The sequence below is a fragment of the Miniopterus schreibersii genome, assembly GCF_964146895.1.
Source record: "Miniopterus schreibersii genome assembly, chromosome: 1".
NCBI classification, from domain to species: Eukaryota; Metazoa; Chordata; class Mammalia; order Chiroptera; family Miniopteridae; genus Miniopterus; species Miniopterus schreibersii.
Genome location: NC_138101.1, coordinates 113,999,279 through 114,143,457, shown reverse-complemented (window position 1 = coordinate 114,143,457; position 144,179 = coordinate 113,999,279). Strand labels below are relative to the sequence as shown.

Below are 144,179 nucleotides of genomic sequence, written 5' to 3'. Positions count from 1 at the left end.
CTGTTATTATTTTTTTAAATAATTTTTTCTTTATTGTTGAAACTATTACAAATGTCCCCCTTTTTCCCCCCATTGACCTCTCTCCTTCCTGATCCCCTCACCACACTATTGTCTGTGCATGTGCGTTATGCATATATGCATATAAGTTCTTTGGTTGATCTCTTCCCACTCCCCACCTTCCCTCTGAGACTCCTGAGTCTGTTGCATGCTTCCATGTCTCTGGATCTATTTTGTTTGTCAGTTTATTTTCCCCATTAGATTCCACATATAAGTGTGATCATGTGATATTTGTCTTTTTCTGACTGGCTTATTTCACTTGCATAATAGTTTCCAGGTTCATCTATGTTGTCTCAAAGGGTAAGAGGTCCTTTTTTGAAGCTGCACAGTATTAGTATTCCCTTGTGTAAATGTACAACAGCTTTTTTATCCATTCATCTACTGACAGGCACTTGGGCTGTTTCCAGATCTTAGCTATTGTAAATATTGCTGTTGTGAACACAGGGGTGCATATGTTCTTTCTGATTGGTGTTTCAGGCTCCTTAGGATATATTCCTAGAAGCTGATCAATGGGTCAAATGAAAATTCCATTTTTAATGAAACTCCACACTGTTTTTCATAGTGGCTGTACCAGTCTGCATTCCCACCAGCAATGTATTAGCATTCCCCTTTTTCCACATCCTCTTTGTTGATGATAACCATTCTGATAGGTGTGGTTTTAATTTGCATCTTTCTGATGATTAGCGATGTTGAGCACTTTTTCATATGTCTTTTGGCAATTTGCATGTCCTCTTTGTGGAAGTATCTATTCAGGCCCTTTGCCCATTTTTTGATTATATTGTTTGTCTTTCATTTGTGGATTTGCATGAGTACTTTAGATATTTTAGAAATTAACCCCTGATCAGATGTGTCATTGGGAAATATGTTCTCCCGTACAGTGGGCTCCCTTTTTGTTTTGTTGATGTTTTCTTTTGCTATGCAACTTTTAATTTTGATGTAGTCCCATTTGTTTATTTTTCTCTTGCCCTAGTCATTGTATCAGTGAAAATTTTGCTACATGAGTTGTCTGATATTTTGCTGCCTACGTTTTCTTCAAAGATTTTTGTGGTTTCATGACTTACATTTAATTCTTTTATCCACTTTGAGTTTATTCCTGTGTATGGTGTAAGTTGGTCATCTAGTTTCATTTTTTTACGTGTAACTGCCCAATTATCCCAACACCATTTATTGAAGAGACTGTGTTTACTCCATTGTATGTTCTTGCCTCCTTTGTCAAATATTAATTGAACATATTCGCGTGGGATTATTTCTGGGTTCTCTGTTCTGTTCCATTGATCCATGTACTTGCTTGTGTGCCTGTACCAGGCTGTTTTGATTACAGTGGCTTTGTAGTACACCTTGATATCTGGTATTGTGATCCCTCTAACTTTGTTCTTCTTTTTCAAGATTGCTGTAGCTATTTGGGCTTTTTTGTTTCCATATATATTTTTGGAGTGTCTGTTTTAGATCTGTAAAATATGCCATGGATATTTAAATAGGGATTGCATTGAATCCATCGATTATCTTTGGGTAGTGTGGACATTTTAATGATGTTGATTATACCAATACATAAACATGGTATGTTCTTTAATTTTTTTATATTTCCTTCTATCTCTTTTTTCAATGTTCCATAGTTTTCTGAGTACACATTTTTACCTCCTTGGTTAAGTTTATTACTAAGTATTTTTTGTTGTTGCAGTGGTTAATGGAATTGTTTTATTAGTTTCTCTTTCTGAGAGCTCATTATTGGTTTATGAAAATAGCAATGATTTTTGGATCTTGGTTTTGTACCGTGCCAAATATTCATAGAAGAGCTAACACCTACCCTCCTCAAACTATTTCAAAAAATCCAAGAGGAAGGAACACTTCCAAGCTGTTTTTACAAGATCAGCATTAGCTTAATTATAAAACCAGATAAAGACACTACAAAGAAAGATAATTACAGGCCAATATCCCTGATGAACATAGATGCTAAAATCCTCAACAAAATATTACCAAATTAGATCCAGAAATATACTAAAAGGATCATCCAACATGACCAAATAGGATTTATTCCAGGGATGTAAGACTAGTACAATATTCACAAATCATAAATGTAATACATCACATAAACAAATTGAGACACAAAAATCTCTGCATCAATAGATGCAGAAAAAACTTAAAAAAAAAAATCCAACACCCATTTTTGATAAAAATGTCAGCAAAGTGGGAATAGAGGAATCAGACCTCAACATAATAAAGGCCATATAGGACAAACCTACAGCCAACATCATACTCAATGGGGAATAAAACCTCACATTTCCCCTAAGACCAGGAACAAGGCAGAGTTGTCCAATTTTAACACTTTTATTCAGCATAGTACTGGAAGTCTTAGCAATAATGATCAGACAAGTAGAAAACAAAAGGCATCTAAAATGGAAACGAGGAAGTAAAACTGTCACTATTTGCAGATGACATGATATTGTCCATAGAAAACCCTAAAGATGCCATAAAAAAATTACTAGATTTAATAAATGATTTCAGCAATGTAGATGGTTATTTCTTATTCTTTCCCAACATTTATAAAAAAAAAACAAACAAAAAAAAACCAGGATGAGGACATGGATATAATCTTGGATAAGATTAAGAATTTTTGTCTCACAATAAGGTGCTGTGACTATGATGACTATGGTTTGCAACCTGACTTGAGGAACAGTGTTTGGACCCACCCCACTAGATTTACCCTTCCTGTATAAATGTGATTCTTGTACACATGAAAGTTATGTTATTAATATCAGCTCTCTGGGATGATTTAAATTTGTAAAAGAATTTGTCCTGAGAAAAGGCCCTTTTAAGCAATTAGGTGACCTCAGTTTGTGATTGAATTTTGTCATTAGCTGGATATGTCACCTTGGTCAAATCACTAAACATGGATAAGCTTCAGTACAATGAGATTTATGTGACGGTTAAAGGCTCTAATGATTCTAAAGTGTTTCTTTCTGAACAAAGATATTTCAGTATAAAATTTTTCCTGTGGAAAAATGCTAATCGAGGAGTACTAGACACAAGCACACTTACACACACAAGGACATCAACACACATATGTCAATATTTACCTTACAAACTGATTTAAAACTGCTTATTTCTCTAGAGCCTGATACAGAACACTTACCCAGTGGTTTTGAAAGAGTTATAATAAAGAAGGAAGTAAAGACACAATCAAAGAGTCATGCTTGTAAAAACAAGAATATTGCAAGTCTATTTAGGGTTGATTTATTATCTCAGAAGTTTATATAAGTTTGGACCTTCAGTGACCACAGTATATATATGCTTTTATTACATAATAAAATATCTCCATAATTTCTTCCTATAATTAGTAGAACTCGAGCAGTTTCCATCAATGGATAATTAGATACATAATATCTGTTTTTTAACTCATCCCTTTGAGCAGATACACAGAAATCCAATGCTATTGTGAGATTGGAAAAATCTTCATGGAAGCCATTAAAGTACCATTCTACTCGCTTTCTTTATCAGACCCTATTAGATAGTTGTTCTACATTTGTAAAGAGAAAAGATGCCTTTTGCATGGGATTAATGGTAGACTATAAAAAATAGATATTGCATTGATTATGAATTTCCTCCATGTGATTAGATTATCAGGAAAATTTGTAATAGCTCAGCTGAAGTAGCATAACTTAGATTTTGTTTGTTTGTTTGTTTTAATACCCTTTAGACAATAAAGTACTACTTGTCCAGAGAAATCAGTGCTTAACACAATTTGTTACAATCTTTGATATGGTACCAAAGGAAGTAGGTAAGTTAAGAGAACAATCAGGGAAGGAGAAGGTAGTCAAAGGCTTTCAAAACAAGTCATCCAAAAGTGGTGGAGTTCATTCCCCAAGTACATGAGCTCACAGGGACAAAACTAGACGCTTGACACCACAAGAATGGAGACTTTGGTACATTAAGAAGTCACCCAACCTCATAACTCAATGCACAATGGCACACAGCGACAACAAGCCTCCAAACAGAAGGAAGCATAGTACCCATATTTGCTATTATACATTGACTAAAAGGCAAAGGTTTTACCACAAAATATACGAGACTGGGAAAGAAACAAGTGTGAACTATACAAAGGAGAAGAGCAGACCACAGAAATTCTTTCTGTATATTCCAGTGGTAGGATGAAGTTTAATTTACAATTGTACTAAATAAAGAATCTGATGCTGAGATGAGAAAGAAATACAGGTGACAACGCATCATCAAATAACCATATTACCAAAGAGATAAAATAATACATGAAAACTTAAAAACCTGAAAATTTTACACTTGAATTTACAATATCTGTAAGAAAAAAATTTACTAGAGGAGATCAAGAGTAGATTGGAATAGCCAGAAGAAAGAATCTCTACTAAATGTAATGGAAGTTGTAAAAGTAGAGCAGAAACTGGGGCAGGGCAAGCATTGGAAGAAACAATGGTTAAAAATTTTCAAACATATTCAGTATCAATTTCCACATCCATGCTGAATGAAATCTAAGTACAAAGTAATGTATAACAATGCCCCACATAATACAAGTCAGGGAGAACAGACGATTATAAAGCCACAAAGGGGAAACAACTCATCATGGAAAAGGGAAACCTGATAGGATGAAGATGTGACTTCCCATCACCAACTAGGAAGACCTGAAGGCAGGGGCAGGGCATATTCAAAGGGCTCATGGAAAGAACGTTTTATCTAGCCAATTTCTCTTTCAAAGTCAAGGTGAGAAAAAGAAATTGCCAAATTTTTTTAACATGTGGAATCTTTGGCTAGCTGACCTCCCTTAACAATAACAGTAAAAAAAAATATTTTTATGTTGAAATCAATTGATTGCTCCCAGTAATCTGAAACTCTCCCTAAATGGAGTATGGGTTCAAGGAATTCTAAAATTCCAAATCACGGCAGGGATGCATGTTCTGTCTCCATAGTTGATTCAAAAGGCAACTGAACAATCAGTATGCATACCATTGCATTGTTGTGTCTATGAAATGTGGAAAAGTAATACAGTAGGCTGCAGGAGCACAAAATAATTGTGTGGGGGACCAATGCATTTCAGTAATACGATACAGCAGATGTTTACTCAAATGCCGAGAAGCAAACGAAGAGAACCAGGAATTATAAATACGCAGGCTAATAGAACAGAATTTGGTAAATACATACCTCCTCTTCTTTCTTCTCTTAGTGTCCTCAGAGGGCACACAGTCATTTGAAAATAAGTGTCACCAATATCTTAGGCGTATTCAACAACGCAGTCGCCCGTGTGTGCAGTTTTAATTTGTGCACTTTCTGCTATCCATAGTCAATCACAAATCGAATTTATCAAAGGGAAAATCCTAGAAATAAATGATTAATGAGTTTTCAATGAGTTTAATGAGTTTATGCACAGTTCTGTGAATCTTGATGAAGCTCATGGGGACTGCCCCTGTCCCACCAAGGACATGAATAATAATCCCTTTGGCCAGAGTTTACACACTTGAGTACCCTACCTGCCCTTTACGCCCTCGGTAGCCTTCTCGGTTATCACACTGGTGAACGCTGTCATGGTATGGCAGTGCTGGTGTTCAGGTAAACCTGATTTTCCTTCATTCTGACCCAAATGGGTCAGAGTAGCGATGCTGGCAGTTTGGATATGCCAAAGAGAAGGCAGCAATCTTAGCCTCGCGAAGCATGCTTACGAAAGCTCATATACATTTCGGGTTTAGAAAACTCAGTTTCAAACATCATGCACGGGAGGTGTATCCCTGGCAGGTAAGCTGGGCCTGCTCTATAATAATAGCACAAAAAGAGCAGAGAGCTAACAGCTTTATAGGAGTAGCATTTCTAGGTGTTTCTGGCGTTTACTTAGTTTCAATCTGAAATAGATTCGAAACTTGTCAATCTTGGCCGTTACACACATCTGAATATAAATTTTGAAAATGTTTGGAATTTCACCCTTGATGTGGAAAAATGAATGGAATGCTGTATTTTTGATAAAATTAGCTATTTGCACTACAAATAGGGAGAGATCAATGAAGATTTAAAACAGTGGAAAGACCTCTTTGGGAAGAAAATTGTGATTCTTACTGTATTACAAGTTTTTCCAGCATTTTCCCGTCAAATACTATTCTGATTGCCTCCTACTTATCTTAGAATACTTTCATAGCTGATTCTTTTGACTTGGTATTTCTTCCTTTACCTATTGGAGCAAGACCAGAGCAGCTGAAATGTATCAGCTAATTTTCCCCAGGTTTGTGTGGCAATGGCTCATGTATCCTCCACTAAATATTTCTAATCAATTAATGAACATTACTTCTGCCCAATATGAGACATTTTTGTTTATTTAGGTAAGGATACATACGCCAGCCGGTACCCTCACTGTGAAGAAAGGGGTCTGGAACTTTTGGGCCGGCAGAATCACAGTGGGAACTTTTAAATTCATTCGCGGGCTCAGCCATTTCTTGAAAGCAAGAGTTCTGCTGTGCAGTGTCAGGACCATAAGAGGTTTCCTACGCTTGCATGGTCTGCTAGATCTGACTTCCACCCAAGGCACTGTTGGCCCCAAAGTCAACCTGGGCCACCAATCTTAGTTAGCCCTTTCATAACACTTATTTCTCTTTGATACCTATCATGCATTTTTTATGTCACTGGACTCAGTTAATAGTTGCTAATTATAGGAAAACATTTGAATCATATGAAAACTCAAGTGGAAATGAATCCGACAGGACCTTGGTATTGCTAGAAACTTAACCGTTTCCTTTATGCTTGTCACAAGGTCTCCATGACAAATGAACCTCAGAGGGCTTTTTTTTCTCCGTCCAATCAATGTCCTTTTTTTCTCTTAATCACTGATATCTCCATGGTTTATAGTTAGATAACAAAAAAGGGGAATACAAATTTTCCTGGATGGGTCAAAGGATTTCTGGCTCCCTGTAAGTTTCTGGGATGTAACAGTGTATGATTTGCAACTGCTTTGTGGTGAAAAGCAAACAAGCAAGCAATCAAGTAAAGATTTTAGTTCTACTGCATAAGTTACATCACTATAGAAAGGGCATGCATTTAATGTAAGTCTGGAAGTAATTTAATTATCATTTTTATGGGATGATTTCATTTTCATAAGAGAGAATTTGTATGGAATAAGCACTATTTAAGGAATTATGAGGCATAGGTCCTAAAACGTATATCAATTTTGACATTTCCTGGATACTGGGATTTCGACAGGCCACTAAACTCCTCTGAACTAAAACATAATATGCCTGATATCCTTGCTCAGCCTGATCCGATTTCAAGTTTTGTGGACCAGCAACCAGATATTTCTATTTAATGCTGTTCGGTAAACTAAAACATTGAGTTACAGGTAACATACTCACAGGATCATGGAAATATATAGACACATATGTATCTGTTCATATGCAAATGATTTGTATGTAAAAGATCATATGACGTGCTTAAAATCTTGTTGTTTCTGTAGAGAGTAATGCAGAACATGCATCGGAAGCATTTGTGCCTGGCTTAATGAAGGGACAACTTAAGACCCAAGAGTTTGAAATCCCTGGTAAGATTACTATAGAAATTTTGACCTGTACTGTGAAGCACAGGTTTTGTTAATGACATATATCATTGTTTGTCATTCATTGAGTGTTTACAACTTACTATTCGCACATCCGTCGGATCTATTGCTGTCTCACATTTCAAAATGCGTTTCTAATATAATAAGACTTGAAATGATTCAGAATTACTCCTTTTCACCCATGTGATTCAGAATGGATGTAGTTTTAGGTGTTGTGCAACGCCATTCATCTCATTGCCCATCAACATCAAACACTTGGGTGAGCAGGGGCCATGTCAAATTTCAGCAATTTTTTGAAAGGATTCTTTTTTTCTCAGTGGTAGTTCTCAACTATGGGCCAAAATATTCAGAAACTGATCTTGTAAGAAGATATGATGTCATCAGGGCTCTGTTTTTCCCTCTAGAGTAGAACCCATGGGCACAGGAGATTGGACATACATCTGAAGGGCCCTTGAGTGTTAAGAATGGCAAACGAGCACTGTTGTCAAAGGAGAGTATCAGGTACATTAGAACCGAACAATATGGGTAAGCCGGTTGCTTGAAATTCCAGAGGCAGTCACTGACATTTCCTCTCTAGCTATGCAGGTACCTGTTGGCATCTTCTTCAAATATGAGGTTACTTTGTCGCCATTGAAAATCTGCTCTGTGATTCACTCACCTTCACTAACTACCTTAGCTAGGGCTTCTGGAATAGTTGCTACGGCTTCTCCATGAGCACTTGCTGCTTTACGTGGCACTTTTAAGCTTATGGGGATGACTACACAACTTAACCTCTTGATCCGATCTCTATGAGCTTCAAACTTTTCTCTGCCATTTTCATAGTATCGAAGAGAGTTAGGGTCTTGCTCTGGATTAGGGTTAGGCCTAAGAGAAAGTTGTGGGTGGCTTGTCCTTGTATCCAAACAACTAAAATTTTCCCCACTTCAAAACTTAGGTAATTTTGATAACTTATCATTGTTGGGTTGTGTGGAGTATCACCTTTAATGGCCTTCTAAACTCTTTCTCTGTATTCCCTACCAGGCTTACTGCCACAGGAGCTCTAGCTTTAGGCCTGTCTTGGCTTTTGTCATGCCTTCCTTCCTGAAATTAATCATATCTAGTGTTTGAAATAAGGGACAGATGTGAGATTCTTCCGTTCACTTGAACACTTAGGGGCCAATGTGGGGTTATCAATGGGCTTAATTTAATTATTGTTGTGTCTCAAGGAATAGGGAGATCGAAGGTAAGGAAAAGGGACAGGAATGGTCTTTAAGTGGAGAATCTGATAATGGACTACCTTTATGAGATAAAGTGGTCATCACACTTACACATGCACACCAAGGCGCACACACACACAAACAAACATCAACACACATATGTCAATATTGACCTTACAAACTCATTTAAAACTGCTTATTTCTCTAGAGCCTGATGCAGAACACTTACCCGGTGCTTTTGGAAGAGGCATAATAAAGGGGGAAGTCAAGACACCATCTAAGGCCCACGCTGGTAAGAACAAGAATATCTCAAGTTGATTTATGGTTTTTTTAAAATCTCAAAAGTTTATTTAAGCTTCGACCTTGAGTAAGTATAGGCTATTATTTCATGATAAAGTATCTCCATAGTTTCTACCTATAATTAGTAGATCTCTAGCAGCTACATCAATGGACTATTAGATACATAATACATATTCTAGAACTTGTCGCTTCAGAGCAATCCACAGAAATCCAATGCTATCACGAGCTAGGAGTATTCTTCAGGGAAGCCTTTAAATTGCCATTCTAGTCACTCTCATTGTCAGGCCCAATTGGATACTTCCTTTGTTTCTGCAAAAGCAGAAAAGCTACCTTATCGATGGGAGTAGAGGTGGAATATAGAAAATCGATATTGCATTGATTATGGAATCCGGCCATGTGATTAAACTATCAGGCAAATTTCTAATATCTCAGGTACTGTGGAGACTATTATTTTCTGTGCGTTTTCTAAATACTTTTAACGTATAGATTAGTGTTCCTTGTTCTTGCCGATCAGTACCTGGCACACTTTGTCACGCTCTTGGATATGGTACCAAAGGAAGTAAGCAGGGTAAGAGAGCCGTCAGGGAAGGCGACAGTAAAAGAGACCCCTTCAAAACAACTGTCATCCAAAAGTGATGGTGTTCATGCCCCAAGTCCATGCCCTCACAGGGACAGGACTAGAAGCTTGACACTGCAGGGATTGAGACTTCAGTAAAATATGCAATAGGCCAGCCTCATCACTCAGTAAATTCCCAGGAACACAATGACAGCACGCCTCCAACTGGATGGGAGCCCAGTACCCAAGTTTGCTACCATACATTGTCTAAAATGTGCAGGTTTAGAACAGAATGCAGAAGACATGCAAAGGAACAGCAAGTATGAGCTATACACAGGAGAAGAACAGGCCGCAAAAACTCCTTTTGTATATTCCAGTGGTAGGATGCGGTATAATTTACTATGATATGAAATAAAGAATCCCATGATGAGAGGAGAAAGGAATAGAGGTGACAAGAGCTCATAAAAAAAACATATCACCAAGGCGATAAAAAGATGTATGAAAATAAAAAAACGTGAAAATTTTGCCCTTGCCTTTCCAATATCGATAAGTTAAAATTCACTAGAGGGGCTCGGGAGTAGATTGGGAAAGTCAGAAGAAAGAATCTCTACACTAAATGTATAGATGGGAGCTGTAAAAGTAGAGCAGTGAGAAACTGGGGCAGGGAAAGCATTGGAGGAAAGAATGGTTGAAACTTTTCAAACATATGCAATGATCAATATCAATTTCCACATCCATGCTCAATGAAATCTAAGTAGAATACGTAGAGAATAATGTATAACCCGGCCCCACATGGTAAAATTTAGGAAAGACAGAGATGATTTTAAAAGCCGCAAAGGGGATACAACTTATCATGGAAAAGAGAAACCTGGTAGGATGAAGTGTGCCTGCCCATCACCAACTAGGGAGACCTGAAGGCAGGGGCGTGGCATATTTAAAGGGCTAACAGAAAAAACTGTTGCAAAAAGTGTGATATCTAGCCAACGTATCTTTCAAAGTCAAGGTGAGAAAAAGAAATTGCCAAATTTTTTTAACATGTGGGAACTTTGGCTAGCTGACCTCCCTTAACAATAACAGTAAAAAAAAGTCTTTTTATGTTGAAATCAACTGACTGCTCCCAGTAATCTGAAACCCTCCCTAAATGGAGTATGGGTTCAAGGAATTCTAAAATTCCAAATCACGGCAGGGATGCATGTTCTGTCTCCATAGTTGATTCAAAAGGCAACTGAACAATCAATATGTATACCATTGCATTGTTGTGTCTATGAAATGTGGAAAAGTAATACAGTAGGCTGCAGGAGCACAAAATAATTGTGTGGGGGACCAATGCATTTCAGTAATACGATACAGCAGATGTTTTACTCAAATGCCGAGAAGCAAACGAAGAGAACCAGGAATTATAAATACGCAGGCTAATAGAACAGAATTTGGTAAATACATACCTCCTCTTCTTTCTTCTCTTAGTGTCCTCAGAGGGCACACAGTCATTTGAAAATAAGTGTCACCAATATCTTAGGCGTATTCAACAACGCAGTCGCCCGTGTGTGCAGTTTTAATTTGTGCACTTTCTGCTATCCATAGTCAATCACAAATCGAATTTATCAAAGGGAAAATCCTAGAAATAAATGATTAATGAGTTTTCAATGAGTTTAATGAGTTTATGCACAGTTCTGTGAATCTTGATGAAGCTCATGGGGACTGCCCCTGTCCCACCAAGGACATGAATAATAATCCCTTTGGCCAGAGTTTACACACTTGAGTACCCTACCTGCCCTTTACGCCCTCGGTAGCCTTCTCGGTTATCACACTGGTGAACACTGTCATGGTATGGCAGTGCTGGTGTTCAGGTAAACCTGATTTTCCTTCATTCTGACCCAAATGGGTCAGAGTAGCGATGCTGGCAGTTTGGATATGCCAAAGAGAAGGCAGCAATCTTAGCCTCGCGAAGCATGCTTACGAAAGCTCATATACATTTCGGGTTTAGAAAACTCAGTTTCAAACATCATGCACGGGAGGTGTATCCCTGGCAGGTAAGCTGGGCCTGCTCTATAATAATAGCACAAAAAGAGCAGAGAGCTAACAGCTTTATAGGAGTAGCATTTCTAGGTGTTTCTGGCGTTTACTTAGTTTCAATCTGAAATAGATTCGAAACTTGTCAATCTTGGCCGTTACACACATCTGAATATAAATTTTGAAAATGTTTGGAATTTCACCCTTGATGTGGAAAAATGAATGGAATGCTGTATTTTTGATAAAATTAGCTATTTGCACTACAAATAGGGAGAGATCAATGAAGATTTAAAACAGTGGAAAGACCTCTTTGGGAAGAAAATTGTGATTCTTACTGTATTACAAGTTTTTCCAGCATTTTCCCGTCAAATACTATTCTGATTGCCTCCTACTTATCTTAGAATACTTTCATAGCTGATTCTTTTGACTTGGTATTTCTTCCTTTACCTATTGGAGCAAGACCAGAGCAGCTGAAATGTATCAGCTAATTTTCCCCAGGTTTGTGTGGCAATGGCTCATGTATCCTCCACTAAATATTTCTAATCAATTAATGAACATTACTTCTGCCCAATATGAGACATTTTTGTTTATTTAGGTAAGGATACATACGCCAGCCGGTACCCTCACTGTGAAGAAAGGGGTCTGGAACTTTTGGGCCGGCAGAATCACAGTGGGAACTTTTAAATTCATTCGCGGGCTCAGCCATTTCTTGAAAGCAAGAGTTCTGCTGTGCAGTGTCAGGACCATGAGAGGTTTCCTACGCTTGCATGATCTGCTAGATCTGACTTCCACCCAAGGCACTGTTGGCCCCAAAGTCAACCTAGGCCACCAATCTTAGTTAGCCCTCTCATAATACTCATTTCTCTTTCATACCTATCCTGCATTCTTTATGTCACTGGACTCAGTTAATAGTTGCTAATTATAGGAAAACGTTTGAATCATGTGAAAACTCAAGTGGAAATGGATCCAACAGGACCTTGGTACTGCTACAAACTTAACCGTTTCCTTTATGCATGTCACAAGGTCTGCATGACAAATGAACCTCAGAGGCCATTTTTTTCTCCGTCCAATCAATGTCTTTTTTTTCTCTTAATTACTGATATCTACGTGGTTAACAGAGAACAAAAAAGGGGAATACAAATTTTCGTGCATGGGTCAAAATATTTCGGGCTCCCTGTAAGTTTCTGGGACAAAACAGTGTATGGTTTGCAACTGCTTTGTGGTAAAAAGCAAGCAAACATACAAACAGTTCAGTTCTACTTCATGAGTTACATCCCTACAGAAAGGCTGTGCATTTAATGAAAGCCTGGAAGTAATTTAATTATCGTAATTTCTCTAGAATGATTTCATTTTCATAAGAGAGAATTTGTATGGAATAAGCACTGTTTAAGATATAATGAGGCATAGCTCCTACAAAGGATACCAATTTTGTCATTTCCTGGATCCCGGGATTTCCACAGGCCACTAAACTCCTCTGGACTTCAACATAATGCGCCTGATGTCCTTGTTCAGTCTGATCCGATTTAAAGTTTTGTGGACCTGCAACCAGATATTTCGATTTAATGCTTTTCCGATATTAAAACACCGAGTTACAGGTAACATACACACAGGATCATATAAATATGTAGGCATATATAAATACATATATGTGTGTTCATATGTAAATGTTTTGTATGTAAGAGATCATATGATGTGCTTAGAAATCTCTTTCTTTCTGCAGAGAGTAATGCAGAACGTGCATCGCAAGCATTTGCGCCTGGCTTAATGAAGAGGCAACTCAAGACCCAAGCGTTTGAAATCCCTGGTAAGATTACTATAGATATTTTGACCTCTCCTGTGAAGCACAGGGTTTTGTTAATGGCATATATCATTGTGGGTCATTCGCTGGATGTTTAGAACTTACTGTGCGCACATCCTTCAGAACTATAGCTATCTGGCATTTCAAAATGCGTTTCTAGTAAATAAGACTTGAAATGACTGAAAATTACTCCTTTTCACCCATGTGCTTCAGAATGGATGTAGTTTGAGCTATTGTGAAACACCATTCATGTCATTGCCCATCACCATCAAAGGTCTTGGGAGAGCAGGGTCCATGTCCAATTGCAGCAATTTTTGGAAAGGATTCTTTTTTTCTGAATGGTAGTTCTCGACAATGGGCCGATATATTCAGGAACCTATGTTGTAAGCAGGTATGCTGTCATCAGGGCTCTGATTTTCCCATTAGAGTAGAGCCCACGGGCACAGGAGATTGAACACAGATCTGAAGGGTCCCTGGATGTTTAGAATGGCAAACGTGCATTGGCGTCAAAGTAAAGTCTCCAAGTGCATTAAATCCCAACAATATGGGTAAGCCTGTTGTTTGAAATTCTGGCGGCAGTCACTGCATTTCCTCTCTACCTATGCAGGTACCTGTTGGTATCTTCCTCAAATATGAGGCTTCTTTGTCACCATTGAAAATCTGCGCTGTGGTTAGCCCACCTTCTCTACCTACCTTAGACAGAGCTTCTGGCATAGTTGCTACAGCTTCTCCATGAGCACTTGCTGCTTCGCCTGGCACTTTTATGCTTATGGGGATGACTACTTTTTCTTAACCTCTTGAACCGATCTCTATGAGCTTCAAACTTCTCTCTGCCATTTTCATAGTATCGAAGAGAGGTAGGGTCTTGCTCTGGTTGAGGGTTAGGCCTAAGGGAATGTTGTAGCTGGCTTGTCCTTGTATCCAAACAAAAAAAATTTTTCCCACTTCAAAACTTAGGCCATTTTGCTATCTTATCCTTGTTGGGTTTTGTGGAGAATCACCTTTAATGTCCTTCTAAACTCTTTCTCTGTATTCCCTACCAGGCTTACTGCCACAGGAGGCCTAGCTTTAGGCTGTTTTGTCTTTTGTCATGCCTCCCTTCCTGAGCTTAATCGTGTCTAGTGTTTGAAATAGGGGACAGATGTGAGATTCTTCCTTTCCCTTGAACACTTAGGGGCCAATGTGGGGTTATCAATGGGCTTAATTTCAATATTGTTGTGTCTCAGGGAATAGGGAGACCAAAGGTAAGGAAAAGGGACAGGAATGGTGCGTGAGTGGAGAATCAGATAATGCACAACATTGATGATCTAAGGTTGTCATCTTACAAGGGCATGCTATGAGGCACTCCAAAACATTTATATGAGTAGCATCAAAGATCCCTGCTTACATATCACCAGGAAAATTATAATACTAATGACAATGTTTGAAACATTGGGAGAATTACCAAAGGGGCTCAGAGACACAAGGTGAGCCATCGCGGTTTTAAAGAGTGACCCAATTAATTGCTAGGTGCAGGGATGTCAAATACCTGCCTTTTGTAAGAAAACAAGTATGTGCCCAGTGAAATGATGGTATCATGAACTCAATTCATCAAATAGGTAGTATAAAACACAAGATTAAAATTTATATGAAAGAATCAAATGCAAATTCTGGAGTTGAAATATACAATAAGTAAAATGGGAAAAAAAAAAGTCACAGGAGGGGTATCAAAGGAAAGTTTGATTTGCCTGAAGAAAGAGTCAGCAAACTTATGGTCATGGGAATACCAGGAAGGAGAGTAGAGAAAAAAATGAGCAGCAAAAATATGTGAAGAAAGAAAGCCGAAAATCTTCAACAGTAGTCAGTGCAAGTTATTAAACCACATTCGCATCCAAGCTGAATGTAGTAATCTAAGCTGAATGAGCAGAGAGATCTACAGCCAGACCCATTATGCTAAAAATGTTGAAGGACAAAGGGAAAAACGGCTGATTGTGAAAAAGAAAACCGAGGCAGGTGCACAGGTGACAGAGCAGCATAGACCCTGGCTGTCCGAAGGCATGGGATGGGACGCTCACAGTGGGTGAGGAAATTCTGACAAATTGGAATCTTGTATCGGCAAACAATTTTCCAAAGTGAAGGTGAGATAAAGAGATTCCAAAATAAATGAAAGGAGGGAGAATTCATTCCGGGCAGACTTCCTCTACAATAAATACTAAGGAAAGTAGGTAATCTCACACAGTAATTTAAACCCACACATAAGAAATTAAAAAAAAGAACCCAGAACCACAAAGAAAACACTCAAAAGAACTCTAAAATGACGGAAGGCCGTGTAAACAGATAACTGACTCTTTTCTTAATTGTTTTAAAAGGCAACTCTATTAAACTAAAAGCATAACACATGTTGTTGGGACATTCACCTATAGACATACAGTATATATCACAAAGCTGCATAAAAAAGATGGGGAGGACACGGAAGGATCAGAAAGTGACACTGGATCCGTAGGGAGCAAACAAAGAAGCAGAGATTGTAAATTAGGCAGTTATATAACAAACACACTAAATATGTAATTCCTGAAACCTGTCTCTCAGCTTCCCTAACCCTTTTAGTTTCATAAATAAATAATTAAAGCAGCCTTTGGGTAACGCTTCTCATATTCACACACGCAATATGCACTACAGCAGCAGAAAACTGGGTAAGAGGGAATAAAACTGTGTCGCAACCACAATTCTATATCGCCCTGGAATTTATTTAGTAGAGATCTGCAGCATACACTGAAGGGTGGCTGTGGTGATTGTGGCCCAACTATCTGAACAACTAACAACCATTGAAAAGTGATTTATTATGGGAATATTGTACATATTTATGTTCTATGTTATGGGGAGACATCGGTAAAACTCTCAACGATAAAATATATTTTAAACAAATAGATGAGGTAACTTCAAGAAACATAGAATTTTTAAAAAACACTTAAAAGCAATGGTAGGACTTTGTGAAATGAGAAAATTGTGCCTATTAATGGATTATGGGTTTCTCTACCATATACCATTTTGGCTCACAGCGTTAGACACAACCTGCGCTCAAGGGCTCTTCTCACTGCCTTTCTGATCCTCTGAATTGTTTGCTCCCTCAATTCAAATGCAACAATTCTTCTGATTGTATATGTTCCAGAAAGACCAAGGATTAAAATATATCTGCTAAGTTTCTCATGTCACGTGTTGCTACAAATGAAGTTTCTTTCACAAAGGTCATGACTTACTGCTGCAAAGTTGTTCTGCCCAATCCAGTGTGTCTTTGGCGTTGCTAAGGATGCCACATCAAGACTTCACCTCTGCCTAGGTTGCTGTGTTGATATGTTTGTACTACCATGGTGATACACGTGGGCTCAGTCATTTGACCAAAGCAAGGCTTCCAGTCCGTGATGTCTGCATCATGGCAAGTTTCCGTCTCAGTTACACTTTGTGTTGAAACCTATTTTGTTTTGTGTTTTTGTTCAGAAAACCTTACACAGTAGGTGACTCACACTCATCATACTAATTGTTCTTTTTGCAGGATTCCGTTTTTTATTCAATACATGGTTATTGATTTTGGAAAGAGGAAGAGGGAGGGCGAGAGACATAAAAACATCGACGAGAGAGAAACAGCGATGGGCTGCCCCCTGCACGCCCCCAGTGGGGACCAGGCCAGCGACCCGAGCATGTGCCCTGACTGGGAATCAAACCTGTGACCTCTTGGTGCATGGGCTGACGCACTACCACTGAGACACACTGGCCAAATTAGATGCAGTCTTTACAAGTACATTTCATTATAATTTCTCTGCCTTTGGGCCTAGAGAGTAGCTTCCAAACCCAGCAATAAGGAAAGTCACCTAAAGTTTCCAGGGGAAAGGGACACAATAGCAATGCTCACATTCCTGTAAATCGGCCACTTCCCCGCCCCAGCTACAAAATCTAATGGTTATCAGAACTGAGAGGATGGAAGCTTTACAGTGTACACAAATGACCTGGTATTCCTTTCCAGTGCTACCTAATGCCTAATTGCGTTACACTTCATTAAGAAAAAGGAGGGCAAGGGCGTGGTCTAAGACTTTCTGGCTTACAGTAGGGGTCTGGGACTATGATGACTATCGTTTGCACTCTGACCTGGGTAATGGTGTTTGAACCCACCCCTCCATGTTTACACTTCAAATATACATGTTTTTTTGGTACACATGAAAGTTGTGTGATTAAGATCAGCTGTAGGAAGTTTTAAGTTTTCAAAAGAATTATTATGTTACGAGCACAGACCCATCAAAGCCACTAGGAGACCTGAGTTTGTGATTGCATTTTGTCTTTAGCTGGATATGTCACCTTGGTCAAATCACTGAACAAGGATAAGCTTCAGTACAATGAGATTTATGAGACGGTTAAAGGCTCTAATGATTCTAAAGTGTTTCTTTCTGAACAATGATATTTCCGTATAATTCTTTCCTGTGGAAAACTGCTAATCAGACGAGTACTGGACACAAGCACACTTACACATGCAAACCAAGACGCACACACACACAAACAAACATCAACACACATATGTCAATATTTACCTTACAAACTGATTTAAAACTGCTTATTTCTCTAGAGCCTGATGCAGAACACTTACCCGGTGCTTTTGGAAGAGGCATAATAAAGGGGGAAGTCAAGACACCATCTAAGGCCCACGCTGGTAAGAACAAGAATATCTCAAGTTGATTTATGGTTTTTTTAAAATCTCAAAAGTTTATTTAAGCTTCGACCTTGAGTAAGTATAGGCTATTATTTCATGATAAAGTATCTCCATAGTTTCTACCTATAATTAGTAGATCTCTAGCAGCTACATCAATGGACTATTAGATACATAATACATATTCTAGAACTTGTCGCTTCAGAGCAATCCACAGAAATCCAATGCTATCACGAGCTAGGAGTATTCTTCAGGGAAGCCTTTAAATTGCCATTCTAGTCACTCTCATTGTCAGGCCCAATTGGATACTTCCTTTGTTTCTGCAAAAGCAGAAAAGCTACCTTATCGATGGGAGTAGAGGTGGAATATAGAAAATCGATATTGCATTGATTATGGAATCCGGCCATGTGATTAAACTATCAGGCAAATTTCTAATATCTCAGGTACTGTGGAGACTATTATTTTCTGTGCGTTTTCTAAATACTTTTAACGTATAGATTAGTGTTCCTTGTTCTTGCCGATCAGTACCTGGCACACTTTGTCACGCTCTTGGATATGGTACCAAAGGAAGTAAGCAGGGTAAGAGAGCCGTCAGGGAAGGCGACAGTAAAAGAGACCCCTTCAAAACAACTGTCATCCAAAAGTGATGGTGTTCATGCCCCAAGTCCATGCCCTCACAGGGACAGGACTAGAAGCTTGACACTGCAGGGATTGAGACTTCAGTAAAATATGCAATAGGCCAGCCTCATCACTCAGTAAATTCCCAGGAACACAATGACAGCACGCCTCCAACTGGATGGGAGCCCAGTACCCAAGTTTGCTACCATACATTGTCTAAAATGTGCAGGTTTAGAACAGAATGCAGAAGACATGCAAAGGAACAGCAAGTATGAGCTATACACAGGAGAAGAACAGGCCGCAAAAACTCCTTTTGTATATTCCAGTGGTAGGATGCGGTATAATTTACTATGATATGAAATAAAGAATCCCATGATGAGAGGAGAAAGGAATAGAGGTGACAAGAGCTCATAAAAAAAACATATCACCAAGGCGATAAAAAGATGTATGAAAATAAAAAAACGTGAAAATTTTGCCCTTGCCTTTCCAATATCGATAAGTTAAAATTCACTAGAGGGGCTCGGGAGTAGATTGGGAAAGTCAGAAGAAAGAATCTCTACACTAAATGTATAGATGGGAGCTGTAAAAGTAGAGCAGTGAGAAACTGGGGCAGGGAAAGCATTGGAGGAAAGAATGGTTGAAACTTTTCAAACATATGCAATGATCAATATCAATTTCCACATCCATGCTCAATGAAATCTAAGTAGAATACGTAGAGAATAATGTATAACCCGGCCCCACATGGTAAAATTTAGGAAAGACAGAGATGATTTTAAAAGCCGCAAAGGGGATACAACTTATCATGGAAAAGAGAAACCTGGTAGGATGAAGTGTGCCTGCCCATCACCAACTAGGGAGACCTGAAGGCAGGGGCGTGGCATATTTAAAGGGCTAACAGAAAAAACTGTTGCAAAAAGTGTGATATCTAGCCAACGTATCTTTCAAAGTCAAGGTGAGAAAAAGAAATTGCCAAATTTTTTTAACATGTGGGAACTTTGGCTAGCTGACCTCCCTTAACAATAACAGTAAAAAAAAGTCTTTTTATGTTGAAATCAACTGACTGCTCCCAGTAATCTGAAACCCTCCCTAAATGGAGTATGGGTTCAAGGAATTCTAAAATTCCAAATCACGGCAGGGATGCATGTTCTGTCTCCATAGTTGATTCAAAAGGCAACTGAACAATCAATATGTATACCATTGCATTGTTGTGTCTATGAAATGTGGAAAAGTAATACAGTAGGCTGCAGGAGCACAAAATAATTGTGTGGGGGACCAATGCATTTCAGTAATACGATACAGCAGATGTTTTACTCAAATGCCGAGAAGCAAACGAAGAGAACCAGGAATTATAAATACGCAGGCTAATAGAACAGAATTTGGTAAATACATACCTCCTCTTCTTTCTTCTCTTAGTGTCCTCAGAGGGCACACAGTCATTTGAAAATAAGTGTCACCAATATCTTAGGCGTATTCAACAACGCAGTCGCCCGTGTGTGCAGTTTTAATTTGTGCACTTTCTGCTATCCATAGTCAATCACAAATCGAATTTATCAAAGGGAAAATCCTAGAAATAAATGATTAATGAGTTTTCAATGAGTTTAATGAGTTTATGCACAGTTCTGTGAATCTTGATGAAGCTCATGGGGACTGCCCCTGTCCCACCAAGGACATGAATAATAATCCCTTTGGCCAGAGTTTACACACTTGAGTACCCTACCTGCCCTTTACGCCCTCGGTAGCCTTCTCGGTTATCACACTGGTGAACACTGTCATGGTATGGCAGTGCTGGTGTTCAGGTAAACCTGATTTTCCTTCATTCTGACCCAAATGGGTCAGAGTAGCGATGCTGGCAGTTTGGATATGCCAAAGAGAAGGCAGCAATCTTAGCCTCGCGAAGCATGCTTACGAAAGCTCATATACATTTCGGGTTTAGAAAACTCAGTTTCAAACATCATGCACGGGAGGTGTATCCCTGGCAGGTAAGCTGGGCCTGCTCTATAATAATAGCACAAAAAGAGCAGAGAGCTAACAGCTTTATAGGAGTAGCATTTCTAGGTGTTTCTGGCGTTTACTTAGTTTCAATCTGAAATAGATTCGAAACTTGTCAATCTTGGCCGTTACACACATCTGAATATAAATTTTGAAAATGTTTGGAATTTCACCCTTGATGTGGAAAAATGAATGGAATGCTGTATTTTTGATAAAATTAGCTATTTGCACTACAAATAGGGAGAGATCAATGAAGATTTAAAACAGTGGAAAGACCTCTTTGGGAAGAAAATTGTGATTCTTACTGTATTACAAGTTTTTCCAGCATTTTCCCGTCAAATACTATTCTGATTGCCTCCTACTTATCTTAGAATACTTTCATAGCTGATTCTTTTGACTTGGTATTTCTTCCTTTACCTATTGGAGCAAGACCAGAGCAGCTGAAATGTATCAGCTAATTTTCCCCAGGTTTGTGTGGCAATGGCTCATGTATCCTCCACTAAATATTTCTAATCAATTAATGAACATTACTTCTGCCCAATATGAGACATTTTTGTTTATTTAGGTAAGGATACATACGCCAGCCGGTACCCTCACTGTGAAGAAAGGGGTCTGGAACTTTTGGGCCGGCAGAATCACAGTGGGAACTTTTAAATTCATTCGCGGGCTCAGCCATTTCTTGAAAGCAAGAGTTCTGCTGTGCAGTGTCAGGACCATGAGAGGTTTCCTACGCTTGCATGATCTGCTAGATCTGACTTCCACCCAAGGCACTGTTGGCCCCAAAGTCAACCTAGGCCACCAATCTTAGTTAGCCCTCTCATAATACTCATTTCTCTTTCATACCTATCCTGCATTCTTTATGTCACTGGACTCAGTTAATAGTTGCTAATTATAGGAAAACGTTTGAATCATGTGAAAACTCAAGTGGAAATGGATCCAACAGGACCTTGGTACTGCTACAAACTTAACCGTTTCCTTTATGCATGTCACAAGGTCTGCATGACAAATGAACCTCAGAGGCCATTTTTTTCTCCGTCCAATCAATGTCTTTTTTTTCTCTTAATTACTGATATCTACGTGGTTAACAGAGAACAAAAAAGGGGAATACAAATTTTCGTGCATGGGTCAAAATATTTCGGGCTCCCTGTAAGTTTCTGGGACAAAACAGTGTATGGTTTGCAACTGCTTTGTGGTAAAAAGCAAGCAAACATACAAACAGTTCAGTTCTACTTCATGAGTTACATCCCTACAGAAAGGCTGTGCATTTAATGAAAGCCTGGAAGTAATTTAATTATCGTAATTTCTCTAGAATGATTTCATTTTCATAAGAGAGAATTTGTATGGAATAAGCACTGTTTAAGATATAATGAGGCATAGCTCCTACAAAGGATACCAATTTTGTCATTTCCTGGATCCCGGGATTTCCACAGGCCACTAAACTCCTCTGGACTTCAACATAATGCGCCTGATGTCCTTGTTCAGTCTGATCCGATTTAAAGTTTTGTGGACCTGCAACCAGATATTTCGATTTAATGCTTTTCCGATATTAAAACACCGAGTTACAGGTAACATACACACAGGATCATATAAATATGTAGGCATATATAAATACATATATGTGTGTTCATATGTAAATGTTTTGTATGTAAGAGATCATATGATGTGCTTAGAAATCTCTTTCTTTCTGCAGAGAGTAATGCAGAACGTGCATCGCAAGCATTTGCGCCTGGCTTAATGAAGAGGCAACTCAAGACCCAAGCGTTTGAAATCCCTGGTAAGATTACTATAGATATTTTGACCTCTCCTGTGAAGCACAGGGTTTTGTTAATGGCATATATCATTGTGGGTCATTCGCTGGATGTTTAGAACTTACTGTGCGCACATCCTTCAGAACTATAGCTATCTGGCATTTCAAAATGCGTTTCTAGTAAATAAGACTTGAAATGACTGAAAATTACTCCTTTTCACCCATGTGCTTCAGAATGGATGTAGTTTGAGCTATTGTGAAACACCATTCATGTCATTGCCCATCACCATCAAAGGTCTTGGGAGAGCAGGGTCCATGTCCAATTGCAGCAATTTTTGGAAAGGATTCTTTTTTTCTGAATGGTAGTTCTCGACAATGGGCCGATATATTCAGGAACCTATGTTGTAAGCAGGTATGCTGTCATCAGGGCTCTGATTTTCCCATTAGAGTAGAGCCCACGGGCACAGGAGATTGAACACAGATCTGAAGGGTCCCTGGATGTTTAGAATGGCAAACGTGCATTGGCGTCAAAGTAAAGTCTCCAAGTGCATTAAATCCCAACAATATGGGTAAGCCTGTTGTTTGAAATTCTGGCGGCAGTCACTGCATTTCCTCTCTACCTATGCAGGTACCTGTTGGTATCTTCCTCAAATATGAGGCTTCTTTGTCACCATTGAAAATCTGCGCTGTGGTTAGCCCACCTTCTCTACCTACCTTAGACAGAGCTTCTGGCATAGTTGCTACAGCTTCTCCATGAGCACTTGCTGCTTCGCCTGGCACTTTTATGCTTATGGGGATGACTACTTTTTCTTAACCTCTTGAACCGATCTCTATGAGCTTCAAACTTCTCTCTGCCATTTTCATAGTATCGAAGAGAGGTAGGGTCTTGCTCTGGTTGAGGGTTAGGCCTAAGGGAATGTTGTAGCTGGCTTGTCCTTGTATCCAAACAAAAAAAATTTTTCCCACTTCAAAACTTAGGCCATTTTGCTATCTTATCCTTGTTGGGTTTTGTGGAGAATCACCTTTAATGTCCTTCTAAACTCTTTCTCTGTATTCCCTACCAGGCTTACTGCCACAGGAGGCCTAGCTTTAGGCTGTTTTGTCTTTTGTCATGCCTCCCTTCCTGAGCTTAATCGTGTCTAGTGTTTGAAATAGGGGACAGATGTGAGATTCTTCCTTTCCCTTGAACACTTAGGGGCCAATGTGGGGTTATCAATGGGCTTAATTTCAATATTGTTGTGTCTCAGGGAATAGGGAGACCAAAGGTAAGGAAAAGGGACAGGAATGGTGCGTGAGTGGAGAATCAGATAATGCACAACATTGATGATCTAAGGTTGTCATCTTACAAGGGCATGCTATGAGGCACTCCAAAACATTTATATGAGTAGCATCAAAGATCCCTGCTTACATATCACCAGGAAAATTATAATACTAATGACAATGTTTGAAACATTGGGAGAATTACCAAAGGGGCTCAGAGACACAAGGTGAGCCATCGCGGTTTTAAAGAGTGACCCAATTAATTGCTAGGTGCAGGGATGTCAAATACCTGCCTTTTGTAAGAAAACAAGTATGTGCCCAGTGAAATGATGGTATCATGAACTCAATTCATCAAATAGGTAGTATAAAACACAAGATTAAAATTTATATGAAAGAATCAAATGCAAATTCTGGAGTTGAAATATACAATAAGTAAAATGGGAAAAAAAAAAGTCACAGGAGGGGTATCAAAGGAAAGTTTGATTTGCCTGAAGAAAGAGTCAGCAAACTTATGGTCATGGGAATACCAGGAAGGAGAGTAGAGAAAAAAATGAGCAGCAAAAATATGTGAAGAAAGAAAGCCGAAAATCTTCAACAGTAGTCAGTGCAAGTTATTAAACCACATTCGCATCCAAGCTGAATGTAGTAATCTAAGCTGAATGAGCAGAGAGATCTACAGCCAGACCCATTATGCTAAAAATGTTGAAGGACAAAGGGAAAAACGGCTGATTGTGAAAAAGAAAACCGAGGCAGGTGCACAGGTGACAGAGCAGCATAGACCCTGGCTGTCCGAAGGCATGGGATGGGACGCTCACAGTGGGTGAGGAAATTCTGACAAATTGGAATCTTGTATCGGCAAACAATTTTCCAAAGTGAAGGTGAGATAAAGAGATTCCAAAATAAATGAAAGGAGGGAGAATTCATTCCGGGCAGACTTCCTCTACAATAAATACTAAGGAAAGTAGGTAATCTCACACAGTAATTTAAACCCACACATAAGAAATTAAAAAAAAGAACCCAGAACCACAAAGAAAACACTCAAAAGAACTCTAAAATGACGGAAGGCCGTGTAAACAGATAACTGACTCTTTTCTTAATTGTTTTAAAAGGCAACTCTATTAAACTAAAAGCATAACACATGTTGTTGGGACATTCACCTATAGACATACAGTATATATCACAAAGCTGCATAAAAAAGATGGGGAGGACACGGAAGGATCAGAAAGTGACACTGGATCCGTAGGGAGCAAACAAAGAAGCAGAGATTGTAAATTAGGCAGTTATATAACAAACACACTAAATATGTAATTCCTGAAACCTGTCTCTCAGCTTCCCTAACCCTTTTAGTTTCATAAATAAATAATTAAAGCAGCCTTTGGGTAACGCTTCTCATATTCACACACGCAATATGCACTACAGCAGCAGAAAACTGGGTAAGAGGGAATAAAACTGTGTCGCAACCACAATTCTATATCGCCCTGGAATTTATTTAGTAGAGATCTGCAGCATACACTGAAGGGTGGCTGTGGTGATTGTGGCCCAACTATCTGAACAACTAACAACCATTGAAAAGTGATTTATTATGGGAATATTGTACATATTTATGTTCTATGTTATGGGGAGACATCGGTAAAACTCTCAACGATAAAATATATTTTAAACAAATAGATGAGGTAACTTCAAGAAACATAGAATTTTTAAAAAACACTTAAAAGCAATGGTAGGACTTTGTGAAATGAGAAAATTGTGCCTATTAATGGATTATGGGTTTCTCTACCATATACCATTTTGGCTCACAGCGTTAGACACAACCTGCGCTCAAGGGCTCTTCTCACTGCCTTTCTGATCCTCTGAATTGTTTGCTCCCTCAATTCAAATGCAACAATTCTTCTGATTGTATATGTTCCAGAAAGACCAAGGATTAAAATATATCTGCTAAGTTTCTCATGTCACGTGTTGCTACAAATGAAGTTTCTTTCACAAAGGTCATGACTTACTGCTGCAAAGTTGTTCTGCCCAATCCAGTGTGTCTTTGGCGTTGCTAAGGATGCCACATCAAGACTTCACCTCTGCCTAGGTTGCTGTGTTGATATGTTTGTACTACCATGGTGATACACGTGGGCTCAGTCATTTGACCAAAGCAAGGCTTCCAGTCCGTGATGTCTGCATCATGGCAAGTTTCCGTCTCAGTTACACTTTGTGTTGAAACCTATTTTGTTTTGTGTTTTTGTTCAGAAAACCTTACACAGTAGGTGACTCACACTCATCATACTAATTGTTCTTTTTGCAGGATTCCGTTTTTTATTCAATACATGGTTATTGATTTTGGAAAGAGGAAGAGGGAGGGCGAGAGACATAAAAACATCGACGAGAGAGAAACAGCGATGGGCTGCCCCCTGCACGCCCCCAGTGGGGACCAGGCCAGCGACCCGAGCATGTGCCCTGACTGGGAATCAAACCTGTGACCTCTTGGTGCATGGGCTGACGCACTACCACTGAGACACACTGGCCAAATTAGATGCAGTCTTTACAAGTACATTTCATTATAATTTCTCTGCCTTTGGGCCTAGAGAGTAGCTTCCAAACCCAGCAATAAGGAAAGTCACCTAAAGTTTCCAGGGGAAAGGGACACAATAGCAATGCTCACATTCCTGTAAATCGGCCACTTCCCCGCCCCAGCTACAAAATCTAATGGTTATCAGAACTGAGAGGATGGAAGCTTTACAGTGTACACAAATGACCTGGTATTCCTTTCCAGTGCTACCTAATGCCTAATTGCGTTACACTTCATTAAGAAAAAGGAGGGCAAGGGCGTGGTCTAAGACTTTCTGGCTTACAGTAGGGGTCTGGGACTATGATGACTATCGTTTGCACTCTGACCTGGGTAATGGTGTTTGAACCCACCCCTCCATGTTTACACTTCAAATATACATGTTTTTTTGGTACACATGAAAGTTGTGTGATTAAGATCAGCTGTAGGAAGTTTTAAGTTTTCAAAAGAATTATTATGTTACGAGCACAGACCCATCAAAGCCACTAGGAGACCTGAGTTTGTGATTGCATTTTGTCTTTAGCTGGATATGTCACCTTGGTCAAATCACTAAACAAGGATAAGCTTCAGTACAATGAGATTTATGAGACGGTTAAAGGCTCTAATGATTCTAAAGTGTTTCTTTCTGAACAATGATATTTCCGTATAATTCTTTCCTGTGGAAAACTGCTAATCAGACGAGTACTGGACACAAGCACACTTACACATGCAAACCAAGACGCACACACACACAAACAAACATCAACACACATATGTCAATATTTACCTTACAAACTGATTTAAAACTGCTTATTTCTCTAGAGCCTGATGCAGAACACTTACCCGGTGCTTTTGGAAGAGGCATAATAAAGGGGGAAGTCAAGACACCATCTAAGGCCCACGCTGGTAAGAACAAGAATATCTCAAGTTGATTTATGGTTTTTTTAAAATCTCAAAAGTTTATTTAAGCTTCGACCTTGAGTAAGTATAGGCTATTATTTCATGATAAAGTATCTCCATAGTTTCTACCTATAATTAGTAGATCTCTAGCAGCTACATCAATGGACTATTAGATACATAATACATATTCTAGAACTTGTCGCTTCAGAGCGATCCACAGAAATCCAATGCTATCACGAGCTAGGAGTATTCTTCAGGGAAGCCTTTAAATTGCCATTCTAGTCACTCTCATTGTCAGGCCCAATTGGATACTTGCTTTGTTTTTGCAAAAGCAGAAAAGCTACCTTATCGATGGGAGTAGAGGTGGAATATAGAAAATCGATATTGCATTGATTATGGAATGCGGCCTTGTGATTAAACTATCAGGCAAATTTCTAATATCTCAGGTACTGTGGAGACTATTATTTTCTGTGCGTTTTCTAAATACTTTTAACGTATAGATTAGTGTTCCTTGTTCTTGCCGATCAGTACCTGGCACACTTTGTCACGCTCTTGGATATGGTACCAAAGGAAGTAAGCAGGGTAAGAGAGCCGTCAGGGAAGGCGACAGTAAAAGAGACCCCTTCAAAACAACTGTCATCCAAAAGTGATGGTGTTCATGCCCCAAGTCCATGCCCTCACAGGGACAGGACTAGAAGCTTGACACTGCAGGGATTGAGACTTCAGTAAAATATGCAATAGGCCAGCCTCATCACTCAGTAAATTCCCAGGAACACAATGACAGCACGCCTCCAACTGGATGGGAGCCCAGTACCCAAGTTTGCTACCATACATTGTCTAAAATGTGCAGGTTTAGAACAGAATGCAGAAGACATGCAAAGGAACAGCAAGTATGAGCTATACACAGGAGAAGAACAGGCCGCAAAAACTCCTTTTGTATATTCCAGTGGTAGGATGCGGTATAATTTACTATGATATGAAATAAAGAATCCCATGATGAGAGGAGAAAGGAATAGAGGTGACAAGAGCTCATAAAAAAAACATATCACCAAGGCGATAAAAAGATGTATGAAAATAAAAAAACGTGAAAATTTTGCCCTTGCCTTTCCAATATCGATAAGTTAAAATTCACTAGAGGGGCTCGGGAGTAGATTGGGAAAGTCAGAAGAAAGAATCTCTACACTAAATGTATAGATGGGAGCTGTAAAAGTAGAGCAGTGAGAAACTGGGGCAGGGAAAGCATTGGAGGAAAGAATGGTTGAAACTTTTCAAACATATGCAATGATCAATATCAATTTCCACATCCATGCTCAATGAAATCTAAGTAGAATACGTAGAGAATAATGTATAACCCGGCCCCACATGGTAAAATTTAGGAAAGACAGAGATGATTTTAAAAGCCGCAAAGGGGATACAACTTATCATGGAAAAGAGAAACCTGGTAGGATGAAGTGTGCCTGCCCATCACCAACTAGGGAGACCTGAAGGCAGGGGCGTGGCATATTTAAAGGGCTAACAGAAAAAACTGTTGCAAAAAGTGTGATATCTAGCCAACGTATCTTTCAAAGTCAAGGTGAGAAAAAGAAATTGCCAAATTTTTTTAACATGTGGGAACTTTGGCTAGCTGACCTCCCTTAACAATAACAGTAAAAAAAAGTCTTTTTATGTTGAAATCAACTGACTGCTCCCAGTAATCTGAAACCCTCCCTAAATGGAGTATGGGTTCAAGGAATTCTAAAATTCCAAATCACGGCAGGGATGCATGTTCTGTCTCCATAGTTGATTCAAAAGGCAACTGAACAATCAATATGTATACCATTGCATTGTTGTGTCTATGAAATGTGGAAAAGTAATACAGTAGGCTGCAGGAGCACAAAATAATTGTGTGGGGGACCAATGCATTTCAGTAATACGATACAGCAGATGTTTTACTCAAATGCCGAGAAGCAAACGAAGAGAACCAGGAATTATAAATACGCAGGCTAATAGAACAGAATTTGGTAAATACATACCTCCTCTTCTTTCTTCTCTTAGTGTCCTCAGAGGGCACACAGTCATTTGAAAATAAGTGTCACCGATATCTTAGGCGTATTCAACAACGCAGTCGCCCGTGTGTGCAGTTTTAATTTGTGCACTTTCTGCTATCCATAGTCAATCACAAATCGAATTTATCAAAGGGAAAATCCTAGAAATAAATGATTAATGAGTTTTCAATGAGTTTAATGAGTTTATTATGCACAGTTCTGTGAATCTTGATGAAGCTCATGGGGACTGCCCCTGTCCCACCAAGGACATGAATAATAATCCCTTTGGCCAGAGTTTACACACTTGAGTACCCTACCTGCCCTTTACGCCCTCGGTAGCCTTCTCGGTTATCACACTGGTGAACGCTGTCATGGTATGGCAGTGCTGGTGTTCAGGTAAACCTGATTTTCCTTCATTCTGACCCAAATGGGTCAGAGTAGCGATGCTGGCAGTTTGGATATGCCAAAGAGAAGGCAGCAATCTTAGCCTCGCGAAGCATGCTTACGAAAGCTCATATACATTTCGGGTTTAGAAAACTCAGTTTCAAACATCATGCACGGGAGGTGTATCCCTGGCAGGTAAGCTGGGCCTGCTCTATAATAATAGCACAAAAAGAGCAGAGAGCTAACAGCTTTATAGGAGTAGCATTTCTAGGTGTTTCTGGCGTTTACTTAGTTTCAATCTGAAATAGATTCGAAACTTGTCAATCTTGGCCGTTACACACATCTGAATATAAATTTTGAAAATGTTTGGAATTTCACCCTTGATGTGGAAAAATGAATGGAATGCTGTATTTTTGATAAAATTAGCTATTTGCACTACAAATAGGGAGAGATCAATGAAGATTTAAAACAGTGGAAAGACCTCTTTGGGAAGAAAATTGTGATTCTTACTGTATTACAAGTTTTTCCAGCATTTTCCCGTCAAATACTATTCTGATTGCCTCCTACTTATCTTAGAATACTTTCATAGCTGATTCTTTTGACTTGGTATTTCTTCCTTTACCTATTGGAGCAAGACCAGAGCAGCTGAAATGTATCAGCTAATTTTCCCCAGGTTTGTGTGGCAATGGCTCATGTATCCTCCACTAAATATTTCTAATCAATTAATGAACATTACTTCTGCCCAATATGAGACATTTTTGTTTATTTAGGTAAGGATACATACGCCAGCCGGTACCCTCACTGTGAAGAAAGGGGTCTGGAACTTTTGGGCCGGCAGAATCACAGTGGGAACTTTTAAATTCATTCGCGGGCTCAGCCATTTCTTGAAAGCAAGAGTTCTGCTGTGCAGTGTCAGGACCATGAGAGGTTTCCTACGCTTGCATGATCTGCTAGATCTGACTTCCACCCAAGGCACTGTTGGCCCCAAAGTCAACCTAGGCCACCAATCTTAGTTAGCCCTCTCATAATACTCATTTCTCTTTCATACCTATCCTGCATTCTTTATGTCACTGGACTCAGTTAATAGTTGCTAATTATAGGAAAACGTTTGAATCATGTGAAAACTCAAGTGGAAATGGATCCAACAGGACCTTGGTACTGCTACAAACTTAACCGTTTCCTTTATGCATGTCACAAGGTCTGCATGACAAATGAACCTCAGAGGCCATTTTTTTCTCCGTCCAATCAATGTCTTTTTTTTCTCTTAATTACTGATATCTACGTGGTTAACAGAGAACAAAAAAGGGGAATACAAATTTTCGTGCATGGGTCAAAATATTTCGGGCTCCCTGTAAGTTTCTGGGACAAAACAGTGTATGGTTTGCAACTGCTTTGTGGTAAAAAGCAAGCAAACATACAAACAGTTCAGTTCTACTTCATGAGTTACATCCCTACAGAAAGGCTGTGCATTTAATGAAAGCCTGGAAGTAATTTAATTATCGTAATTTCTCTAGAATGATTTCATTTTCATAAGAGAGAATTTGTATGGAATAAGCACTGTTTAAGATATAATGAGGCATAGCTCCTACAAAGGATACCAATTTTGTCATTTCCTGGATCCCGGGATTTCCACAGGCCACTAAACTCCTCTGGACTTCAACATAATGCGCCTGATGTCCTTGTTCAGTCTGATCCGATTTAAAGTTTTGTGGACCTGCAACCAGATATTTCGATTTAATGCTTTTCCGATATTAAAACACCGAGTTACAGGTAACATACACACAGGATCATATAAATATGTAGGCATATATAAATACATATATGTGTGTTCATATGTAAATGTTTTGTATGTAAGAGATCATATGATGTGCTTAGAAATCTCTTTCTTTCTGCAGAGAGTAATGCAGAACGTGCATCGCAAGCATTTGCGCCTGGCTTAATGAAGAGGCAACTCAAGACCCAAGCGTTTGAAATCCCTGGTAAGATTACTATAGATATTTTGACCTCTCCTGTGAAGCACAGGGTTTTGTTAATGGCATATATCATTGTGGGTCATTCGCTGGATGTTTAGAACTTACTGTGCGCACATCCTTCAGAACTATAGCTATCTGGCATTTCAAAATGCGTTTCTAGTAAATAAGACTTGAAATGACTGAAAATTACTCCTTTTCACCCATGTGCTTCAGAATGGATGTAGTTTGAGCTATTGTGAAACACCATTCATGTCATTGCCCATCACCATCAAAGGTCTTGGGAGAGCAGGGTCCATGTCCAATTGCAGCAATTTTTGGAAAGGATTCTTTTTTTCTGAATGGTAGTTCTCGACAATGGGCCGATATATTCAGGAACCTATGTTGTAAGCAGGTATGCTGTCATCAGGGCTCTGATTTTCCCATTAGAGTAGAGCCCACGGGCACAGGAGATTGAACACAGATCTGAAGGGTCCCTGGATGTTTAGAATGGCAAACGTGCATTGGCGTCAAAGTAAAGTCTCCAAGTGCATTAAATCCCAACAATATGGGTAAGCCTGTTGTTTGAAATTCTGGCGGCAGTCACTGCATTTCCTCTCTACCTATGCAGGTACCTGTTGGTATCTTCCTCAAATATGAGGCTTCTTTGTCACCATTGAAAATCTGCGCTGTGGTTAGCCCACCTTCTCTACCTACCTTAGACAGAGCTTCTGGCATAGTTGCTACAGCTTCTCCATGAGCACTTGCTGCTTCGCCTGGCACTTTTATGCTTATGGGGATGACTACTTTTTCTTAACCTCTTGAACCGATCTCTATGAGCTTCAAACTTCTCTCTGCCATTTTCATAGTATCGAAGAGAGGTAGGGTCTTGCTCTGGTTGAGGGTTAGGCCTAAGGGAATGTTGTAGCTGGCTTGTCCTTGTATCCAAACAAAAAAAATTTTTCCCACTTCAAAACTTAGGCCATTTTGCTATCTTATCCTTGTTGGGTTTTGTGGAGAATCACCTTTAATGTCCTTCTAAACTCTTTCTCTGTATTCCCTACCAGGCTTACTGCCACAGGAGGCCTAGCTTTAGGCTGTTTTGTCTTTTGTCATGCCTCCCTTCCTGAGCTTAATCGTGTCTAGTGTTTGAAATAGGGGACAGATGTGAGATTCTTCCTTTCCCTTGAACACTTAGGGGCCAATGTGGGGTTATCAATGGGCTTAATTTCAATATTGTTGTGTCTCAGGGAATAGGGAGACCAAAGGTAAGGAAAAGGGACAGGAATGGTGCGTGAGTGGAGAATCAGATAATGCACAACATTGATGATCTAAGGTTGTCATCTTACAAGGGCATGCTATGAGGCACTCCAAAACATTTATATGAGTAACATCAAAGATCCCTGCTTACATATCACCAGGAAAATTATAATACTAATGACAATGTTTGAAACATTGGGAGAATTACCAAAGGGGCTCAGAGACACAAGGTGAGCCATCGCGGTTTTAAAGAGTGACCCAATTAATTGCTAGGTGCAGGGATGTCAAATACCTGCCTTTTGTAAGAAAACAAGTATGTGCACAGTGAAATGATGGTATCATGAACTCAATTCATCAAATAGGTAGTATAAAACACAAGATTAAAATTTATATGAAAGAATCAAATGCAAATTCTGGAGTTGAAATATACAATAAGTAAAATGGGAAAAAAAAAAGTCACAGGAGGGGTATCAAAGGAAAGTTTGATTTGCCTGAAGAAAGAGTCAGCAAACTTATGGTCATGGGAATACCAGGAAGGAGAGTAGAGAAAAAAATGAGCAGCAAAAATATGTGAAGAAAGAAAGCCGAAAATCTTCAACAGTAGTCAGTGCAAGTTATTAAACCACATTCGCATCCAAGCTGAATGTAGTAATCTAAGCTGAATGAGCAGAGAGATCTACAGCCAGACCCATTATGCTAAAAATGTTGAAGGACAAAGGGAAAAACGGCTGATTGTGAAAAAGAAAACCGAGGCAGGTGCACAGGTGACAGAGCAGCATAGACCCTGGCTGTCCGAAGGCATGGGATGGGACGCTCACAGTGGGTGAGGAAATTCTGACAAATTGGAATCTTGTATCGGCAAACAATTTTCCAAAGTGAAGGTGAGATAAAGAGATTCCAAAATAAATGAAAGGAGGGAGAATTCATTCCGGGCAGACTTCCTCTACAATAAATACTAAGGAAAGTAGGTAATCTCACACAGTAATTTAAACCCACACATAAGAAATTAAAAAAAAGAACCCAGAACCACAAAGAAAACACTCAAAAGAACTCTAAAATGACGGAAGGCCGTGTAAACAGATAACTGACTCTTTTCTTAATTGTTTTAAAAGGCAACTCTATTAAACTAAAAGCATAACACATGTTGTTGGGACATTCACCTATAGACATACAGTATATATCACAAAGCTGCATAAAAAAGATGGGGAGGACACGGAAGGATCAGAAAGTGACACTGGATCCGTAGGGAGCAAACAAAGAAGCAGAGATTGTAAATTAGGCAGTTATATAACAAACACACTAAATATGTAATTCCTGAAACCTGTCTCTCAGCTTCCCTAACCCTTTTAGTTTCATAAATAAATAATTAAAGCAGCCTTTGGGTAACGCTTCTCATATTCACACACGCAATATGCACTACAGCAGCAGAAAACTGGGTAAGAGGGAATAAAACTGTGTCGCAACCACAATTCTATATCGCCCTGGAATTTATTTAGTAGAGATCTGCAGCATACACTGAAGGGTGGCTGTGGTGATTGTGGCCCAACTATCTGAACAACTAACAACCATTGAAAAGTGATTTATTATGGGAATATTGTACATATTTATGTTCTATGTTATGGGGAGACATCGGTAAAACTCTCAACGATAAAATATATTTTAAACAAATAGATGAGGTAACTTCAAGAAACATAGAATTTTTAAAAAACACTTAAAAGCAATGGTAGGACTTTGTGAAATGAGAAAATTGTGCCTATTAATGGATTATGGGTTTCTCTACCATATACCATTTTGGCTCACAGCGTTAGACACAACCTGCGCTCAAGGGCTCTTCTCACTGCCTTTCTGATCCTCTGAATTGTTTGCTCCCTCAATTCAAATGCAACAATTCTTCTGATTGTATATGTTCCAGAAAGACCAAGGATTAAAATATATCTGCTAAGTTTCTCATGTCACGTGTTGCTACAAATGAAGTTTCTTTCACAAAGGTCATGACTTACTGCTGCAAAGTTGTTCTGCCCAATCCAGTGTGTCTTTGGCGTTGCTAAGGATGCCACATCAAGACTTCACCTCTGCCTAGGTTGCTGTGTTGATATGTTTGTACTACCATGGTGATACACGTGGGCTCAGTCATTTGACCAAAGCAAGGCTTCCAGTCCGTGATGTCTGCATCATGGCAAGTTTCCGTCTCAGTTACACTTTGTGTTGAAACCTATTTTGTTTTGTGTTTTTGTTCAGAAAACCTTACACAGTAGGTGACTCACACTCATCATACTAATTGTTCTTTTTGCAGGATTCCGTTTTTTATTCAATACATGGTTATTGATTTTGGAAAGAGGAAGAGGGAGGGCGAGAGACATAAAAACATCGACGAGAGAGAAACAGCGATGGGCTGCCCCCTGCACGCCCCCAGTGGGGACCAGGCCAGCGACCCGAGCATGTGCCCTGACTGGGAATCAAACCTGTGACCTCTTGGTGCATGGGCTGACGCACTACCACTGAGACACACTGGCCAAATTAGATGCAGTCTTTACAAGTACATTTCATTATAATTTCTCTGCCTTTGGGCCTAGAGAGTAGCTTCCAAACCCAGCAATAAGGAAAGTCACCTAAAGTTTCCAGGGGAAAGGGACACAATAGCAATGCTCACATTCCTGTAAATCGGCCACTTCCCCGCCCCAGCTACAAAATCTAATGGTTATCAGAACTGAGAGGATGGAAGCTTTACAGTGTACACAAATGACCTGGTATTCCTTTCCAGTGCTACCTAATGCCTAATTGCGTTACACTTCATTAAGAAAAAGGAGGGCAAGGGCGTGGTCTAAGACTTTCTGGCTTACAGTAGGGGTCTGGGACTATGATGACTATCGTTTGCACTCTGACCTGGGTAATGGTGTTTGAACCCACCCCTCCATGTTTACACTTCAAATATACATGTTTTTTTGGTACACATGAAAGTTGTGTGATTAAGATCAGCTGTAGGAAGTTTTAAGTTTTCAAAAGAATTATTATGTTACGAGCACAGACCCATCAAAGCCACTAGGAGACCTGAGTTTGTGATTGCATTTTGTCTTTAGCTGGATATGTCACCTTGGTCAAATCACTGAACAAGGATAAGCTTCAGTACAATGAGATTTATGAGACGGTTAAAGGCTCTAATGATTCTAAAGTGTTTCTTTCTGAACAATGATATTTCCGTATAATTCTTTCCTGTGGAAAACTGCTAATCAGACGAGTACTGGACACAAGCACACTTACACATGAAAACCAAGACGCACACACACACAAACAAACATCAACACACATATGTCAATATTTACCTTACAAACTGATTTAAAACTGCTTATTTCTCTAGAGCCTGATGCAGAACACTTACCCGGTGCTTTTGGAAGAGGCATAATAAAGGGGGAAGTCAAGACACCATCTAAGGCCCACGCTGGTAAGAACAAGAATATCTCAAGTTGATTTATGGTTTTTTTAAAATCTCAAAAGTTTATTTAAGCTTCGACCTTGAGTAAGTATAGGCTATTATTTCATGATAAAGTATCTCCATAGTTTCTACCTATAATTAGTAGATCTCTAGCAGCTACATCAATGGACTATTAGATACATAATACATATTCTAGAACTTGTCGCTTCAGAGCGATCCACAGAAATCCAATGCTATCACGAGCTAGGAGTATTCTTCAGGGAAGCCTTTAAATTGCCATTCTAGTCACTCTCATTGTCAGGCCCAATTGGATACTTGCTTTGTTTTTGCAAAAGCAGAAAAGCTACCTTATCGATGGGAGTAGAGGTGGAATATAGAAAATCGATATTGCATTGATTATGGAATGCGGCCTTGTGATTAAACTATCAGGCAAATTTCTAATATCTCAGGTACTGTGGAGACTATTATTTTCTGTGCGTTTTCTAAATACTTTTAACGTATAGATTAGTGTTCCTTGTTCTTGCCGATCAGTACCTGGCACACTTTGTCACGCTCTTGGATATGGTACCAAAGGAAGTAAGCAGGGTAAGAGAGCCGTCAGGGAAGGCGACAGTAAAAGAGACCCCTTCAAAACAACTGTCATCCAAAAGTGATGGTGTTCATGCCCCAAGTCCATGCCCTCACAGGGACAGGACTAGAAGCTTGACACTGCAGGGATTGAGACTTCAGTAAAATATGCAATAGGCCAGCCTCATCACTCAGTAAATTCCCAGGAACACAATGACAGCACGCCTCCAACTGGATGGGAGCCCAGTACCCAAGTTTGCTACCATACATTGTCTAAAATGTGCAGGTTTAGAACAGAATGCAGAAGACATGCAAAGGAACAGCAAGTATGAGCTATACACAGGAGAAGAACAGGCCGCAAAAACTCCTTTTGTATATTCCAGTGGTAGGATGCGGTATAATTTACTATGATATGAAATAAAGAATCCCATGATGAGAGGAGAAAGGAATAGAGGTGACAAGAGCTCATAAAAAAAACATATCACCAAGGCGATAAAAAGATGTATGAAAATAAAAAAACGTGAAAATTTTGCCCTTGCCTTTCCAATATCGATAAGTTAAAATTCACTAGAGGGGCTCGGGAGTAGATTGGGAAAGTCAGAAGAAAGAATCTCTACACTAAATGTATAGATGGGAGCTGTAAAAGTAGAGCAGTGAGAAACTGGGGCAGGGAAAGCATTGGAGGAAAGAATGGTTGAAACTTTTCAAACATATGCAATGATCAATATCAATTTCCACATCCATGCTCAATGAAATCTAAGTAGAATACGTAGAGAATAATGTATAACCCGGCCCCACATGGTAAAATTTAGGAAAGACAGAGATGATTTTAAAAGCCGCAAAGGGGATACAACTTATCATGGAAAAGAGAAACCTGGTAGGATGAAGTGTGCCTGCCCATCACCAACTAGGGAGACCTGAAGGCAGGGGCGTGGCATATTTAAAGGGCTAACAGAAAAAACTGTTGCAAAAAGTGTGATATCTAGCCAACGTATCTTTCAAAGTCAAGGTGAGAAAAAGAAATTGCCAAATTTTTTTAACATGTGGGAACTTTGGCTAGCTGACCTCCCTTAACAATAACAGTAAAAAAAAGTCTTTTTATGTTGAAATCAACTGACTGCTCCCAGTAATCTGAAACCCTCCCTAAATGGAGTATGGGTTCAAGGAATTCTAAAATTCCAAATCACGGCAGGGATGCATGTTCTGTCTCCATAGTTGATTCAAAAGGCAACTGAACAATCAATATGTATACCATTGCATTGTTGTGTCTATGAAATGTGGAAAAGTAATACAGTAGGCTGCAGGAGCACAAAATAATTGTGTGGGGGACCAATGCATTTCAGTAATACGATACAGCAGATGTTTTACTCAAATGCCGAGAAGCAAACGAAGAGAACCAGGAATTATAAATACGCAGGCTAATAGAACAGAATTTGGTAAATACATACCTCCTCTTCTTTCTTCTCTTAGTGTCCTCAGAGGGCACACAGTCATTTGAAAATAAGTGTCACCAATATCTTAGGCGTATTCAACAACGCAGTCGCCCGTGTGTGCAGTTTTAATTTGTGCACTTTCTGCTATCCATAGTCAATCACAAATCGAATTTATCAAAGGGAAAATCCTAGAAATAAATGATTAATGAGTTTTCAATGAGTTTAATGAGTTTATGCACAGTTCTGTGAATCTTGATGAAGCTCATGGGGACTGCCCCTGTCCCACCAAGGACATGAATAATAATCCCTTTGGCCAGAGTTTACACACTTGAGTACCCTACCTGCCCTTTACGCCCTCGGTAGCCTTCTCGGTTATCACACTGGTGAACGCTGTCATGGTATGGCAGTGCTGGTGTTCAGGTAAACCTGATTTTCCTTCATTCTGACCCAAATGGGTCAGAGTAGCGATGCTGGCAGTTTGGATATGCCAAAGAGAAGGCAGCAATCTTAGCCTCGCGAAGCATGCTTACGAAAGCTCATATACATTTCGGGTTTAGAAAACTCAGTTTCAAACATCATGCACGGGAGGTGTATCCCTGGCAGGTAAGCTGGGCCTGCTCTATAATAATAGCACAAAAAGAGCAGAGAGCTAACAGCTTTATAGGAGTAGCATTTCTAGGTGTTTCTGGCGTTTACTTAGTTTCAATCTGAAATAGATTCGAAACTTGTCAATCTTGGCCGTTACACACATCTGAATATAAATTTTGAAAATGTTTGGAATTTCACCCTTGATGTGGAAAAATGAATGGAATGCTGTATTTTTGATAAAATTAGCTATTTGCACTACAAATAGGGAGAGATCAATGAAGATTTAAAACAGTGGAAAGACCTCTTTGGGAAGAAAATTGTGATTCTTACTGTATTACAAGTTTTTCCAGCATTTTCCCGTCAAATACTATTCTGATTGCCTCCTACTTATCTTAGAATACTTTCATAGCTGATTCTTTTGACTTGGTATTTCTTCCTTTACCTATTGGAGCAAGACCAGAGCAGCTGAAATGTATCAGCTAATTTTCCCCAGGTTTGTGTGGCAATGGCTCATGTATCCTCCACTAAATATTTCTAATCAATTAATGAACATTACTTCTGCCCAATATGAGACATTTTTGTTTATTTAGGTAAGGATACATACGCCAGCCGGTACCCTCACTGTGAAGAAAGGGGTCTGGAACTTTTGGGCCGGCAGAATCACAGTGGGAACTTTTAAATTCATTCGCGGGCTCAGCCATTTCTTGAAAGCAAGAGTTCTGCTGTGCAGTGTCAGGACCATGAGAGGTTTCCTACGCTTGCATGATCTGCTAGATCTGACTTCCACCCAAGGCACTGTTGGCCCCAAAGTCAACCTAGGCCACCAATCTTAGTTAGCCCTCTCATAATACTCATTTCTCTTTCATACCTATCCTGCATTCTTTATGTCACTGGACTCAGTTAATAGTTGCTAATTATAGGAAAACGTTTGAATCATGTGAAAACTCAAGTGGAAATGGATCCAACAGGACCTTGGTACTGCTACAAACTTAACCGTTTCCTTTATGCATGTCACAAGGTCTGCATGACAAATGAACCTCAGAGGCCATTTTTTTCTCCGTCCAATCAATGTCTTTTTTTTCTCTTAATTACTGATATCTACGTGGTTAACAGAGAACAAAAAAGGGGAATACAAATTTTCGTGCATGGGTCAAAATATTTCGGGCTCCCTGTAAGTTTCTGGGACAAAACAGTGTATGGTTTGCAACTGCTTTGTGGTAAAAAGCAAGCAAACATACAAACAGTTCAGTTCTACTTCATGAGTTACATCCCTACAGAAAGGCTGTGCATTTAATGAAAGCCTGGAAGTAATTTAATTATCGTAATTTCTCTAGAATGATTTCATTTTCATAAGAGAGAATTTGTATGGAATAAGCACTGTTTAAGATATAATGAGGCATAGCTCCTACAAAGGATACCAATTTTGTCATTTCCTGGATCCCGGGATTTCCACAGGCCACTAAACTCCTCTGGACTTCAACATAATGCGCCTGATGTCCTTGTTCAGTCTGATCCGATTTAAAGTTTTGTGGACCTGCAACCAGATATTTCGATTTAATGCTTTTCCGATATTAAAACACCGAGTTACAGGTAACATACACACAGGATCATATAAATATGTAGGCATATATAAATACATATATGTGTGTTCATATGTAAATGTTTTGTATGTAAGAGATCATATGATGTGCTTAGAAATCTCTTTCTTTCTGCAGAGAGTAATGCAGAACGTGCATCGCAAGCATTTGCGCCTGGCTTAATGAAGAGGCAACTCAAGACCCAAGCGTTTGAAATCCCTGGTAAGATTACTATAGATATTTTGACCTCTCCTGTGAAGCACAGGGTTTTGTTAATGGCATATATCATTGTGGGTCATTCGCTGGATGTTTAGAACTTACTGTGCGCACATCCTTCAGAACTATAGCTATCTGGCATTTCAAAATGCGTTTCTAGTAAATAAGACTTGAAATGACTGAAAATTACTCCTTTTCACCCATGTGCTTCAGAATGGATGTAGTTTGAGCTATTGTGAAACACCATTCATGTCATTGCCCATCACCATCAAAGGTCTTGGGAGAGCAGGGTCCATGTCCAATTGCAGCAATTTTTGGAAAGGATTCTTTTTTTCTGAATGGTAGTTCTCGACAATGGGCCGATATATTCAGGAACCTATGTTGTAAGCAGGTATGCTGTCATCAGGGCTCTGATTTTCCCATTAGAGTAGAGCCCACGGGCACAGGAGATTGAACACAGATCTGAAGGGTCCCTGGATGTTTAGAATGGCAAACGTGCATTGGCGTCAAAGTAAAGTCTCCAAGTGCATTAAATCCCAACAATATGGGTAAGCCTGTTGTTTGAAATTCTGGCGGCAGTCACTGCATTTCCTCTCTACCTATGCAGGTACCTGTTGGTATCTTCCTCAAATATGAGGCTTCTTTGTCACCATTGAAAATCTGCGCTGTGGTTAGCCCACCTTCTCTACCTACCTTAGACAGAGCTTCTGGCATAGTTGCTACAGCTTCTCCATGAGCACTTGCTGCTTCGCCTGGCACTTTTATGCTTATGGGGATGACTACTTTTTCTTAACCTCTTGAACCGATCTCTATGAGCTTCAAACTTCTCTCTGCCATTTTCATAGTATCGAAGAGAGGTAGGGTCTTGCTCTGGTTGAGGGTTAGGCCTAAGGGAATGTTGTAGCTGGCTTGTCCTTGTATCCAAACAAAAAAAATTTTTCCCACTTCAAAACTTAGGCCATTTTGCTATCTTATCCTTGTTGGGTTTTGTGGAGAATCACCTTTAATGTCCTTCTAAACTCTTTCTCTGTATTCCCTACCAGGCTTACTGCCACAGGAGGCCTAGCTTTAGGCTGTTTTGTCTTTTGTCATGCCTCCCTTCCTGAGCTTAATCGTGTCTAGTGTTTGAAATAGGGGACAGATGTGAGATTCTTCCTTTCCCTTGAACACTTAGGGGCCAATGTGGGGTTATCAATGGGCTTAATTTCAATATTGTTGTGTCTCAGGGAATAGGGAGACCAAAGGTAAGGAAAAGGGACAGGAATGGTGCGTGAGTGGAGAATCAGATAATGCACAACATTGATGATCTAAGGTTGTCATCTTACAAGGGCATGCTATGAGGCACTCCAAAACATTTATATGAGTAGCATCAAAGATCCCTGCTTACATATCACCAGGAAAATTATAATACTAATGACAATGTTTGAAACATTGGGAGAATTACCAAAGGGGCTCAGAGACACAAGGTGAGCCATCGCGGTTTTAAAGAGTGACCCAATTAATTGCTAGGTGCAGGGATGTCAAATACCTGCCTTTTGTAAGAAAACAAGTATGTGCACAGTGAAATGATGGTATCATGAACTCAATTCATCAAATAGGTAGTATAAAACACAAGATTAAAATTTATATGAAAGAATCAAATGCAAATTCTGGAGTTGAAATATACAATAAGTAAAATGGGAAAAAAAAAAGTCACAGGAGGGGTATCAAAGGAAAGTTTGATTTGCCTGAAGAAAGAGTCAGCAAACTTATGGTCATGGGAATACCAGGAAGGAGAGTAGAGAAAAAAATGAGCAGCAAAAATATGTGAAGAAAGAAAGCCGAAAATCTTCAACAGTAGTCAGTGCAAGTTATTAAACCACATTCGCATCCAAGCTGAATGTAGTAATCTAAGCTGAATGAGCAGAGAGATCTACAGCCAGACCCATTATGCTAAAAATGTTGAAGGACAAAGGGAAAAACGGCTGATTGTGAAAAAGAAAACCGAGGCAGGTGCACAGGTGACAGAGCAGCATAGACCCTGGCTGTCCGAAGGCATGGGATGGGACGCTCACAGTGGGTGAGGAAATTCTGACAAATTGGAATCTTGTATCGGCAAACAATTTTCCAAAGTGAAGGTGAGATAAAGAGATTCCAAAATAAATGAAAGGAGGGAGAATTCATTCCGGGCAGACTTCCTCTACAATAAATACTAAGGAAAGTAGGTAATCTCACACAGTAATTTAAACCCACACATAAGAAATTAAAAAAAAGAACCCAGAACCACAAAGAAAACACTCAAAAGAACTCTAAAATGACGGAAGGCCGTGTAAACAGATAACTGACTCTTTTCTTAATTGTTTTAAAAGGCAACTCTATTAAACTAAAAGCATAACACATGTTGTTGGGACATTCACCTATAGACATACAGTATATATCACAAAGCTGCATAAAAAAGATGGGGAGGACACGGAAGGATCAGAAAGTGACACTGGATCCGTAGGGAGCAAACAAAGAAGCAGAGATTGTAAATTAGGCAGTTATATAACAAACACACTAAATATGTAATTCCTGAAACCTGTCTCTCAGCTTCCCTAACCCTTTTAGTTTCATAAATAAATAATTAAAGCAGCCTTTGGGTAACGCTTCTCATATTCACACACGCAATATGCACTACAGCAGCAGAAAACTGGGTAAGAGGGAATAAAACTGTGTCGCAACCACAATTCTATATCGCCCTGGAATTTATTTAGTAGAGATCTGCAGCATACACTGAAGGGTGGCTGTGGTGATTGTGGCCCAACTATCTGAACAACTAACAACCATTGAAAAGTGATTTATTATGGGAATATTGTACATATTTATGTTCTATGTTATGGGGAGACATCGGTAAAACTCTCAACGATAAAATATATTTTAAACAAATAGATGAGGTAACTTCAAGAAACATAGAATTTTTAAAAAACACTTAAAAGCAATGGTAGGACTTTGTGAAATGAGAAAATTGTGCCTATTAATGGATTATGGGTTTCTCTACCATATACCATTTTGGCTCACAGCGTTAGACACAACCTGCGCTCAAGGGCTCTTCTCACTGCCTTTCTGATCCTCTGAATTGTTTGCTCCCTCAATTCAAATGCAACAATTCTTCTGATTGTATATGTTCCAGAAAGACCAAGGATTAAAATATATCTGCTAAGTTTCTCATGTCACGTGTTGCTACAAATGAAGTTTCTTTCACAAAGGTCATGACTTACTGCTGCAAAGTTGTTCTGCCCAATCCAGTGTGTCTTTGGCGTTGCTAAGGATGCCACATCAAGACTTCACCTCTGCCTAGGTTGCTGTGTTGATATGTTTGTACTACCATGGTGATACACGTGGGCTCAGTCATTTGACCAAAGCAAGGCTTCCAGTCCGTGATGTCTGCATCATGGCAAGTTTCCGTCTCAGTTACACTTTGTGTTGAAACCTATTTTGTTTTGTGTTTTTGTTCAGAAAACCTTACACAGTAGGTGACTCACACTCATCATACTAATTGTTCTTTTTGCAGGATTCCGTTTTTTATTCAATACATGGTTATTGATTTTGGAAAGAGGAAGAGGGAGGGCGAGAGACATAAAAACATCGACGAGAGAGAAACAGCGATGGGCTGCCCCCTGCACGCCCCCAGTGGGGACCAGGCCAGCGACCCGAGCATGTGCCCTGACTGGGAATCAAACCTGTGACCTCTTGGTGCATGGGCTGACGCACTACCACTGAGACACACTGGCCAAATTAGATGCAGTCTTTACAAGTACATTTCATTATAATTTCTCTGCCTTTGGGCCTAGAGAGTAGCTTCCAAACCCAGCAATAAGGAAAGTCACCTAAAGTTTCCAGGGGAAAGGGACACAATAGCAATGCTCACATTCCTGTAAATCGGCCACTTCCCCGCCCCAGCTACAAAATCTAATGGTTATCAGAACTGAGAGGATGGAAGCTTTACAGTGTACACAAATGACCTGGTATTCCTTTCCAGTGCTACCTAATGCCTAATTGCGTTACACTTCATTAAGAAAAAGGAGGGCAAGGGCGTGGTCTAAGACTTTCTGGCTTACAGTAGGGGTCTGGGACTATGATGACTATCGTTTGCACTCTGACCTGGGTAATGGTGTTTGAACCCACCCCTCCATGTTTACACTTCAAATATACATGTTTTTTTGGTACACATGAAAGTTGTGTGATTAAGATCAGCTGTAGGAAGTTTTAAGTTTTCAAAAGAATTATTATGTTACGAGCACAGACCCATCAAAGCCACTAGGAGACCTGAGTTTGTGATTGCATTTTGTCTTTAGCTGGATATGTCACCTTGGTCAAATCACTGAACAAGGATAAGCTTCAGTACAATGAGATTTATGAGACGGTTAAAGGCTCTAATGATTCTAAAGTGTTTCTTTCTGAACAATGATATTTCCGTATAATTCTTTCCTGTGGAAAACTGCTAATCAGACGAGTACTGGACACAAGCACACTTACACATGCAAACCAAGACGCACACACACACAAACAAACATCAACACACATATGTCAATATTTACCTTACAAACTGATTTAAAACTGCTTATTTCTCTAGAGCCTGATGCAGAACACTTACCCGGTGCTTTTGGAAGAGGCATAATAAAGGGGGAAGTCAAGACACCATCTAAGGCCCACGCTGGTAAGAACAAGAATATCTCAAGTTGATTTATGGTTTTTTTAAAATCTCAAAAGTTTATTTAAGCTTCGACCTTGAGTAAGTATAGGCTATTATTTCATGATAAAGTATCTCCATAGTTTCTACCTATAATTAGTAGATCTCTAGCAGCTACATCAATGGACTATTAGATACATAATACATATTCTAGAACTTGTCGCTTCAGAGCGATCCACAGAAATCCAATGCTATCACGAGCTAGGAGTATTCTTCAGGGAAGCCTTTAAATTGCCATTCTAGTCACTCTCATTGTCAGGCCCAATTGGATACTTGCTTTGTTTTTGCAAAAGCAGAAAAGCTACCTTATCGATGGGAGTAGAGGTGGAATATAGAAAATCGATATTGCATTGATTATGGAATGCGGCCTTGTGATTAAACTATCAGGCAAATTTCTAATATCTCAGGTACTGTGGAGACTATTATTTTCTGTGCGTTTTCTAAATACTTTTAACGTATAGATTAGTGTTCCTTGTTCTTGCCGATCAGTACCTGGCACACTTTGTCACGCTCTTGGATATGGTACCAAAGGAAGTAAGCAGGGTAAGAGAGCCGTCAGGGAAGGCGACAGTAAAAGAGACCCCTTCAAAACAACTGTCATCCAAAAGTGATGGTGTTCATGCCCCAAGTCCATGCCCTCACAGGGACAGGACTAGAAGCTTGACACTGCAGGGATTGAGACTTCAGTAAAATATGCAATAGGCCAGCCTCATCACTCAGTAAATTCCCAGGAACACAATGACAGCACGCCTCCAACTGGATGGGAGCCCAGTACCCAAGTTTGCTACCATACATTGTCTAAAATGTGCAGGTTTAGAACAGAATGCAGAAGACATGCAAAGGAACAGCAAGTATGAGCTATACACAGGAGAAGAACAGGCCGCAAAAACTCCTTTTGTATATTCCAGTGGTAGGATGCGGTATAATTTACTATGATATGAAATAAAGAATCCCATGATGAGAGGAGAAAGGAATAGAGGTGACAAGAGCTCATAAAAAAAACATATCACCAAGGCGATAAAAAGATGTATGAAAATAAAAAAACGTGAAAATTTTGCCCTTGCCTTTCCAATATCGATAAGTTAAAATTCACTAGAGGGGCTCGGGAGTAGATTGGGAAAGTCAGAAGAAAGAATCTCTACACTAAATGTATAGATGGGAGCTGTAAAAGTAGAGCAGTGAGAAACTGGGGCAGGGAAAGCATTGGAGGAAAGAATGGTTGAAACTTTTCAAACATATGCAATGATCAATATCAATTTCCACATCCATGCTCAATGAAATCTAAGTAGAATACGTAGAGAATAATGTATAACCCGGCCCCACATGGTAAAATTTAGGAAAGACAGAGATGATTTTAAAAGCCGCAAAGGGGATACAACTTATCATGGAAAAGAGAAACCTGGTAGGATGAAGTGTGCCTGCCCATCACCAACTAGGGAGACCTGAAGGCAGGGGCGTGGCATATTTAAAGGGCTAACAGAAAAAACTGTTGCAAAAAGTGTGATATCTAGCCAACGTATCTTTCAAAGTCAAGGTGAGAAAAAGAAATTGCCAAATTTTTTTAACATGTGGGAACTTTGGCTAGCTGACCTCCCTTAACAATAACAGTAAAAAAAAGTCTTTTTATGTTGAAATCAACTGACTGCTCCCAGTAATCTGAAACCCTCCCTAAATGGAGTATGGGTTCAAGGAATTCTAAAATTCCAAATCACGGCAGGGATGCATGTTCTGTCTCCATAGTTGATTCAAAAGGCAACTGAACAATCAATATGTATACCATTGCATTGTTGTGTCTATGAAATGTGGAAAAGTAATACAGTAGGCTGCAGGAGCACAAAATAATTGTGTGGGGGACCAATGCATTTCAGTAATACGATACAGCAGATGTTTTACTCAAATGCCGAGAAGCAAACGAAGAGAACCAGGAATTATAAATACGCAGGCTAATAGAACAGAATTTGGTAAATACATACCTCCTCTTCTTTCTTCTCTTAGTGTCCTCAGAGGGCACACAGTCATTTGAAAATAAGTGTCACCAATATCTTAGGCGTATTCAACAACGCAGTCGCCCGTGTGTGCAGTTTTAATTTGTGCACTTTCTGCTATCCATAGTCAATCACAAATCGAATTTATCAAAGGGAAAATCCTAGAAATAAATGATTAATGAGTTTTCAATGAGTTTAATGAGTTTATGCACAGTTCTGTGAATCTTGATGAAGCTCATGGGGACTGCCCCTGTCCCACCAAGGACATGAATAATAATCCCTTTGGCCAGAGTTTACACACTTGAGTACCCTACCTGCCCTTTACGCCCTCGGTAGCCTTCTCGGTTATCACACTGGTGAACGCTGTCATGGTATGGCAGTGCTGGTGTTCAGGTAAACCTGATTTTCCTTCATTCTGACCCAAATGGGTCAGAGTAGCGATGCTGGCAGTTTGGATATGCCAAAGAGAAGGCAGCAATCTTAGCCTCGCGAAGCATGCTTACGAAAGCTCATATACATTTCGGGTTTAGAAAACTCAGTTTCAAACATCATGCACGGGAGGTGTATCCCTGGCAGGTAAGCTGGGCCTGCTCTATAATAATAGCACAAAAAGAGCAGAGAGCTAACAGCTTTATAGGAGTAGCATTTCTAGGTGTTTCTGGCGTTTACTTAGTTTCAATCTGAAATAGATTCGAAACTTGTCAATCTTGGCCGTTACACACATCTGAATATAAATTTTGAAAATGTTTGGAATTTCACCCTTGATGTGGAAAAATGAATGGAATGCTGTATTTTTGATAAAATTAGCTATTTGCACTACAAATAGGGAGAGATCAATGAAGATTTAAAACAGTGGAAAGACCTCTTTGGGAAGAAAATTGTGATTCTTACTGTATTACAAGTTTTTCCAGCATTTTCCCGTCAAATACTATTCTGATTGCCTCCTACTTATCTTAGAATACTTTCATAGCTGATTCTTTTGACTTGGTATTTCTTCCTTTACCTATTGGAGCAAGACCAGAGCAGCTGAAATGTATCAGCTAATTTTCCCCAGGTTTGTGTGGCAATGGCTCATGTATCCTCCACTAAATATTTCTAATCAATTAATGAACATTACTTCTGCCCAATATGAGACATTTTTGTTTATTTAGGTAAGGATACATACGCCAGCCGGTACCCTCACTGTGAAGAAAGGGGTCTGGAACTTTTGGGCCGGCAGAATCACAGTGGGAACTTTTAAATTCATTCGCGGGCTCAGCCATTTCTTGAAAGCAAGAGTTCTGCTGTGCAGTGTCAGGACCATGAGAGGTTTCCTACGCTTGCATGATCTGCTAGATCTGACTTCCACCCAAGGCACTGTTGGCCCCAAAGTCAACCTAGGCCACCAATCTTAGTTAGCCCTCTCATAATACTCATTTCTCTTTCATACCTATCCTGCATTCTTTATGTCACTGGACTCAGTTAATAGTTGCTAATTATAGGAAAACGTTTGAATCATGTGAAAACTCAAGTGGAAATGGATCCAACAGGACCTTGGTACTGCTACAAACTTAACCGTTTCCTTTATGCATGTCACAAGGTCTGCATGACAAATGAACCTCAGAGGCCATTTTTTTCTCCGTCCAATCAATGTCTTTTTTTTCTCTTAATTACTGATATCTACGTGGTTAACAGAGAACAAAAAAGGGGAATACAAATTTTCGTGCATGGGTCAAAATATTTCGGGCTCCCTGTAAGTTTCTGGGACAAAACAGTGTATGGTTTGCAACTGCTTTGTGGTAAAAAGCAAGCAAACATACAAACAGTTCAGTTCTACTTCATGAGTTACATCCCTACAGAAAGGCTGTGCATTTAATGAAAGCCTGGAAGTAATTTAATTATCGTAATTTCTCTAGAATGATTTCATTTTCATAAGAGAGAATTTGTATGGAATAAGCACTGTTTAAGATATAATGAGGCATAGCTCCTACAAAGGATACCAATTTTGTCATTTCCTGGATCCCGGGATTTCCACAGGCCACTAAACTCCTCTGGACTTCAACATAATGCGCCTGATGTCCTTGTTCAGTCTGATCCGATTTAAAGTTTTGTGGACCTGCAACCAGATATTTCGATTTAATGCTTTTCCGATATTAAAACACCGAGTTACAGGTAACATACACACAGGATCATATAAATATGTAGGCATATATAAATACATATATGTGTGTTCATATGTAAATGTTTTGTATGTAAGAGATCATATGATGTGCTTAGAAATCTCTTTCTTTCTGCAGAGAGTAATGCAGAACGTGCATCGCAAGCATTTGCGCCTGGCTTAATGAAGAGGCAACTCAAGACCCAAGCGTTTGAAATCCCTGGTAAGATTACTATAGATATTTTGACCTCTCCTGTGAAGCACAGGGTTTTGTTAATGGCATATATCATTGTGGGTCATTCGCTGGATGTTTAGAACTTACTGTGCGCACATCCTTCAGAACTATAGCTATCTGGCATTTCAAAATGCGTTTCTAGTAAATAAGACTTGAAATGACTGAAAATTACTCCTTTTCACCCATGTGCTTCAGAATGGATGTAGTTTGAGCTATTGTGAAACACCATTCATGTCATTGCCCATCACCATCAAAGGTCTTGGGAGAGCAGGGTCCATGTCCAATTGCAGCAATTTTTGGAAAGGATTCTTTTTTTCTGAATGGTAGTTCTCGACAATGGGCCGATATATTCAGGAACCTATGTTGTAAGCAGGTATGCTGTCATCAGGGCTCTGATTTTCCCATTAGAGTAGAGCCCACGGGCACAGGAGATTGAACACAGATCTGAAGGGTCCCTGGATGTTTAGAATGGCAAACGTGCATTGGCGTCAAAGTAAAGTCTCCAAGTGCATTAAATCCCAACAATATGGGTAAGCCTGTTGTTTGAAATTCTGGCGGCAGTCACTGCATTTCCTCTCTACCTATGCAGGTACCTGTTGGTATCTTCCTCAAATATGAGGCTTCTTTGTCACCATTGAAAATCTGCGCTGTGGTTAGCCCACCTTCTCTACCTACCTTAGACAGAGCTTCTGGCATAGTTGCTACAGCTTCTCCATGAGCACTTGCTGCTTCGCCTGGCACTTTTATGCTTATGGGGATGACTACTTTTTCTTAACCTCTTGAACCGATCTCTATGAGCTTCAAACTTCTCTCTGCCATTTTCATAGTATCGAAGAGAGGTAGGGTCTTGCTCTGGTTGAGGGTTAGGCCTAAGGGAATGTTGTAGCTGGCTTGTCCTTGTATCCAAACAAAAAAAATTTTTCCCACTTCAAAACTTAGGCCATTTTGCTATCTTATCCTTGTTGGGTTTTGTGGAGAATCACCTTTAATGTCCTTCTAAACTCTTTCTCTGTATTCCCTACCAGGCTTACTGCCACAGGAGGCCTAGCTTTAGGCTGTTTTGTCTTTTGTCATGCCTCCCTTCCTGAGCTTAATCGTGTCTAGTGTTTGAAATAGGGGACAGATGTGAGATTCTTCCTTTCCCTTGAACACTTAGGGGCCAATGTGGGGTTATCAATGGGCTTAATTTCAATATTGTTGTGTCTCAGGGAATAGGGAGACCAAAGGTAAGGAAAAGGGACAGGAATGGTGCGTGAGTGGAGAATCAGATAATGCACAACATTGATGATCTAAGGTTGTCATCTTACAAGGGCATGCTATGAGGCACTCCAAAACATTTATATGAGTAGCATCAAAGATCCCTGCTTACATATCACCAGGAAAATTATAATACTAATGACAATGTTTGAAACATTGGGAGAATTACCAAAGGGGCTCAGAGACACAAGGTGAGCCATCGCGGTTTTAAAGAGTGACCCAATTAATTGCTAGGTGCAGGGATGTCAAATACCTGCCTTTTGTAAGAAAACAAGTATGTGCACAGTGAAATGATGGTATCATGAACTCAATTCATCAAATAGGTAGTATAAAACACAAGATTAAAATTTATATGAAAGAATCAAATGCAAATTCTGGAGTTGAAATATACAATAAGTAAAATGGGAAAAAAAAAAGTCACAGGAGGGGTATCAAAGGAAAGTTTGATTTGCCTGAAGAAAGAGTCAGCAAACTTATGGTCATGGGAATACCAGGAAGGAGAGTAGAGAAAAAAATGAGCAGCAAAAATATGTGAAGAAAGAAAGCCGAAAATCTTCAACAGTAGTCAGTGCAAGTTATTAAACCACATTCGCATCCAAGCTGAATGTAGTAATCTAAGCTGAATGAGCAGAGAGATCTACAGCCAGACCCATTATGCTAAAAATGTTGAAGGACAAAGGGAAAAACGGCTGATTGTGAAAAAGAAAACCGAGGCAGGTGCACAGGTGACAGAGCAGCATAGACCCTGGCTGTCCGAAGGCATGGGATGGGACGCTCACAGTGGGTGAGGAAATTCTGACAAATTGGAATCTTGTATCGGCAAACAATTTTCCAAAGTGAAGGTGAGATAAAGAGATTCCAAAATAAATGAAAGGAGGGAGAATTCATTCCGGGCAGACTTCCTCTACAATAAATACTAAGGAAAGTAGGTAATCTCACACAGTAATTTAAACCCACACATAAGAAATTAAAAAAAAGAACCCAGAACCACAAAGAAAACACTCAAAAGAACTCTAAAATGACGGAAGGCCGTGTAAACAGATAACTGACTCTTTTCTTAATTGTTTTAAAAGGCAACTCTATTAAACTAAAAGCATAACACATGTTGTTGGGACATTCACCTATAGACATACAGTATATATCACAAAGCTGCATAAAAAAGATGGGGAGGACACGGAAGGATCAGAAAGTGACACTGGATCCGTAGGGAGCAAACAAAGAAGCAGAGATTGTAAATTAGGCAGTTATATAACAAACACACTAAATATGTAATTCCTGAAACCTGTCTCTCAGCTTCCCTAACCCTTTTAGTTTCATAAATAAATAATTAAAGCAGCCTTTGGGTAACGCTTCTCATATTCACACACGCAATATGCACTACAGCAGCAGAAAACTGGGTAAGAGGGAATAAAACTGTGTCGCAACCACAATTCTATATCGCCCTGGAATTTATTTAGTAGAGATCTGCAGCATACACTGAAGGGTGGCTGTGGTGATTGTGGCCCAACTATCTGAACAACTAACAACCATTGAAAAGTGATTTATTATGGGAATATTGTACATATTTATGTTCTATGTTATGGGGAGACATCGGTAAAACTCTCAACGATAAAATATATTTTAAACAAATAGATGAGGTAACTTCAAGAAACATAGAATTTTTAAAAAACACTTAAAAGCAATGGTAGGACTTTGTGAAATGAGAAAATTGTGCCTATTAATGGATTATGGGTTTCTCTACCATATACCATTTTGGCTCACAGCGTTAGACACAACCTGCGCTCAAGGGCTCTTCTCACTGCCTTTCTGATCCTCTGAATTGTTTGCTCCCTCAATTCAAATGCAACAATTCTTCTGATTGTATATGTTCCAGAAAGACCAAGGATTAAAATATATCTGCTAAGTTTCTCATGTCACGTGTTGCTACAAATGAAGTTTCTTTCACAAAGGTCATGACTTACTGCTGCAAAGTTGTTCTGCCCAATCCAGTGTGTCTTTGGCGTTGCTAAGGATGCCACATCAAGACTTCACCTCTGCCTAGGTTGCTGTGTTGATATGTTTGTACTACCATGGTGATACACGTGGGCTCAGTCATTTGACCAAAGCAAGGCTTCCAGTCCGTGATGTCTGCATCATGGCAAGTTTCCGTCTCAGTTACACTTTGTGTTGAAACCTATTTTGTTTTGTGTTTTTGTTCAGAAAACCTTACACAGTAGGTGACTCACACTCATCATACTAATTGTTCTTTTTGCAGGATTCCGTTTTTTATTCAATACATGGTTATTGATTTTGGAAAGAGGAAGAGGGAGGGCGAGAGACATAAAAACATCGACGAGAGAGAAACAGCGATGGGCTGCCCCCTGCACGCCCCCAGTGGGGACCAGGCCAGCGACCCGAGCATGTGCCCTGACTGGGAATCAAACCTGTGACCTCTTGGTGCATGGGCTGACGCACTACCACTGAGACACACTGGCCAAATTAGATGCAGTCTTTACAAGTACATTTCATTATAATTTCTCTGCCTTTGGGCCTAGAGAGTAGCTTCCAAACCCAGCAATAAGGAAAGTCACCTAAAGTTTCCAGGGGAAAGGGACACAATAGCAATGCTCACATTCCTGTAAATCGGCCACTTCCCCGCCCCAGCTACAAAATCTAATGGTTATCAGAACTGAGAGGATGGAAGCTTTACAGTGTACACAAATGACCTGGTATTCCTTTCCAGTGCTACCTAATGCCTAATTGCGTTACACTTCATTAAGAAAAAGGAGGGCAAGGGCGTGGTCTAAGACTTTCTGGCTTACAGTAGGGGTCTGGGACTATGATGACTATCGTTTGCACTCTGACCTGGGTAATGGTGTTTGAACCCACCCCTCCATGTTTACACTTCAAATATACATGTTTTTTTGGTACACATGAAAGTTGTGTGATTAAGATCAGCTGTAGGAAGTTTTAAGTTTTCAAAAGAATTATTATGTTACGAGCACAGACCCATCAAAGCCACTAGGAGACCTGAGTTTGTGATTGCATTTTGTCTTTAGCTGGATATGTCACCTTGGTCAAATCACTAAACAAGGATAAGCTTCAGTACAATGAGATTTATGAGACGGTTAAAGGCTCTAATGATTCTAAAGTGTTTCTTTCTGAACAATGATATTTCCGTATAATTCTTTCCTGTGGAAAACTGCTAATCAGACGAGTACTGGACACAAGCACACTTACACATGCAAACCAAGACGCACACACACACAAACAAACATCAACACACATATGTCAATATTTACCTTACAAACTGATTTAAAACTGCTTATTTCTCTAGAGCCTGATGCAGAACACTTACCCGGTGCTTTTGGAAGAGGCATAATAAAGGGGGAAGTCAAGACACCATCTAAGGCCCACGCTGGTAAGAACAAGAATATCTCAAGTTGATTTATGGTTTTTTTAAAATCTCAAAAGTTTATTTAAGCTTCGACCTTGAGTAAGTATAGGCTATTATTTCATGATAAAGTATCTCCATAGTTTCTACCTATAATTAGTAGATCTCTAGCAGCTACATCAATGGACTATTAGATACATAATACATATTCTAGAACTTGTCGCTTCAGAGCGATCCACAGAAATCCAATGCTATCACGAGCTAGGAGTATTCTTCAGGGAAGCCTTTAAATTGCCATTCTAGTCACTCTCATTGTCAGGCCCAATTGGATACTTGCTTTGTTTTTGCAAAAGCAGAAAAGCTACCTTATCGATGGGAGTAGAGGTGGAATATAGAAAATCGATATTGCATTGATTATGGAATGCGGCCTTGTGATTAAACTATCAGGCAAATTTCTAATATCTCAGGTACTGTGGAGACTATTATTTTCTGTGCGTTTTCTAAATACTTTTAACGTATAGATTAGTGTTCCTTGTTCTTGCCGATCAGTACCTGGCACACTTTGTCACGCTCTTGGATATGGTACCAAAGGAAGTAAGCAGGGTAAGAGAGCCGTCAGGGAAGGCGACAGTAAAAGAGACCCCTTCAAAACAACTGTCATCCAAAAGTGATGGTGTTCATGCCCCAAGTCCATGCCCTCACAGGGACAGGACTAGAAGCTTGACACTGCAGGGATTGAGACTTCAGTAAAATATGCAATAGGCCAGCCTCATCACTCAGTAAATTCCCAGGAACACAATGACAGCACGCCTCCAACTGGATGGGAGCCCAGTACCCAAGTTTGCTACCATACATTGTCTAAAATGTGCAGGTTTAGAACAGAATGCAGAAGACATGCAAAGGAACAGCAAGTATGAGCTATACACAGGAGAAGAACAGGCCGCAAAAACTCCTTTTGTATATTCCAGTGGTAGGATGCGGTATAATTTACTATGATATGAAATAAAGAATCCCATGATGAGAGGAGAAAGGAATAGAGGTGACAAGAGCTCATAAAAAAAACATATCACCAAGGCGATAAAAAGATGTATGAAAATAAAAAAACGTGAAAATTTTGCCCTTGCCTTTCCAATATCGATAAGTTAAAATTCACTAGAGGGGCTCGGGAGTAGATTGGGAAAGTCAGAAGAAAGAATCTCTACACTAAATGTATAGATGGGAGCTGTAAAAGTAGAGCAGTGAGAAACTGGGGCAGGGAAAGCATTGGAGGAAAGAATGGTTGAAACTTTTCAAACATATGCAATGATCAATATCAATTTCCACATCCATGCTCAATGAAATCTAAGTAGAATACGTAGAGAATAATGTATAACCCGGCCCCACATGGTAAAATTTAGGAAAGACAGAGATGATTTTAAAAGCCGCAAAGGGGATACAACTTATCATGGAAAAGAGAAACCTGGTAGGATGAAGTGTGCCTGCCCATCACCAACTAGGGAGACCTGAAGGCAGGGGCGTGGCATATTTAAAGGGCTAACAGAAAAAACTGTTGCAAAAAGTGTGATATCTAGCCAACGTATCTTTCAAAGTCAAGGTGAGAAAAAGAAATTGCCAAATTTTTTTAACATGTGGGAACTTTGGCTAGCTGACCTCCCTTAACAATAACAGTAAAAAAAAGTCTTTTTATGTTGAAATCAACTGACTGCTCCCAGTAATCTGAAACCCTCCCTAAATGGAGTATGGGTTCAAGGAATTCTAAAATTCCAAATCACGGCAGGGATGCATGTTCTGTCTCCATAGTTGATTCAAAAGGCAACTGAACAATCAATATGTATACCATTGCATTGTTGTGTCTATGAAATGTGGAAAAGTAATACAGTAGGCTGCAGGAGCACAAAATAATTGTGTGGGGGACCAATGCATTTCAGTAATACGATACAGCAGATGTTTTACTCAAATGCCGAGAAGCAAACGAAGAGAACCAGGAATTATAAATACGCAGGCTAATAGAACAGAATTTGGTAAATACATACCTCCTCTTCTTTCTTCTCTTAGTGTCCTCAGAGGGCACACAGTCATTTGAAAATAAGTGTCACCAATATCTTAGGCGTATTCAACAACGCAGTCGCCCGTGTGTGCAGTTTTAATTTGTGCACTTTCTGCTATCCATAGTCAATCACAAATCGAATTTATCAAAGGGAAAATCCTAGAAATAAATGATTAATGAGTTTTCAATGAGTTTAATGAGTTTATGCACAGTTCTGTGAATCTTGATGAAGCTCATGGGGACTGCCCCTGTCCCACCAAGGACATGAATAATAATCCCTTTGGCCAGAGTTTACACACTTGAGTACCCTACCTGCCCTTTACGCCCTCGGTAGCCTTCTCGGTTATCACACTGGTGAACGCTGTCATGGTATGGCAGTGCTGGTGTTCAGGTAAACCTGATTTTCCTTCATTCTGACCCAAATGGGTCAGAGTAGCGATGCTGGCAGTTTGGATATGCCAAAGAGAAGGCAGCAATCTTAGCCTCGCGAAGCATGCTTACGAAAGCTCATATACATTTCGGGTTTAGAAAACTCAGTTTCAAACATCATGCACGGGAGGTGTATCCCTGGCAGGTAAGCTGGGCCTGCTCTATAATAATAGCACAAAAAGAGCAGAGAGCTAACAGCTTTATAGGAGTAGCATTTCTAGGTGTTTCTGGCGTTTACTTAGTTTCAATCTGAAATAGATTCGAAACTTGTCAATCTTGGCCGTTACACACATCTGAATATAAATTTTGAAAATGTTTGGAATTTCACCCTTGATGTGGAAAAATGAATGGAATGCTGTATTTTTGATAAAATTAGCTATTTGCACTACAAATAGGGAGAGATCAATGAAGATTTAAAACAGTGGAAAGACCTCTTTGGGAAGAAAATTGTGATTCTTACTGTATTACAAGTTTTTCCAGCATTTTCCCGTCAAATACTATTCTGATTGCCTCCTACTTATCTTAGAATACTTTCATAGCTGATTCTTTTGACTTGGTATTTCTTCCTTTACCTATTGGAGCAAGACCAGAGCAGCTGAAATGTATCAGCTAATTTTCCCCAGGTTTGTGTGGCAATGGCTCATGTATCCTCCACTAAATATTTCTAATCAATTAATGAACATTACTTCTGCCCAATATGAGACATTTTTGTTTATTTAGGTAAGGATACATACGCCAGCCGGTACCCTCACTGTGAAGAAAGGGGTCTGGAACTTTTGGGCCGGCAGAATCACAGTGGGAACTTTTAAATTCATTCGCGGGCTCAGCCATTTCTTGAAAGCAAGAGTTCTGCTGTGCAGTGTCAGGACCATGAGAGGTTTCCTACGCTTGCATGATCTGCTAGATCTGACTTCCACCCAAGGCACTGTTGGCCCCAAAGTCAACCTAGGCCACCAATCTTAGTTAGCCCTCTCATAATACTCATTTCTCTTTCATACCTATCCTGCATTCTTTATGTCACTGGACTCAGTTAATAGTTGCTAATTATAGGAAAACGTTTGAATCATGTGAAAACTCAAGTGGAAATGGATCCAACAGGACCTTGGTACTGCTACAAACTTAACCGTTTCCTTTATGCATGTCACAAGGTCTGCATGACAAATGAACCTCAGAGGCCATTTTTTTCTCCGTCCAATCAATGTCTTTTTTTTCTCTTAATTACTGATATCTACGTGGTTAACAGAGAACAAAAAAGGGGAATACAAATTTTCGTGCATGGGTCAAAATATTTCGGGCTCCCTGTAAGTTTCTGGGACAAAACAGTGTATGGTTTGCAACTGCTTTGTGGTAAAAAGCAAGCAAACATACAAACAGTTCAGTTCTACTTCATGAGTTACATCCCTACAGAAAGGCTGTGCATTTAATGAAAGCCTGGAAGTAATTTAATTATCGTAATTTCTCTAGAATGATTTCATTTTCATAAGAGAGAATTTGTATGGAATAAGCACTGTTTAAGATATAATGAGGCATAGCTCCTACAAAGGATACCAATTTTGTCATTTCCTGGATCCCGGGATTTCCACAGGCCACTAAACTCCTCTGGACTTCAACATAATGCGCCTGATGTCCTTGTTCAGTCTGATCCGATTTAAAGTTTTGTGGACCTGCAACCAGATATTTCGATTTAATGCTTTTCCGATATTAAAACACCGAGTTACAGGTAACATACACACAGGATCATATAAATATGTAGGCATATATAAATACATATATGTGTGTTCATATGTAAATGTTTTGTATGTAAGAGATCATATGATGTGCTTAGAAATCTCTTTCTTTCTGCAGAGAGTAATGCAGAACGTGCATCGCAAGCATTTGCGCCTGGCTTAATGAAGAGGCAACTCAAGACCCAAGCGTTTGAAATCCCTGGTAAGATTACTATAGATATTTTGACCTCTCCTGTGAAGCACAGGGTTTTGTTAATGGCATATATCATTGTGGGTCATTCGCTGGATGTTTAGAACTTACTGTGCGCACATCCTTCAGAACTATAGCTATCTGGCATTTCAAAATGCGTTTCTAGTAAATAAGACTTGAAATGACTGAAAATTACTCCTTTTCACCCATGTGCTTCAGAATGGATGTAGTTTGAGCTATTGTGAAACACCATTCATGTCATTGCCCATCACCATCAAAGGTCTTGGGAGAGCAGGGTCCATGTCCAATTGCAGCAATTTTTGGAAAGGATTCTTTTTTTCTGAATGGTAGTTCTCGACAATGGGCCGATATATTCAGGAACCTATGTTGTAAGCAGGTATGCTGTCATCAGGGCTCTGATTTTCCCATTAGAGTAGAGCCCACGGGCACAGGAGATTGAACACAGATCTGAAGGGTCCCTGGATGTTTAGAATGGCAAACGTGCATTGGCGTCAAAGTAAAGTCTCCAAGTGCATTAAATCCCAACAATATGGGTAAGCCTGTTGTTTGAAATTCTGGCGGCAGTCACTGCATTTCCTCTCTACCTATGCAGGTACCTGTTGGTATCTTCCTCAAATATGAGGCTTCTTTGTCACCATTGAAAATCTGCGCTGTGGTTAGCCCACCTTCTCTACCTACCTTAGACAGAGCTTCTGGCATAGTTGCTACAGCTTCTCCATGAGCACTTGCTGCTTCGCCTGGCACTTTTATGCTTATGGGGATGACTACTTTTTCTTAACCTCTTGAACCGATCTCTATGAGCTTCAAACTTCTCTCTGCCATTTTCATAGTATCGAAGAGAGGTAGGGTCTTGCTCTGGTTGAGGGTTAGGCCTAAGGGAATGTTGTAGCTGGCTTGTCCTTGTATCCAAACAAAAAAAATTTTTCCCACTTCAAAACTTAGGCCATTTTGCTATCTTATCCTTGTTGGGTTTTGTGGAGAATCACCTTTAATGTCCTTCTAAACTCTTTCTCTGTATTCCCTACCAGGCTTACTGCCACAGGAGGCCTAGCTTTAGGCTGTTTTGTCTTTTGTCATGCCTCCCTTCCTGAGCTTAATCGTGTCTAGTGTTTGAAATAGGGGACAGATGTGAGATTCTTCCTTTCCCTTGAACACTTAGGGGCCAATGTGGGGTTATCAATGGGCTTAATTTCAATATTGTTGTGTCTCAGGGAATAGGGAGACCAAAGGTAAGGAAAAGGGACAGGAATGGTGCGTGAGTGGAGAATCAGATAATGCACAACATTGATGATCTAAGGTTGTCATCTTACAAGGGCATGCTATGAGGCACTCCAAAACATTTATATGAGTAACATCAAAGATCCCTGCTTACATATCACCAGGAAAATTATAATACTAATGACAATGTTTGAAACATTGGGAGAATTACCAAAGGGGCTCAGAGACACAAGGTGAGCCATCGCGGTTTTAAAGAGTGACCCAATTAATTGCTAGGTGCAGGGATGTCAAATACCTGCCTTTTGTAAGAAAACAAGTATGTGCACAGTGAAATGATGGTATCATGAACTCAATTCATCAAATAGGTAGTATAAAACACAAGATTAAAATTTATATGAAAGAATCAAATGCAAATTCTGGAGTTGAAATATACAATAAGTAAAATGGGAAAAAAAAAAGTCACAGGAGGGGTATCAAAGGAAAGTTTGATTTGCCTGAAGAAAGAGTCAGCAAACTTATGGTCATGGGAATACCAGGAAGGAGAGTAGAGAAAAAAATGAGCAGCAAAAATATGTGAAGAAAGAAAGCCGAAAATCTTCAACAGTAGTCAGTGCAAGTTATTAAACCACATTCGCATCCAAGCTGAATGTAGTAATCTAAGCTGAATGAGCAGAGAGATCTACAGCCAGACCCATTATGCTAAAAATGTTGAAGGACAAAGGGAAAAACGGCTGATTGTGAAAAAGAAAACCGAGGCAGGTGCACAGGTGACAGAGCAGCATAGACCCTGGCTGTCCGAAGGCATGGGATGGGACGCTCACAGTGGGTGAGGAAATTCTGACAAATTGGAATCTTGTATCGGCAAACAATTTTCCAAAGTGAAGGTGAGATAAAGAGATTCCAAAATAAATGAAAGGAGGGAGAATTCATTCCGGGCAGACTTCCTCTACAATAAATACTAAGGAAAGTAGGTAATCTCACACAGTAATTTAAACCCACACATAAGAAATTAAAAAAAAGAACCCAGAACCACAAAGAAAACACTCAAAAGAACTCTAAAATGACGGAAGGCCGTGTAAACAGATAACTGACTCTTTTCTTAATTGTTTTAAAAGGCAACTCTATTAAACTAAAAGCATAACACATGTTGTTGGGACATTCACCTATAGACATACAGTATATATCACAAAGCTGCATAAAAAAGATGGGGAGGACACGGAAGGATCAGAAAGTGACACTGGATCCGTAGGGAGCAAACAAAGAAGCAGAGATTGTAAATTAGGCAGTTATATAACAAACACACTAAATATGTAATTCCTGAAACCTGTCTCTCAGCTTCCCTAACCCTTTTAGTTTCATAAATAAATAATTAAAGCAGCCTTTGGGTAACGCTTCTCATATTCACACACGCAATATGCACTACAGCAGCAGAAAACTGGGTAAGAGGGAATAAAACTGTGTCGCAACCACAATTCTATATCGCCCTGGAATTTATTTAGTAGAGATCTGCAGCATACACTGAAGGGTGGCTGTGGTGATTGTGGCCCAACTATCTGAACAACTAACAACCATTGAAAAGTGATTTATTATGGGAATATTGTACATATTTATGTTCTATGTTATGGGGAGACATCGGTAAAACTCTCAACGATAAAATATATTTTAAACAAATAGATGAGGTAACTTCAAGAAACATAGAATTTTTAAAAAACACTTAAAAGCAATGGTAGGACTTTGTGAAATGAGAAAATTGTGCCTATTAATGGATTATGGGTTTCTCTACCATATACCATTTTGGCTCACAGCGTTAGACACAACCTGCGCTCAAGGGCTCTTCTCACTGCCTTTCTGATCCTCTGAATTGTTTGCTCCCTCAATTCAAATGCAACAATTCTTCTGATTGTATATGTTCCAGAAAGACCAAGGATTAAAATATATCTGCTAAGTTTCTCATGTCACGTGTTGCTACAAATGAAGTTTCTTTCACAAAGGTCATGACTTACTGCTGCAAAGTTGTTCTGCCCAATCCAGTGTGTCTTTGGCGTTGCTAAGGATGCCACATCAAGACTTCACCTCTGCCTAGGTTGCTGTGTTGATATGTTTGTACTACCATGGTGATACACGTGGGCTCAGTCATTTGACCAAAGCAAGGCTTCCAGTCCGTGATGTCTGCATCATGGCAAGTTTCCGTCTCAGTTACACTTTGTGTTGAAACCTATTTTGTTTTGTGTTTTTGTTCAGAAAACCTTACACAGTAGGTGACTCACACTCATCATACTAATTGTTCTTTTTGCAGGATTCCGTTTTTTATTCAATACATGGTTATTGATTTTGGAAAGAGGAAGAGGGAGGGCGAGAGACATAAAAACATCGACGAGAGAGAAACAGCGATGGGCTGCCCCCTGCACGCCCCCAGTGGGGACCAGGCCAGCGACCCGAGCATGTGCCCTGACTGGGAATCAAACCTGTGACCTCTTGGTGCATGGGCTGATGCACTACCACTGAGACACACTGGCCAAATTAGATGCAGTCTTTACAAGTACATTTCATTATAATTTCTCTGCCTTTGGGCCTAGAGAGTAGCTTCCAAACCCAGCAATAAGGAAAGTCACCTAAAGTTTCCAGGGGAAAGGGACACAATAGCAATGCTCACATTCCTGTAAATCGGCCACTTCCCCGCCCCAGCTACAAAATCTAATGGTTATCAGAACTGAGAGGATGGAAGCTTTACAGTGTACACAAATGACCTGGTATTCCTTTCCAGTGCTACCTAATGCCTAATTGCGTTACACTTCATTAAGAAAAAGGAGGGCAAGGGCGTGGTCTAAGACTTTCTGGCTTACAGTAGGGGTCTGGGACTATGATGACTATCGTTTGCACTCTGACCTGGGTAATGGTGTTTGAACCCACCCCTCCATGTTTACACTTCAAATATACATGTTTTTTTGGTACACATGAAAGTTGTGTGATTAAGATCAGCTGTAGGAAGTTTTAAGTTTTCAAAAGAATTATTATGTTACGAGCACAGACCCATCAAAGCCACTAGGAGACCTGAGTTTGTGATTGCATTTTGTCTTTAGCTGGATATGTCACCTTGGTCAAATCACTAAACAAGGATAAGCTTCAGTACAATGAGATTTATGAGACGGTTAAAGGCTCTAATGATTCTAAAGTGTTTCTTTCTGAACAATGATATTTCCGTATAATTCTTTCCTGTGGAAAACTGCTAATCAGACGAGTACTGGACACAAGCACACTTACACATGCAAACCAAGACGCACACACACACAAACAAACATCAACACACATATGTCAATATTTACCTTACAAACTGATTTAAAACTGCTTATTTCTCTAGAGCCTGATGCAGAACACTTACCCGGTGCTTTTGGAAGAGGCATAATAAAGGGGGAAGTCAAGACACCATCTAAGGCCCACGCTGGTAAGAACAAGAATATCTCAAGTTGATTTATGGTTTTTTTAAAATCTCAAAAGTTTATTTAAGCTTCGACCTTGAGTAAGTATAGGCTATTATTTCATGATAAAGTATCTCCATAGTTTCTACCTATAATTAGTAGATCTCTAGCAGCTACATCAATGGACTATTAGATACATAATACATATTCTAGAACTTGTCGCTTCAGAGCGATCCACAGAAATCCAATGCTATCACGAGCTAGGAGTATTCTTCAGGGAAGCCTTTAAATTGCCATTCTAGTCACTCTCATTGTCAGGCCCAATTGGATACTTGCTTTGTTTTTGCAAAAGCAGAAAAGCTACCTTATCGATGGGAGTAGAGGTGGAATATAGAAAATCGATATTGCATTGATTATGGAATGCGGCCTTGTGATTAAACTATCAGGCAAATTTCTAATATCTCAGGTACTGTGGAGACTATTATTTTCTGTGCGTTTTCTAAATACTTTTAACGTATAGATTAGTGTTCCTTGTTCTTGCCGATCAGTACCTGGCACACTTTGTCACGCTCTTGGATATGGTACCAAAGGAAGTAAGCAGGGTAAGAGAGCCGTCAGGGAAGGCGACAGTAAAAGAGACCCCTTCAAAACAACTGTCATCCAAAAGTGATGGTGTTCATGCCCCAAGTCCATGCCCTCACAGGGACAGGACTAGAAGCTTGACACTGCAGGGATTGAGACTTCAGTAAAATATGCAATAGGCCAGCCTCATCACTCAGTAAATTCCCAGGAACACAATGACAGCACGCCTCCAACTGGATGGGAGCCCAGTACCCAAGTTTGCTACCATACATTGTCTAAAATGTGCAGGTTTAGAACAGAATGCAGAAGACATGCAAAGGAACAGCAAGTATGAGCTATACACAGGAGAAGAACAGGCCGCAAAAACTCCTTTTGTATATTCCAGTGGTAGGATGCGGTATAATTTACTATGATATGAAATAAAGAATCCCATGATGAGAGGAGAAAGGAATAGAGGTGACAAGAGCTCATAAAAAAAACATATCACCAAGGCGATAAAAAGATGTATGAAAATAAAAAAACGTGAAAATTTTGCCCTTGCCTTTCCAATATCGATAAGTTAAAATTCACTAGAGGGGCTCGGGAGTAGATTGGGAAAGTCAGAAGAAAGAATCTCTACACTAAATGTATAGATGGGAGCTGTAAAAGTAGAGCAGTGAGAAACTGGGGCAGGGAAAGCATTGGAGGAAAGAATGGTTGAAACTTTTCAAACATATGCAATGATCAATATCAATTTCCACATCCATGCTCAATGAAATCTAAGTAGAATACGTAGAGAATAATGTATAACCCGGCCCCACATGGTAAAATTTAGGAAAGACAGAGATGATTTTAAAAGCCGCAAAGGGGATACAACTTATCATGGAAAAGAGAAACCTGGTAGGATGAAGTGTGCCTGCCCATCACCAACTAGGGAGACCTGAAGGCAGGGGCGTGGCATATTTAAAGGGCTAACAGAAAAAACTGTTGCAAAAAGTGTGATATCTAGCCAACGTATCTTTCAAAGTCAAGGTGAGAAAAAGAAATTGCCAAATTTTTTTAACATGTGGGAACTTTGGCTAGCTGACCTCCCTTAACAATAACAGTAAAAAAAAGTCTTTTTATGTTGAAATCAACTGACTGCTCCCAGTAATCTGAAACCCTCCCTAAATGGAGTATGGGTTCAAGGAATTCTAAAATTCCAAATCACGGCAGGGATGCATGTTCTGTCTCCATAGTTGATTCAAAAGGCAACTGAACAATCAATATGTATACCATTGCATTGTTGTGTCTATGAAATGTGGAAAAGTAATACAGTAGGCTGCAGGAGCACAAAATAATTGTGTGGGGGACCAATGCATTTCAGTAATACGATACAGCAGATGTTTTACTCAAATGCCGAGAAGCAAACGAAGAGAACCAGGAATTATAAATACGCAGGCTAATAGAACAGAATTTGGTAAATACATACCTCCTCTTCTTTCTTCTCTTAGTGTCCTCAGAGGGCACACAGTCATTTGAAAATAAGTGTCACCAATATCTTAGGCGTATTCAACAACGCAGTCGCCCGTGTGTGCAGTTTTAATTTGTGCACTTTCTGCTATCCATAGTCAATCACAAATCGAATTTATCAAAGGGAAAATCCTAGAAATAAATGATTAATGAGTTTTCAATGAGTTTAATGAGTTTATTATGCACAGTTCTGTGAATCTTGATGAAGCTCATGGGGACTGCCCCTGTCCCACCAAGGACATGAATAATAATCCCTTTGGCCAGAGTTTACACACTTGAGTACCCTACCTGCCCTTTACGCCCTCGGTAGCCTTCTCGGTTATCACACTGGTGAACGCTGTCATGGTATGGCAGTGCTGGTGTTCAGGTAAACCTGATTTTCCTTCATTCTGACCCAAATGGGTCAGAGTAGCGATGCTGGCAGTTTGGATATGCCAAAGAGAAGGCAGCAATCTTAGCCTCGCGAAGCATGCTTACGAAAGCTCATATACATTTCGGGTTTAGAAAACTCAGTTTCAAACATCATGCACGGGAGGTGTATCCCTGGCAGGTAAGCTGGGCCTGCTCTATAATAATAGCACAAAAAGAGCAGAGAGCTAACAGCTTTATAGGAGTAGCATTTCTAGGTGTTTCTGGCGTTTACTTAGTTTCAATCTGAAATAGATTCGAAACTTGTCAATCTTGGCCGTTACACACATCTGAATATAAATTTTGAAAATGTTTGGAATTTCACCCTTGATGTGGAAAAATGAATGGAATGCTGTATTTTTGATAAAATTAGCTATTTGCACTACAAATAGGGAGAGATCAATGAAGATTTAAAACAGTGGAAAGACCTCTTTGGGAAGAAAATTGTGATTCTTACTGTATTACAAGTTTTTCCAGCATTTTCCCGTCAAATACTATTCTGATTGCCTCCTACTTATCTTAGAATACTTTCATAGCTGATTCTTTTGACTTGGTATTTCTTCCTTTACCTATTGGAGCAAGACCAGAGCAGCTGAAATGTATCAGCTAATTTTCCCCAGGTTTGTGTGGCAATGGCTCATGTATCCTCCACTAAATATTTCTAATCAATTAATGAACATTACTTCTGCCCAATATGAGACATTTTTGTTTATTTAGGTAAGGATACATACGCCAGCCGGTACCCTCACTGTGAAGAAAGGGGTCTGGAACTTTTGGGCCGGCAGAATCACAGTGGGAACTTTTAAATTCATTCGCGGGCTCAGCCATTTCTTGAAAGCAAGAGTTCTGCTGTGCAGTGTCAGGACCATGAGAGGTTTCCTACGCTTGCATGATCTGCTAGATCTGACTTCCACCCAAGGCACTGTTGGCCCCAAAGTCAACCTAGGCCACCAATCTTAGTTAGCCCTCTCATAATACTCATTTCTCTTTCATACCTATCCTGCATTCTTTATGTCACTGGACTCAGTTAATAGTTGCTAATTATAGGAAAACGTTTGAATCATGTGAAAACTCAAGTGGAAATGGATCCAACAGGACCTTGGTACTGCTACAAACTTAACCGTTTCCTTTATGCATGTCACAAGGTCTGCATGACAAATGAACCTCAGAGGCCATTTTTTTCTCCGTCCAATCAATGTCTTTTTTTTCTCTTAATTACTGATATCTACGTGGTTAACAGAGAACAAAAAAGGGGAATACAAATTTTCGTGCATGGGTCAAAATATTTCGGGCTCCCTGTAAGTTTCTGGGACAAAACAGTGTATGGTTTGCAACTGCTTTGTGGTAAAAAGCAAGCAAACATACAAACAGTTCAGTTCTACTTCATGAGTTACATCCCTACAGAAAGGCTGTGCATTTAATGAAAGCCTGGAAGTAATTTAATTATCGTAATTTCTCTAGAATGATTTCATTTTCATAAGAGAGAATTTGTATGGAATAAGCACTGTTTAAGATATAATGAGGCATAGCTCCTACAAAGGATACCAATTTTGTCATTTCCTGGATCCCGGGATTTCCACAGGCCACTAAACTCCTCTGGACTTCAACATAATGCGCCTGATGTCCTTGTTCAGTCTGATCCGATTTAAAGTTTTGTGGACCTGCAACCAGATATTTCGATTTAATGCTTTTCCGATATTAAAACACCGAGTTACAGGTAACATACACACAGGATCATATAAATATGTAGGCATATATAAATACATATATGTGTGTTCATATGTAAATGTTTTGTATGTAAGAGATCATATGATGTGCTTAGAAATCTCTTTCTTTCTGCAGAGAGTAATGCAGAACGTGCATCGCAAGCATTTGCGCCTGGCTTAATGAAGAGGCAACTCAAGACCCAAGCGTTTGAAATCCCTGGTAAGATTACTATAGATATTTTGACCTCTCCTGTGAAGCACAGGGTTTTGTTAATGGCATATATCATTGTGGGTCATTCGCTGGATGTTTAGAACTTACTGTGCGCACATCCTTCAGAACTATAGCTATCTGGCATTTCAAAATGCGTTTCTAGTAAATAAGACTTGAAATGACTGAAAATTACTCCTTTTCACCCATGTGCTTCAGAATGGATGTAGTTTGAGCTATTGTGAAACACCATTCATGTCATTGCCCATCACCATCAAAGGTCTTGGGAGAGCAGGGTCCATGTCCAATTGCAGCAATTTTTGGAAAGGATTCTTTTTTTCTGAATGGTAGTTCTCGACAATGGGCCGATATATTCAGGAACCTATGTTGTAAGCAGGTATGCTGTCATCAGGGCTCTGATTTTCCCATTAGAGTAGAGCCCACGGGCACAGGAGATTGAACACAGATCTGAAGGGTCCCTGGATGTTTAGAATGGCAAACGTGCATTGGCGTCAAAGTAAAGTCTCCAAGTGCATTAAATCCCAACAATATGGGTAAGCCTGTTGTTTGAAATTCTGGCGGCAGTCACTGCATTTCCTCTCTACCTATGCAGGTACCTGTTGGTATCTTCCTCAAATATGAGGCTTCTTTGTCACCATTGAAAATCTGCGCTGTGGTTAGCCCACCTTCTCTACCTACCTTAGACAGAGCTTCTGGCATAGTTGCTACAGCTTCTCCATGAGCACTTGCTGCTTCGCCTGGCACTTTTATGCTTATGGGGATGACTACTTTTTCTTAACCTCTTGAACCGATCTCTATGAGCTTCAAACTTCTCTCTGCCATTTTCATAGTATCGAAGAGAGGTAGGGTCTTGCTCTGGTTGAGGGTTAGGCCTAAGGGAATGTTGTAGCTGGCTTGTCCTTGTATCCAAACAAAAAAAATTTTTCCCACTTCAAAACTTAGGCCATTTTGCTATCTTATCCTTGTTGGGTTTTGTGGAGAATCACCTTTAATGTCCTTCTAAACTCTTTCTCTGTATTCCCTACCAGGCTTACTGCCACAGGAGGCCTAGCTTTAGGCTGTTTTGTCTTTTGTCATGCCTCCCTTCCTGAGCTTAATCGTGTCTAGTGTTTGAAATAGGGGACAGATGTGAGATTCTTCCTTTCCCTTGAACACTTAGGGGCCAATGTGGGGTTATCAATGGGCTTAATTTCAATATTGTTGTGTCTCAGGGAATAGGGAGACCAAAGGTAAGGAAAAGGGACAGGAATGGTGCGTGAGTGGAGAATCAGATAATGCACAACATTGATGATCTAAGGTTGTCATCTTACAAGGGCATGCTATGAGGCACTCCAAAACATTTATATGAGTAACATCAAAGATCCCTGCTTACATATCACCAGGAAAATTATAATACTAATGACAATGTTTGAAACATTGGGAGAATTACCAAAGGGGCTCAGAGACACAAGGTGAGCCATCGCGGTTTTAAAGAGTGACCCAATTAATTGCTAGGTGCAGGGATGTCAAATACCTGCCTTTTGTAAGAAAACAAGTATGTGCACAGTGAAATGATGGTATCATGAACTCAATTCATCAAATAGGTAGTATAAAACACAAGATTAAAATTTATATGAAAGAATCAAATGCAAATTCTGGAGTTGAAATATACAATAAGTAAAATGGGAAAAAAAAAAGTCACAGGAGGGGTATCAAAGGAAAGTTTGATTTGCCTGAAGAAAGAGTCAGCAAACTTATGGTCATGGGAATACCAGGAAGGAGAGTAGAGAAAAAAATGAGCAGCAAAAATATGTGAAGAAAGAAAGCCGAAAATCTTCAACAGTAGTCAGTGCAAGTTATTAAACCACATTCGCATCCAAGCTGAATGTAGTAATCTAAGCTGAATGAGCAGAGAGATCTACAGCCAGACCCATTATGCTAAAAATGTTGAAGGACAAAGGGAAAAACGGCTGATTGTGAAAAAGAAAACCGAGGCAGGTGCACAGGTGACAGAGCAGCATAGACCCTGGCTGTCCGAAGGCATGGGATGGGACGCTCACAGTGGGTGAGGAAATTCTGACAAATTGGAATCTTGTATCGGCAAACAATTTTCCAAAGTGAAGGTGAGATAAAGAGATTCCAAAATAAATGAAAGGAGGGAGAATTCATTCCGGGCAGACTTCCTCTACAATAAATACTAAGGAAAGTAGGTAATCTCACACAGTAATTTAAACCCACACATAAGAAATTAAAAAAAAGAACCCAGAACCACAAAGAAAACACTCAAAAGAACTCTAAAATGACGGAAGGCCGTGTAAACAGATAACTGACTCTTTTCTTAATTGTTTTAAAAGGCAACTCTATTAAACTAAAAGCATAACACATGTTGTTGGGACATTCACCTATAGACATACAGTATATATCACAAAGCTGCATAAAAAAGATGGGGAGGACACGGAAGGATCAGAAAGTGACACTGGATCCGTAGGGAGCAAACAAAGAAGCAGAGATTGTAAATTAGGCAGTTATATAACAAACACACTAAATATGTAATTCCTGAAACCTGTCTCTCAGCTTCCCTAACCCTTTTAGTTTCATAAATAAATAATTAAAGCAGCCTTTGGGTAACGCTTCTCATATTCACACACGCAATATGCACTACAGCAGCAGAAAACTGGGTAAGAGGGAATAAAACTGTGTCGCAACCACAATTCTATATCGCCCTGGAATTTATTTAGTAGAGATCTGCAGCATACACTGAAGGGTGGCTGTGGTGATTGTGGCCCAACTATCTGAACAACTAACAACCATTGAAAAGTGATTTATTATGGGAATATTGTACATATTTATGTTCTATGTTATGGGGAGACATCGGTAAAACTCTCAACGATAAAATATATTTTAAACAAATAGATGAGGTAACTTCAAGAAACATAGAATTTTTAAAAAACACTTAAAAGCAATGGTAGGACTTTGTGAAATGAGAAAATTGTGCCTATTAATGGATTATGGGTTTCTCTACCATATACCATTTTGGCTCACAGCGTTAGACACAACCTGCGCTCAAGGGCTCTTCTCACTGCCTTTCTGATCCTCTGAATTGTTTGCTCCCTCAATTCAAATGCAACAATTCTTCTGATTGTATATGTTCCAGAAAGACCAAGGATTAAAATATATCTGCTAAGTTTCTCATGTCACGTGTTGCTACAAATGAAGTTTCTTTCACAAAGGTCATGACTTACTGCTGCAAAGTTGTTCTGCCCAATCCAGTGTGTCTTTGGCGTTGCTAAGGATGCCACATCAAGACTTCACCTCTGCCTAGGTTGCTGTGTTGATATGTTTGTACTACCATGGTGATACACGTGGGCTCAGTCATTTGACCAAAGCAAGGCTTCCAGTCCGTGATGTCTGCATCATGGCAAGTTTCCGTCTCAGTTACACTTTGTGTTGAAACCTATTTTGTTTTGTGTTTTTGTTCAGAAAACCTTACACAGTAGGTGACTCACACTCATCATACTAATTGTTCTTTTTGCAGGATTCCGTTTTTTATTCAATACATGGTTATTGATTTTGGAAAGAGGAAGAGGGAGGGCGAGAGACATAAAAACATCGACGAGAGAGAAACAGCGATGGGCTGCCCCCTGCACGCCCCCAGTGGGGACCAGGCCAGCGACCCGAGCATGTGCCCTGACTGGGAATCAAACCTGTGACCTCTTGGTGCATGGGCTGACGCACTACCACTGAGACACACTGGCCAAATTAGATGCAGTCTTTACAAGTACATTTCATTATAATTTCTCTGCCTTTGGGCCTAGAGAGTAGCTTCCAAACACAGCAATAAGGAAAGTCACTTAAAGTTCCCAATGGATAGGGACACAATACCAGTGCTCATATTCCTGTAAATTGGCCATTTCCCCGCCCCAGTAGAAAATCTAATGGTTATCAGAACTGAGAGGATGGAAGCTTTACCTGTGTACACAAGTTACCTGTTATTCCTTTCCAATGCTACCTGATGCCTAATTGCTTTGCACTTAAATAACAAAAGGAGGGCAAGGGCATGGTCTAAGACTTTCAGGCTTATGGTAGGGTTTTGGCACTATGATGACTATCATTTGCAATCTGACCTGGGTAATAGAGTTTGAACCCACCCCTCCATGTTTACCCTTCAACTTTAAATGTGCTTTTGGTTCACATGAAAGTTGTGTGACTCAGATCAGCTGTAGGAAGTTTTAAATTTTCAAAAGAGTTTGTATGTTACGAGCACAGACCCATTAAAGCAACTAGGAGACCTCATTTTGTGATTGAATTTTGTCATTAGCTGGATATGTCACCTTGGTCAAATCACTAAACACGGATAACCTTCAGTACAATGAGATTTATGTGATGGTAAAAGGCTATAGTGATTCAAAGTGTTTCTTTCTGAATAAAGATATTTCCGTATAATTCTTTCCTGTGGAAAACTGCGACTCAGAGGAGTACTAGACACAAGCACACGTACACATGCAAACCAAGATGCACACACACACACACAAACATCAACACACATATGTCAATATTTACCTTACAAACTGATTTAAAACTGCTTATTTCTCTAGAGCCTGATGCAGAACACTTACCCGGTGCTTTTGGAAGAGGTATAATAAAGGGGGAAGTCAAGACACCATCTAAGAGCCACGCTGGTAAGAACAAGAATATCTCAAGTTAATTTATGGTTTTTTTAAATTCTCAAAAGTTTATTAAAGCTTCGACCTTCAGTCTGTATAGGCTATAATTTCATGATAAAATATCTCCATAGTTCCTTCCTATAGTTAGTAGATCTTTAGCAGCTACATCAAGGGACTATTAGATACATAATACATATCTCAGAACTCGTCCCTTTAAAGCGATCCCCAGAAATCCAATGCTATCATGATCTGGGAGTATTCTTCAGGGAAGTCTTTAAAATGCTATTCTGCTCACTTTCATTGTCAGGCCCAATTGGATACTTGCTTGGGTTTTGCAAAAGCAGAAAAGCTACCTTATTGATGGGAGTAGAGGTGGAATATAGAAAATCAATATTGCATTGATTATGAATTCCGTCCGTGTGATGAAACTATCGGGCAAATTTCTAATATCTCACGTACTGAGGAGACTATTTTTTTGTGTGCACTTTTTGCCTACAGTTAAAGTATAGCTTAGTGTTCCTTCTTCTGGAAGATCAGTCCTTGGCACACTTTGTCACGATCTTGGATATGGTACCAAAGGAAGTAAGAAGGTTAAGAGAGCCATCAGGGAAGGAAACCATAAAAGAGACCCTTTCAAAACAACTGTCATCCAAAAGTGATGGTGTTCATGCCCCAAGTCCATGCCCTCACAGGGACAGGACTAGAAGCTTGACACTACAGGGATTGAGATTTCAGTAAAATATGCAGTAGGCCTGCCTCATCACTTAGTAAATTATCAGGCACACAATGACAACACGCCTCCAACTGGATGGGAGCCCAGTACCCATGTTTGCTACCATACATTGCCTAAAATGTGCAGGTTTAAAACAAAATGCAGGAGACGTGCAAAGAAACAGCAAGTATGAACTATACACAGGAGAAGAACAGGCCGCAAAAACTTTTTGTATATTCCAGTTGTAGGATGCAGATTAACTTAGTATTATATTAAATAAAGAGTCCCATGCTGAGGGGTGAAAGGAATATAGGTGACAAGGGCTCATTAAAGAAACATGTCACCAAAGAGATAAAAAGATGTATGAAAATAAAAAAACTGAAAATTTTCCCCTTGAAATTCCAATATCTGTAAGGTAAAATTCACTAGAGGGGCTCAAGAGTAGATTGGGAAAATCAGAAGAAAGGATCTCTGCACTGAAAGTAATGGGAGCTGCAAAAGCAGAACAGAGAGAAACTGGGGAAAAGAAAGCATTGGAAGAAACAATGGTTGAAATTTTTCAACGTATTCAATGGTCAATATCAATTTCCACATCCATGCTCAATGAAATCTAAGTAGAATATGTGCAGAATAATGTATAACCCGGCCCCACATGATAAAATTTAGGAAAGACAGAGATGATTATAAAAGCCACAAATGGGAAACAACTCATCATGGAAAAGAGAAACCTGGTAGGATGAAGTGGTGACTTCCCATCACCAACTAGGAAAGCCTGCAGGCGGGGGCATGGCACATTCCAAGGCCTCATAGAACAAACTGTAAAAAAAATGTTCCATCTATCCAACGTACCTTTCAAAGTCAAGGTGAGAAAAAGAAATTTCCAAATTTTTTGTAAAATGTGGGATCTTTGGCTAGCTGACCTCCCTTAACAATAACAGTAAAAAATGTCTCTTTATGTTGAAATCCATTGACTGCTCCCAGTAATCTGAAACCCTCCCTAAATGGAGTATGGGTTCAAGGAATTCTAAAATTCCCAAACACAGGAGGGACGCATGTTCTTTCGCTATAATTGGAACTGCAGAATCAATATGTATACCATTGCATTGTTGTGCCTATGAAATATGGAAAAGTAATACAGTTGACTGTAGCAGCACAAAATACTTGTGTGGGAGTCCAATGTATTTCAGCAAGATGATACAACAGATGTTTACTCAAATGCCAGGAACCAAATAAAGAGACCAGGGATTATAAATATGGAGGCTGATGGGACAGAACTTGGTAAATACATACCTTCTCCTTCTTTGTTCTCTTAGTGTCCTCCGAGGGCACACAGTTATTTAAAATTAAGTATCACAAGTATCTTAGGTGTATTCAGTAAGCCAGTCCCCAATATGTGCAATTTTAACTTATCCAGTATCTGCCCCCCATGGCCAATCATGAATCAAATTTATCAAGAGGAAAACCCCAGAAATAAATGATTAATGATTTTTAAATTTGATTTTATGCACTATTCTGTGAATCATGATGAATCTCATGGAGACTGCTTCTGTCCCACCCAGGACGTGAATAATAATCCCTTTGGCCAGCGTTTACCACAATTCTATATTACCCTGGAATTTATTTAGTATAAATATGCAGCATATACTGAAGGGTGACTATAGTGATTGTGACTCATCTCTCTGAACTACTAACAACCATTGAAAAGTCATTTAATATGGGAATATTGTACAGAACTATGTTCTATGTGTTTTTATAAAATAGCTTAGATACCTTAAAAAAATTGTATTTTTTAAAAGAAGACTTAAACGCCATGGTCCAATTTTGTGTAATAAAATATTCTACCTCTTAATAGATTATAGATTCTCCACAGCATACCTTTCTTCTCACACTGTTAATGCCAATCTGTACTTTGGGGACATCTCATTGCCTTTGTGATTATTTAAATATTTTTGCTCCCTCACTTCAAGTGAATCAATTCCTCTCAACGTATTTGTCAAAATAAAATATGCCACCTAAGGTTCTCCTGTCCTGTGTTGCCGTAACCAATATTACTTTGACAGATATCATAACTTACTGTAGGAATGTTTTTCTGCCCAATCCAGTGTGTCTTTTGCTTTGCTAATGATGCCATATCCTGACTTCACCTCTACTTAGATTGCTAGGGTGGTATATTTGTACTACCATGTTGATATTCATGGGCTCAGTCATTTCACCAAAACAAGGCTTTCATTATATGATACCTGCATCATGACAAGTTTCTGTCTCAGCTACATTTTGCATTGGAACCACTTTTTTGTTTGTGTGAGTTTGTTTGTTTGCTTGTTTTCCCAGAAAATTTTACCCAGGCGGTGGCTCTGAGTCACCATTGTATTTAACCTTCCTGCAAGATGCAGTATTTTCAAATAAGTTACATTTTTATGCTTTTGTCATTGAGCTAGAAAGTCATTTCCAAATCCAGGTAAAGGTCAAAATCACCTGATAGTTCAAATGGAAAATTGCATACTACCAATTCCCAAAAAACTGTACATTACCAGTTTTCCCCTCTCCAGCTAGATGATGTAGATGCTTATAAGATTTGAAAGGGCATAAGCTTTATCTCTGTCCTCAAATTACCTGTCATTCTTTTCCAAACCTAGCTAATGGCAACTTGTTTTACACTTATATAACAAAAGGCGGGGAGGACATGGATATATTCTTGGACAAGTCCAAGAATGGCTGCTTCACACTAGGGTTCTGCAACTATGATGACTATAGTTTGCAACCTGACCTGGGGAACAGTGTTTGGACTCACCCCTCCAGGTTTACCTTTCCAATATAAATGTGTGTTTTTATACACATGAAAGTTATGCTATTAAGATCAGCTCTCTCAGAAGTTTTAAATTTGCAAAAGAATTTGTATGTTATGAGAAAAGGCCCATTTAAGCAATGATTAATTTAATCATTTAATTCAGTTTGTTATTGAATTAGTCATTAGCTGGATATGTCACCTTGGTCAAATCCCTAAACATAAATAAGCCTCAGTACAATGAGACTTATGTGATGGCTAAGGGCTCTAATGATTCTAAAGTATTTATAGCTGAAACACAGGTATTTCATCATACTGTTTTTTCTGAGAAAAACTGCTATTTAGCTGGGTATTAGACACAAGCACACTTACACACACACAGCAACACACACACAAATATCAACACACATATGTTAATATTTATCGTAAAGAACTTATTTAATACTGCTTATTTCTCTAGAGCTTGACACAGAACACTTACCCAGTGCTTTTGGAAAACGTATAATAAAGGGGGAAGTCAGGACACAATCAAAGCAACAATCTGGTAAGAACAAGAATATTTACTCTCTATTTATGGTTTATTTGTCTTCTCAGAAATTTATTTAAGTTTGGAGCTTCAAAGACCACAGTATCTGTATGTAATTATTACCTGATGCAACATCTCCATAATTTCTTCTTGTAATTAGTAGAGGGCTACAAATTGTCCCAATGGATAATTAGATGCATAATACATGTTTTAGAATTTGTCTATTTAACCTGATCCACAAAATGCCAATGCTATGGTGAGCTTAGAATATGCTTGATGGAAGCCTTTAAAATATCATTTCACTCAGTTTATGTTTTCAGACCCAATTTGGTGGTTGCTTTGCATTTGCAGAAGCTGAAAAGCTACTTTCTCAATGGGATTAGAAGAGGATTTTAGAAATAGATATTGCATTTACTATTAATGCCCTCCATGAGTTTACACTATTAGGCAAATTTCTAATATCTCAGTTGAAGTAGTGACCCTTGTGTTTGTTTGTTTAATAAAGTTCAAAGAATAGATTAGTGCTCCTTGTCTGGACAGATCAGTTGTAGACACATTTTGTCACAATCCTGAATATGGTACCAAAGGAAGTGGGCAGGTTAAGTGAACAACCAGGGAAAGGAGAGAATAAAAGAGACCCTTTGTAAGCAAAAGTCATCCAAAAGTGATGGTGTTCATGCCCCAAGTCCATGCCCTCACAGGGACAGGACTAGAAGCTTGACACTGCACTGATTGAGACTTCAGTAAAATATGCAATAGGCCTGCCTCATCACTCAGTAAATTACCAGGCACACCACCGGGGGAGGCCTGAAGTTCAATTGAAGTCATATTGAATCAGCTAATAGAAGAAAAATGACTCCAAGAATGGAGACAACAGGCCTACAACTGGATGGGAGCCCAGTACCCATGTTTGCTACCACACATTGCCTAAAATGTGCAGGTTTAGAACAAAATGCAGGAGACATGCAAAGAAACAGCAAGAATGAACTATACACAGGAGAAGAACAGGTGGCAAAACCTCTGTTTGTATATTCCAGTGGTAGGATGCTGAATAATTTACTGTTATATTAAATAAAGAATCCCATGATGAGAGGTGAAAGAAATATAGGTGACAAAGGCTCATCAAAGAAACATATCACCAAAGAGATAAAAAGATGAATAAAATAAAAAAACTGAAAATTTTCCCCTTGAATTTCCAATATCTGTAAGGTAAATTTCACTAGAGGGGCTCGAGAGTAGATTGGAAAAATCAGAAGAAAGGATCTCTACACTAACTGTAATGGGAGCTGTAAAAGTAGAACAGAGAGAAACTGGGGCAGGGAAAGCATTGGAAGAAACAGTGGTTGAAATTGTTCAAACATATTCAATGATCAATATCAATTTTCACATCCATGCTCAATGAAATTTAAGGAAAATGAGTGCAAAGTAATATATGAACAGGTCCCTCGTGATAAAATTTAGGAAAGACAGTGATGATCATTAAAGCCACAAATGGGAAACAACTCATCACGGAAAAGAAAAACATAGTAAGATGAAGAGATGACTTCCCATCACAAACTGGGGAGGCCTTAAGTTCAATTGAAGGCATGTTCAACCAGCCAATAGAAGAAAAATGACTCCAAGAATGTTTCATCTAGCCAAACAATCTTTCCATGGCAAGATGAGAGACACAGAATCCCAAATTTCACACAAAATTAATGAGAGATCTGTGTGCTAGCAGACCTCCCAGATCAGTAGTAGTAAGAAAGTTTTTTATGTTGAAATCAATTGACTGCAGGCAGTAATCTGAAACCCACCCTAAATGGAGGATGGGTTCAAGGAATTCTAAACTTCCAGTTCACGGCAGGGATGCAAGTTCTGCCTCCATAGTTGATTCAAAAGGCAACTGCAGAATCAATATGTGTACCATTGTATTGTCGTGCCTATGAAATATGGAAAAGTAATACAGTTGAATGTGGCAGCACAAAATAATTGTGTGGGAGACCAATGCATTTCAGTAAGATGATACAGCAGTTGTTTACTCAAATGCTGAGAAGCAAATGAAGAGAACCAGGAATTATAAATACGCAGGCTAATAGAACAGAATTTGGTAAATACATACCTCCTCTTCCTTCTTCTCTTAGTGTCCTCAGAGGGCACACAGTCATTTGACAATGAGTATCACCAATATCTCAGGTGTATTCAGCAACGCAGTCACCCGTGTGTGCAGTTTTAATTTGTGCAGGTTCTGCTATCCATAGTCAATCACAAATTGAATTTATCAAATGGAAAATTCCAGAAATAAATGATTATTGAGTTTTAAATGAGTTTAATGAGTTTATGCACAATTCTGTGAATCTTGATGAATCTCATGGGGACTGCCTCTGTCCAACCCAGGACATGAATAACAATCCCTTTGGCCAGAGTTTACACACTTGAGTACCCTACCTGCCCTTTACGCCCTCGGTAGCCTTCTCGGTTATCACACTGGTGAACGCTGTCATGGTATGGCAGTGCTGGTGTTCAAGTAAACCTGATTTTCCTTCATTCTGACCCAAATGGGTCAGAGTAACGATGCTGGCAGTTTGGATATGCCAAAGAGAAGACAGCAATCTTAGCCTCGGGAAGCATGCTTACGAAAGCTCATATACATTTCGGGTTTAGTACAACTCACGTTTCCAAACATTCATGCACAGGAGGTGTATCCCTGGCACATAAGCTGGGCCTGCTCTATAATAATAGCACAAAAAGAGGAGAGAGCTAACAGCTTTATAGGAGTAGCATTTCTAGATGTTTCTGGCGTTTACTTAGTTTCAATCTGAAATGGATCCTAAACTTGTCAAACTTGGCCTTTACACACATCTGAATATAAATTTTGAAAACACATGGAATTTCACACTTGAAGTGAAAAAATGAATGGAATGCTGTATTTTTGATAAAAATAGCTATCTGAACTACAAAGCAGGAGAGATCAAAGAAGATTTAAAACAATGGAAAGACCTCTTTGGGAAGAAAATTGTGATTCTTACTGTATTACAAGTTTTTCCAGCATTTTCCCATCAAATACTATTCTGATTGCCTCCTACTTATCTTAGAATACGTTCATAGCTGATTCTTTTGACTTGGTATTTCTGACTTTACCTATTGGAGAAAGAACAGAGGAGCTGAAATGTATCAGCTAATTTTCGCCAGGTTTGTGTGGCAATGGCTCATGTATCCTCCACTAAATATTTCTAATCAATTAATGAACATTACTTCTGCCCAATATGAGACATTTTTGTTTATTTAGGTAAGGATACATACGCCAGCCGGTACCCTCACTGTGAAGAAAGGGGTCTGGAACTTTTGGGCCGGCAGAATCACAGTGGGAACTTTTAAATTCATTCGCGGGCTCAGCCATTTCTTGAAAGCAAGAGTTCTGCTGTGCAGTGTCAGGACCATGAGAGGTTTCCTACGCTTGCATGGTCTGCTAGATCTGACTTCCACCCAAGGCACTGTTGGCCCCAAAGTCAACCTAGGCCACCAATCTTAGTTAGCCCTCTCATAATACTCATTTCTCTTTCATACCTATCCTGCATTCTTTATGTCACTGGACTCAGTTAATAGTTGCTAATTATAGGAAAACGTTTGAATCATATGAAAACTCAAGTGGAAATGGATCCAACAGGACGTTGGTACTGGTACAAACTTAACCGTTTCCTTTATGCATGTCACAAGGTCTGCATGACAAATAAACCTCAGAGGCCATTTTTTTCTCCATCCAATCAATGTCCTTTTTTTTTTTTTTTCTTTTAAATCACTGATATCTCCGTGGTTTATAGTTAGAGAACAAAAAAGAAGAATACAAATTTTCCTGGATGGGTCAAAGTATTTCTCGCTCCCTGTAAATTTCTGGGACGAAACAGTGTATGGTTAGCAACTGCTCTGTGGTAAAAAGCAAGCAAGCAAACAAACAGTTCAATTCTACTTCATGTGTTACATCCCTACAGAAAGGGTGTGCATTTAATATAAGCCTGGAAGTAATTTAATTATCATAATTTCTCTAGGATGATTTCAATTTGCATAAGAGAGAATTTGTATGGATAAGCACTGTTTAAGGAATTATGAGGCATAGCTCCTAAAAAGGATATCAATTTTGTCATTTCCTGGATCCTGGGATTTCCATAGGTCACTAAACACCTCCAAACATCACCATAATATGCCTGATATCCCTGCTCAGTCTGATCCAATTTAAAGTTTTGTGGACCTGCAACCAGATATTTCGATTTACTATTTCTCCGTATACTAAAACACCGAGTTACAGGCAACATACACACACGATCATGGAAATATATAGACATATGTATATGTTCTTATGCAAATGATTTGTATGTAAGAGATTATATGATGTGCTTAGAAATCTCTCTGTTTCTCTAGAGAGTAATGCAGAACATGCATCGGAAGCATTTGTGACTGGCTTAATAAAGAGACAACTCAAGACCCAAGCGTTTGAACTCCGTGGTAAGATTACTGTAGATATTTTGACCTCTCCTGTGAAGCACTGGTTTTGTTAATGGCATATATCATTATGGGTCATTCGCTGAATGTTTACAACTTACTGTGTGCACATCCTTCAGAGCTATTGCTATCTGGAATTTCAAAACGCATTTCCAATATAATAAGACTTGAAATGACTCAAAATTACTCCTTTTCACCCATGTGCTTCAGAATGGATGTAGTTTGAGCTGTTGTGCAACACCATTCATGTCGTTGCCCATCAACATCAAAGCTCTTGGGTGAGCAGGGGCCATGTCCAATTGCAGCAATTTTTGGAAAGGATTCTTTGTTTCTGAATGGTAGTTCTCAACAATGAGCCAAAATATTCAGAAACCTATGTTGTAAGCAGATATGCTGTCATCAGGGCTCTGATTTTCCCATTAGAGTAGAGCCCACAGGCACAGGAGATTGAGCATAGATCTGACGATTCCTTGGATGTTTAGAATGGCAAACGTGCATTGGCATCACAGTAAAGTCTCCAGGTGCATGAAATCCCAACAATATGGGTAAGCCTGTTGCTTGAAATTCCAGAGGTAGTCACTGACATCTCCTCTCTAGCTATGCAGGTACCTGTTGGCATCTTCTTCAAATATGAGGCTACTTTGTCTCCATTGAAAATCTGCTCTGTGGTTTGGCCATCTTCACTAACTACCTTTGCTAGAGCTCCTGGCATAGTTGCTACAGCTTCTCCATGAGCACTTGCTGCTTCGCCTGGCACTTTTATGCTTATGGGGATGACTACTTTTCCTTAGCCCTTGAACCGATCTCTATGAGCTTCAAACTTTTCTCTGCCATTTTCGTAGTATCGAAGAGAGGTAGGGTCTTGCTCTGGGTCAGGGTTAGGCCTAAGGGAATGTTGTAGCTGGCTTGTCCTTGTATCCAAACAACTAAAATTTTCCCCACTTCAAAACTTAGGCCATTTTGCTATCTTATCCTTGTTGGGTTTTGTGTAGTATCACCATTAATGTCCTTCTAAACTCTTTCTCTGTATTCCCTACCAGGCTTACTGCCACAGGAGGCCTAGCTTTAGGCCTGTCTGGGCTTTTGTCATGCCTTCCTTCCTGAACTTAATCATGTCTAGTGTTTGAAATAGGGGACAGATGTGAGATTCTTCCATTCACTTGTACACTTAGCGGCCAATGTGGGGTTATCAATGGGCTTAATTTCATTATTGTTGTGTCTCAGGGAATAGGGAGACCAAAGGTAAGGAAAAGGGACAGGAATGGTGCGTGAGTGGAGAATCAGATAATGCACAACCTTTATGAGGTAAGGTTGTCATCTTACATGGGCATGCTAAGACGCAGTCCAAAACAATTACAAGAGTAACATCAAAGATCCCTGCTTACATATCACCATAACAAGTATAATACTAATGAAAATGTTTGAAACATTGGGAGAGTTACCAAGGTGAGCCATCGCTCTTGTAAAGAGCGACCCAATTAATGGCTCAATGCAGGGATGTCAAATATGGCCCTTTTGTAAAAAAAGAAATATGTGCACAGTAAAAGGACGGTATGATGAACTCAGTTCATCAAATAGGTAGTATCAACCACAAGATTAAAATTTATATGAAAGAATCAAATGCAAATTTTGGAGTTGAAATATACAATAAGTAAAATGGGGAAAAAGTCAAGGGAGGGTTTCAAAGGAAGGTTTGATTTGCCTGAAGAGAGAGTCAGCACACTTATGGTCATGGGAATACCGGAAGGAGAGTAGAGAAAAAATAAGCAGCAAAAATATGTGAAGACAGAAAGCCAGAAATCTTGAACAGTATTCAATGCAAGTTATTAAACCACATTGGCATCCTAAATGAATGGAATCTAAGTTGAATGAGCACAGAGATCCACAACCAGACCCATTATGCTAAAAATGTTGAACGACAAAGGGAAAAACAGCTGATTGAGGAAAAGGAAAAACACACCAAGGCAGGTGCGCAGGTGACAGAGTATCAGAGCCTCTGGATGTCAAAGGCATGGGATGGAACGGTCAAAATGGGTGAGAAAATTCTGAGAAATTGGAATGTTGTATCGGCAAACTATTTTCCAAAGTGAAGGTGAGATAAAGAGATTCCAAAATAAATAAAAGGAGGGAGAATTCATTGTGGGCAGACTTGCTCTACAGTAAATACTAAGGAAAGTAGGTAATCTCACACAGTAATTTAAATCCACACAATAGAAATTTAAAAAATTAAAAACACACACACAAATCACTCAAAAGAATTCTAGAATGATGGAAGGCCGTGTAAACAGATAACTGACTCTTTTCTTAATTGTTTTAAAAGGCACCTCTGTTGAACTAAAAGCATAACATATGTTGTTGGGACATTCACCTCTAGACATATATTATTTTTCACAAAGCTGCATACAAAAGATGGGGAGGATACGGATGAATCAGAAAGTGACACTAGATCCCTAGGAAGAAAACAAAGAACCAGAGATTGTAAATTAGGCAGTTATATAGCAAACACCCTAAATATATCCTTCCTTAAATCTGTCTCTCAGCTTCCCTAAAAATTTTAGTTTCATAAATAAATCATTTAAGCAGCATTTGGGTAACGCTTCTCATATTCACACACGCAATATGCACTACAGCAGCAGAAAACTGGGTAAGAGGGAATAAAACTGTGTGGCAACCAAAATTCTATATCGCCCTGGAATTCATACAGTAGAAATCTGCAGCATACACAGAAGGGTGACTATGGTGATTGTGGCCCAACTCTCTGAAAAACTAACAGACATTGAAAAGTGATATATTATGGAAATATTGTAGATATTTATGTTCTATGTTACAGGCGAACATCTGTAAAACTCTCAACGATAAAATATATTGTAAACAAATAGATTAGGTAACTTCAAGAACGATAGGATTTTTAAAAAAGACTTAAAGGCAATGGTAGGATTTTGTGAAATAAGAAAATTGTGCCTGTTAATGGATTATAGGTTTATCCACCATATGCCTTTTTGGCTCGCAGTGTTAAGCACAACCTGCACTCAAGGGCTCTTATCGCCTTTCTGATCCTCTAAATTTTTTGCTCCCTCAATTCAAACGCAACAATTCTTCTAATTGTATTTTTTCGGGGAAGACCAAGCATTAAAATATATCTGCAATGCTTCTCCTGTCACGTGTTGCTCTAACTGGTCTCTTTCACAAATGGCATGACTTACTGCTGCAAAGTCGTCTGCCCAATCCAGTGTGTCTTTGGCGTTGCTAAGGATGCCACATCAAGACTTCACCTCTGCCTAGGTTGCTGTGTTGATATGTTTGTACTACCATGGTGATACACGTGGGCTCAGTCATTTGACCAAAGCAAGGCTTCCAGTCCGTGATGTCTGCATCATGGCAAGTTTCCGTCTCAGTTACACTTTGTGTTGAAACCTATTTTGTTTTGTGTTTTTGTTCAGAAAACCTTACACAGTAGGTGACTCACACTCATCATACTAATTGTTCTTTTTGCAGGATTCCGTTTTTTATTCAATATAATTTTATTGATTTTGGAAAGACGAAGAGGGAGGGCGAGAGACATAAAAATATCGACGAGAGAGAAACAGCGATGGGCTGCCCCCTGCACGCCCCCAGTGGGGACCAGGCCAGCGACCCGAGCATGTGCCCTGACTGGGAATCAAACCTGTGACCTCTTGGTGCATGGGCTGACGCACTACCACTGAGACACACTGGCCAAATTAGATGCAGTCTTTACAAGTACATTTCATTATAATTTCTCTGCCTTTGGGCCTAGAGAGTAGCTTCCAAACACAGCAATAAGGAAAGTCACTTAAAGTTCCCAATGGATAGGGACACAATACCAGTGCTCATATTCCTGTAAATTGGCCATTTCCCCGCCCCAGTAGAAAATCTAATGGTTATCAGAACTGAGAGGATGGAAGCTTTACCTGTGTACACAAGTTACCTGTTATTCCTTTCCAATGCTACCTAATGCCTAATTGCTTTGCACTTAAATAACAAAAGGAGGGCAAGGGCGTGGTCTAAGACTTTCAGGCTTATGGTAGGGTTTTGGCACTATGATGACTATCATTTGCAATCTGACCTGGGTAATAGAGTTTGAACCCACCCCTCCATGTTTACCCTTCAACTATAAATGTGCTTTTGGTTCACATGAAAGTTGTGTGACTCAGATCAGCTGTAGGAAGTTTTAAATTTTCAAAAGAGTTTGTATGTTACGAGCACAGACCCATTAAAGCAACTAGGAGACCTCATTTTGTGATTGAATTTTGTCATTAGCTGGATATGTCACCTTGGTCAAATCACTAAACACGGATAACCTTCAGTACAATGAGATTTATGTGATGGTAAAAGGCTATAGTGATTCAAAGTGTTTCTTTCTGAATAAAGATATTTCCGTATAATTCTTTCCTGTGGAAAACTGCGACTCAGAGGAGTACTAGACACAAGCGCACGTACACATGCAAACCAAGATGCACACACACACACACAAACATCAACACACATATGTCAATATTTACCTTACAAACTGATTTAAAACTGCTTATTTCTCTAGAGCCTGATGCAGAACACTTACCCGGTGCTTTTGGAAGAGGTATAATAAAGGGGGAAGTCAAGACACCATCTAAGAGCCACGCTGGTAAGAACAAGAATATCTCAAGTTAATTTATGGTTTTTTTAAATTCTCAAAAGTTTATTAAAGCTTCGACCTTCAGTCTGTATAGGCTATAATTTCATGATAAAATATCTCCATAGTTCCTTCCTATAGTTAGTAGATCTTTAGCAGCTACATCAAGGGACTATTAGATACATAATACATATCTCAGAACTCGTCCCTTTAAAGCGATCCCCAGAAATCCAATGCTATCATGATCTGGGAGTATTCTTCAGGGAAGTCTTTAAAATGCTATTCTGCTCACTTTCATTGTCAGGCCCAATTGGATACTTGCTTGGGTTTTGCAAAAGCAGAAAAGCTACCTTATTGATGGGAGTAGAGGTGGAATATAGAAAATCAATATTGCATTGATTATGAATTCCGTCCGTGTGATGAAACTATCGGGCAAATTTCTAATATCTCACGTACTGAGGAGACTATTTTTTTGTGTGCACTTTTTGCCTACAGTTAAAGTATAGCTTAGTGTTCCTTCTTCTGGAAGATCAGTCCTTGGCACACTTTGTCACGATCTTGGATATGGTACCAAAGGAAGTAAGAAGGTTAAGAGAGCCATCAGGGAAGGAAACCATAAAAGAGACCCTTTCAAAACAACTGTCATCCAAAAGTGATGGTGTTCATGCCCCAAGTCCATGCCCTCACAGGGACAGGACTAGAAGCTTGACACTACAGGGATTGAGATTTCAGTAAAATATGCAGTAGGCCTGCCTCATCACTTAGTAAATTATCAGGCACACAATGACAACACGCCTCCAACTGGATGGGAGCCCAGTACCCATGTTTGCTACCATACATTGCCTAAAATGTGCAGGTTTAAAACAAAATGCAGGAGACGTGCAAAGAAACAGCAAGTATGAACTATACACAGGAGAAGAACAGGCCGCAAAAACTTTTTGTATATTCCAGTTGTAGGATGCAGATTAACTTAGTATTATATTAAATAAAGAGTCCCATGCTGAGGGGTGAAAGGAATATAGGTGACAAGGGCTCATTAAAGAAACATGTCACCAAAGAGATAAAAAGATGTATGAAAATAAAAAAACTGAAAATTTTCCCCTTGAAATTCCAATATCTGTAAGGTAAAATTCACTAGAGGGGCTCAAGAGTAGATTGGGAAAATCAGAAGAAAGGATCTCTGCACTGAAAGTAATGGGAGCTGCAAAAGCAGAACAGAGAGAAACTGGGGAAAAGAAAGCATTGGAAGAAACAATGGTTGAAATTTTTCAACGTATTCAATGGTCAATATCAATTTCCACATCCATGCTCAATGAAATCTAAGTAGAATATGTGCAGAATAATGTATAACCCGGCCCCACATGATAAAATTTAGGAAAGACAGAGATGATTATAAAAGCCACAAATGGGAAACAACTCATCATGGAAAAGAGAAACCTGGTAGGATGAAGTGGTGACTTCCCATCACCAACTAGGAAAGCCTGCAGGCGGGGGCATGGCACATTCCAAGGCCTCATAGAACAAACTGTAAAAAAAATGTTCCATCTATCCAACGTACCTTTCAAAGTCAAGGTGAGAAAAAGAAATTTCCAAATTTTTTGTAAAATGTGGGATCTTTGGCTAGCTGACCTCCCTTAACAATAACAGTAAAAAATGTCTCTTTATGTTGAAATCCATTGACTGCTCCCAGTAATCTGAAACCCTCCCTAAATGGAGTATGGGTTCAAGGAATTCTAAAATTCCCAAACACAGGAGGGACGCATGTTCTTTCGCTATAATTGGAACTGCAGAATCAATATGTATACCATTGCATTGTTGTGCCTATGAAATATGGAAAAGTAATACAGTTGACTGTAGCAGCACAAAATACTTGTGTGGGAGTCCAATGTATTTCAGCAAGATGATACAACAGATGTTTACTCAAATGCCAGGAACCAAATAAAGAGACCAGGGATTGTAAATATGGAGGCTGATGGGACAGAACTTGGTAAATACATACCTTCTCCTTCTTTGTTCTCTTAGTGTCCTCCGAGGGCACACAGTTATTTAAAATTAAGTATCACAAGTATCTTAGGTGTATTCAGTAAGCCAGTCCCCAATATGTGCAATTTTAACTTATCCAGTATCTGCCCCCCATGGCCAATCATGAATCAAATTTATCAAGAGGAAAACCCCAGAAATAAATGATTAATGATTTTTAAATTTGATTTTATGCACTATTCTGTGAATCATGATGAATCTCATGGAGACTGCTTCTGTCCCACCCAGGACGTGAATAATAATCCCTTTGGCCAGCGTTTACCACAATTCTATATTACCCTGGAATTTATTTAGTATAAATATGCAGCATATACTGAAGGGTGACTATAGTGATTGTGACTCATCTCTCTGAACTACTAACAACCATTGAAAAGTCATTTAATATGGGAATATTGTACAGAACTATGTTCTATGTGTTTTTATAAAATAGCTTAGATACCTTAAAAAAATTGTATTTTTTAAAAGAAGACTTAAACGCCATGGTCCAATTTTGTGTAATAAAATATTCTACCTCTTAATAGATTATAGATTCTCCACAGCATACCTTTCTTCTCACACTGTTAATGCCAATCTGTACTTTGGGGACATCTCATTGCCTTTGTGATTATTTAAATATTTTTGCTCCCTCACTTCAAGTGAATCAATTCCTCTCAACGTATTTGTCAAAATAAAATATGCCACCTAAGGTTCTCCTGTCCTGTGTTGCCGTAACCAATATTACTTTGACAGATATCATAACTTACTGTAGGAATGTTTTTCTGCCCAATCCAGTGTGTCTTTTGCTTTGCTAATGATGCCATATCCTGACTTCACCTCTACTTAGATTGCTAGGGTGGTATATTTGTACTACCATGTTGATATTCATGGGCTCAGTCATTTCACCAAAACAAGGCTTTCATTATATGATACCTGCATCATGACAAGTTTCTGTCTCAGCTACATTTTGCATTGGAACCACTTTTTTGTTTGTGTGAGTTTGTTTGTTTGCTTGTTTTCCCAGAAAATTTTACCCAGGCGGTGGCTCTGAGTCACCATTGTATTTAACCTTCCTGCAAGATGCAGTATTTTCAAATAAGTTACATTTTTATGCTTTTGTCATTGAGCTAGAAAGTCATTTCCAAATCCAGGTAAAGGTCAAAATCACCTGATAGTTCAAATGGAAAATTGCATACTACCAATTCCCAAAAAACTGTACATTACCAGTTTTCCCCTCTCCAGCTAGATGATGTAGATGCTTATAAGATTTGAAAGGGCATAAGCTTTATCTCTGTCCTCAAATTACCTGTCATTCTTTTCCAAACCTAGCTAATGGCAACTTGTTTTACACTTATATAACAAAAGGCGGGGAGGACATGGATATATTCTTGGACAAGTCCAAGAATGGCTGCTTCACACTAGGGTTCTGCAACTATGATGACTATAGTTTGCAACCTGACCTGGGGAACAGTGTTTGGACTCACCCCTCCAGGTTTACCTTTCCAATATAAATGTGTGTTTTTATACACATGAAAGTTATGCTATTAAGATCAGCTCTCTCAGAAGTTTTAAATTTGCAAAAGAATTTGTATGTTATGAGAAAAGGCCCATTTAAGCAATGATTAATTTAATCATTTAATTCAGTTTGTTATTGAATTAGTCATTAGCTGGATATGTCACCTTGGTCAAATCCCTAAACATAAATAAGCCTCAGTACAATGAGACTTATGTGATGGCTAAGGGCTCTAATGATTCTAAAGTATTTATAGCTGAAACACAGGTATTTCATCATACTGTTTTTTCTGAGAAAAACTGCTATTTAGCTGGGTATTAGACACAAGCACACTTACACACACACAGCAACACACACACAAATATCAACACACATATGTTAATATTTATCGTAAAGAACTTATTTAATACTGCTTATTTCTCTAGAGCTTGACACAGAACACTTACCCAGTGCTTTTGGAAAACGTATAATAAAGGGGGAAGTCAGGACACAATCAAAGCAACAATCTGGTAAGAACAAGAATATTTACTCTCTATTTATGGTTTATTTGTCTTCTCAGAAATTTATTTAAGTTTGGAGCTTCAAAGACCACAGTATCTGTATGTAATTATTACCTGATGCAACATCTCCATAATTTCTTCTTGTAATTAGTAGAGGGCTACAAATTGTCCCAATGGATAATTAGATGCATAATACATGTTTTAGAATTTGTCTATTTAACCTGATCCACAAAATGCCAATGCTATGGTGAGCTTAGAATATGCTTGATGGAAGCCTTTAAAATATCATTTCACTCAGTTTATGTTTTCAGACCCAATTTGGTGGTTGCTTTGCATTTGCAGAAGCTGAAAAGCTACTTTCTCAATGGGATTAGAAGAGGATTTTAGAAATAGATATTGCATTTACTATTAATGCCCTCCATGAGTTTACACTATTAGGCAAATTTCTAATATCTCAGTTGAAGTAGTGACCCTTGTGTTTGTTTGTTTAATAAAGTTCAAAGAATAGATTAGTGCTCCTTGTCTGGACAGATCAGTTGTAGACACATTTTGTCACAATCCTGAATATGGTACCAAAGGAAGTGGGCAGGTTAAGTGAACAACCAGGGAAAGGAGAGAATAAAAGAGACCCTTTGTAAGCAAAAGTCATCCAAAAGTGATGGTGTTCATGCCCCAAGTCCATGCCCTCACAGGGACAGGACTAGAAGCTTGACACTGCACTGATTGAGACTTCAGTAAAATATGCAATAGGCCTGCCTCATCACTCAGTAAATTACCAGGCACACCACCGGGGGAGGCCTGAAGTTCAATTGAAGTCATATTGAATCAGCTAATAGAAGAAAAATGACTCCAAGAATGGAGACAACAGGCCTACAACTGGATGGGAGCCCAGTACCCATGTTTGCTACCACACATTGCCTAAAATGTGCAGGTTTAGAACAAAATGCAGGAGACATGCAAAGAAACAGCAAGAATGAACTATACACAGGAGAAGAACAGGTGGCAAAACCTCTGTTTGTATATTCCAGTGGTAGGATGCTGAATAATTTACTGTTATATTAAATAAAGAATCCCATGATGAGAGGTGAAAGAAATATAGGTGACAAAGGCTCATCAAAGAAACATATCACCAAAGAGATAAAAAGATGAATAAAATAAAAAAACTGAAAATTTTCCCCTTGAATTTCCAATATCTGTAAGGTAAATTTCACTAGAGGGGCTCGAGAGTAGATTGGAAAAATCAGAAGAAAGGATCTCTACACTAACTGTAATGGGAGCTGTAAAAGTAGAACAGAGAGAAACTGGGGCAGGGAAAGCATTGGAAGAAACAGTGGTTGAAATTGTTCAAACATATTCAATGATCAATATCAATTTTCACATCCATGCTCAATGAAATTTAAGGAAAATGAGTGCAAAGTAATATATGAACAGGTCCCTCGTGATAAAATTTAGGAAAGACAGTGATGATCATTAAAGCCACAAATGGGAAACAACTCATCACGGAAAAGAAAAACATAGTAAGATGAAGAGATGACTTCCCATCACAAACTGGGGAGGCCTTAAGTTCAATTGAAGGCATGTTCAACCAGCCAATAGAAGAAAAATGACTCCAAGAATGTTTCATCTAGCCAAACAATCTTTCCATGGCAAGATGAGAGACACAGAATCCCAAATTTCACACAAAATTAATGAGAGATCTGTGTGCTAGCAGACCTCCCAGATCAGTAGTAGTAAGAAAGTTTTTTATGTTGAAATCAATTGACTGCAGGCAGTAATCTGAAACCCACCCTAAATGGAGGATGGGTTCAAGGAATTCTAAACTTCCAGTTCACGGCAGGGATGCAAGTTCTGCCTCCATAGTTGATTCAAAAGGCAACTGCAGAATCAATATGTGTACCATTGTATTGTCGTGCCTATGAAATATGGAAAAGTAATACAGTTGAATGTGGCAGCACAAAATAATTGTGTGGGAGACCAATGCATTTCAGTAAGATGATACAGCAGTTGTTTACTCAAATGCTGAGAAGCAAATGAAGAGAACCAGGAATTATAAATACGCAGGCTAATAGAACAGAATTTGGTAAATACATACCTCCTCTTCCTTCTTCTCTTAGTGTCCTCAGAGGGCACACAGTCATTTGACAATGAGTATCACCAATATCTCAGGTGTATTCAGCAACGCAGTCACCCGTGTGTGCAGTTTTAATTTGTGCAGGTTCTGCTATCCATAGTCAATCACAAATTGAATTTATCAAATGGAAAATTCCAGAAATAAATGATTATTGAGTTTTAAATGAGTTTAATGAGTTTATGCACAATTCTGTGAATCTTGATGAATCTCATGGGGACTGCCTCTGTCCAACCCAGGACATGAATAACAATCCCTTTGGCCAGAGTTTACACACTTGAGTACCCTACCTGCCCTTTACGCCCTCGGTAGCCTTCTCGGTTATCACACTGGTGAACGCTGTCATGGTATGGCAGTGCTGGTGTTCAAGTAAACCTGATTTTCCTTCATTCTGACCCAAATGGGTCAGAGTAACGATGCTGGCAGTTTGGATATGCCAAAGAGAAGACAGCAATCTTAGCCTCGGGAAGCATGCTTACGAAAGCTCATATACATTTCGGGTTTAGTACAACTCACGTTTCCAAACATTCATGCACAGGAGGTGTATCCCTGGCACATAAGCTGGGCCTGCTCTATAATAATAGCACAAAAAGAGGAGAGAGCTAACAGCTTTATAGGAGTAGCATTTCTAGATGTTTCTGGCGTTTACTTAGTTTCAATCTGAAATGGATCCTAAACTTGTCAAACTTGGCCTTTACACACATCTGAATATAAATTTTGAAAACACATGGAATTTCACACTTGAAGTGAAAAAATGAATGGAATGCTGTATTTTTGATAAAAATAGCTATCTGAACTACAAAGCAGGAGAGATCAAAGAAGATTTAAAACAATGGAAAGACCTCTTTGGGAAGAAAATTGTGATTCTTACTGTATTACATGTTTTTCCAGCATTTTCCCATCAAATACTATTCTGATTGCCTCCTACTTATCTTAGAATACGTTCATAGCTGATTCTTTTGACTTGGTATTTCTGACTTTACCTATTGGAGAAAGAACAGAGGAGCTGAAATGTATCAGCTAATTTTCGCCAGGTTTGTGTGGCAATGGCTCATGTATCCTCCACTAAATATTTCTAATCAATTAATGAACATTACTTCTGCCCAATATGAGACATTTTTGTTTATTTAGGTAAGGATACATACGCCAGCCGGTACCCTCACTGTGAAGAAAGGGGTCTGGAACTTTTGGGCCGGCAGAATCACAGTGGGAACTTTTAAATTCATTCGCGGGCTCAGCCATTTCTTGAAAGCAAGAGTTCTGCTGTGCAGTGTCAGGACCATGAGAGGTTTCCTACGCTTGCATGGTCTGCTAGATCTGACTTCCACCCAAGGCACTGTTGGCCCCAAAGTCAACCTAGGCCACCAATCTTAGTTAGCCCTCTCATAATACTCATTTCTCTTTCATACCTATCCTGCATTCTTTATGTCACTGGACTCAGTTAATAGTTGCTAATTATAGGAAAACGTTTGAATCATATGAAAACTCAAGTGGAAATGGATCCAACAGGACGTTGGTACTGGTACAAACTTAACCGTTTCCTTTATGCATGTCACAAGGTCTGCATGACAAATAAACCTCAGAGGCCATTTTTTTCTCCGTCCAATCAATGTCCTTTTTTTTTTTTTTTCTTTTAAATCACTGATATCTCCGTGGTTTATAGTTAGAGAACAAAAAAGAAGAATACAAATTTTCCTGGATGGGTCAAAGTATTTCTCGCTCCCTGTAAATTTCTGGGACGAAACAGTGTATGGTTAGCAACTGCTCTGTGGTAAAAAGCAAGCAAGCAAACAAACAGTTCAATTCTACTTCATGTGTTACATCCCTACAGAAAGGGTGTGCATTTAATATAAGCCTGGAAGTAATTTAATTATCATAATTTCTCTAGGATGATTTCAATTTGCATAAGAGAGAATTTGTATGGATAAGCACTGTTTAAGGAATTATGAGGCATAGCTCCTAAAAAGGATATCAATTTTGTCATTTCCTGGATCCTGGGATTTCCATAGGTCACTAAACACCTCCAAACATCACCATAATATGCCTGATATCCCTGCTCAGTCTGATCCAATTTAAAGTTTTGTGGACCTGCAACCAGGTATTTCGATTTACTATTTCTCCGTATACTAAAACACCGAGTTACAGGCAACATACACACACGATCATGGAAATATATAGACATATGTATATGTTCTTATGCAAATGATTTGTATGTAAGAGATTATATGATGTGCTTAGAAATCTCTCTGTTTCTCTAGAGAGTAATGCAGAACATGCATCGGAAGCATTTGTGACTGGCTTAATAAAGAGACAACTCAAGACCCAAGCGTTTGAACTCCGTGGTAAGATTACTGTAGATATTTTGACCTCTCCTGTGAAGCACTGGTTTTGTTAATGGCATATATCATTATGGGTCATTCGCTGAATGTTTACAACTTACTGTGTGCACATCCTTCAGAGCTATTGCTATCTGGAATTTCAAAACGCATTTCCAATATAATAAGACTTGAAATGACTCAAAATTACTCCTTTTCACCCATGTGCTTCAGAATGGATGTAGTTTGAGCTGTTGTGCAACACCATTCATGTCGTTGCCCATCAACATCAAAGCTCTTGGGTGAGCAGGGGCCATGTCCAATTGCAGCAATTTTTGGAAAGGATTCTTTGTTTCTGAATGGTAGTTCTCAACAATGAGCCAAAATATTCAGAAACCTATGTTGTAAGCAGATATGCTGTCATCAGGGCTCTGATTTTCCCATTAGAGTAGAGCCCACAGGCACAGGAGATTGAGCATAGATCTGACGATTCCTTGGATGTTTAGAATGGCAAACGTGCATTGGCATCACAGTAAAGTCTCCAGGTGCATGAAATCCCAACAATATGGGTAAGCCTGTTGCTTGAAATTCCAGAGGTAGTCACTGACATCTCCTCTCTAGCTATGCAGGTACCTGTTGGCATCTTCTTCAAATATGAGGCTACTTTGTCTCCATTGAAAATCTGCTCTGTGGTTTGGCCATCTTCACTAACTACCTTTGCTAGAGCTCCTGGCATAGTTGCTACAGCTTCTCCATGAGCACTTGCTGCTTCGCCTGGCACTTTTATGCTTATGGGGATGACTACTTTTCCTTAGCCCTTGAACCGATCTCTATGAGCTTCAAACTTTTCTCTGCCATTTTCGTAGTATCGAAGAGAGGTAGGGTCTTGCTCTGGGTCAGGGTTAGGCCTAAGGGAATGTTGTAGCTGGCTTGTCCTTGTATCCAAACAACTAAAATTTTCCCCACTTCAAAACTTAGGCCATTTTGCTATCTTATCCTTGTTGGGTTTTGTGTAGTATCACCATTAATGTCCTTCTAAACTCTTTCTCTGTATTCCCTACCAGGCTTACTGCCACAGGAGGCCTAGCTTTAGGCCTGTCTGGGCTTTTGTCATGCCTTCCTTCCTGAACTTAATCATGTCTAGTGTTTGAAATAGGGGACAGATGTGAGATTCTTCCATTCACTTGTACACTTAGCGGCCAATGTGGGGTTATCAATGGGCTTAATTTCATTATTGTTGTGTCTCAGGGAATAGGGAGACCAAAGGTAAGGAAAAGGGACAGGAATGGTGCGTGAGTGGAGAATCAGATAATGCACAACCTTTATGAGGTAAGGTTGTCATCTTACATGGGCATGCTAAGACGCAGTCCAAAACAATTACAAGAGTAACATCAAAGATCCCTGCTTACATATCACCATAACAAGTATAATACTAATGAAAATGTTTGAAACATTGGGAGAGTTACCAAGGTGAGCCATCGCTCTTGTAAAGAGCGACCCAATTAATGGCTCAATGCAGGGATGTCAAATATGGCCCTTTTGTAAAAAAAGAAATATGTGCACAGTAAAAGGACGGTATGATGAACTCAGTTCATCAAATAGGTAGTATCAACCACAAGATTAAAATTTATATGAAAGAATCAAATGCAAATTTTGGAGTTGAAATATACAATAAGTAAAATGGGGAAAAAGTCAAGGGAGGGTTTCAAAGGAAGGTTTGATTTGCCTGAAGAGAGAGTCAGCACACTTATGGTCATGGGAATACCGGAAGGAGAGTAGAGAAAAAATAAGCAGCAAAAATATGTGAAGACAGAAAGCCAGAAATCTTGAACAGTATTCAATGCAAGTTATTAAACCACATTGGCATCCTAAATGAATGGAATCTAAGTTGAATGAGCACAGAGATCCACAACCAGACCCATTATGCTAAAAATGTTGAACGACAAAGGGAAAAACAGCTGATTGAGGAAAAGGAAAAACACACCAAGGCAGGTGCGCAGGTGACAGAGTATCAGAGCCTCTGGATGTCAAAGGCATGGGATGGAACGGTCAAAATGGGTGAGAAAATTCTGAGAAATTGGAATGTTGTATCGGCAAACTATTTTCCAAAGTGAAGGTGAGATAAAGAGATTCCAAAATAAATAAAAGGAGGGAGAATTCATTGTGGGCAGACTTGCTCTACAGTAAATACTAAGGAAAGTAGGTAATCTCACACAGTAATTTAAATCCACACAATAGAAATTTAAAAAATTAAAAACACACACACAAATCACTCAAAAGAATTCTAGAATGATGGAAGGCCGTGTAAACAGATAACTGACTCTTTTCTTAATTGTTTTAAAAGGCACCTCTGTTGAACTAAAAGCATAACATATGTTGTTGGGACATTCACCTCTAGACATATATTATTTTTCACAAAGCTGCATACAAAAGATGGGGAGGATACGGATGAATCAGAAAGTGACACTAGATCCCTAGGAAGAAAACAAAGAACCAGAGATTGTAAATTAGGCAGTTATATAGCAAACACCCTAAATATATCCTTCCTTAAATCTGTCTCTCAGCTTCCCTAAAAATTTTAGTTTCATAAATAAATCATTTAAGCAGCATTTGGGTAACGCTTCTCATATTCACACACGCAATATGCACTACAGCAGCAGAAAACTGGGTAAGAGGGAATAAAACTGTGTGGCAACCAAAATTCTATATCGCCCTGGAATTCATACAGTAGAAATCTGCAGCATACACAGAAGGGTGACTATGGTGATTGTGGCCCAACTCTCTGAAAAACTAACAGACATTGAAAAGTGATATATTATGGAAATATTGTAGATATTTATGTTCTATGTTACAGGCGAACATCTGTAAAACTCTCAACGATAAAATATATTGTAAACAAATAGATTAGGTAACTTCAAGAACGATAGGATTTTTAAAAAAGACTTAAAGGCAATGGTAGGATTTTGTGAAATAAGAAAATTGTGCCTGTTAATGGATTATAGGTTTATCCACCATATGCCTTTTTGGCTCGCAGTGTTAAGCACAACCTGCACTCAAGGGCTCTTATCGCCTTTCTGATCCTCTAAATTTTTTGCTCCCTCAATTCAAACGCAACAATTCTTCTAATTGTATTTTTTCGGGGAAGACCAAGCATTAAAATATATCTGCAATGCTTCTCCTGTCACGTGTTGCTCTAACTGGTCTCTTTCACAAATGGCATGACTTACTGCTGCAAAGTCGTCTGCCCAATCCAGTGTGTCTTTGGCGTTGCTAAGGATGCCACATCAAGACTTCACCTCTGCCTAGGTTGCTGTGTTGATATGTTTGTACTACCATGGTGATACACGTGGGCTCAGTCATTTGACCAAAGCAAGGCTTCCAGTCCGTGATGTCTGCATCATGGCAAGTTTCCGTCTCAGTTACACTTTGTGTTGAAACCTATTTTGTTTTGTGTTTTTGTTCAGAAAACCTTACACAGTAGGTGACTCACACTCATCATACTAATTGTTCTTTTTGCAGGATTCCGTTTTTTATTCAATATAATTTTATTGATTTTGGAAAGACGAAGAGGGAGGGCGAGAGACATAAAAATATCGACGAGAGAGAAACAGCGATGGGCTGCCCCCTGCACGCCCCCAGTGGGGACCAGGCCAGCGACCCGAGCATGTGCCCTGACTGGGAATCAAACCTGTGACCTCTTGGTGCATGGGCTGACGCACTACCACTGAGACACACTGGCCAAATTAGATGCAGTCTTTACAAGTACATTTCATTATAATTTCTCTGCCTTTGGGCCTAGAGAGTAGCTTCCAAACACAGCAATAAGGAAAGTCACTTAAAGTTCCCAATGGATAGGGACACAATACCAGTGCTCATATTCCTGTAAATTGGCCATTTCCCCGCCCCAGTAGAAAATCTAATGGTTATCAGAACTGAGAGGATGGAAGCTTTACCTGTGTACACAAGTTACCTGTTATTCCTTTCCAATGCTACCTAATGCCTAATTGCTTTGCACTTAAATAACAAAAGGAGGGCAAGGGCGTGGTCTAAGACTTTCAGGCTTATGGTAGGGTTTTGGCACTATGATGACTATCATTTGCAATCTGACCTGGGTAATAGAGTTTGAACCCACCCCTCCATGTTTACCCTTCAACTATAAATGTGCTTTTGGTTCACATGAAAGTTGTGTGACTCAGATCAGCTGTAGGAAGTTTTAAATTTTCAAAAGAGTTTGTATGTTACGAGCACAGACCCATTAAAGCAACTAGGAGACCTCATTTTGTGATTGAATTTTGTCATTAGCTGGATATGTCACCTTGGTCAAATCACTAAACACGGATAACCTTCAGTACAATGAGATTTATGTGATGGTAAAAGGCTATAGTGATTCAAAGTGTTTCTTTCTGAATAAAGATATTTCCGTATAATTCTTTCCTGTGGAAAACTGCGACTCAGAGGAGTACTAGACACAAGCGCACGTACACATGCAAACCAAGATGCACACACACACACACAAACATCAACACACATATGTCAATATTTACCTTACAAACTGATTTAAAACTGCTTATTTCTCTAGAGCCTGATGCAGAACACTTACCCGGTGCTTTTGGAAGAGGTATAATAAAGGGGGAAGTCAAGACACCATCTAAGAGCCACGCTGGTAAGAACAAGAATATCTCAAGTTAATTTATGGTTTTTTTAAATTCTCAAAAGTTTATTAAAGCTTCGACCTTCAGTCTGTATAGGCTATAATTTCATGATAAAATATCTCCATAGTTCCTTCCTATAGTTAGTAGATCTTTAGCAGCTACATCAAGGGACTATTAGATACATAATACATATCTCAGAACTCGTCCCTTTAAAGCGATCCCCAGAAATCCAATGCTATCATGATCTGGGAGTATTCTTCAGGGAAGTCTTTAAAATGCTATTCTGCTCACTTTCATTGTCAGGCCCAATTGGATACTTGCTTGGGTTTTGCAAAAGCAGAAAAGCTACCTTATTGATGGGAGTAGAGGTGGAATATAGAAAATCAATATTGCATTGATTATGAATTCCGTCCGTGTGATGAAACTATCGGGCAAATTTCTAATATCTCACGTACTGAGGAGACTATTTTTTTGTGTGCACTTTTTGCCTACAGTTAAAGTATAGCTTAGTGTTCCTTCTTCTGGAAGATCAGTCCTTGGCACACTTTGTCACGATCTTGGATATGGTACCAAAGGAAGTAAGAAGGTTAAGAGAGCCATCAGGGAAGGAAACCATAAAAGAGACCCTTTCAAAACAACTGTCATCCAAAAGTGATGGTGTTCATGCCCCAAGTCCATGCCCTCACAGGGACAGGACTAGAAGCTTGACACTACAGGGATTGAGATTTCAGTAAAATATGCAGTAGGCCTGCCTCATCACTTAGTAAATTATCAGGCACACAATGACAACACGCCTCCAACTGGATGGGAGCCCAGTACCCATGTTTGCTACCATACATTGCCTAAAATGTGCAGGTTTAAAACAAAATGCAGGAGACGTGCAAAGAAACAGCAAGTATGAACTATACACAGGAGAAGAACAGGCCGCAAAAACTTTTTGTATATTCCAGTTGTAGGATGCAGATTAACTTAGTATTATATTAAATAAAGAGTCCCATGCTGAGGGGTGAAAGGAATATAGGTGACAAGGGCTCATTAAAGAAACATGTCACCAAAGAGATAAAAAGATGTATGAAAATAAAAAAACTGAAAATTTTCCCCTTGAAATTCCAATATCTGTAAGGTAAAATTCACTAGAGGGGCTCAAGAGTAGATTGGGAAAATCAGAAGAAAGGATCTCTGCACTGAAAGTAATGGGAGCTGCAAAAGCAGAACAGAGAGAAACTGGGGAAAAGAAAGCATTGGAAGAAACAATGGTTGAAATTTTTCAACGTATTCAATGGTCAATATCAATTTCCACATCCATGCTCAATGAAATCTAAGTAGAATATGTGCAGAATAATGTATAACCCGGCCCCACATGATAAAATTTAGGAAAGACAGAGATGATTATAAAAGCCACAAATGGGAAACAACTCATCATGGAAAAGAGAAACCTGGTAGGATGAAGTGGTGACTTCCCATCACCAACTAGGAAAGCCTGCAGGCGGGGGCATGGCACATTCCAAGGCCTCATAGAACAAACTGTAAAAAAAATGTTCCATCTATCCAACGTACCTTTCAAAGTCAAGGTGAGAAAAAGAAATTTCCAAATTTTTTGTAAAATGTGGGATCTTTGGCTAGCTGACCTCCCTTAACAATAACAGTAAAAAATGTCTCTTTATGTTGAAATCCATTGACTGCTCCCAGTAATCTGAAACCCTCCCTAAATGGAGTATGGGTTCAAGGAATTCTAAAATTCCCAAACACAGGAGGGACGCATGTTCTTTCGCTATAATTGGAACTGCAGAATCAATATGTATACCATTGCATTGTTGTGCCTATGAAATATGGAAAAGTAATACAGTTGACTGTAGCAGCACAAAATACTTGTGTGGGAGTCCAATGTATTTCAGCAAGATGATACAACAGATGTTTACTCAAATGCCAGGAACCAAATAAAGAGACCAGGGATTATAAATATGGAGGCTGATGGGACAGAACTTGGTAAATACATACCTTCTCCTTCTTTGTTCTCTTAGTGTCCTCCGAGGGCACACAGTTATTTAAAATTAAGTATCACAAGTATCTTAGGTGTATTCAGTAAGCCAGTCCCCAATATGTGCAATTTTAACTTATCCAGTATCTGCCCCCCATGGCCAATCATGAATCAAATTTATCAAGAGGAAAACCCCAGAAATAAATGATTAATGATTTTTAAATTTGATTTTATGCACTATTCTGTGAATCATGATGAATCTCATGGAGACTGCTTCTGTCCCACCCAGGACGTGAATAATAATCCCTTTGGCCAGCGTTTACCACAATTCTATATTACCCTGGAATTTATTTAGTATAAATATGCAGCATATACTGAAGGGTGACTATAGTGATTGTGACTCATCTCTCTGAACTACTAACAACCATTGAAAAGTCATTTAATATGGGAATATTGTACAGAACTATGTTCTATGTGTTTTTATAAAATAGCTTAGATACCTTAAAAAAATTGTATTTTTTAAAAGAAGACTTAAACGCCATGGTCCAATTTTGTGTAATAAAATATTCTACCTCTTAATAGATTATAGATTCTCCACAGCATACCTTTCTTCTCACACTGTTAATGCCAATCTGTACTTTGGGGACATCTCATTGCCTTTGTGATTATTTAAATATTTTTGCTCCCTCACTTCAAGTGAATCAATTCCTCTCAACGTATTTGTCAAAATAAAATATGCCACCTAAGGTTCTCCTGTCCTGTGTTGCCGTAACCAATATTACTTTGACAGATATCATAACTTACTGTAGGAATGTTTTTCTGCCCAATCCAGTGTGTCTTTTGCTTTGCTAATGATGCCATATCCTGACTTCACCTCTACTTAGATTGCTAGGGTGGTATATTTGTACTACCATGTTGATATTCATGGGCTCAGTCATTTCACCAAAACAAGGCTTTCATTATATGATACCTGCATCATGACAAGTTTCTGTCTCAGCTACATTTTGCATTGGAACCACTTTTTTGTTTGTGTGAGTTTGTTTGTTTGCTTGTTTTCCCAGAAAATTTTACCCAGGCGGTGGCTCTGAGTCACCATTGTATTTAACCTTCCTGCAAGATGCAGTATTTTCAAATAAGTTACATTTTTATGCTTTTGTCATTGAGCTAGAAAGTCATTTCCAAATCCAGGTAAAGGTCAAAATCACCTGATAGTTCAAATGGAAAATTGCATACTACCAATTCCCAAAAAACTGTACATTACCAGTTTTCCCCTCTCCAGCTAGATGATGTAGATGCTTATAAGATTTGAAAGGGCATAAGCTTTATCTCTGTCCTCAAATTACCTGTCATTCTTTTCCAAACCTAGCTAATGGCAACTTGTTTTACACTTATATAACAAAAGGCGGGGAGGACATGGATATATTCTTGGACAAGTCCAAGAATGGCTGCTTCACACTAGGGTTCTGCAACTATGATGACTATAGTTTGCAACCTGACCTGGGGAACAGTGTTTGGACTCACCCCTCCAGGTTTACCTTTCCAATATAAATGTGTGTTTTTATACACATGAAAGTTATGCTATTAAGATCAGCTCTCTCAGAAGTTTTAAATTTGCAAAAGAATTTGTATGTTATGAGAAAAGGCCCATTTAAGCAATGATTAATTTAATCATTTAATTCAGTTTGTTATTGAATTAGTCATTAGCTGGATATGTCACCTTGGTCAAATCCCTAAACATAAATAAGCCTCAGTACAATGAGACTTATGTGATGGCTAAGGGCTCTAATGATTCTAAAGTATTTATAGCTGAAACACAGGTATTTCATCATACTGTTTTTTCTGAGAAAAACTGCTATTTAGCTGGGTATTAGACACAAGCACACTTACACACACACAGCAACACACACACAAATATCAACACACATATGTTAATATTTATCGTAAAGAACTTATTTAATACTGCTTATTTCTCTAGAGCTTGACACAGAACACTTACCCAGTGCTTTTGGAAAACGTATAATAAAGGGGGAAGTCAGGACACAATCAAAGCAACAATCTGGTAAGAACAAGAATATTTACTCTCTATTTATGGTTTATTTGTCTTCTCAGAAATTTATTTAAGTTTGGAGCTTCAAAGACCACAGTATCTGTATGTAATTATTACCTGATGCAACATCTCCATAATTTCTTCTTGTAATTAGTAGAGGGCTACAAATTGTCCCAATGGATAATTAGATGCATAATACATGTTTTAGAATTTGTCTATTTAACCTGATCCACAAAATGCCAATGCTATGGTGAGCTTAGAATATGCTTGATGGAAGCCTTTAAAATATCATTTCACTCAGTTTATGTTTTCAGACCCAATTTGGTGGTTGCTTTGCATTTGCAGAAGCTGAAAAGCTACTTTCTCAATGGGATTAGAAGAGGATTTTAGAAATAGATATTGCATTTACTATTAATGCCCTCCATGAGTTTACACTATTAGGCAAATTTCTAATATCTCAGTTGAAGTAGTGACCCTTGTGTTTGTTTGTTTAATAAAGTTCAAAGAATAGATTAGTGCTCCTTGTCTGGACAGATCAGTTGTAGACACATTTTGTCACAATCCTGAATATGGTACCAAAGGAAGTGGGCAGGTTAAGTGAACAACCAGGGAAAGGAGAGAATAAAAGAGACCCTTTGTAAGCAAAAGTCATCCAAAAGTGATGGTGTTCATGCCCCAAGTCCATGCCCTCACAGGGACAGGACTAGAAGCTTGACACTGCACTGATTGAGACTTCAGTAAAATATGCAATAGGCCTGCCTCATCACTCAGTAAATTACCAGGCACACCACCGGGGGAGGCCTGAAGTTCAATTGAAGTCATATTGAATCAGCTAATAGAAGAAAAATGACTCCAAGAATGGAGACAACAGGCCTACAACTGGATGGGAGCCCAGTACCCATGTTTGCTACCACACATTGCCTAAAATGTGCAGGTTTAGAACAAAATGCAGGAGACATGCAAAGAAACAGCAAGAATGAACTATACACAGGAGAAGAACAGGTGGCAAAACCTCTGTTTGTATATTCCAGTGGTAGGATGCTGAATAATTTACTGTTATATTAAATAAAGAATCCCATGATGAGAGGTGAAAGAAATATAGGTGACAAAGGCTCATCAAAGAAACATATCACCAAAGAGATAAAAAGATGAATAAAATAAAAAAACTGAAAATTTTCCCCTTGAATTTCCAATATCTGTAAGGTAAATTTCACTAGAGGGGCTCGAGAGTAGATTGGAAAAATCAGAAGAAAGGATCTCTACACTAACTGTAATGGGAGCTGTAAAAGTAGAACAGAGAGAAACTGGGGCAGGGAAAGCATTGGAAGAAACAGTGGTTGAAATTGTTCAAACATATTCAATGATCAATATCAATTTTCACATCCATGCTCAATGAAATTTAAGGAAAATGAGTGCAAAGTAAAGTATGAACAGGCCCCTACTGATAAAATTTAGGAAGGACAGAGATGATTATTAAAGCCACAAATGGGAAACAACTCATCACGGAAAAGAGAAACATAGTAAGATGAAGAGATGACTTCCCATCACAAACTGGGGAGGCCTTAAGTTCAATTGAAGGCATGTTCAATCAGCTAATAGAAGAAAAATGACTCCAAGAATGTTTCATCTAGCCAAACAATCTTTCCATGGCAAGATGAGAGACACAGAATCCCAAATTTCACACAAAATTAATGAGAGATCTGTGTGCCAGCAGACCTCCCAGATCAGTAGTAGTAAGAAAGTTTTTTATGTTGAAATCAATTGACTGCAGGCAGTAATCTGAAACCCACCCTAAATGGAGGATGAGTTCAAGGAATTCTAAACTTCCAGTTCCCGGCAGGGATGCAAGTTCTGCCTCCATAGTTGATTCAAAAGGCAACTGCAGAATCAATATGTGTACCATTGTATTGTCGTGCCTATGAAATATGGAAAAGTAATACAGTTGAATGTGGCAGCACAAAATAATTGTGTGGGAGACCAATGCATTTCAGTAAGATGATACAGCAGTTGTTTACTCAAATGCTGAGAAGCAAATGAAGAGAACCAGGAATTATAAATACGCAGGCTAATAGAACAAAATTTGGTAAATAGATACTTCCTCTTCTTTCTTCTCTTGGTATCCTCAGAGGGCACACAGTCATTTGAAAATGATTATCACCAATATCTCAGGTGTATTCAACAACGCAGTCACCCGTGTGTGCAGTTTTAATTTGTGCAGGTTCTGCTATCCATAGTCAATCACAAATTGAATTTATCAAATGGAAAATTCCAGAAGTAAATGATTATTGAGTTTTAAATGAGTTTAATGAGTTTATGCACAATTCTGTGAATCTTGATGAATCTCATGGGGACTGCCCCTGTCCCACCAAGGACATGAATAATAATCCCTTTGGCCAGAGGTTACACACTTGAGTACCCCACCTGCCCTTTACGCCCTCGCTAGCCTTCTCGGTTATCACACTGGTGAACGCTGTCATGGTATGGCAGTGCTGGTGTTCAAGTAAACCTGATTTTCCTTCATTCTGACCCAAATGGGTCAGAGTAACGATGCTGGCAGTTTGGATATGCCAAAGAGAAGACAGCAATCTTAGCCTCGGGAAGCATGCTTACGAAAGCTCATATACATTTCCGGTTTAGTACAACTCACATATCCAAACATTCATGCACGGGAGGTGTATCCCTGCCACATAAGCTGGGACTGCTCTATAATAATAGCACAATAAGAGGAGAGAGTAAAGAGCTTTATAGGAGTAGCATTTCTAGATTTTTCTGGCGTTTACTTAGTTGCAATCTGAAATGGTTCCTAAACTAGTCAAACTTTGCCCTTACACACATCTGAATATAAATTTTGAAAACATATGGAATTTCACACTTCAAGTGGAAAAATGAATGGAATACTGTATTTTTGATAAAAATAGCTATCTGAACTACAAAACGGGAGAGATCAAAGAAGATTTAAAACAATGGAAAGACCTCTTTGGGAAGAAAATTGTGATTCTTACTGTATTACAAGTTTTTCCAGCATTTTCCCGTCAAATACTATTCTGATTGCCTCCTACTTACCTTAGAATACTTTCATAGCTGATTCTTTTGACTTGGTATTTCTTCCTTTACCTATTGGAGAAAGAACAGAGGAGCTGAAATGTATCAGCTAATTTTCGCCAGGTTTGTGTGGCAATGGCTCATGTATCCTCCACTAAATATTTCTAATCAATTAATGAAAATTACTTCTACACAATATGAGACATTTTTGTTTATTTAGTTAAGGATACATACACCAGCCGGTACCCTCACTGTGAAGAAACGGGTCTGGATCATTTGGGCCGGCAGAATCAGAGTGCGAACTTTTAAATTCATCCGTGGGCTCAGCCATTTCTTAAAAGCAAGAGTTCTGCTGTGCAGTGTCAGGACCATGAGAGGTTTCCTACGCTTGCATGGTCTGCTAGATCTGACTTCCACCCAAGGCACTGTTGGCCCCAAGGTCAACCTAGGTCACCAATCTTAAGTTAGCCCTCTCATAATACTCATTTCTCTTTCATACCTATCATGCATTTTTTTATATCACCAGACTCAGTTAATAGTTGTTAATTATAGGAAAACATTTGAATCACATGAAAACTCAAGTGGAAATGGATCCGAAAGGACCTTGGTACTGGTACAAACTTAACCGTTTCCTTTATGCATGTCACAAGGTCTGCATGACAAATAAACCTCAGAGGCCATTTTTTTCTCCATCCAATCAATGTCCTTTTCTTTTCTTTTAAATCACTGATATCTCCGTGGTTTATAGTTAGAGAACAAAAAAGAAGAATACAAATTTTCCTGGATGGGTCAAAGTATTTCTCGCTCCCTGTAAATTTCTGGGACGAAACAGTGTATGGTTAGCAACTGCTCTGTGGTAAAAAGCAAGCAAGCAAACAAACAGTTCAATTCTACTTCATGTGTTACATCCCTACAGAAAGGGTGTGCATTTAATATAAGCCTGGAAGTAATTTAATTATCATAATTTCTCTAGGATGATTTCAATTTGCATAAGAGAGAATTTGTATGGATAAGCACTGTTTAAGGAATTATGAGGCATAGCTCCTAAAAAGGATATCAATTTTGTCATTTCCTGGATCCTGGGATTTCCATAGGTCACTAAACACCTCCAAACATCACCATAATATGCCTGATATCCCTGCTCAGTCTGATCCAATTTAAAGTTTTGTGGACCTGCAACCAGGTATTTCGATTTACTATTTCTCCGTATACTAAAACACCGAGTTACAGGCAACATACACACACGATCATGGAAATATATAGACATATGTATATGTTCTTATGCAAATGATTTGTATGTAAGAGATTATATGATGTGCTTAGAAATCTCTCTGTTTCTCTAGAGAGTAATGCAGAACATGCATCGGAAGCATTTGTGACTGGCTTAATAAAGAGACAACTCAAGACCCAAGCGTTTGAACTCCGTGGTAAGATTACTGTAGATATTTTGACCTCTCCTGTGAAGCACTGGTTTTGTTAATGGCATATATCATTATGGGTCATTCGCTGAATGTTTACAACTTACTGTGTGCACATCCTTCAGAGCTATTGCTATCTGGAATTTCAAAACGCATTTCCAATATAATAAGACTTGAAATGACTCAAAATTACTCCTTTTCACCCATGTGCTTCAGAATGGATGTAGTTTGAGCTGTTGTGCAACACCATTCATGTCGTTGCCCATCAACATCAAAGCTCTTGGGTGAGCAGGGGCCATGTCCAATTGCAGCAATTTTTGGAAAGGATTCTTTGTTTCTGAATGGTAGTTCTCAACAATGAGCCAAAATATTCAGAAACCTATGTTGTAAGCAGATATGCTGTCATCAGGGCTCTGATTTTCCCATTAGAGTAGAGCCCACAGGCACAGGAGATTGAGCATAGATCTGACGATTCCTTGGATGTTTAGAATGGCAAACGTGCATTGGCATCACAGTAAAGTCTCCAGGTGCATGAAATCCCAACAATATGGGTAAGCCTGTTGCTTGAAATTCCAGAGGTAGTCACTGACATCTCCTCTCTAGCTATGCAGGTACCTGTTGGCATCTTCTTCAAATATGAGGCTACTTTGTCTCCATTGAAAATCTGCTCTGTGGTTTGGCCATCTTCACTAACTACCTTTGCTAGAGCTCCTGGCATAGTTGCTACAGCTTCTCCATGAGCACTTGCTGCTTCGCCTGGCACTTTTATGCTTATGGGGATGACTACTTTTCCTTAGCCCTTGAACCGATCTCTATGAGCTTCAAACTTTTCTCTGCCATTTTCGTAGTATCGAAGAGAGGTAGGGTCTTGCTCTGGGTCAGGGTTAGGCCTAAGGGAATGTTGTAGCTGGCTTGTCCTTGTATCCAAACAACTAAAATTTTCCCCACTTCAAAACTTAGGCCATTTTGCTATCTTATCCTTGTTGGGTTTTGTGTAGTATCACCATTAATGTCCTTCTAAACTCTTTCTCTGTATTCCCTACCAGGCTTACTGCCACAGGAGGCCTAGCTTTAGGCCTGTCTGGGCTTTTGTCATGCCTTCCTTCCTGAACTTAATCATGTCTAGTGTTTGAAATAGGGGACAGATGTGAGATTCTTCCATTCACTTGTACACTTAGCGGCCAATGTGGGGTTATCAATGGGCTTAATTTCATTATTGTTGTGTCTCAGGGAATAGGGAGACCAAAGGTAAGGAAAAGGGACAGGAATGGTGCGTGAGTGGAGAATCAGATAATGCACAACCTTTATGAGGTAAGGTTGTCATCTTACATGGGCATGCTAAGACGCAGTCCAAAACAATTACAAGAGTAACATCAAAGATCCCTGCTTACATATCACCATAACAAGTATAATACTAATGAAAATGTTTGAAACATTGGGAGAGTTACCAAGGTGAGCCATCGCTCTTGTAAAGAGCGACCCAATTAATGGCTCAATGCAGGGATGTCAAATATGGCCCTTTTGTAAAAAAAGAAATATGTGCACAGTAAAAGGACGGTATGATGAACTCAGTTCATCAAATAGGTAGTATCAACCACAAGATTAAAATTTATATGAAAGAATCAAATGCAAATTTTGGAGTTGAAATATACAATAAGTAAAATGGGGAAAAAGTCAAGGGAGGGTTTCAAAGGAAGGTTTGATTTGCCTGAAGAGAGAGTCAGCACACTTATGGTCATGGGAATACCGGAAGGAGAGTAGAGAAAAAATAAGCAGCAAAAATATGTGAAGACAGAAAGCCAGAAATCTTGAACAGTATTCAATGCAAGTTATTAAACCACATTGGCATCCTAAATGAATGGAATCTAAGTTGAATGAGCACAGAGATCCACAACCAGACCCATTATGCTAAAAATGTTGAACGACAAAGGGAAAAACAGCTGATTGAGGAAAAGGAAAAACACACCAAGGCAGGTGCGCAGGTGACAGAGTATCAGAGCCTCTGGATGTCAAAGGCATGGGATGGAATGGTCAAAATGGGTGAGAAAATTCTGAGAAATTGGAATGTTGTATCGGCAAACTATTTTCCAAAGTGAAGGTGAGATAAAGAGATTCCAAAATAAATAAAAGGAGGGAGAATTCATTGTGGGCAGACTTGCTCTACAGTAAATACTAAGGAAAGTAGGTAATCTCACACAGTAATTTAAATCCACACAATAGAAATTTAAAAAATTAAAAACACACACACAAATCACTCAAAAGAATTCTAGAATGATGGAAGGCCGTGTAAACAGATAACTGACTCTTTTCTTAATTGTTTTAAAAGGCACCTCTGTTGAACTAAAAGCATAACATATGTTGTTGGGACATTCACCTCTAGACATATATTATTTTTCACAAAGCTGCATACAAAAGATGGGGAGGATACGGATGAATCAGAAAGTGACACTAGATCCCTAGGAAGAAAACAAAGAACCAGAGATTGTAAATTAGGCAGTTATATAGCAAACACCCTAAATATATCCTTCCTTAAATCTGTCTCTCAGCTTCCCTAAAAATTTTAGTTTCATAAATAAATCATTTAAGCAGCATTTGGGTAACGCTTCTCATATTCACACACGCAATATGCACTACAGCAGCAGAAAACTGGGTAAGAGGGAATAAAACTGTGTGGCAACCAAAATTCTATATCGCCCTGGAATTCATACAGTAGAAATCTGCAGCATACACAGAAGGGTGACTATGGTGATTGTGGCCCAACTCTCTGAAAAACTAACAGACATTGAAAAGTGATATATTATGGAAATATTGTAGATATTTATGTTCTATGTTACAGGCGAACATCTGTAAAACTCTCAACGATAAAATATATTGTAAACAAATAGATTAGGTAACTTCAAGAACGATAGGATTTTTAAAAAAGACTTAAAGGCAATGGTAGGATTTTGTGAAATAAGAAAATTGTGCCTGTTAATGGATTATAGGTTTATCCACCATATGCCTTTTTGGCTCGCAGTGTTAAGCACAACCTGCACTCAAGGGCTCTTATCGCCTTTCTGATCCTCTAAATTTTTTGCTCCCTCAATTCAAACGCAACAATTCTTCTAATTGTATTTTTTTGGGGAAGACCAAGCATTAAAATATATCTGCAATGCTTCTCCTGTCACGTGTTGCTCTAACTGGTCTCTTTCACAAATGGCATGACTTACTGCTGCAAAGTCGTCTGCCCAATCCAGTGTGTCTTTGGCGTTGCTAAGGATGCCACATCAAGACTTCACCTCTGCCTAGGTTGCTGTGTTGATATGTTTGTACTACCATGGTGATACACGTGGGCTCAGTCATTTGACCAAAGCAAGGCTTCCAGTCCGTGATGTCTGCATCATGGCAAGTTTCCGTCTCAGTTACACTTTGTGTTGAAACCTATTTTGTTTTGTGTTTTTGTTCAGAAAACCTTACACAGTAGGTGACTCACACTCATCATACTAATTGTTCTTTTTGCAGGATTCCGTTTTTTATTCAATATAATTTTATTGATTTTGGAAAGACGAAGAGGGAGGGCGAGAGACATAAAAATATCGACGAGAGAGAAACAGCGATGGGCTGCCCCCTGAACGCCCCCAGTGGGGACCAGGCCAGCGACCCGAGCATGTGCCCTGACTGGGAATCAAACCTGTGACCTCTTGGTGCATGGGCTGACGCACTACCACTGAGACACACTGGCCAAATTAGATGCAGTCTTTACAAGTACATTTCATTATAATTTCTCTGCCTTTGGGCCTAGAGAGTAGCTTCCAAACACAGCAATAAGGAAAGTCACTTAAAGTTCCCAATGGATAGGGACACAATACCAGTGCTCATATTCCTGTAAATTGGCCATTTCCCCGCCCCAGTAGAAAATCTAATGGTTATCAGAACTGAGAGGATGGAAGCTTTACCTGTGTACACAAGTTACCTGTTATTCCTTTCCAATGCTACCTAATGCCTAATTGCTTTGCACTTAAATAACAAAAGGAGGGCAAGGGCGTGGTCTAAGACTTTCAGGCTTATGGTAGGGTTTTGGCACTATGATGACTATCATTTGCAATCTGACCTGGGTAATAGAGTTTGAACCCACCCCTCCATGTTTACCCTTCAACTATAAATGTGCTTTTGGTTCACATGAAAGTTGTGTGACTCAGATCAGCTGTAGGAAGTTTTAAATTTTCAAAAGAGTTTGTATGTTACGAGCACAGACCCATTAAAGCAACTAGGAGACCTCATTTTGTGATTGAATTTTGTCATTAGCTGGATATGTCACCTTGGTCAAATCACTAAACACGGATAACCTTCAGTACAATGAGATTTATGTGATGGTAAAAGGCTATAGTGATTCAAAGTGTTTCTTTCTGAATAAAGATATTTCCGTATAATTCTTTCCTGTGGAAAACTGCGACTCAGAGGAGTACTAGACACAAGCGCACGTACACATGCAAACCAAGATGCACACACACACACACAAACATCAACACACATATGTCAATATTTACCTTACAAACTGATTTAAAACTGCTTATTTCTCTAGAGCCTGATGCAGAACACTTACCCGGTGCTTTTGGAAGAGGTATAATAAAGGGGGAAGTCAAGACACCATCTAAGAGCCACGCTGGTAAGAACAAGAATATCTCAAGTTAATTTATGGTTTTTTTAAATTCTCAAAAGTTTATTAAAGCTTCGACCTTCAGTCTGTATAGGCTATAATTTCATGATAAAATATCTCCATAGTTCCTTCCTATAGTTAGTAGATCTTTAGCAGCTACATCAAGGGACTATTAGATACATAATACATATCTCAGAACTCGTCCCTTTAAAGCGATCCCCAGAAATCCAATGCTATCATGATCTGGGAGTATTCTTCAGGGAAGTCTTTAAAATGCTATTCTGCTCACTTTCATTGTCAGGCCCAATTGGATACTTGCTTGGGTTTTGCAAAAGCAGAAAAGCTACCTTATTGATGGGAGTAGAGGTGGAATATAGAAAATCAATATTGCATTGATTATGAATTCCGTCCGTGTGATGAAACTATCGGGCAAATTTCTAATATCTCACGTACTGAGGAGACTATTTTTTTGTGTGCACTTTTTGCCTACAGTTAAAGTATAGCTTAGTGTTCCTTCTTCTGGAAGATCAGTCCTTGGCACACTTTGTCACGATCTTGGATATGGTACCAAAGGAAGTAAGAAGGTTAAGAGAGCCATCAGGGAAGGAAACCATAAAAGAGACCCTTTCAAAACAACTGTCATCCAAAAGTGATGGTGTTCATGCCCCAAGTCCATGCCCTCACAGGGACAGGACTAGAAGCTTGACACTACAGGGATTGAGATTTCAGTAAAATATGCAGTAGGCCTGCCTCATCACTTAGTAAATTATCAGGCACACAATGACAACACGCCTCCAACTGGATGGGAGCCCAGTACCCATGTTTGCTACCATACATTGCCTAAAATGTGCAGGTTTAAAACAAAATGCAGGAGACGTGCAAAGAAACAGCAAGTATGAACTATACACAGGAGAAGAACAGGCCGCAAAAACTTTTTGTATATTCCAGTTGTAGGATGCAGATTAACTTAGTATTATATTAAATAAAGAGTCCCATGCTGAGGGGTGAAAGGAATATAGGTGACAAGGGCTCATTAAAGAAACATGTCACCAAAGAGATAAAAAGATGTATGAAAATAAAAAAACTGAAAATTTTCCCCTTGAAATTCCAATATCTGTAAGGTAAAATTCACTAGAGGGGCTCAAGAGTAGATTGGGAAAATCAGAAGAAAGGATCTCTGCACTGAAAGTAATGGGAGCTGCAAAAGCAGAACAGAGAGAAACTGGGGAAAAGAAAGCATTGGAAGAAACAATGGTTGAAATTTTTCAACGTATTCAATGGTCAATATCAATTTCCACATCCATGCTCAATGAAATCTAAGTAGAATATGTGCAGAATAATGTATAACCCGGCCCCACATGATAAAATTTAGGAAAGACAGAGATGATTATAAAAGCCACAAATGGGAAACAACTCATCATGGAAAAGAGAAACCTGGTAGGATGAAGTGGTGACTTCCCATCACCAACTAGGAAAGCCTGCAGGCGGGGGCATGGCACATTCCAAGGCCTCATAGAACAAACTGTAAAAAAAATGTTCCATCTATCCAACGTACCTTTCAAAGTCAAGGTGAGAAAAAGAAATTTCCAAATTTTTTGTAAAATGTGGGATCTTTGGCTAGCTGACCTCCCTTAACAATAACAGTAAAAAATGTCTCTTTATGTTGAAATCCATTGACTGCTCCCAGTAATCTGAAACCCTCCCTAAATGGAGTATGGGTTCAAGGAATTCTAAAATTCCCAAACACAGGAGGGACGCATGTTCTTTCGCTATAATTGGAACTGCAGAATCAATATGTATACCATTGCATTGTTGTGCCTATGAAATATGGAAAAGTAATACAGTTGACTGTAGCAGCACAAAATACTTGTGTGGGAGTCCAATGTATTTCAGCAAGATGATACAACAGATGTTTACTCAAATGCCAGGAACCAAATAAAGAGACCAGGGATTATAAATATGGAGGCTGATGGGACAGAACTTGGTAAATACATACCTTCTCCTTCTTTGTTCTCTTAGTGTCCTCCGAGGGCACACAGTTATTTAAAATTAAGTATCACAAGTATCTTAGGTGTATTCAGTAAGCCAGTCCCCAATATGTGCAATTTTAACTTATCCAGTATCTGCCCCCCATGGCCAATCATGAATCAAATTTATCAAGAGGAAAACCCCAGAAATAAATGATTAATGATTTTTAAATTTGATTTTATGCACTATTCTGTGAATCATGATGAATCTCATGGAGACTGCTTCTGTCCCACCCAGGACGTGAATAATAATCCCTTTGGCCAGCGTTTACCACAATTCTATATTACCCTGGAATTTATTTAGTATAAATATGCAGCATATACTGAAGGGTGACTATAGTGATTGTGACTCATCTCTCTGAACTACTAACAACCATTGAAAAGTCATTTAATATGGGAATATTGTACAGAACTATGTTCTATGTGTTTTTATAAAATAGCTTAGATACCTTAAAAAAATTGTATTTTTTAAAAGAAGACTTAAACGCCATGGTCCAATTTTGTGTAATAAAATATTCTACCTCTTAATAGATTATAGATTCTCCACAGCATACCTTTCTTCTCACACTGTTAATGCCAATCTGTACTTTGGGGACATCTCATTGCCTTTGTGATTATTTAAATATTTTTGCTCCCTCACTTCAAGTGAATCAATTCCTCTCAACGTATTTGTCAAAATAAAATATGCCACCTAAGGTTCTCCTGTCCTGTGTTGCCGTAACCAATATTACTTTGACAGATATCATAACTTACTGTAGGAATGTTTTTCTGCCCAATCCAGTGTGTCTTTTGCTTTGCTAATGATGCCATATCCTGACTTCACCTCTACTTAGATTGCTAGGGTGGTATATTTGTACTACCATGTTGATATTCATGGGCTCAGTCATTTCACCAAAACAAGGCTTTCATTATATGATACCTGCATCATGACAAGTTTCTGTCTCAGCTACATTTTGCATTGGAACCACTTTTTTGTTTGTGTGAGTTTGTTTGTTTGCTTGTTTTCCCAGAAAATTTTACCCAGGCGGTGGCTCTGAGTCACCATTGTATTTAACCTTCCTGCAAGATGCAGTATTTTCAAATAAGTTACATTTTTATGCTTTTGTCATTGAGCTAGAAAGTCATTTCCAAATCCAGGTAAAGGTCAAAATCACCTGATAGTTCAAATGGAAAATTGCATACTACCAATTCCCAAAAAACTGTACATTACCAGTTTTCCCCTCTCCAGCTAGATGATGTAGATGCTTATAAGATTTGAAAGGGCATAAGCTTTATCTCTGTCCTCAAATTACCTGTCATTCTTTTCCAAACCTAGCTAATGGCAACTTGTTTTACACTTATATAACAAAAGGCGGGGAGGACATGGATATATTCTTGGACAAGTCCAAGAATGGCTGCTTCACACTAGGGTTCTGCAACTATGATGACTATAGTTTGCAACCTGACCTGGGGAACAGTGTTTGGACTCACCCCTCCAGGTTTACCTTTCCAATATAAATGTGTGTTTTTATACACATGAAAGTTATGCTATTAAGATCAGCTCTCTCAGAAGTTTTAAATTTGCAAAAGAATTTGTATGTTATGAGAAAAGGCCCATTTAAGCAATGATTAATTTAATCATTTAATTCAGTTTGTTATTGAATTAGTCATTAGCTGGATATGTCACCTTGGTCAAATCCCTAAACATAAATAAGCCTCAGTACAATGAGACTTATGTGATGGCTAAGGGCTCTAATGATTCTAAAGTATTTATAGCTGAAACACAGGTATTTCATCATACTGTTTTTTCTGAGAAAAACTGCTATTTAGCTGGGTATTAGACACAAGCACACTTACACACACACAGCAACACACACACAAATATCAACACACATATGTTAATATTTATCGTAAAGAACTTATTTAATACTGCTTATTTCTCTAGAGCTTGACACAGAACACTTACCCAGTGCTTTTGGAAAACGTATAATAAAGGGGGAAGTCAGGACACAATCAAAGCAACAATCTGGTAAGAACAAGAATATTTACTCTCTATTTATGGTTTATTTGTCTTCTCAGAAATTTATTTAAGTTTGGAGCTTCAAAGACCACAGTATCTGTATGTAATTATTACCTGATGCAACATCTCCATAATTTCTTCTTGTAATTAGTAGAGGGCTACAAATTGTCCCAATGGATAATTAGATGCATAATACATGTTTTAGAATTTGTCTATTTAACCTGATCCACAAAATGCCAATGCTATGGTGAGCTTAGAATATGCTTGATGGAAGCCTTTAAAATATCATTTCACTCAGTTTATGTTTTCAGACCCAATTTGGTGGTTGCTTTGCATTTGCAGAAGCTGAAAAGCTACTTTCTCAATGGGATTAGAAGAGGATTTTAGAAATAGATATTGCATTTACTATTAATGCCCTCCATGAGTTTACACTATTAGGCAAATTTCTAATATCTCAGTTGAAGTAGTGACCCTTGTGTTTGTTTGTTTAATAAAGTTCAAAGAATAGATTAGTGCTCCTTGTCTGGACAGATCAGTTGTAGACACATTTTGTCACAATCCTGAATATGGTACCAAAGGAAGTGGGCAGGTTAAGTGAACAACCAGGGAAAGGAGAGAATAAAAGAGACCCTTTGTAAGCAAAAGTCATCCAAAAGTGATGGTGTTCATGCCCCAAGTCCATGCCCTCACAGGGACAGGACTAGAAGCTTGACACTGCACTGATTGAGACTTCAGTAAAATATGCAATAGGCCTGCCTCATCACTCAGTAAATTACCAGGCACACCACCGGGGGAGGCCTGAAGTTCAATTGAAGTCATATTGAATCAGCTAATAGAAGAAAAATGACTCCAAGAATGGAGACAACAGGCCTACAACTGGATGGGAGCCCAGTACCCATGTTTGCTACCACACATTGCCTAAAATGTGCAGGTTTAGAACAAAATGCAGGAGACATGCAAAGAAACAGCAAGAATGAACTATACACAGGAGAAGAACAGGTGGCAAAACCTCTGTTTGTATATTCCAGTGGTAGGATGCTGAATAATTTACTGTTATATTAAATAAAGAATCCCATGATGAGAGGTGAAAGAAATATAGGTGACAAAGGCTCATCAAAGAAACATATCACCAAAGAGATAAAAAGATGAATAAAATAAAAAAACTGAAAATTTTCCCCTTGAATTTCCAATATCTGTAAGGTAAATTTCACTAGAGGGGCTCGAGAGTAGATTGGAAAAATCAGAAGAAAGGATCTCTACACTAACTGTAATGGGAGCTGTAAAAGTAGAACAGAGAGAAACTGGGGCAGGGAAAGCATTGGAAGAAACAGTGGTTGAAATTGTTCAAACATATTCAATGATCAATATCAATTTTCACATCCATGCTCAATGAAATTTAAGGAAAATGAGTGCAAAGTAATATATGAACAGGTCCCTCGTGATAAAATTTAGGAAAGACAGTGATGATCATTAAAGCCACAAATGGGAAACAACTCATCACGGAAAAGAAAAACATAGTAAGATGAAGAGATGACTTCCCATCACAAACTGGGGAGGCCTTAAGTTCAATTGAAGGCATGTTCAACCAGCCAATAGAAGAAAAATGACTCCAAGAATGTTTCATCTAGCCAAACAATCTTTCCATGGCAAGATGAGAGACACAGAATCCCAAATTTCACACAAAATTAATGAGAGATCTGTGTGCTAGCAGACCTCCCAGATCAGTAGTAGTAAGAAAGTTTTTTATGTTGAAATCAATTGACTGCAGGCAGTAATCTGAAACCCACCCTAAATGGAGGATGGGTTCAAGGAATTCTAAACTTCCAGTTCACGGCAGGGATGCAAGTTCTGCCTCCATAGTTGATTCAAAAGGCAACTGCAGAATCAATATGTGTACCATTGTATTGTCGTGCCTATGAAATATGGAAAAGTAATACAGTTGAATGTGGCAGCACAAAATAATTGTGTGGGAGACCAATGCATTTCAGTAAGATGATACAGCAGTTGTTTACTCAAATGCTGAGAAGCAAATGAAGAGAACCAGGAATTATAAATACGCAGGCTAATAGAACAGAATTTGGTAAATACATACCTCCTCTTCCTTCTTCTCTTAGTGTCCTCAGAGGGCACACAGTCATTTGACAATGAGTATCACCAATATCTCAGGTGTATTCAGCAACGCAGTCACCCGTGTGTGCAGTTTTAATTTGTGCAGGTTCTGCTATCCATAGTCAATCACAAATTGAATTTATCAAATGGAAAATTCCAGAAATAAATGATTATTGAGTTTTAAATGAGTTTAATGAGTTTATGCACAATTCTGTGAATCTTGATGAATCTCATGGGGACTGCCTCTGTCCAACCCAGGACATGAATAACAATCCCTTTGGCCAGAGTTTACACACTTGAGTACCCTACCTGCCCTTTACGCCCTCGGTAGCCTTCTCGGTTATCACACTGGTGAACGCTGTCATGGTATGGCAGTGCTGGTGTTCAAGTAAACCTGATTTTCCTTCATTCTGACCCAAATGGGTCAGAGTAACGATGCTGGCAGTTTGGATATGCCAAAGAGAAGACAGCAATCTTAGCCTCGGGAAGCATGCTTACGAAAGCTCATATACATTTCGGGTTTAGTACAACTCACGTTTCCAAACATTCATGCACAGGAGGTGTATCCCTGGCACATAAGCTGGGCCTGCTCTATAATAATAGCACAAAAAGAGGAGAGAGCTAACAGCTTTATAGGAGTAGCATTTCTAGATGTTTCTGGCGTTTACTTAGTTTCAATCTGAAATGGATCCTAAACTTGTCAAACTTGGCCTTTACACACATCTGAATATAAATTTTGAAAACACATGGAATTTCACACTTGAAGTGAAAAAATGAATGGAATGCTGTATTTTTGATAAAAATAGCTATCTGAACTACAAAGCAGGAGAGATCAAAGAAGATTTAAAACAATGGAAAGACCTCTTTGGGAAGAAAATTGTGATTCTTACTGTATTACATGTTTTTCCAGCATTTTCCCATCAAATACTATTCTGATTGCCTCCTACTTATCTTAGAATACGTTCATAGCTGATTCTTTTGACTTGGTATTTCTGACTTTACCTATTGGAGAAAGAACAGAGGAGCTGAAATGTATCAGCTAATTTTCGCCAGGTTTGTGTGGCAATGGCTCATGTATCCTCCACTAAATATTTCTAATCAATTAATGAACATTACTTCTGCCCAATATGAGACATTTTTGTTTATTTAGTTAAGGATACATACGCCAGCCGGTACCCTCACTGTGAAGAAAGGGGTCTGGAACTTTTGGGCCGGCAGAATCACAGTGGGAACTTTTAAATTCATTCGTGGGCTCAGCCATTTCTTGAAAGCAAGAGTTCTGCTGTGCAGTGTCAGGACCATGAGAGGTTTCCTACGCTTGCATGGTCTGCTAGATCTGACTTCCACCCAAGGCACTGTTGGCCCCAAAGTCAACCTAGGCCACCAATCTTAGTTAGCCCTCTCATAATACTCATTTCTCTTTCATACCTATCCTGCATTCTTTATGTCACTGGACTCAGTTAATAGTTGCTAATTATAGGAAAACATTTGAATCATATGAAAACTCAAGTGGAAATGGATCCAACAGGACGTTGGTACTGGTACAAACTTAACCGTTTCCTTTATGCATGTCACAAGGTCTGGATGACAAATAAACCTCAGAGGCCATTTTTTTCTCCGTCCAATCAATGTCCTTTTTTTTTTTTTTTCTTTTAAATCACTGATATCTCCGTGGTTTATAGTTAGAGAACAAAAAAGAAGAATACAAATTTTCCTGGATGGGTCAAAGTATTTCTCGCTCCCTGTAAATTTCTGGGATGAAACAGTGTATGGTTAGCAACTGCTCTGTGGTAAAAAGCAAGCAAGCAAACAAACAGTTCAATTCTACTTCATGTGTTACATCCCTACAGAAAGGGTGTGCATTTAATATAAGCCTGGAAGTAATTTAATTATCATAATTTCTCTAGGATGATTTCAATTTGCATAAGAGAGAATTTGTATGGATAAGCACTGTTTAAGGAATTATGAGGCATAGCTCCTAAAAAGGATATCAATTTTGTCATTTCCTGGATCCTGGGATTTCCATAGGTCACTAACACCTCCAAACATCACCATAATATGCCTGATATCCCTGCTCAGTCTGATCCAATTTAAAGTTTTGTGGACCTGCAACCAGATATTTCGATTTACTATTTCTCCGTATACTAAAACACCGAGTTACAGGCAACATACACACACGATCATGGAAATATATAGACATATGTATATGTTCTTATGCAAATGATTTGTATGTAAGAGATTATATGATGTGCTTAGAAATCTCTCTGTTTCTCTAGAGAGTAATGCAGAACATGCATCGGAAGCATTTGTGACTGGCTTAATAAAGAGACAACTCAAGACCCAAGCGTTTGAACTCCGTGGTAAGATTACTGTAGATATTTTGACCTCTCCTGTGAAGCACTGGTTTTGTTAATGGCATATATCATTATGGGTCATTCGCTGAATGTTTACAACTTACTGTGTGCACATCCTTCAGAGCTATTGCTATCTGGAATTTCAAAACGCATTTCCAATATAATAAGACTTGAAATGACTCAAAATTACTCCTTTTCACCCATGTGCTTCAGAATGGATGTAGTTTGAGCTGTTGTGCAACACCATTCATGTCGTTGCCCATCAACATCAAAGCTCTTGGGTGAGCAGGGGCCATGTCCAATTGCAGCAATTTTTGGAAAGGATTCTTTGTTTCTGAATGGTAGTTCTCAACAATGAGCCAAAATATTCAGAAACCTATGTTGTAAGCAGATATGCTGTCATCAGGGCTCTGATTTTCCCATTAGAGTAGAGCCCACAGGCACAGGAGATTGAGCATAGATCTGACGATTCCTTGGATGTTTAGAATGGCAAACGTGCATTGGCATCACAGTAAAGTCTCCAGGTGCATGAAATCCCAACAATATGGGTAAGCCTGTTGCTTGAAATTCCAGAGGTAGTCACTGACATCTCCTCTCTAGCTATGCAGGTACCTGTTGGCATCTTCTTCAAATATGAGGCTACTTTGTCTCCATTGAAAATCTGCTCTGTGGTTTGGCCATCTTCACTAACTACCTTTGCTAGAGCTCCTGGCATAGTTGCTACAGCTTCTCCATGAGCACTTGCTGCTTCGCCTGGCACTTTTATGCTTATGGGGATGACTACTTTTCCTTAGCCCTTGAACCGATCTCTATGAGCTTCAAACTTTTCTCTGCCATTTTCGTAGTATCGAAGAGAGGTAGGGTCTTGCTCTGGGTCAGGGTTAGGCCTAAGGGAATGTTGTAGCTGGCTTGTCCTTGTATCCAAACAACTAAAATTTTCCCCACTTCAAAACTTAGGCCATTTTGCTATCTTATCCTTGTTGGGTTTTGTGTAGTATCACCATTAATGTCCTTCTAAACTCTTTCTCTGTATTCCCTACCAGGCTTACTGCCACAGGAGGCCTAGCTTTAGGCCTGTCTGGGCTTTTGTCATGCCTTCCTTCCTGAACTTAATCATGTCTAGTGTTTGAAATAGGGGACAGATGTGAGATTCTTCCATTCACTTGTACACTTAGCGGCCAATGTGGGGTTATCAATGGGCTTAATTTCATTATTGTTGTGTCTCAGGGAATAGGGAGACCAAAGGTAAGGAAAAGGGACAGGAATGGTGCGTGAGTGGAGAATCAGATAATGCACAACCTTTATGAGGTAAGGTTGTCATCTTACATGGGCATGCTAAGACGCAGTCCAAAACAATTACAAGAGTAACATCAAAGATCCCTGCTTACATATCACCATAACAAGTATAATACTAATGAAAATGTTTGAAACATTGGGAGAGTTACCAAGGTGAGCCATCGCTCTTGTAAAGAGCGACCCAATTAATGGCTCAATGCAGGGATGTCAAATATGGCCCTTTTGTAAAAAAAGAAATATGTGCACAGTAAAAGGACGGTATGATGAACTCAGTTCATCAAATAGGTAGTATCAACCACAAGATTAAAATTTATATGAAAGAATCAAATGCAAATTTTGGAGTTGAAATATACAATAAGTAAAATGGGGAAAAAGTCAAGGGAGGGTTTCAAAGGAAGGTTTGATTTGCCTGAAGAGAGAGTCAGCACACTTATGGTCATGGGAATACCGGAAGGAGAGTAGAGAAAAAATAAGCAGCAAAAATATGTGAAGACAGAAAGCCAGAAATCTTGAACAGTATTCAATGCAAGTTATTAAACCACATTGGCATCCTAAATGAATGGAATCTAAGTTGAATGAGCACAGAGATCCACAACCAGACCCATTATGCTAAAAATGTTGAACGACAAAGGGAAAAACAGCTGATTGAGGAAAAGGAAAAACACACCAAGGCAGGTGCGCAGGTGACAGAGTATCAGAGCCTCTGGATGTCAAAGGCATGGGATGGAACGGTCAAAATGGGTGAGAAAATTCTGAGAAATTGGAATGTTGTATCGGCAAACTATTTTCCAAAGTGAAGGTGAGATAAAGAGATTCCAAAATAAATAAAAGGAGGGAGAATTCATTGTGGGCAGACTTGCTCTACAGTAAATACTAAGGAAAGTAGGTAATCTCACACAGTAATTTAAATCCACACAATAGAAATTTAAAAAATTAAAAACACACACACAAATCACTCAAAAGAATTCTAGAATGATGGAAGGCCGTGTAAACAGATAACTGACTCTTTTCTTAATTGTTTTAAAAGGCACCTCTGTTGAACTAAAAGCATAACATATGTTGTTGGGACATTCACCTCTAGACATATATTATTTTTCACAAAGCTGCATACAAAAGATGGGGAGGATACGGATGAATCAGAAAGTGACACTAGATCCCTAGGAAGAAAACAAAGAACCAGAGATTGTAAATTAGGCAGTTATATAGCAAACACCCTAAATATATCCTTCCTTAAATCTGTCTCTCAGCTTCCCTAAAAATTTTAGTTTCATAAATAAATCATTTAAGCAGCATTTGGGTAACGCTTCTCATATTCACACACGCAATATGCACTACAGCAGCAGAAAACTGGGTAAGAGGGAATAAAACTGTGTGGCAACCAAAATTCTATATCGCCCTGGAATTCATACAGTAGAAATCTGCAGCATACACAGAAGGGTGACTATGGTGATTGTGGCCCAACTCTCTGAAAAACTAACAGACATTGAAAAGTGATATATTATGGAAATATTGTAGATATTTATGTTCTATGTTACAGGCGAACATCTGTAAAACTCTCAACGATAAAATATATTGTAAACAAATAGATTAGGTAACTTCAAGAACGATAGGATTTTTAAAAAAGACTTAAAGGCAATGGTAGGATTTTGTGAAATAAGAAAATTGTGCCTGTTAATGGATTATAGGTTTATCCACCATATGCCTTTTTGGCTCGCAGTGTTAAGCACAACCTGCACTCAAGGGCTCTTATCGCCTTTCTGATCCTCTAAATTTTTTGCTCCCTCAATTCAAACGCAACAATTCTTCTAATTGTATTTTTTTGGGGAAGACCAAGCATTAAAATATATCTGCAATGCTTCTCCTGTCACGTGTTGCTCTAACTGGTCTCTTTCACAAATGGCATGACTTACTGCTGCAAAGTCGTCTGCCCAATCCAGTGTGTCTTTGGCGTTGCTAAGGATGCCACATCAAGACTTCACCTCTGCCTAGGTTGCTGTGTTGATATGTTTGTACTACCATGGTGATACACGTGGGCTCAGTCATTTGACCAAAGCAAGGCTTCCAGTCCGTGATGTCTGCATCATGGCAAGTTTCCGTCTCAGTTACACTTTGTGTTGAAACCTATTTTGTTTTGTGTTTTTGTTCAGAAAACCTTACACAGTAGGTGACTCACACTCATCATACTAATTGTTCTTTTTGCAGGATTCCGTTTTTTATTCAATATAATTTTATTGATTTTGGAAAGACGAAGAGGGAGGGCGAGAGACATAAAAATATCGACGAGAGAGAAACAGCGATGGGCTGCCCCCTGCACGCCCCCAGTGGGGACCAGGCCAGCGACCCGAGCATGTGCCCTGACTGGGAATCAAACCTGTGACCTCTTGGTGCATGGGCTGACGCACTACCACTGAGACACACTGGCCAAATTAGATGCAGTCTTTACAAGTACATTTCATTATAATTTCTCTGCCTTTGGGCCTAGAGAGTAGCTTCCAAACACAGCAATAAGGAAAGTCACTTAAAGTTCCCAATGGATAGGGACACAATACCAGTGCTCATATTCCTGTAAATTGGCCATTTCCCCGCCCCAGTAGAAAATCTAATGGTTATCAGAACTGAGAGGATGGAAGCTTTACCTGTGTACACAAGTTACCTGTTATTCCTTTCCAATGCTACCTAATGCCTAATTGCTTTGCACTTAAATAACAAAAGGAGGGCAAGGGCGTGGTCTAAGACTTTCAGGCTTATGGTAGGGTTTTGGCACTATGATGACTATCATTTGCAATCTGACCTGGGTAATAGAGTTTGAACCCACCCCTCCATGTTTACCCTTCAACTTTAAATGTGCTTTTGGTTCACATGAAAGTTGTGTGACTCAGATCAGCTGTAGGAAGTTTTAAATTTTCAAAAGAGTTTGTATGTTACGAGCACAGACCCATTAAAGCAACTAGGAGACCTCATTTTGTGATTGAATTTTGTCTTTAGCTGGATATGTCACCTTGGTCAAATCACTAAACACGGATAACCTTCAGTACAATGAGATTTATGTGATGGTAAAAGGCTATAGTGATTCAAAGTGTTTCTTTCTGAATAAAGATATTTCCGTATAATTCTTTCCTGTGGAAAACTGCGACTCAGAGGAGTACTAGACACAAGCGCACGTACACATGCAAACCAAGATGCACACACACACACACAAACATCAACACACATATGTCAATATTTACCTTACAAACTGATTTAAAACTGCTTATTTCTCTAGAGCCTGATGCAGAACACTTACCCGGTGCTTTTGGAAGAGGTATAATAAAGGGGGAAGTCAAGACACCATCTAAGAGCCACGCTGGTAAGAACAAGAATATCTCAAGTTAATTTATGGTTTTTTTAAATTCTCAAAAGTTTATTAAAGCTTCGACCTTCAGTCTGTATAGGCTATAATTTCATGATAAAATATCTCCATAGTTCCTTCCTATAGTTAGTAGATCTTTAGCAGCTACATCAAGGGACTATTAGATACATAATACATATCTCAGAACTCGTCCCTTTAAAGCGATCCCCAGAAATCCAATGCTATCATGATCTGGGAGTATTCTTCAGGGAAGTCTTTAAAATGCTATTCTGCTCACTTTCATTGTCAGGCCCAATTGGATACTTGCTTGGGTTTTGCAAAAGCAGAAAAGCTACCTTATTGATGGGAGTAGAGGTGGAATATAGAAAATCAATATTGCATTGATTATGAATTCCGTCCGTGTGATGAAACTATCGGGCAAATTTCTAATATCTCACGTACTGAGGAGACTATTTTTTTGTGTGCACTTTTTGCCTACAGTTAAAGTATAGCTTAGTGTTCCTTCTTCTGGAAGATCAGTCCTTGGCACACTTTGTCACGATCTTGGATATGGTACCAAAGGAAGTAAGAAGGTTAAGAGAGCCATCAGGGAAGGAAACCATAAAAGAGACCCTTTCAAAACAACTGTCATCCAAAAGTGATGGTGTTCATGCCCCAAGTCCATGCCCTCACAGGGACAGGACTAGAAGCTTGACACTACAGGGATTGAGATTTCAGTAAAATATGCAGTAGGCCTGCCTCATCACTTAGTAAATTATCAGGCACACAATGACAACACGCCTCCAACTGGATGGGAGCCCAGTACCCATGTTTGCTACCATACATTGCCTAAAATGTGCAGGTTTAAAACAAAATGCAGGAGACGTGCAAAGAAACAGCAAGTATGAACTATACACAGGAGAAGAACAGGCCGCAAAAACTTTTTGTATATTCCAGTTGTAGGATGCAGATTAACTTAGTATTATATTAAATAAAGAGTCCCATGCTGAGGGGTGAAAGGAATATAGGTGACAAGGGCTCATTAAAGAAACATGTCACCAAAGAGATAAAAAGATGTATGAAAATAAAAAAACTGAAAATTTTCCCCTTGAAATTCCAATATCTGTAAGGTAAAATTCACTAGAGGGGCTCAAGAGTAGATTGGGAAAATCAGAAGAAAGGATCTCTGCACTGAAAGTAATGGGAGCTGCAAAAGCAGAACAGAGAGAAACTGGGGAAAAGAAAGCATTGGAAGAAACAATGGTTGAAATTTTTCAACGTATTCAATGGTCAATATCAATTTCCACATCCATGCTCAATGAAATCTAAGTAGAATATGTGCAGAATAATGTATAACCCGGCCCCACATGATAAAATTTAGGAAAGACAGAGATGATTATAAAAGCCACAAATGGGAAACAACTCATCATGGAAAAGAGAAACCTGGTAGGATGAAGTGGTGACTTCCCATCACCAACTAGGAAAGCCTGCAGGCGGGGGCATGGCACATTCCAAGGCCTCATAGAACAAACTGTAAAAAAAATGTTCCATCTATCCAACGTACCTTTCAAAGTCAAGGTGAGAAAAAGAAATTTCCAAATTTTTTGTAAAATGTGGGATCTTTGGCTAGCTGACCTCCCTTAACAATAACAGTAAAAAATGTCTCTTTATGTTGAAATCCATTGACTGCTCCCAGTAATCTGAAACCCTCCCTAAATGGAGTATGGGTTCAAGGAATTCTAAAATTCCCAAACACAGGAGGGACGCATGTTCTTTCGCTATAATTGGAACTGCAGAATCAATATGTATACCATTGCATTGTTGTGCCTATGAAATATGGAAAAGTAATACAGTTGACTGTAGCAGCACAAAATACTTGTGTGGGAGTCCAATGTATTTCAGCAAGATGATACAACAGATGTTTACTCAAATGCCAGGAACCAAATAAAGAGACCAGGGATTATAAATATGGAGGCTGATGGGACAGAACTTGGTAAATACATACCTTCTCCTTCTTTGTTCTCTTAGTGTCCTCCGAGGGCACACAGTTATTTAAAATTAAGTATCACAAGTATCTTAGGTGTATTCAGTAAGCCAGTCCCCAATATGTGCAATTTTAACTTATCCAGTATCTGCCCCCCATGGCCAATCATGAATCAAATTTATCAAGAGGAAAACCCCAGAAATAAATGATTAATGATTTTTAAATTTGATTTTATGCACTATTCTGTGAATCATGATGAATCTCATGGAGACTGCTTCTGTCCCACCCAGGACGTGAATAATAATCCCTTTGGCCAGCGTTTACCACAATTCTATATTACCCTGGAATTTATTTAGTATAAATATGCAGCATATACTGAAGGGTGACTATAGTGATTGTGACTCATCTCTCTGAACTACTAACAACCATTGAAAAGTCATTTAATATGGGAATATTGTACAGAACTATGTTCTATGTGTTTTTATAAAATAGCTTAGATACCTTAAAAAAATTGTATTTTTTAAAAGAAGACTTAAACGCCATGGTCCAATTTTGTGTAATAAAATATTCTACCTCTTAATAGATTATAGATTCTCCACAGCATACCTTTCTTCTCACACTGTTAATGCCAATCTGTACTTTGGGGACATCTCATTGCCTTTGTGATTATTTAAATATTTTTGCTCCCTCACTTCAAGTGAATCAATTCCTCTCAACGTATTTGTCAAAATAAAATATGCCACCTAAGGTTCTCCTGTCCTGTGTTGCCGTAACCAATATTACTTTGACAGATATCATAACTTACTGTAGGAATGTTTTTCTGCCCAATCCAGTGTGTCTTTTGCTTTGCTAATGATGCCATATCCTGACTTCACCTCTACTTAGATTGCTAGGGTGGTATATTTGTACTACCATGTTGATATTCATGGGCTCAGTCATTTCACCAAAACAAGGCTTTCATTATATGATACCTGCATCATGACAAGTTTCTGTCTCAGCTACATTTTGCATTGGAACCACTTTTTTGTTTGTGTGAGTTTGTTTGTTTGCTTGTTTTCCCAGAAAATTTTACCCAGGCGGTGGCTCTGAGTCACCATTGTATTTAACCTTCCTGCAAGATGCAGTATTTTCAAATAAGTTACATTTTTATGCTTTTGTCATTGAGCTAGAAAGTCATTTCCAAATCCAGGTAAAGGTCAAAATCACCTGATAGTTCAAATGGAAAATTGCATACTACCAATTCCCAAAAAACTGTACATTACCAGTTTTCCCCTCTCCAGCTAGATGATGTAGATGCTTATAAGATTTGAAAGGGCATAAGCTTTATCTCTGTCCTCAAATTACCTGTCATTCTTTTCCAAACCTAGCTAATGGCAACTTGTTTTACACTTATATAACAAAAGGCGGGGAGGACATGGATATATTCTTGGACAAGTCCAAGAATGGCTGCTTCACACTAGGGTTCTGCAACTATGATGACTATAGTTTGCAACCTGACCTGGGGAACAGTGTTTGGACTCACCCCTCCAGGTTTACCTTTCCAATATAAATGTGTGTTTTTATACACATGAAAGTTATGCTATTAAGATCAGCTCTCTCAGAAGTTTTAAATTTGCAAAAGAATTTGTATGTTATGAGAAAAGGCCCATTTAAGCAATGATTAATTTAATCATTTAATTCAGTTTGATATTGAATTAGTCATTAGCTGGATATGTCACCTTGGTCAAATCCCTAAACATAAATAAGCCTCAGTACAATGAGACTTATGTGACGGCTAAGGGGTCTAATGATTGTAAAGTGTTTATAGCTGAAACACAGGTATTTCATCATAATTATATTTCTGAGAGAAACTGCTAATTAGCTGAGTATTAAACACAAGCACACTTATACACACAAAGCAACACACAGACAAATATCAACACACATATGTTAATATTTACCGTAAAAGAAGTTATTTAATACTGTTTATTTCTCTAGAGCTTGACACAGAACACTTATCCAGTGTTTATGGAAAACGTATAATAAAGGGGGAAGTCAGGACAAAATCAAATCAACAATCTGGTAAGAACAAGCATATTTACTCTCTATTTATGGTTTATTTGTCTTCTCAGAAATTTATTTAAGTTTGGAGCTTCAGAGACCACAGTATCTGTATGTAATTTTTACCTGATGAAACATCTTCATAATTTCTTCTTGTAATTAGTGCAGGGCTACAAGTTACCCCAATGGATAATTACATGCATTGTACATGTTTTAGAACTTGTCTATTTAACTTAATCCACAAAAAGCCAGTGCTATGGTGAGCTTGGAATATGCTTCATGGAAGCCTTTAAAAGATCATTCATTCAGTTTATGTTTTCAGACCCAATTTGGTGGTTGCTTTGCATTTGCAGAAGCTGAAAAGCTACTTTCTCAATGGGATTAGAAGAGGATTTTAGAAATAGATATTGCATTTACTATTAATGCCCTCCATGAGTTTACACTATTAGGCAAATTTCTAATATCTCAGTTGAAGTAGTGACCCTTATGTTTGTTTGTTTAATAAAGTTGAAAGAATAGATTAGTGCTCCTTGTCTGGACAGATCAGTTGTAGACACATTTTTTCAAAATCCTGAAAATGGTAGCAAAGGAAGTGGGCTGGTTAAGTAAACAACCAGGGAAAGGAGAGAATAAAAGAGACCCTTTGTAAGCAAAGTCATCCAAAAGTGATGGTGTTCATGCCCCAAGTCCAAGCCCTCACAGCGACAGGACTAGAACCTTGACACTGCACTGATTGAGACTTCAGTAAAATATGCAATAGGCCTGCCTCATCACTCAGTAAATTACCAGGCGCACAACCGGGGGAGACCTGAAATTCAATTAAAGTTGTATTCAATCAGCTAATAGAAGAAAAATGACTCCAAGAATGGAGACAACAGGCCTACAACTGGATGAGAGCCCAGTACCCATGTTTGCTACCACACATTGCCTAAAATGTGCAGGTTTAGAACAAAATGCAGGAGACATGCAAAGAAACAGCGAGAATGAACTATACACAGGAGAATAACAGGTGGCAAAACCTCTGTTTGTATATTCCAGTGGTAGAATGCTGAATAATTTACTATTATATTAAATAAAGAATCCCATGATGAGAGGTGAAAGAAATATAGGTGACAAAAGCTCATCAAAGAAACATATCACCAAAGAGATAAAAAGATGTATGAAAATATAAAAACTGAAAATTTTCCCCTTGAATTTCCAATATCTGTAAGGTAAATTTCACTAAAGGGGCTCGAGAGTAGATTGGAAAAATCAGAAGAAAGGATCTCTACACTAACTCTAATGGGAGCTGTAAAAGTTGAGCAGAGAGAAACTGGGTCAGGAAAAGCATTGGAAGAAACGGTGGTTTAAATTGTTCAAACATATTCCATGATCAGTATCAATTTTCACATCCATGCACAATGAAATCTAAGTAGAATACGTGCAGAATAACTTATAAACCGGCCCCACATGATAAAATTTAGGAAAGACAGAGATGATTTTCAAAGCTGCAAAGTGGAAACAACTCATCACGGAAAAGAGAAACATAGTAAGATGAAGAGATGACTTCCCATCACAAACTGGGGAGGCCTTAAGTTCAATTGAAGGCATGTTCAACCAGCCAATAGAAGAAAAATGACTCCAAGAATGTTTCATCTAGCCAAACAATCTTTCCATGGCAAGATGAGAGACACAGAATCCCAAATTTCACACAAAATTAATGAGAGTTCTGTGTGCTAGCAGACCTCCCAGATCAGTAGTAGTAAGAAAGTTTTTATGTTGAAATCAATTGACTGCAGGCAGTAATCTGAAACCCACCCTAAATGGAGGATGGTTTCAAGGAATTCTAAACTTCCAGTTCACGGCAGGGATGCATGCTCTGCCTCCATAGTTGATTCAAAAGGCAACTGCAGAATCAATATGTGTACCATTGTATTGTCGTGCCTATGAAATATGGAAAAGTAATACAGTTGAATGTAGCAGCACAAAATAATTGTGTGGGAGACCAATGCATTTCAGTAAGATGATACCGCAGTTGTTTACTCAAATGCCGAGAAGCAAATGAAAAGAACCAGAAATTATAAATACGCAGGCTAATAGAACAGAATTTGGTAAATAGATATTTCTTCTTCTTTCTTCTCTTAGTTTCCTCAGAGGGCACACAGTCATTTGAAAATGAGTATCACCAATATTTCAGGTGTATTCAGCAACGCAGTCACCCGTGTGTGCAGTTTTAATATGTGCAGGTTCTGCTATCCATAGTCAATCACAAATTGAATTTATCAAATGGAAAATTCCAGAAATAAATGATTATTGAGTTTTAAATGAGTTTAATGAGTTTATGCACAATTCTATGAATCTTGATGAATCTCATGGGGACTGCCTCTGTCCAACCCAGGACATGAATAATAATCCCTTTGGCCAGAGTTTACACACTTGAGTACCCTACCTGCCCTTTATGCCCTCAGTAGCCTTCTCGGTTATCACACTGGTGAACGCTGTCATGGTATGGCAGTGCTGGTGTTCAAGTAAACCTGATTTTCCTTCATTCTGACCCAAATGGGTCAGAGTAACGATGCTGGCAGTTTGGATATGCCAAAGAGAAGACAGCAATCTTAGCCTCGGGAAGCATGCTTACGAAAGATTATATACATTTCGGGTTTAGTACAACTCACGTTTCCAAACATTCATGCACGGGAGGTGTATCCCTGGCAGGTAAGCTGGGCCTGCTCTATAATAAAACACAAAAAGAGGAGAGAGCTAACAGCTTTATAGGTGTAGCATTTCTAGATGTTTCTGGCGTTTACTTAGTTTCAATCTGAAGTAGATTCTAAACTTGTCAGTCTTGGCCCTTAGACACATCTGAATATAAATTTTGAAAACATATGGAATTTCACACTTGAAGTGGAAAAATGAATGGAATGCTGTATTTTTGACAAAATTAGCTATCTGAACTACAAATCGGGAGTGATCAATGAAGATTTAAAACAATGGAAAGAACTCTTTGGGAAGAAAATTGTGATTCTTACTGTAGTATAAGTTTTCCAGCATTTTCCCCTCAAATACTATTCTGATTGCCTCCTACTTATCTTAGAATACTTTGATAGCTGATTCTTTTGACTTGGTATTTCTTCCTTTACCTATTGGAGAAAGAACAGAGGAGCTGAAATGTATCAGCTAATTTTCGCCAGGTTTGTGTGGCAATGGCTCATGTATCCTCCACTAAATATTTCTAATCAATTAATGAACATTACTTCTGCCCAATATGAGACATTTTTGTTTATTTAGTTAAGGATACATACACCAGCCGGTACCCTCACTGTGAAGAACGGGGTCTGGACCATTTGGGCCGGCCTAATCACAGTGGGAACTTTTAAATTCATTCGTGGGCTCAGCCATTTCTTGAAAGCAAGAGTTCTGCTGTGCAGTGTCAGGACCATGAGAGGTTTCCTACGCTTGCATGGTCTGCTAGATCTGACTTCCACCCAAGGCACTGTTGGCCCCAAAGTCAACCTAGGCCACCAATCTTAGTTAGCCCTCTCATAATACTCATTTCTCTTTCATACCTATCCTGCATTCTTTATGTCACTGGACTCAGTTAATAGTTGCTAATTATAGGAAAACATTTGAATCATATGAAAACTCAAGTGGAAATGGATCCAACAGGACGTTGGTACTGGTACAAACTTAACTGTTTCCTTTATGATGTCACAAGGTCTGCATGACAAATGAACCTCAGAGGCCATTTTTTTTTCTCCATCCAATCAGTGTCCTTTTTTTTTCTTAATCACTGATATCTCCGTGGTTTATAGTTAGAGAACAAAAAAGAAGAATACAAATTTTCCTGGATGGGTCAAAGTATTTCTCACTCCCTGTAAGTTTCTGGGACGAAACAGTGTATGGTTAGCAAATGCTCTGTGGTAAAAAGCAAGCCAGCTAACAAACAGTTCAATTCTACTTCATGTGTTACATCCCTACAGAAAGGGTGTGCATTTAATATAAGCCTGGAAGTAATTTAATTATCATAATTTCTCTAGGATGATTTCAATTTGCATAAGAGAGAATTTGTATGGATAAGCACTGTTTAAGGAATTATGAGGCATAGCTCCTAAAAAGGATATCAATTTTGTCATTTCCTGGATCCTGGGATTTCCATAGGTCACTAAACACCTCCAAACATCACCATAATATGCCTGATATCCTTGCTCAGTCTGATCCAATTTAAAGTTTTGTGGACCTGCAACCAGGTATTTCGATTTACTATTTCTCCGTATACTAAAACACCGAGTTACAGGCAACATACACACACGATCATTGAAATATATAGACATATATATATGTTCTTATGCAAATGATTTGTATGTAAGAGATTATATGATGTGCTTAGAAATCTCTCTGTTTCTGTAGAGAGTAATGCAGAACGTGCATCAGAAGCATTTGTGCCTGGCTTAATAAAGAGACAACTCAAGACCCAAGCGTTTGAACTCCGTGGTAAGATTACTATAGATATTTTGACCTCTCCTGTGAAGCACTGGTTTTGTTAATGGCATATATCATTATGGGTCATTCGCCAAAAGTATACCACTTACTGTATACACATCCTTCAGAGCTATTTCTCTCTGGAATTTCAAAATGCATTTGTAATATAATAAAACTTGAAATGACCCAAAATTACTCCTTTTCACCCATGTGCTTCAGAATGGATGTAGTTTGAGCTGTTGTGCAACACCATTCATGGCATTGCCCATCAACATCAAAGCTCTTGGGTGAGCAGGGGCCATGTCCAATTGCAGCAATTTTTGGAAAGGATTCTTTGTTTCTGAATGGTAGTTCTCAACAATGAGCCAAAATATTCAGAAACCTATGTTGTAAGCAGATATGCTGTCATCAGGGCTCTGATTTTCCCATTAGAGTAGAGCCCACAGGCACAGGAGATTGAGCATAGATCTGACGATTCCTTGGATGTTTAGAATGGCAAACGTGCATTGGCATCACAGTAAAGTCTCCAGGTGCATGAAATCCCAACAATATGGGTAAGCCTGTTGCTTGAAATTCCAGAGGTAGTCACTGACATCTCCTCTCTAGCTATGCAGGTACCTGTTGGCATCTTCTTCAAATATGAGGCTACTTTGTCTCCATTGAAAATCTGCTCTGTGGTTTGGCCATCTTCACTAACTACCTTTGCTAGAGCTCCTGGCATAGTTGCTACAGCTTCTCCATGAGCACTTGCTGCTTCGCCTGGCACTTTTATGCTTATGGGGATGACTACTTTTCCTTAGCCCTTGAACCGATCTCTATGAGCTTCAAACTTTTCTCTGCCATTTTCGTAGTATCGAAGAGAGGTAGGGTCTTGCTCTGGGTCAGGGTTAGGCCTAAGGGAATGTTGTAGCTGGCTTGTCCTTGTATCCAAACAACTAAAATTTTCCCCACTTCAAAACTTAGGCCATTTTGCTATCTTATCCTTGTTGGGTTTTGTGTAGTATCACCATTAATGTCCTTCTAAACTCTTTCTCTGTATTCCCTACCAGGCTTACTGCCACAGGAGGCCTAGCTTTAGGCCTGTCTGGGCTTTTGTCATGCCTTCCTTCCTGAACTTAATCATGTCTAGTGTTTGAAATAAGGAATGTGAGATTCTTCCATTCACTTGTACACTTAGCGGCCAATGTGGGGTTATCAATGGGCTTAATTTCATTATTGTTGTGTCTCAGGGAATAGGGAGACCAAAGGTAAGGAAAAGGGACAGGAATGGTGCGTGAGTGGAGAATCAGATAATGCACAACATTTATGAGGTAAGGTTGTCATCTTACATGGGCATGCTAAGATGCAGTCCAAAACAATTACAAGAGTAACATCAAAGATCCCTGCTTACATATCACCATAACAAGTATAATACTAATGAAAAAGTTTGAAACATTGGGATTATTACCAAAGGGGCTCAGAGACACAAAGTGAGCCATTGCTCTTGAAAAGAGCAACCCACTTAATGGCTCGATGCAGGGACTTCAGATATTTTTCTTTTCTAAAAAAAGTAATTTGTGCACTGTAAAATGAGGGTCTGATGACCTTGGTTCATCAAATAGGTAGTATCAACCACAAGGTTAAAATTTATATGAAAGAATCAAATGCAAATTCTGGAGTTGAAATATACAATAAGTAAAATGGGCAAAAAAAGTCAGGGGAGGAGTTTTAAAGGAAGGTTTGATTTGCCTGAAGAGAGAGTCAGCACACTTATGGTCATGGGAATACCGGAAGGAGAGTAGAGAAAAAAAAAGAGCAGCAAAAATATGTGAAGACAGAAAGCCAAAAATCTTGAACAATATTCAATGCAAATTATTGAACCACATTCACATCCAAGCTTAATGGAGCCTAAGTTGAATGAGCACAGAGATCCACAACCAGACCCATTATGCTAAAAATGTTGAACGACAAAGGGAAAACACCTGATTGTGAAAAAGAAAACCGAGTCAGGTGCACAGGTGACATAGCATAGAGAGTCTGGATGTTCGAAGGTATGGGATGGTATAGTCAAAGTGGGTGAGGAAAGTCTGATAAATTGGAATCTTGTAACGGCAAACCATTTTCCAAAGTGAAGGTGAGATAAAAAGTTTCCAAAATAAATAAAAGAAAGGAGAATTCATTCGGGGCAGAATTGCTGTACATAAATTCTAAGGAAATTATGTAATCTCACACAGTAATTTTAATCCACAGAAAAGAAATTTAAAAATCCCCAAACCACAAAGATATCACTCAAGTGAATTCTACAATGATGGAAGGCCATATAAACACATAACTGACTCTTTCCTTAATTGTTTTAAAGGCAACTATTTAAACTAAAAGCATAACACATATTGTTGGGACATTCACCTGTAGACATATAGTGTATTTCATAAAGCTGCATAAAAAAGATGGGGAGAACACCAATGAATCTGAAAGTGACACTAGATCCCTAGGAGGTAAACAGAGAACCAGAGATTGTAAATTAGGCAGTTATATAACAAGCACCCTAAATATATCTTTCCTGAAATCTGTCTCTCAGCTTCCCTAAAAGTTTTAGTTTCATAAATAAATCATTTAAGCAGCCTTTGGGTAACGCTTCTCATATTCACACACGCAATATGCACTACAGCAGCAGAAAACTGGGTAAGAGGGAATAAAACTGTGTCGCAAGCACAATTTTATATGGCCTTGGAATTTATTTAGTAAAAATCTGCAGCATACACTGACGGGTGACTATGGTGATTGTGGCCCAGCTCTCTGAACTAATAACAACCATTGGAAAGTGATATATTATGGAAATATTGTAGATATTTATGTTCTATGTTATGGGGAGACATCTGTAAAACTCTCAACGATAAGATATATTTTAAACAAATAGATGAGGTAACTTCAAGAAAGATAGAATTTTTAAAAAACACTTAAAAGCAATGGTAGGACTTTGTGAAATAAGAAAATTGTGCCTATTAATGGATTATGGGTTTCTCTACCATATACCATTTTGGCTCACAGCGTTAGACACAACCTGCGCTCAAGGGCTCTTCTCACTGCCTTTCTGATCCTCTGAACTGTTTGCTCCCTCAATTCAAATGCAACAATTCTTCTAATTGTATTTGTTCCAGAAAGACCAAGGATTAAAATATATCTGCTAAGTTTCTCATGTCACGTGTTGCTACAAATGAAGTTTCTTTCACAAAGGTCATGACTTACTGCTGCAAAGTTGTTCTGCCCAATCCTGTGTGTCTTTGGCGTTGCTAAAGATGCCACATCAAGACTTCACCTCTGCCTAGGTTGCTGTGTTGATATGTTTGTACTACCATGGTGATACACGTGGGCTCAGTCATTTGACCAAAGCAAGGCTTCCAGTCCGTGATGTCTGCATCATGGCAAGTTTCTGTCTCAGTTACACTTTGTGTTGAAACCTATTTTGTTTTGTGTTTTTGTTCAGAAAACCTTACACAGTAGGTGACTCACACTCATCATACTAATTATTCTTTATGCAGGATTCTTTTTTTTATTGATATATATTTTTATTGATTTTGGAAAGAGGAAGAGGGAGGGAGAGAGTCATAAAAACATGGACGAGAGAGAAACAGCGATGGGCTGCCCCCTGCACGCCCCCAGTGGGGACCAGGCCAGCGACCCGAGCATGTGCCCTGACTGGGAATCAAACCTGTGACCTCTTGGTGCATGGGCTGACGCACTACCACTGAGACACACTGGCCAAATTAGATGCAGTCTTTACAAGTACATTTCATTATAATTTCTCTGCCTTTGGGCCTAGAGAGTAGCTACCAAACACAGCAATAAGGAAAGTCACCTAAAGTTTCCAATTGAAAGGGACACAATAGCAATGCTCACATTCCTGTAAATTGCCCATTTCCCAGCCCCAGCTATAAAATGTAATGGTTATCAGAAGTGAGGATGGAAGCTTTACCTGTGTATACAAATTACCCGTTATTCCTTTCCATTGCCACCTAATGCCTAATTGCTTTACACTTAAATAACAAAAGTAGGGCAAGGGCGTGGTCTAAGACTTTCAGGCTTATAGTAGGGGTCTGGGTCTATGATGACTATCGTTTGCAATCTGACCTGGGTAATTGTGTTTGAACCCACCCCTCCATGTTTACCCTTCAAATATAAATGTGTTTTTGGTACACATGAAAGTTGTGTCATTAATATCAGCTGTAGGAATTTTTAAATTTTTAAAACAATTAGTATGTTACGAGCACAGACCCATCAAAGCAACTAGGAGACCTGAGTTTGTGATTGAATTTTGTCACCTTGGTCAAATCACTGAACATGGATTAGCTTCAGGACAATGAGATTTATGTGATAGTTAAAGCTCTAATGATTCTAAAGTGTTTCTTTCTGAACAAAGATATTTTTGTATAAGTCTTTTCTGTGGAAAACTGCTAATCAGAGGAATACTAGACACAAGCACACTTATACATGCAAACGAAGAGACACACACACACACACATCAACACACCTATGTCAATATTTTCCTTACAAACTAATTTAAAACTGCTCGTTTCTCTAGAGCCTGATGCAGAACACTTACCCGGTGCTTTTGGAAGAGGCATAATAAAGGGGGAAGTCAAGACACCATCTAAGAGCCACGCTGGTAAGAACAAAAATATCTCAAGTTAATTTATGGTTTTTTTAAATTCTCAAAAGTTTATTTAAGCTTCGACCTTCAGTATGTATAGGCTATTATTTCATGATAAAATCTCTCCATAGTTCCTACCTATAATTAGTAGATCTTTAGCAGCTACATCAATGGACTATTAGATACATAATACATATTTCAGAATCGTCCCTTTAAAGCAATCCACAGAAATCCAATACTATCATGAGCTGGGAGTATTTTTCAGGGAAGTCTTTAAAATGCTATTCTACTCACTCTCATTGTCAGGCCAAATTGGATACTTGCTTTGTTTTTGCAAAAGGAGAAAAGCTACCTTATCGATGGGAGTAGAGGTGGAATATAGAAAATCAATATTGCATTGATTATGAATTCCATCATGCGATTAATCTATCAGTCAAATTTCTAATATCTCAGGTACTGTGGACACTATTATTTTTTGCATGCTTTTTAAATACAGTTAAAGTATAGATTAGTGTTCCTTCTTCTGGAAGATCATCCCTTGGCACACTTTGTCACAATCTTGGGTATGGTACCAATGGACGTAAGCAGGTTAAGAGAGCCATCAGGGACGGAGACAGTAAAAGAGACCCTTTCAAAACAACTGTCATCCAAAAGTGATGGTGTTCATGCCCCAAGTCCATGCCCACACAGGGACAAGACCAGAAGCCTGACACTGCAGGGACTGAGATTTCAGTAAAATATGCAATAGGCCAGCCTCATCACTCAGTAAATTACCAGGCACACAATGGCCACACGCCTCCAACTGGATGGGAGCCCAGTACCCATGTTTGCTACCATACATTGTCTAAAATGTGCAGATTTATAACAAAATGCAGGAGACATGCAAAGAAATAGCAAGTATGAACTATACACAGGAGACGAACAGGCCACAAAAACTCCTTTTGTATATTCCAGTGGTAGGAAGCTGTATAATTTACTATTATATTAAATAAAGAATCCCATGCTGAGGGGTGAAAGAAATATAGGTGACAAGGGCTCATCAAAGAAACATATCACCAAAGAGATAAAAAGGTGTATGAAAATAAAAAAACTGAAAATTTTCCCCTTGAATTTCCAATATCTGTAAGGTATATTTCACTAGATGGGCTGCAGAGTAGATTGAGAAAGTCAGAAGAAAGAATCTCTACACTAAATGGAATGGAAGCTGTAAAAGTAGAGTAGAGAGAAACAGGGCAGGGAAAGCATTGGAAGAAACAATGGTTGAAATTTTTCAAACATATTTGATGGATCAATATCAATTTCCACATCCATGCTCAATGAAATCTGAGTAGAATAAGTACAAAGTAATGTATAACCCGGCCCCACATGATAAAAGTTAGGAAGGGCAGAGATGATTATAAAATCCACAAAGTGGAAACAACTCGTGACGGAAAAGAGAAACCTGGAAAGATGAAGAAGTGACTTCCCATCACAAACTGGGGAGGCCTTAAGTTCCATTGAAGGCATGTTCATTCAGCTAATAGAAGAAAAATGACTCCCAGAATGTTTCATCTAGCCAAACTATCTTTCCATGGCAAGATGAGAGACGCAGAATCCCAAATTTCACACAAAATTAATGAGAGATCTGTTTGCTAGCAGACCTGGAGATCAGTAGTAGTAAGAAAGTTTCTTATGTTGAAATCAATTGACTGCTCCCAGTAATCTGAAACCCACCCTAAATGGAGTATGGGTTCAAGGAATTCTAAAATTCCAAAACACAAGAGGAATGCATGTTCTGTCTCCATAGCTGATTCAAAAGGCAACTGCACAATCAATGTGTATACCATTGTATTGTTGTGCCTATGAAATATGGAAAAGTAATACAGTCGCCTGTAGTAGCATAAAATAATTGTGTGGCAGTCGCAGGGTATTTCAGTAAGATGATACAGCAGATGTTTACTCAAATGCCGAGAAGCAAATGAAGAGAACCAGGAATTATAAATATGCAGGCTAATAGAACAGAATTTGATAAATAGATACTTCCTCTTCTTTCTTCTCTTAGTGTCCTCAGAGGGCACACAAGTCATTTAAAAATAAATATCACAAATAACTTTATATCTTAGGTGTGTTCAGCAATGCAGTCCCCCAATGTGTGCAGTTTGAATTTGTGCAGTTTCTGCTTTCCATGGTCAATCAAGAATCACATATATCAAATGGAAAATCCCAGAAATAAATGTTTAATAAGTTCTAAATGAGTTTAATGAGTTTATGCACAATTCTGTGAATCTTGATGAATCTCATGGGGACTGCCTCTGTCCAACCCAGCACATGAATAATAATCCCTTTGGCCAGAGTTTACACACTTGAGTACCCTACCTGCCCTTTACGCCCTCAGTGGCCTTCTCAGTTATCATACTGGTAAACACTGTCATGCTATGGCCGTGCTGGTGTTCAAGTAAACCTGATTTTACTTCATTCTCACCCAAATATGTAAGAGTAGTGATGCGGGCAGTTTGGATATGCCAAAGATAAGACAACAGTTTTATCATAGGTAAAGCTGTATTGTAAGCTCATAATCCATTTCGCTTTTAGTACATCTCACAGTTTCAAGTATTCATCCAAGGTAGTGTGTCCTTGTCAGATAAGATGGCCCTGCTCTGTAGTAAAAGCACAAAAAGAGGAGAGAGGTAACAGAGCTTTATAGGAGTAGCATTCCTAGATCTCTCTGGAGTTTATTTAGTATCAGTCTGAAGTAGATTCTAAACTTTGTAGTCTCGGCAGTTGCACACATCTGAATATAAATATTATAAACTCATTGAATTCCAGAACTTATATGGGCAAAATATTTGGTATTCTATGTATTTGATAAAATTATCTATCTGAACTAAAAGTAGTAAGAGATTAAGGAAGATTTAAAACAATGGGAAGATATTTAAGGAAAGGACATTGTGATTCTTACAGTAATATAAGTTTTCCGGCCTTTCTTCCCTCAATGGCCATTCTGATTGCCTCCCTTTTATCTTAGTATACTTTCCATACTTGATTCTTATGACCTATGTTTCTTACTTATACCTATTGGAGAAGAACCAGAACAGCTAAAATGTATCAGCTAATTTCCCCCAGTTTTTCGTTGCTATAGTTCATGTATCTTTCTCTAAATGTTTTCAGTCAATTAATGAACAGTTGTCCTGCCCAATGTGAGGCATTTTTGTTTGTTTGTTTTGTTAATGATATCCCAGCTGGTTCCCTCACTGTATAGAAAGGGGTATGGAACTTTTGGGCCTACAGAATCATAGTATGAACTTTTAAATTCATTCATGGGCTCAGCCGTTTCTTCAAAGTGAAAGTTCTGCTGTGCAGTGTCAAGACCATGGGAGGTTTCCAACTACACTTACATGGTATATTGAGTAGATCTGATTTCCACCCAATACACTATTTGCCCTGAAGGCAACTTTAGATCATCAAACTTAATTATCCGTTTCACAATACTCATTTCTTTTTTATACCTATCATGTATATTTTTATGTCACTGGGCCTAGTTAATAGTTCTTAATTACAGGAAAAACTTAGAATCATATGAAAACTCAAGTGGAAATGGATCCAATAAAAACCCTGGTACTGCTGCCAGCTTAACCATTTCCTGCTTGCTTGTGGCAAGGCCTCCGTGCCAAAGGAGCCTCAGAAGGCATTTTTTTCTCAATCCAATCAATGTATTTTTATTCTCTTAATCACTGATATTTACATGGTTCACAGTTAGAGAACAAAAAAGGGGAATACAAATTTTCCTGGATGAGTCAAAGTATTTCTACCTCCTGGTAAAATTATGTGACTTTACTGTCTATGGTTTGCAACTTGTCCTATGGTAAAAAACAAGCAAACAAACAAACAGTTCAGTTCTACTTCAAGAGGTACCTCCATACAGAAAGAGTGTGCGTTTACTTTAAGCCTGAGAATACTTTAATTATCATAACTTCTCTGGGATAATTTCAGTTTGCATAAGAGAGAATTTGTATGGATTAAGCACTCTTTAAGGAATTATGTCGCATAGCTCCTAACGTATATCAGTTTTGTCACTTCCTGGATACTTGGTTTTGGACAAGTCACTGAACATCTCTGAACATCAACATAATATGGCTATATCCTTGCTCCATTTGTTCCTATTAAACGTTTTGTGAATCTGCAATTCACATATTTCTTTTTTTGTATTTTACATCTTTTTTATTTTATTTTACTTTTTTAAAAAATATTACAGATGTCCTTTTTTCTCCTCAATGCACATATTTCAATATAATGCATTACCGTATAATAAAACATGCTAGTTACACCCAACATACATACATGCTCCTGGAAACATATATATTCATAGGTAAATGATTTGTATGTAAATGATAATATGTTTTGAAATCTTTTGTTTCTGTAGGGACTTTTGCAGAACACTCAAGAGAAGCAACCACACGTGACATAATAAAGGGACAATTCAAGACCCAATCAATGGATCTCCCTGGTAAAAAACAAGAATATAAAAAATAAAATATTTCAGGTTTATTTATTTTCTTTGAATTATGTGTGAATCTTTAAAAACAAAAGTTCCTCTAGTTTACTATTAGACGGAGAAATATTTTTATGAATTCCTTACTTTGATTAGTAAAATTCTTGCCTTAAGTACAGGCATACCTTGGAGATATTTTGGGTTTGGTTCCAGAGCATTACAATAAACTATCACAGAAACCAAATCATGTAAAATTTTTGAATTTCCAGATTATACAAAAGTGATGAATACACTATACTGTTGTCTACTCTGTATGCAATAGCATTTTATCTACAAAAGAAAACAATGCAAACCTTTAATTAAAAATGCTTTCTGGCTAAAACTGCTAATAATCCTCTCAGCCTTCAGTGAGTTGTAATCTTTGTTACCCAATGTTGATAGCTGCTGATGGATCAGAGTGGTGGTTGCTGAAGGCTCTGTAGCTGTGCGATTTCCTAAAATAAGACAACAATGGACTTTGCCACAGCCTTTACCTCTTCCTTTCCTGGATGAGTTCTCTGTAGCATGCAATGCTATTTGATAGCATTATACCCACAGTGGAAATTCTTTTAAATTTGGAGTAGTACTCTCAAGACCTGTCACTTCTTTATCAGCTAAGTTTAGGTAATGTTCTGAATCCTTTGTTGTTAATTCAACAATCTTCACAGCATCTTTTCTAAGAGGAGATTCCATCTCAAGAGACCACTTTCTTTGATCATCCATGAGAGGATGCGCCTCATCCATTACAGTTTTACCATGAGATTGCAGCAGCAATTCAGGCTCCAGGTCTTCAGGCTCCACTTATTGTTCTAGTTCTCTTGCTACTTCCAGCACCTCACCAGTTACGTCCTTGATGGAAACCTTGAACTTTTCAAAGTCATTCAGGAGGATTGGAATCAACTTTCAAACTCCTGCTCTCATTGGTATTTTGACCTTTCCTATGAATCACAGGTTTTGTTAATGACATGTGTCATGGTGGGTCATTTCCTGAATGTTTATAACTTACTTTGCCCAGATCCATCGAAGTTATTACTATCTATGGTAGCTATGGCATTTTGAAATGCATTTCAAATATAATAAGACTTGAAATGACTCAGAATTACTCCTCTTCACCCATGTGCTTCAGAATGGATGTAGGTTGGCTGTTGTGAAACACCATTCATCTTATTGCCCATCTCCACCAGAGCTCTTGGGTGACCAGGTGCCATGTCAAATTGCAGCAATACTTTCTGAACAGTAGGTGTCAACAAAGGGCAAAAATATTCAAAAGACTATATATTAGCAGATGTGCTGTCATTAGGGCTTTGTTGTCCTCATTATAGAGCACAGGCAGAAGAGATTGAAAGTAGAGCTGAAGTGTCCTAGGATATTTAAAATGGCAAATGAACACATGCATTAAATCCTAAAAATATGGTCAGGTGTTGTTTGAATCTCTGGAGGCAGTCACTGACTTTTCCTCTTTTGCTATGAGGGTTCCTACTGGCATCTTCTTCAAATATAAGGCTTTTTTGCTGCTATTGAAAATCTTTTGTGTAGTGTAACCACCTTCACTACCTTAGCCAGATTTTTTGTGTAATTAGCTGCAGCTTCTCCATGACCACTTGCTGCTTCACCTGGCACTTTTACTCTTATGGAGATGGCTTTTTCTTTTAAATTTCCTGAAACAA

General features: G+C 38.9%; 1 protein-coding gene across 1 annotated transcript; it reads left to right on the top strand.

The window, feature by feature from the left end:
- Positions 1-67,445: 67,445 nt before the first annotated feature.
- Positions 67,446-134,450, top strand: LOC308546849 (uncharacterized protein; the record flags this gene model as incomplete). The annotated part of the gene is made up of 17 exons (XM_081116300.1): positions 67,446-67,551; positions 67,677-67,760; positions 72,344-72,427; positions 76,370-76,453; positions 80,831-80,914; positions 85,467-85,550; positions 89,493-89,576; positions 93,954-94,037; positions 98,590-98,673; positions 102,616-102,699; positions 107,073-107,156; positions 111,709-111,792; positions 115,735-115,818; positions 120,195-120,278; positions 124,831-124,914; positions 133,307-133,390; positions 134,428-134,450. The coding sequence occupies 17 exons, from the start codon at positions 67,446-67,448 to the stop codon at positions 134,448-134,450; spliced, it is 1,389 nt and encodes a 462-aa protein (XP_080972426.1).
- Positions 134,451-144,179: the final 9,729 nt, after the last annotated feature.